We start from the raw sequence: 139,743 nt of genomic DNA on the forward strand, positions 1-139,743 counted from the left end.
CAGATAATCCCGTCCGATGCCCTGCCAACACCATAAATTGCACTTGGTCCTCGGCTTATGGCCACGACGGAGGCCAAAATTTCTCTGGTTAAAACGCGAGACGGTCCGCGTTCCAGAAAAACCCAACTCCAGTTAAAAATGAAAAACAAAAGACATTTGTTAAGCGAGCTTCGTCCCATTTTACGACCTTTCTCGCCACCGTTGTTACGTGAATCGCTGCAGCTGACATGCTGGTAACCCCGGTCCTTAAGCGACTCTGGTCAGAAGGTCGCAAAAGGGGATCACGTGGACATAGCGACAGTCGTAAATGTGAACCCCTTGACCAGCACGTGGATTTGGATCCCGCGGCCAAGGGGATGCTGCAGCGGTCGTAAGCGTGGGGGAAAACGGTCCCAGAGTCACTCTTTTTTCAGTGCTGTTGTAGCTTTGACCAGCCACTAAATGAACCGCTGTAAGTCGAGGATGACCTGTACTGGTTAAATCCAGGGGAAGGAATCTGGGGAATATGGAAGACGGGTGGCTTTCTCTTTAATACGCCTGCTGGCTTGGTCCGGGTGGTCAAAACTGTCCCCCACCCCACCCTCAAAAGCCGTCTCCTCTGCAGATAAATTCCAGCGTGTGTTTTCTGTCCCTTCCCTGGTGAGGCGATTGATTTGAGAAGCTCGTAGATGCACGAGATGCGGTGGATCTCCAGCCCTGGAAACCCCAAGGCTGCCGAGGCAGGGAATCTCCTGTGACGGTTGGCGCGACACAGAGCAGAGGGAAGTGCGACGCAGTGGTTTCCTTGCAGCGCCGAAGACATGGAAGCGTTTAAAACCAGGGGTGTCCAACCTTGGCAACTTTAAGACTTGTGGACTTCAACTCCCAGAATTCCTCAGCCAGCTTTGCTGGCTGAGGAATTCTGGGAGTTGAAGTCCACAAGTCTTAAAGTTGCCAAGGTTGGACACCCCTGGTTTTAAGGGTTTGAGATCTTAGGGATACCCCTCCCCCCTGGCAAGTTTTCTGCATCTGAGACAGGCTTTACCTGGGGGGCGGTGGGGGGCAAAGCTGGACACTGGCAAGCAAGGGGCAAGGAAGACCCCCCTTCCTTTCAAACACAGTCCGTGACACGCCGTACCTGCTGGCTTTTTTCCCCAATTTAGTTAATTGTCGTTGCAACTCATCAAACAAAATTAAATGCCATATCCCGTATACGTTTATAACTATAAAAATAAAACCCAAACCCACACCCTTTGCGTTCTGTACGATTGAATTTAAAAAAAAACCCCTGATATTGCATTAGTGTTGCACTTTAAAGTAGAATTCAATAGAATTACCGCCCTGGGATAGAAGCTGTTTTCCAGCCTGCTTGCCCTTGTTTTTATTACTGCCCTGTACTGTCTGCCAGATGGTAATAGTTCAAAAAAAAAGGGGGGGTGCCCAGGATGGGATGGATGTTTGAGGATGTTTTGAACTTTCTTAAGGCAGCGGGAGCTATGAAGCTCTTCCAAAGAGGGAAGAGGGCAACCCATAATCCTCTGGGCAATGACATTCACCCTCTGGAGTGCTGTCCTATCTGCCCCTGTGCAATTGGCAAACCAGACACAGGTGCCGTAAGTTAAGATACTCTCTTAACTGGGAGAGAATACTGGGAGTTGAAAGTCCTCCAGGCTTAAAGTTGCCAAGGTTGGAGACCTGCTCTATGGTGCAGCGATAGAAAGTCACCAGCAGGTTTTCATTCCGTTATTGTTTCCTGAGAAATTCTAAAGCAAACAGGCCACCAAGCTTTGGCACCATCTATTTTCTTGCTTTAAGATATACTTATCGTGGTCGTAAGTTGAGGACTACCTCTCCTCTCATCCGTCTTTCCTCTTTCCCAACGAGGAAACGAGGCTCTTCTCCTGTTTTTCTGCCCAACTATTTTGGCTTTGACACCTGAGCCGAGAACTGTGAGCCGGGCTTTCCGTCCTGCTTTCTCCCAACCCAGCACTTGCTCGGTCCCCATCATCCCCTGCCAGCCCAGGCCTGAAGCTGGGAAAAGCAGCTCTGGTGCAGCCTTGTCTGGAGCCTCTATGATTTTGGCTCCTGTTCAGCTGTTGGGGGGGGGGGGGAGGCTTTTGTTTTGCTAATTGCAGGGTTAGGAAAGAGCACCAGTGACTCATGGGTTTTATTTCTGCTCTGGATATTGAAGAGAGACAGAGAGAAAAAGGATGGGGTGGGGGGAAAAAAACCTCACATTAGGCTCGTAGCCGTGGAAATCTGATTTTGGACCGTCGTGAAGGTTGTGATGTTTGCATGGATTTCCCCACACCCCTCCTCCCCAATTCTCTCCTACAAAATTCTCCCTCTCTCCCTTCCCTTCCCTAAATGGATAGAAAAGAGGAATAAGGAATAAAGTATAGGAAAAAATGTAAATATATGTGTTATTGATGACATAATACTGTAAATAGAGATATGTAATTTAATAATAATAATAATAATAATAATAATAATAATAATAATAATAATAATAATAATAATACTTGTGGACTTCAACTCCCAGAATTCCCAAGCTAACATGACTGGAAGAGGAATCCTGGGAGTTGAAGTCCACAAGTGTTTTAAAGCTGTCAAGTTTGAAGGCCCCTATTTTAAAGCATCAAAAAGGAGAGAGAAATAGGGAAGGAGGGAGGACCAATCGTATTCCAGCCTTCCAGGTAATCCTTGACTTACAGCGGTTCATTTAGTCACTGTTGGGAATTACGACGGCACCGAAACAAAGTGACTTAGGGCCGTTTTTCACGTTGATGACCATGGCAGCCTCCCCCCATTGGCCACATGATTTACATTCGGGCGCTTTGACCCACTGGTTCATATTTACGACGGTCACCCAGGGGGTCATGCAATCCCCTTTGTAAACAGGGGAAGAAAGCCAAGCGCAGGCTTAACCGCCAGGTGACTTGTTTAAACAATTGCGGCGATTCCCTTCACAATGAAGCAGGCAAAAACTCGCAGTGCAAAGCGTCTCGCTTAGCGACATCAATCCTGGGCTCCGTTGTGGCCGTAAGTCGAGGGCAGCCTGCGTTGACGATGGTTGCAGCCTCTCCCGGGGGGGTCAGGTGACTGCGACCTTTCCGGCTGGATTCCCATGAGCAAAAGTCCATGAAGGATTCCTTTAACGACCGCATGATTCGTTTAACGGGGAAACGGGAAGTTCAGATCAGAAGACGGAGGGATGGGGCATCCTCGTTTGGACCAGAGCCCTGTGGCTCCACCGTAGTCTGGAAGTTGGCACGGCCTTATCTTCTGCAAACCAGCTGCTGCCAGATCCTTGCCATGGGCTTTGGCTTGTGGCAGTTGGCAGCAGAGGGAGCTAAATTCCAAGCAAATATTTCCTCAATGAGTCTGTCCTGGAACCTGGATTTGAATCCAAGGCCGAGTGAGGTTGGATTGTCAGGTGGGGCTTAGTTTGTCTCTTTCTCTCTCCCCGCCCTTTGGAAAATACCTTATCTAAAGAAGTGGCTAGGAAAGCGATGGAGGACACGTCTCAAATATACTTGATGTTCTTTGAAAAGGAAGGGGAAAAAATCCAACCTTAAATTCCATCTTTGGGCTTTTAGCAATAGTAACAGCACTTAGACTTATATATTGCTTTATAGTGCTTTCCAGCCCTCTCTAAGTAGTTTACAGAGTCGGCCTCTTGCCCCCAACAATCTGGGTCCTCATTTTACCCACCTCGGAAGGACGGAAGGCTGAGTCAACCTTGAGCCTGGTGGGATTTGAACTGCCAAATTGCAGTCAGCCGGCGGTCAGCAGAAGCAGCCTGCCGTACCGCACTCCCTGCGCCACCGAGGCTCCTTTCAGTTGAAGATGGTGGCATGGCCCTGGTATGATTCTGGGACGCCATCCCCTCCTCCTTCGGAAACACCTGTTTTCTCTGAGCAAGCCATTGTTTATTTGAGAATGCAGGAATCGTCTCAGAAAAGAGCCAGGGATTTATTTATTTGTGTGTGTGTGTGTGTGTTTGCTGCACAATTCTTGGAAGCCAGTTGTAATAGACTGGAGGCTTTCTCCGTGAGGCCACCGAAGTTTCTTTCAAGTGGCTAAAACTTGGGCCAGTAGCCTGACCTGGTTCCTTCTCGGCCTCCCAGGTAGAGACTGCAAGGAACATAAGGATCCTGAAATCTGGTTTAAGCAAGCGTTCTGCCTCGCCCTTCCGTAGAAATTATTCAGGTGCTTAAACTTCTTCAATTAAGGTTTGGGTATGAAGGGCGAGAGGACTGCAATAGTGAGCTATCTCTTAAGGGTCTCCCCCTCCCTCTCTCTCTCTCCTCCCCCTCCTTTTCTCCCCCCTCCCTCTCTCTTCATTTCTTTTCCTTCCACTTTCCAGATGAGGAACTGTTTCATGGGAGATTTCAACAGACTTGCCAAAAAATAAAACCCACCCAAAGCCACAATGTGTGTGGAAGAGCAGTGTGGTGAAACCCGTTTCCCTGTTTCGTGTAAAGCAGGTTCTTTTTTTTTTTTCCCCCAATCTGGGCCACTTTTAAGAGGTTTGGACTTCAACTCCCAGAATTCCCCAGCCAGCGATGCTGGCTGGGGAATTCTGGGAGTTGAAGTCCACACCTCTTAAAAGTAGCCCCGATTGAAAAACCCTGGAGTACCAAAAGAAGATAATATTTGTAGCTCAGGGTTGAACTGTGAGGTCTTTGGGGCTCTCTGAGCTTGGTGGTTTTCTCGCAGAAGTTTTATTACCCAACTAGGTAACATCATCAGTGCTAAAAAAGGCAGTGGAAGCGAGCAAACCCTGCTCCCTTTTAGCCCTGATGGTGTTAGCTAGTTGGGTAATGAAACGTCGGCAAGAAAGCAACCAAGGACCCCTACCGTGTCGATTTGCTTCTTGCGACAACCACCTCCCGTCCGTGTCTCTCTGTCTCTCGCAGAACACTTTTAACGTGTTTGCACAATCAAAGAATTAATGGAGTTCTGCATGAATCCCTTCCGTTCTCCTTTTACCGCAGCAAAACAAACCCAGGCTGTAATTAACCACGACTTCCCATCACCTGCAAAAGAAAAAGGGCTGTTCAGGGATTTCCAAACGAACCTAGATCAAAAAACCTCTCGTCAGCTTTAAACCTTTCTTAATACGTGCATTGGTTGGTTGGTTGACTCAATTTCTACGGCTGCCTCTCTTGCCTTGTGAGGCTGGGCAGCTAAAAAGACCATCAACAAAGGAGTTAAAAACCTACCATGGTCGCTGAGGGTAACCCCAAACAGAACAATCTACAAAAATCTCTCAGCAGACTATATCTATCTATCTAACCGCTTGGTCCCAGTTGACAATGATTTCCTGCTTCAGATGTCTCGGGGGAAACCGTGGTTTGCTGACTCACACGGAGGGGGGACACGTGAAATAAACGTGTGTCTGTATTTATGGCATCAACACCTCGAACTTTCCAAGTGCAATTCAGGTATTTTATTGAAGTCCTTTTAATCCTGTCGTTTCTCGAGGAAAGTAGCATGGATGCACCTCCCTCCTTTAATTGAGTAATTAATTGCAAACCCTCTGAACTTCCCCAGTGCGCCATTGTTCAGATTTGTTGCAACACCCAGATTTCTTATCCAGCCTGTGAATAGTTATTGAAGCACGCTTGCTGTAAAATTCTGGGATTTGCAAATGCCGGTCTGTCCCTCAGCCGTAGCAGCTCCCTTGCTGTTCTTCTCTCCCAGACCAGCCTACCTTATAGGGTTGTTGTTGTCATGGGTGGGGGGAGAAAAATATGAAGAAGGGATAAGGCCACCTGGAACTCCTGAAGGAAAAGTTGGAGATAAATCTTGTCAACAAAGGCCCAGAGAAGGTTATTTGTGAGCTACTGAGAAGACAAGGGGAAAGAGAATCCCATACACATAAACCCCATAAAATCCCTTGAGTTACGACCACAACACAAAGCCCAGAATTTACGTTGCTAAGTGAAACAAGTGAGTTTTCCCCCTTTTTACGACCTTCCTTGCCACCGCTGTTAAGTCATTGCATTGGTGAAGTTAAGTTGCCTTCGCTTTGTCTGAAGGTCACAAAAGCGGATCGCGCGATCCCAGGAATGCTGAAACCGTCACAAACATGAACCGGTTGCCAAATTCGTCGGAGTGTTGATCGCGTGACTGTGGGGAATGCCGCAATGGGCCTAAAGTGTGAAAAATGGTGCTAAAATCGCTTCCCCCCCCCCTAGTGCTGTCGTAACTAAATGAACTTTTGTAAGTCAAGGATTACCTGTATCTGCTGCACAATCATGAATTTAATCCAAGGTTAATGATTGTTGGGGCCAACCTGAGACTGTTTACTTGGTTGCTTGACTTGACTTGACGGATCGGTGTGTTTCAGAGAGGGTGTGGAATGAATCACCTCCAGAAGTTGTAGTTGTGCCTCAACTCTGGAGGTTTTCGAGAAGAGATTGGACAACCATTTGCCCGGAATGATATAAGGACCATATAAGGACTCTTGCCTTGAGCAGGGGGCTGGACTGGATGACCTCCAAGGTCCCTTCCAACTCTTGTTATTCTGTTATTTCCCCGCCCTCCCCAACCTCTTTTACAAGACGGACTGGAAGGAAAGCAGAATTTCCTCCTCTGCGGCCTCCTTTGGTCAGAGTTAAATTGCCTTATCTCCTTCGGTTAATTCTTCAGCGGGTGTTTATTCTGATCAGAACAAATATACTGCTGAGAGAGAGAGAGAGAGACGGGGAAACAAACAGAACTGGAATCACGGTTTGGAGTAACAGGATGAACCAGTTGTGGCAGGAGACCGGAAGATTTGCACTAAGTGAGTGTGTGGTGGAGGTGGAACTTTCTCCGGTGTTTGAGCTTCAGCCCAAACTAACAAGCCGTCCTCAGCTTGCGACCAAATTGGGACCAGAGTTTCCATTGGTAAGCTAGGCGGTTGTTAAATGAATCGTGCAGTTGTTAAATAAATCAGGCTCCCCCCCTTGGAGTTTGCTGGACGAAAGAAAATCTCAAATGGCCGTCATAGAACACCTGGATGCTACAACAGTTTGTAAAATACCTGCCATTCGCCAAGCACTCAAATTTCGTTCACATGACCATGGAGATACTGCGAAGGTCATAAGTACGAGGTCCAGTGGTAAGTCACGTTTTTCGGTGCTGTGGTAACTTTGAATGGCGCTAAAGGAGTTTTTGTAAGTCGAGGACTACCAAAAAGATACCCCCAAATATACCCACCCACCCACCCGGCAATATAAGCAGGCTTCTGAAAGCAAGGTTGTTTTCGTAAAGTAAATACAAACTCAAATAATTAATTCTTCCTGAGTTAATTCTGGCCAGTTTATTCCACAGCCTCTGTTTTTCAGCTATTAAATCCTGAAATTTTACAGGTTTTTCCAGTTCCTTTTTTTTTTTTTTTGAGCTACTCAGCTGCCACCTGGTATTGCCACATCTATAAGTAAAACCTATACTAGCGAAAAGTAAACATTATTATTATCTTCATCTTTTTCACTTTCTGGGTTCTCTCCTTCCAAATTCCTTTGGTGTTTAGGGAACAGTGAGGCAGATAGATAGATAGATAGATAGATAGATAGATAGATAGATAGATAGATAGATAGATAGATAGATAGATAGATAGATAGATAGATAGATAGATAGATAGATAGATAGATAGATAGATAGATAGATAGATAGATAGATAGATAGATGATTGATAGAAATAGACAGACAGACAGGCGAGAGGTAGGTAGAGAGAGATAAGAAATAGATAATAGGTAGGTAGAGAGAGGTGGAAGGTAGGTAGACAGATAGAAGAGAGAGACAGGTAGGTAGAGAGAAAGATAAACATAATAGCTAGCTAGGTAGAGAGATAGGTAGGTAGGTAGACAGACAGAAAGAAGAGAGAGATAGGTAGAGAAACAGATAAGAAATAGATAATAGGTAGGTAGGTAGGTAAGTAGACAGAGAGAGAAGAGAGAGACAGGTAGGTAGGTAGAAAGAAAGAGATAAGAAACGGATAATAGAAGAGAGGGGGAGGGGGGCATGTGTGTGTGTGTGTGTGTGTGTGTGTATCTGAAAATACAGAGATTTTGAAATTCTCACCATGCCTATGGCCATTAGCATCCCTCTGTCAAACCTTAGTTAGAGAGAGGGAGGAATAAAATGAGGTGAGGAAGTAATCCAGGTGTTCAAAGGCTTTCAAAAATGAAAACAAAATGCTTACACTCTGTTTTTGTGCTTTTGCTGATATTTATTTAATGCGTGATTTCTGTAGCCCATCTCTGTCACAATGGAATGTGAAATGCACCACTGCCATTTATGTGCTGCCCTTGAGATGTACCATATCAACGTACGATACGAGGAAGTGTGTGTAGAGGGGAATGGAGAAAAAGAATTTAACCTTTTTTTTTAATGGAGAAAGCACTCGGAATAGGGAGTTCGGCTCGAATAGCTTTCCAAATGGGGATGCAGCCTCAAAAATAGGTGAAGTCCTTGACTCGCAACAGTTTAGTGACTATTGAGAGTTACAACAGCACACACAAAAAAGTGATTTGTGACCATTTTTCACACTTAGGACCATTGCAGCATCCTCGGGGTCATGTGATCAAAATTCAGGTGCTTGGCAACTGCTTCGCATTTATGACGGTTTTTGCAGTGTCCCAAGGTCATCTTTTGCGATCTTTGGACAAGCAGAATCAAGGGGGAAGCCAAATTCACTTAACAACTGCAGTGATTCACTTAACAACTGGGGCAATAAAGATCGTAAAATGGGACAAAAGTCCCTTAATAATTGTCATGCTTAGTTTGGACTCCATTGCGGTCTTAAGTCAAAGAATACTTGCGCGCCCGGAGTCAACTGAATCACAGTGCTTGAATTTTCGGGCTGAATTTTGATTTTAACATTCTTCTATAGGCTTCCTTCCCCATGCACGAAAAGCTGGTCCGTAAACGAGTGCATAAGCAGGGAAAAGAAAGAGGGTTCACACATTACCCCCCAAGCCGAAACGTGGTTTGTTTCTTTTACAGCAAGCTACGCTTGTTTAGGAAATTTAATTTTAGGAAATTTTGTTTGCTGGCAAAGCCGTAGTTTAAGCTTGTTTGTGTGGCCTCAGCCAGTTCTGAGTTCAGAATTAAAACACTGGTGACAAAGCTGTCACGTAACACTCAGTAAGTCGAGACACTCCCAGGCAGTGAGAATAATTTAGCATCAGGGGTGGGGTGTTTTTTTTTTTGTTTTTTTGTTTTTGGTGCAGGGACAAATACACACAAGTGCAGATTATTGACTTAGAACAATAAGTGCAACTGTGTGCTGGGGACAAGAACAATATCCAGCTGTGTACAGCCATAACTTGGTGGCAAGAGCTCGAAGCATGTCAGGTCACTGCCACAAAATTATACCTTCCCAGCCAGTTCAAAGCTCTGGTCTCCAAAATAAAATAAAAATAAAAAAATGGGGCGGCCAGAATAAGGGTTGGTTTGTTCTTGTTCTTCCCCTTTGTTTCTGTGCCCTGTGGCACTCCGGGGAAAAAATACCAGGCAAATCCTTGTGCGCTGTAACAGAATACCAGAGTTGGAAGGCACCTTGGAGGTCATCTAGCCCAACCCGCTGCCCTCGCAGGAATCCTATGCTACTTCTGACAGATGGCTGTCCAGTTTTTTCTTAAAAGCCTCCACCGTTGGGGCACCCACAATTTCTGAAGGCAATTTGTTCCACTGGTTAATTGTTCCCACTGTGAGGAATTTTCTCCTTAATTTCCATCCGTTGCTTCTTCAGGTGTTTTTTTTTGGGGGGGGACAGGTTGACTCCCCCCCCCCACTTCTTTGTCGCAGCCCCCTCGGATAATGGAACACTACTATCATGTCACCTCTAGTCCTTCTTTTCACTAGACTAGTGAAAAAGTTTACACTCATCTCCGGGGAGGATGAGTCTAACAAATTGAGATGAGGTGGACCAATGGTTGCTTTCGTGGTGTGGAGACAATACTTGGTCCTCAACACCAATAAGAAGACCAAGGAGCTGATAGTGGACTATAGAAGGATCAGATCAGACCTCCAGCCCTTGCTTATCCATGGAGACCGAGTGGAGCAAGTGGCCAGTTTGAAGTTTCTGGGTGTTACCCTAAAAGAGGACCTGACCTGGGGGGCTCACATTGCAGCCCTGGTCAAAAGGGCCCAGCAGAGATTATACTACCTGAGGCTTCTCAGGAAACAACAACCGAATGGAAAACTGCTGGTGACCTTCTACCGCTGCACCAGAGAGAGTATCTTAACTCACTGCACCTCTGTAGGGTTTGCCAATTGCACAGGGGCAGATAGGACAGTGCTCCAGAGAGGATTAACATCATTGCCCAGAGGATCATGGGTTGCCTTCTCCCCTCTTTGGAAGAGCTTTATATCTCCCGCTGCCTTAAGCAAGCTCAAAACATCCTCAAAGATCCATCTCATCCTGGGAACCCTTTTTTTTGAACTATTACCATCTGGCAGATGGTACAGGATAATCATAAAAACAAGGAGAAATAGGCTGAAAAACAGCTTCTATCCCAGGGCAGTGGCTCTTTTGAATTCTGCTGTATAGTGCAGTCTTGGTGCAATGTCGGGGGTTTTCGGTTCAATGTGTGAAGGGTGGAGGATGTGTGTTTGTGTTTATTTTCATGGTCATGATGTGCACTGAAGAGGGTGTTTGATTTCCTTGTACGAGGTGCAAGGACAATAAAGTAAACTAAACTAAATTTAAACTAAACTAGACGTACCCAATCCCAACTTTAATTTCTTGGTGTCTCTGAGTAGGAAAGAAAGGGCATCTCGCAAGTCCTCCGTGAGGGTAGGGAGACATCACAACCCTGTGGGTTTTTTGTTTTTTAATGACTGGAGTCTCTTGGAGCCGAGAGTGTGGGTGAGAGAATTACCCAGGTGCATCCTCTCTCTCTTTTTTTTTCATGTAAATGAACACGTGCCACATACGGAGAAAAAGCTAACCGCACACTTGAATTACAAGAAGAAGAAAATCCGTGGTTTGCTCCTCCTTCAACAGGACTTCACCAAGGAGAGCGTTCTCACAACGGGCGTTCTCATTTTTCCCTTGTAAATCCTGAAGAAGAACAGAATAAAAGAATTGGAGGGAACCTCAGAGGTCTTCTATTCCAAACCCCTGCTCAAACAGGAGACCCTACACCATTTGTCCAATCCCTTCTTAAAGAGACCTTCAAGGAAGGAAAGGAAAGGAAGGAAGGAAGGACAGAGTTGGAAGGGACCTTGGAGGTCTTTTAGTCTAGCCCCCTGTCAAGCAGAAGACCCTATATACCATTTCAGACAAATGGTTTGCCATTTGTCTCTTCCGATGACTGCAGAATTCACTTAACAACCAGGGCGATTTGCTTAACAATCACAGCAAAAATCGACTCATTTAGCCACTGCCCTGTTTAGCGATAGCAGTTTGGGTCCCAAATGTCATATGTTGAGGTCTACCTGAGTGGCAAGTCTTGGCCAAAGTGAAATTTAAAGGGTGGTCAATCCACTAAGCAGGATGATCCTTTGTTAGGGTTGTGACTTCCCACCTCCACCTCCCGTTGCTGTCGTGTATACAGGTAGTCCTTTACTTACAACAGTTCATTTAGTGACTATTCGAAGTCACAGCAGCACTGAAACATGTGACTTATGACCGTTTTTCCATCGTTACGACCTCTGCAGTGCCCCCTATGGTCACGTGATCAAAATGCAGACGCTTGGCAACTGACTCGTATTTATGACGGCCACCGCGTCCCGGGCTCACGCGATCCCCTTTTGCGACCTTCTGGCCAGCAGAGTCAATGGGGGAAGCCAGATTCACTTAACAACCGGGTTACCAGCCTATCAACTGCAGTGATTGACTTCGCAGCTGTGGCAAGAAAAAGGGGGCAAAACTCACTGAGCAAATGTCTCACTTAACAGAAACATTTGAGCTCCATAAGCCGAGGGCTACCCGCTGTTTTTAATTGCAGAAGAAGGCTAATAAATCCTGGGATGATTTTATCTATGCAATCAGGTTTGGCCAGGGAGAAATTCGCTCCCAGTTGAGAAGCAGTGAGAATTTTGTTTAGCTGCCTTAATTGTGCCAGTTCCTTGGTCCCTAAAACATTTAATTCATGTTTTACTAGTTCCATCTGATTTTTGCCCTTTCATTTTTTTTGTGGGGTCTTTCCGTAGTTCCAATTCTAATCTTTTATATTATTATTCTAATTCCTTTCTTCTCTCCTTCTTTTCCCCTATTTCTCCTTCCTGTACAGAAAGATCGCTTACGCTCTCTGAAATATGCCTTGGTAGTATCCCATCCATTTTGCAGGGGCGTTTCTCCATTTTTATTTCCTTTGAAGAGGAATTCCCATTTCTTTCTCTCATTTTCTTTATGAACTCTTTTATCTTCCAATATTGACTGTTTTAATGCCCCATCTTGATTTTCTTGTTCGACCTTTCCACTTTATTCCTATTGGGTTATGGCAGGGGTCTTCAAACTCGACAGCTTTGAAGACCTGCGGACTTCAACTCCCAGAATTCCTCTTCCTCCAGTCATGTTAGCTCAGGAATTCTGGGAGTTGAAGTCCACAAGTCTTAAACTTGCCAAGTTTGAAGAGCCTAGGGGTTTTGTCCTGCCCAGATGTTTGCCTCCACTTCCTACTTCTTGTATATTCTCTTGTAATTCCAGTGAACATCCATGTCATGTCAATTCTCGACCATGATTTCTGGATTGAGAATTTTTGGAATCGAAAAGGAGAATTGAAATCGTTGAGAAATTCTGCAATCCGAATTGGCTTTGGTGCAGACCTGGAGCTTGCAAGCATCCTCAAGTCTACATTATTTGTGCCTCTCTCGCTCTCTCTTGTCGTCCCCGTTTGCAGCAGGAACGCGGGCAGGCCTCGTCTGACTGCAGCCATCTGGCGCAGGGTTTGCAGATCAGTGCCAGGCCTCTTGCATTTACATCAGCAGGGAGAGATTTATTGGGGGGGGCTGTTTGCTTTCGAAAGCCCAACCTTTGTGGGGGTGTCTCGCAGGAAACAAAAAAAAAACTGGGTTGAAAAAGCATCATGCACCCAGTGCAAATATTAATGATCGTGAAACGATCCACCACGGAGCCCACTATCTCCATTGCTACACGAAACAGCTGCTAAAGTGAGTTTTGCCCTGTTTTCCGACTGGCATCTTCTCAAAGGTTCCTTTTTATTTGGATAGTAAACTGGCACAACTGGGGAATCCTGAATCTGCAATAAGTAAAAACTACAAAATCCATCCCCTGCACCATCCGTCCCATCATCGCATCACGTGCCCCAATCACCATCCGTCCTAACTTGAGACTTCCTCTCACTTACGTGCAACACAACCTGACCTTGAATCAGAAAAAGAATGTTGTTATGTCTAACTAGATACACTCCAATATATTCCCCCCTCCCACTTTCCCAGGCTCAGTTGTGGCAGCGTGGGAGCATCTCTAGTCTCAAAGCTGACAACATGGTTGTTAAATGAATCCATTTGCTGATCGGAAAGTCGCAAAAGGGGATCGCGTGACCCCGGGGGACGCTGCAGCCGTCATAAATATGAACCAGTCACCAAGCATCCAGATTATTATTTTTTAGACCATGTGACCGTGGGGAATGCTTGGTCACGGGTATGGGAAATGGCCATAATTCACTTTTTTTTTCAGCGACGTTGTGACTTTGGACGGTCACTCAGTGAACTGTTGTATGTCAAGGACTACTTGTAATTGGAGCTTCAGATTCAGGGTGCTTTTGTGGAGTCCCAAGTGCTGAGCTCTTGGTATAAACCTCCAGTTCTTGTTTCCATTTATGTTGAGAAAAAGTGCAGAGAAGACCAACCAAGAGGATTAAGGGGCTGGAGGATAAAACATATGAAGAACGGTTGCAGGAACTGGGTATGTCTAGTCCAATGAAAAGAAGGACTAGGGGAGACATGATAGCAGTCTTCCAATGTCTCAGGGGCTGCCCCAAAGAAGAGGGAGTCAAGCTATTCTCCAAAGCCCCTGAAGGCAGGACAAGAAGCAACGGATGGAAACTAAGCAAGGAGAGAAGAAACCTAGAACTAAGGAGGAATTTCCTGACAGTGAGAACAATTGACCAGTGGAACAACTTGCCACCAGAAGCTGTAGGTGCTTCATCACTGGAGGTTTCCAAGAAGAGTTTGGACAGCCATTCGTTCTGAAATGGTCTAGGGTTCCCTGCTCAAGCAGGGGCTGGACTAGAAGACCTCCAAGGTCCCTTCAAACTCTTGTTATTCGGTGATTTTCCCTTGCTACACAAGGCACGCCAGTTACTAAGTCCCTGGATTTTAATCATGTGACTGTGGTGATACTGCAGTGGTTGTCAGCAGGTTTTGTAGGTCACTTTGAACAGTCGCTAAACGAATTGTCGTAAGTCAGGGACTGCCTCTATTTTTTGTAATGTTAATAACCGATGGTAAAAGACAGAAATATCTACAGCTCAGTTATTTCCATTGTCAGCTTACAACTTAGTTGCTGCACCTGTGCAGGCAAGGTGATTTGAAATAACACGGCCTCCATTTTCCAGAAATTGTTTGCTAAAGCTTTTAGTAGGTTTATTTTTTTTTTCCACTTGCTTTTTGTCTTAATATTGTGGCTACAATCTCAATCCTGATTTTTTTTTTTAACCTTCTATTGATCCCAGTTAAATACGAAACGCCTTAATAATTCATTGTCTCTGTTCCTGATTGATTTTTGTCTTTTTAAGTAGCTTGAGATATTAATTTCAAATGGAGGGGAGGGGGGAAATCTAACTATTTCTGCCTGGAAATAGCCGGTAATGCTTTCCGTCACCAATCCCCATCGGTCAAAGTAAGAATTTTGGGACTTTAAATCGGTGCCTGAGTTTGTTGATTTCCTTTGTAATGCACCGTCTCTCTGGGTTTTAGAGACCAGGGTCTGTCCTTTTTTTATTATTAATCAGTACATTGCTCTGGGAATCTTTGCGGTTGAAAAGCCAGGTATAAATATTTCAAATCCGGGCGTTGGGGGGGCGGAGAGAGAGTACAAATGTTTGAAAAGAAACCGCCAAGAGATAAGACTTACGATGGACATCTTAGAAATGGAATTTGCAGAAGAACAGACAGATGATACTAGAGTTTCCCTTCACAGAACTACTTTAAGGGGGCGGGGGGGAATAGGTGAAAATACGATTTTAAAGAAATGGAGCTTTTTTTCCCAAACAAAACAACACGGAAGTAAGACACCTCCCTGGGACCTCAAGGCGTTGCGTGCTCATTTTATGACCAGCTTGCAAGTCAAACAGGACAAGGAAAGGAGCAATGGAGCTTTTCAGTCTGAGAACTGGCTGCTGCTGTTCTCTGTGGGGAGGGCCCTTGTCAGTCCTTGGCTTGCAGGTTGGTTGGGTTGCTAAACAACCCGAATGGGATAAGGAGAGAGAGAGGAGAGAAAAGAAGGAGAGAGAGAGAGACAGGCAGACAGACAACAAAAAAAGGGGGAAATTTGAACCCACGGCACTGTGCAAGGTGTTCGTAATGCATGCTTCTCTGTAAAATTCTGAATAAAATATTTTAAAATATCTGAGATTGGATGTGGGAATCAAAAGCAAAGCCTCAGAGCCTACTTGTGTGGAGTTTGCACTCTGCATATCGAGAACAAATGGAAGGAAGGAAGGAAGGAAGGAGGAGGAGTAGCAAGGAGGGAGGAGGAAGGGGAAGAGGAGGAAGGAAGGAAGGAAGGAAGGAAGGAGTAGCAAGGGGGAGGAGGAAGGGGAAGAGGAGAAGGGAGGAAGGAAGGAAGGAGTAGCAAGGGGGGAGGAGGAAGGGGAAGAGAGGAGGAAGGAAGGAAGGAAGGAAGGAAGGAAGGAAGGAAGGAAGGAAGGAAGGAAGGAAGGAAGGAAGTTGTGTGAACAAGCTACATTGCATTTTGCAGAAAATCCTTTCTGTGCTGGTGAACACTTTTTCTTCCATGCAGGAGATCCAAACTGCAGCTTCTGGCCTTTGGGGTTTAGGGAGGTGCTAAGAAGAGCTGTCAGTATTAGAGAGGTGACTTTGACCCTGGTAGATCTGCGGTCTGGCGACATACAGGTAGTCCTCAAGTTGTGATCACAATTGGAAGCAGAATTGATGTTGCTAAGCAAGGCTGAGAGAGATTTTTGCAACCTTTTTTTGCCTTGGTTGTTGCGTGAATCAGTGCAGTCGTTAAGTGAAATGCGGTTGTTAAAGCAAATCCAGCTTATGACTGTTTTTCACACTTACAACTTACACCTCCCTCTTGGTCACGGGACCAAAATCCAGGCACGTGGCAGATGACTCGTATTGACGACCGGTTGCAGCACCCCGGGGTCACCTGGTCCCCTTTTGGGATCTTCCGAGACGCAATGTCAATGGAGCCAGGTTCGCTTAACAAACCGTGCAACCAACTTAACAACCAACCACCGAGTCAAGAGAGGTCGTAACTTGGGGGCAGAATTCATTTAACAATTGTCCTGCTCAGCAATGGACATTTTGGGCCGAATTAATGGTCGTAAGGCGAGAACTGTTTATACTCAAGAGAGGGAGTTGCTTTGCATACGCAGCAAGAAGGCAAGCCGAGGTGATTTGTGCTTTGGTTTTTCAGGTTATCATCCCCCAAAAGCTTTCTCCTTAACGTTAGAAAATCACTTTCTAAAGTTGGATCTGGGTTGTTGTTGTTTTTTGGCTTGGAATCTGAATTAATTCGTTGCTCCTGCAAATTAAAGACCTGTTAAAATTGCTCGTGTCATATTAAAAATATGACTCTTGAAAATGGCTCTTGCTGGGTTTCCCTGGTGCCATCACGGCTTAGTAACATGCTACCTTTTCTAGGCTAACTATACAGATGAATAGAGTTGGAAGGGGCCTTGTAGGGTCATCTAGTCCAACCCCCTGCTTAAGGAGGAGACCCTATGCCATTTCTGACAGATGGCAGTCCAGTCTCTTCTTGAAAGCCTCCAGTGATGAAGCTCCCATAACATCCAAAGGAAACTTCTGTTCCAACGGTTGATTGCTCTCACTGTCATAAAAATCTCCTTATTTCCAGGTTGAATCTCTCCTTGTTCAGTTTCCATGCATTATTCCTTGTTTGGCCTTCAGGTGCCTTGGAAAACAGCTTGACGCCTTCCTCCTCTCTGGGGCCGCCCCTCAAACATTGGAAGATGCTCTCCTGTCTCCCCTGGTCCTTCTCTTCCCTAGACTAGCCAAGCCCAGTTCCTATAACCATTCTTCATATGTTTTAGTCTCCAGTCCCCTCATCATCTTGATTGCTCTTCTCTGTACTTTTTCTAGAGTCTCAACATTGTTTTTTATAGTGTGGTGATCAAAACTGGATGCAGTATTCTAGGCATGGCCTTATGAAGGCTTTATAGAGTGGTATTAGTCCGCATTTTCCCAATTCCCTGGACGAGCGAAGCTCGGCTGCCATAGCCGTGCTCCAAACTCACATGCCGTAAGGTCCCCAAGGCCGTTTCTGGTCACCACATCTGTGAGATGCTCGTAAGTCCAAAAGAAAAATAAAGTCTTTCAGAATACCGGATATTTATTATGCAGCACATTGAGGTCTCCGGGAACCTCTTAACCATGGAAAGAAATAACCCACAGCAAGTTAGTTCATCTGCGAGAATTTTGAAAGAGCGCCAGGGCTTGGCCGAATGCGATACTCGCTGCAGGACAGGAAGCTTTGGCTGAAAGATTGGGAAGGTGTGTGTGTGTGTGTGTGTGTGTGTGTGTGTGTGTGTGTGTGCGCGCGCTTTTTGTGTGTCTTGTCCTGTGGAGAGGTGGTTGTGATGCTTAATAAAGTCTCTGGAGCCAACAGGATGAAATAGAAGGAAGGAAGGAAGGAAGGAAGGAAGGAAGGAAGGAAGGAAGGAAGGAAGGAAGGAAGGAAGGAAGGAAGGAAGGAAGGAAGGAAAGAAAGAAAGAAAGAAAGAAAGAAAGAAAGAAAGAAAGAAAGAAAGAAAGAAAGAAAGAAAGAAATGGTAGTCCTCATTTTATGACCATTCATTTACCAACTTAAAGCTTGGCAAGTCCGTGTCCCATTTTCGAGGCAGCGAAAGGGATGTGGATCAAAGGAGGGATGCTCTCTGTTGCTTCTCCTCAGGGGTTCTTCTGGCATTGCATTCACCTGTCAAAACAGCACTGCTGGTAGTCCTCGACTTATGACCACAATTGAGCCCAACATTATGGTTGCTAAGTGAAACATTTGTAAAGTGAGATTGCGAGAGAAAATACCAAGCTTAGAAAACACCAAGGGACCCCCCACAGTCCTCCTCCTCTTCCTCTTTTGCTCTGCCGCCTCCTCTCTGCAAACCCCTTTCCCTTGTAGCACTGACGACATTACCTAGTTGGGTCATGAAACGTCTGCAAGAAAACCATCAAGCTCAGAGAATCCCCCCAAATTCGACAGTTCTCTTCCTCCCCCTCTTCCATCATCACCACCCCCACCACAAACCCCATGTCCTACTAGCACTGATGATGTTACCTAGTAGGATAAGCGAAATGTCTGCAAAAAAGTAACCAAGCTCAAGAGCATAAATGACACCCACAGTTCAACTCCGAGCTACGAATATTCTCCTTTATTGGCAAAAGTCTGCCTCTCCCCCCTCCCTTTCTCTCTCTCTCCCTTTCTCTCTCTCTCCCCCTCCCTCCCTCTCTTTCTGTCCCTTTCTCTCCCTCCCTCTTTCCCTTTCTTTTCTCTCTCTCTCTCTCCCTCCCTCCTCCTCCTCCCCCTTCTTCCCCTTTGGCACTCCCTTATCTCAAAAAAACAAACCAAATCTCCCATTCAGCAGGTTGCTGCTGCCTGGGCTCAGCAGCAGCGCCAACTGGCTCCGTCAGCGCTCCAGATCACCTGATGGCAGGTCAAAGGGGTAACGTCATTGTTCTCTCTCTCTCTCTCTCTCTCTCTCCTCCTCCCCCTACTTCGCAAAGGCCTGCCTGCCGTTTGCCTGGGTGGGGCAGGCTCCTTCCTGTGGGGGAGAACCCGACACCCTCCCAAGTTCCATCTTTCTCCTCCCACCCCCTGAAAAGCAGGTTTCGCCTCCATTTCCCTTTCTCCTCCAGGGCGCGGAGGAACCCGTCCGCCGTCCGGTTCCTCATGGATGCACATCTCCTCCTCCGGGAGGTCCTGCCCGGTCTTCTCTTTCGGCGAAAAGGATTACTTGTTTAACGTTTACCGACGGCTCGTTTCGTCCTCTTCGGCTTCTCCCATCCCTTCCTCCTCTCCAAACTCAACAGGGGGAGGGGGGAAACTCCCGCAGACTTGGCAAAGCAGCCCAGGTGTACTTTGCCTCGGCACAACTCCGCCAAAGTTGCGAAAGGGCTGCCGCAGCTCAGGTATCGGGAGGTGGAGACTCCGCACCGGTTGGATGAGGAAGGCCAGCATTTCCTCCCTGCAGGCCGCGGTTGTACTTTGCTCCTTGGAGAAGGTGGTGCTCCGGGCCAGCAGCCCACAAAGCCGTAGAATGCGTCGGCAGAGGCCGTTCCCACGGGGCAGCCTGGCCTTTTGAGCCCATTTGGATACATTGCTTCGCCGCCGGGGCGCCCCCGAAGGAATCGGGCATCTTGAATGCTTTGCTCTCCCCACCCCAAAGGCCTGCATGGATCACTGAGGGAAAGACCCTGTCCCCGCTTCCCCACCCGGCTGGCAACGTCTCTCCGGCTGGCAACGGTCCACCACGGAGGAGTAAAGGAGGCAGCGGCAGGCCGAGAGGCTGCCGTGCGGAAGGGCGAGAGGAGACGGTCTTTAATGAGCGGAGAAAACGGATACCGAGTGACCATGGGAGTAGTAAGTCTCGAGTTATTTGCCACTCTTAGCAGGCTTTTGGGGTGCCTGTTCTGGAATTTGGGGTAGGGTCTCAAGTCTTTATACAAATCTGCCTTTGATTGCTTTATTGAATGCCTCGGGCTGGTTGGCTTAGGGGGTCTCCAACTCAACCGCGTCCATCCCGTCTCCGAATCTCGCTCTCTTTGCCGGATTTTAAAAAAATCCCCTCCAAATATTTTAAAGCTTGTTTAAGAGGAGCAATCTGGAATGATTTGGGGAGTCTTTGAGCCTGGGAAAGTTTTTTTTTTTTTTCCCCTCCCTTCCTCTTCTGGTGTTCCTTCTCTTCTTCCACGGTAGGAGAACAGAGTGAGGAAGAGGCTAAAGAAAAAAGTCTTTATTTCTTTGAGGAATTTTATAATGGTCCCCCTCTAGGGAATTGTGATTTGGGAAGGGGCCCGTTCATTTTTAAACAGTGAAAATAAAAAATAAAAATTTTCTCGTGAAAAAAATTAACTTTTGGTAACTTAGCATAGGACTGTGAGCTTTTTTCTTTTAAAAAATCCCCACGGATTAATTCGTTAATCACTTGATGGACATTTTTCTATGAGCAAATCCACAATTAGTGGATTTTTTTTTTTTTTTTGGTGGGGGGAAGAATTATCATTCAGCACCAGAAGCAGAAATTCGCCATTTGTAGGCCGAAAGAAAAATCTCTCCCTTCCAAGGGCCTCGGTTTTTTTTTTGTTTTTTCCCTTTACTCCAAGAAAGAGACGCCATTAAAGTGTCGCCAGTCCCAAAAAAGGCCTTGTTGCTGCTTTCAAGAAATAATCCAGGATTGGGAGAGGCGGGTGCTTTCAAAAGCCACTCATCACTCGTTGGCGAGCCAATGATTGGCATCTCCTAAAATGGCCTAAAACAGGGGTGTCCAACCTTGGCAACTTTAAGACTTGTGGACTTCAACTCCCAGAATTCCTCAGCCAGCAACTTGGCGATTTTAAGTCTTGTGGACTTCAACTCCCAGAATTCCTCAGCCAGCAACTTGGCGATTTTAAGTCTTGTGGACTTCAACTCCCAGAATTCCTCAGCCAGCAACTTTGGGAGTTGAAGTCCACAAGTCTTAAAGTTGCCAAGGTTGACACCCCTGGCCTAAAAAAACCCTCAGGTGGGGCACCCAGAGGACATCTCCCCCCATGTTGCTGGACCCAAGGCCCCAATAGCCCACCTGGGGAACCAACTCCAACCGATCTTGGAGGAGCAAAGTTGGAGATCTTTGGCCTCGCCCTCTTCTCTCGCAGGTGTAAATGGATCCTTAAGGGCTTTTCAAAAGCAGTGAAACAGAAGATCCGTGGGCTTTTTCACGGATGCGTTTCCTGCTTGGAAGACCAACCTTGCCCTTCTGGCTTGTTCTCTTCGAGGTGGAAAGGAGTTTGTCATTCCTTAGGAGTCGTGATTTTCTTTTCTTTTTTTTTTCTTTTTGTTTGGAAGCTCGTCTGAATCACCCGTCAGAAAAGGGGGGAGCCGCCTTTCGGAATCATCTAAAGGAGTGGCAGCTTTGAAAAGCCAAATGCTTTCGGTGCTAAGGGAATTCATTTCTGCTCCCGGCCGGAAATTGGCCATAACAGGATAAAGATCATCCCCGTAAACACTAGGCAGTCCTCAATTTAACGCCCAAATTTGACCCTCAAAATTTCTGCTGCTAAGAGAGACGTTTGTCCCGATTTACGCACCGTTCCTGGCTGCCGTTGTTCAATGAACCATTGACATTGCTCAGTTAGTAACCCGGTTGTTAAGGGAATCTGGTTTTCCCGCTGACTCGGCTGTGGCTGCAGTGTCCCAGTGTCACTGACGAGCAAAGTCAGCGTTGTCCGCTTAACAACGGCGTTAACTAACTTCGCAACCGCTGTGATTCACAAGGGTGGCGAGAAAAAAAAACGGGGCGGACTCCACTTGACACGTCTCGCTTAGCGGGAGACACGTTGGGTTCGATTGTGGTCGTGAGTTGAGGGCGGCCTGGTAACTGGCCAGTGGACCAGTTCCCTGACCCCGGGACACCGACACCGTCCCAAACCCATCATAAGTATGAGTCGGTTGCCAAAGGCGGCCGAATTTTAATATCGCACGACTGCGGGGATTTCGCACTGCGGTTGCAAGTGTGGGGAAATGGTCCTACGTCACTTTTATCAGTGCCGTTGTGACTTCAAACGGTCGCTAAATGAATGGTTGTTAAGTGGGAGGGCAACCTGTGCTTTAGCGACTCTGGGAGGAGTTTCCCGGCCTTTTCCAAACAGCATGAATCATGAAATGGAGTTAAGAGAGAAATTTATAGCGTAATAAACCAGCTTTTATAGCGTAATAATTCGGCGTGCGATCTCAGGCCTTTTTAACAAGCCGGTTTGCAGAAGCATGCTTCACACCCAGGCAGTCCTCAACTTTCAACAGTTGGCTTAGTGACCGTACTAAGTTACAACGGCACCAAACAAAGTGACTTAGTTTTTCACGCTTTCACAACCGTAGGAGCTTCCCCAGGGTCACGGGATCAAAATTTCAAAGGCTTGGCAACTGACTCATATTTATGACGGTCTCAGTGTCACCGTCAAGCAAAGTCAGTGTTGTTCACTTCACAACTGGGTTGCTAACTGAACAGCCATTGTTATTTCACAAGGGTGGCAAGAAAGCAGGACAGCATCCGCTTAATATACGTCTTGCTTAGCACAACTGTGGTCGTAAGTTGAGGACAGCCAGGGAGGTCAGGCAATGGTCCACGACCATCGCTGATCCTTCTTCTTCTCCCTTCTTGGTTTTAGCCGTTCCCCCTTTGCCGGATGAGCCCATAGGCCAAGAGAAATCACATTATCGCACCATGCACTAACACAATTTCCTCCTCGCTACCGCCTGTTCCAGCCCTGCGCTTTGCAATAAAACAGCCTGCCTTTTCCAGCCATTTTGGCGTTGCGTTTGCTGTCGGTGTAACCCCTGGTGTGTTTTCCCTTACTTAAGACCTGTGGCTTTGCACTCTCCCATTTCTTTTAAAATGATCTTTTAATTTGATGGTTTATTTAGCTCTTCGTATATTCCAACATTCGCTGCCTTGCGATAAAAAAAAAAAAACTGGGCTTTTTTTTTCCCCTTTAAACTTCTAAAAAAACAACAACCCTGAAGAGTTTGTTTCGGGGTGGGTTGTGCAGAGTGTGTCTGTGTTAGCAAAATATTGACGTTTGACCAGCCTCTGCAAAGAGAAAGAATAGAATAGAATAACCGAGTTGGAAGGGACCTTGGAGGTCATCTAGTCCAACACGCTGCTTAGGCAGGAAACCCTACATCACTTCAGACAAAGGGTTATCCTGCTATGTATCACACAAACTTACTTATTTATTAGCTGACTCTAACCAACCCTGAATACTTCCCATACAGGTTGTCCACAATTTACAAGCACAGCTGAGTCCAAAATTTATGTTGTTAGGTGAGAAATTTGTTAAAATGAGTTTTGCCCCATTCTATGACTTTTCTTACCACCACTGACGCACATTTATGACGGTTGCCGTGTCCCCAGAATCCCCTTTTGCGACTTTCTGACAATCAAAGCCTACAGGGAAGATAGATTCACTTAACGACCGGGTCACTAACTGAACAACTGGAGCGATTCACTTAACAAACGTGGCAAGAGAAGTCGTAAAATGGGACAAACTTCACTGAACACGTTTCTCACTTAGTAACAGAAATCTTGGGCTCGATTGTGGTGGCAAGCGGAGGATTACCTGCATAGGGTTTCCTGCTTAAGCAAGGGGTTGGACTAGAAGACCTCCAAGGTCCCTTCTGACTCTTAAGCTTCTGTTTCTCTCACTTGGTGAGCCGGAAGAGCTGGAAAGAAAAAGAAAAGCTGCATTGTATGAACATCTGGAAACGAGCTGTGTTGTTCCCATCTTACAGCCTATACAGGTACTTGATGGCTCAAGGTTTTCCCGGGGATAATGGATTTCATCTTTTATTCATTGATAAAGCATTTGTGCTTGGGCAAGAAACATTAAAATGCGTTATCGTAGAAGTGATTCTTAGGGGAAAAGTTGTACTGTCTCTCTCTCTCTCAAAGTAGCAAAGCTTGCATTAGGCTTTTGTAGTTATTCAGGAAGTGTGTTCCAAATCCAGAGATGGAATACAGGTAGTCCTTGACTTATGACCACCATAGCCCCCAAATTTCTGTTGATAAGTGAGACATTTGCTTAATGAGTTTTGCCCCCATTTTCTTGCTGCCTTTTGTTAAGTCAGCCACAGTTAAGTGAGTAACCGTTGTTAAGTGAATCTGGGCTTCCCCGTAGACATGGCTTGGTCAGAAGGTCGCAAAAAGGGGATTTACGTGACCCCGGGACTCTGCGGCCATCATAAATAGGAGTCACTCGTCCAAGCCTCTGAATTTTGATCAGGTGACCGGGGTGGGTGGGGGTGCAGTGGTCGCAAGTGTGAAAAATTGGTCATAAGTCGCTCTTTTTCAAGTGCCGTCGTAACTTTGAATGGTCGCTAAATAAACTGTTGTAAGTCGAGGACTACGTGTACCTGTGGGTATGCATGGATGGGTAGGACGTGTTAAGAAAGGCTGTTGCCCTCATGCCATCCTGCTGGCCACCCTCAGACCTCTCAGGATGTTGGGAAAAATTGGGATTCTCAGTGGGCTCTTTGGCCTGGTTAGGATATTTTATAATGGTTTTGTTAGATATTGAAAGGGCTGTGATGGCAGGGCCTCAGCAAAAAAAATTACATATTCCAAAAAGGGGATTTCAACTAAACATTGGGGCAGGTGGTACCCTTTGTGGTGGGATAAACTGATGCAGAACTGAAGACCTCTAAGGTCTACTCTATTTTATTCAATTCTATTCCTTATTCTATTCTATTCTATTCTATTCTATTCTATTCTATTCTATTCTATTCTATTCTATTCTATTCCTTATTACATTCCATTCTTCTCCTCTCCTCTCCTCTCCTCTCCTCTCCTCTTCTCTTCTCTTCTCTTCCCTTCTCTATTCTCTTCTCTGTTCTCTTCTCTCTCCTCTCCTTTCCTCTTTTCTCCTCTCCTCTCCTCTTCTCCCTTCTCTTCTCTTCTCTTCTCTTCTCTTCTCCACTCCTCTCCTCTCCTCTCCTCTCCTCTTCTCTTCTCCCTTCTCTCTTCTCTTCTCTTCTCTTCTCTTCTCTTCTCTTCTCTTCTCTTCTCTTCTCTTCTCTTCTCTTCTATTATTTTACAGAATAATGGAACAAGATTAGATTAGATTAACAGAGTTGGAAGGGATCTTGTAGGTCATCTAGTCCAACCCCCCGCCCAAGCAGGAAACCCTACAGTACCATTTCCAACCAATGGCAGTCCAATAAAATTCTATTCTACTCCATATTTTACTTTACATTCTATTCTATTATTTTACAGAATAACAGAATAACATTCTATTCTGTATTCTATTCTCTGTTGTATTCTATTATTTTATAGAATAACATTCTATTCTACTCCATATTTTACTTTACATTCTATTCTATTCTATTCTATTCTATTCTATTCTATTCTATTCTAATTATTTTACAGAATAACAGAATTTCTATTCTGTATTCTATTCTCTGTTCTACTCTCTTTTCTGTTCTAGTCTATATTCTATTCTCTGTTCTATTCTATTATTTTACAGAATTACAGAGTAACATTCTATTCTATTCTGTATTCTATCCCATCCTATTCTATTCATCCCTAGATAATCCCCAAAATAAAAAATATCCTAGCTGTTCCTAGTTTAACAGCGTTTGTGCAGGTTGTGTTCAGGCACTGTAGGACCAGGAAACTGGTCAGAAAACTACAGTATAGCTTGGGGTTGTTGTTTTTTTAATAATGCTTTTTTTTCTTTTTACACTCGGTTGCTATCCTGAAATACCAACTGTCAAGTCTGTGGTGCTGCCTTTAGCTGTTGCATCTGTGATCCTCTCCTTCCCCCCCCCCCCCTGTCAAATAATCCTTTATTAGACCTGCTCGGTGGGGTGTTAACGAAGCGCCATCTCCTCTGGAAAAGAGCAGGCCAACAGTCGCAGCCAGGGGTCGAGTGCAGGCGAAGTCATAAAATATGATTTATGCTGGTCGTCTAATTAGCAGGGCTGCCCGCCCAACCCTCCAGAACTGACTCACGTTGACTTTAATCAATCAGCTCGTTAACCCTGAGAAACACGGAGGCTCCTTCCGTGAATAGCGGTCTGGGGAGGGGGATTGGGGGTTCGGAGCCCATTTTTTTTTGGGGTGGGGGGAACCGCATGGCACTCCTAATTGCCTGGTGGACAATTGCTGGGGAACATAGAATAGAATAAGAAAGAATAGAATAGAACAGAACAAGGAATAGACTAGACTAGACTAGACTAGAGTAGAGTAGAATAAGGAATAGAATAGAACAGAAAGAATAGAATAGAAAGAATAGAATAGAATAGAATGAAGAATAGAATAGAATAGAATAGAATAGAATAGAATAGAATAGAATAGAATAGAATAGAATAGAATAGAATAGAATAGAATAGAATAGAATAGAATAGAATAGAATAGAATAGAATAGAATAGAATAATAGAAAAAGAAAAAGAAAAAGAATATAGAGGATAGAAATAATAGAATATAATAGAACAGGAGAATGGAATGGAATAGAGTAGAATAAAATAGAATAAAATAGAGTAGAGTAGAGTAGAACAGAACAGAACAAGGAATAGACTAGACTAGACTAGACTAGAATAAAATAGAATAGAATAGAATACGAATGAATAGAGTAGAGTAGAGTAGAATAGAATAGAATAGAATAGAATAGAATAGAATAGAATAGAATAATAGAATAGAATAGAATAGAATAGAATAGAATAGAATACTTTATTGGCCAAGTGTGATTGGACACACAAGGAATTTGTCTTTGGTGCAAATGCTCTCAGTGTACATAAAAGAAAAGAGACATTCGTCAAGAGTCAAGAATCATTAGGCACAACACTTAATAATAGTCATAGGGTACAATAAGCAATCAAATCATACTAGGAAACAGTCAAGATAGATCGTAAGGATACAAGCGACAAAGTTACAGTCATACAGTCACAAGTGGGAGGGGATGGGAGATAAGGAGTGATGAGAAGATTTAACAGTAATAGTAGTGCAGACTTTGTAATAGTTGGACAGTGTTGAGGGAATTATTTGTTTAGCAGAGTGATGGCGTTTGGGAAAAAAACTGTCCTTGTGTCTAGTTGTTCTGGTGTGCAGGGCTCTATAGCGTCGTTTTGAGGGTAGGAGTTGAAACAGTTTATGTCCAGGTTGTGAGGGGTCTGTAAATATTTTCGCAGCCCCCTTTTTGACTCGTGCAGTCTGCAGGTCCTCCATGGAAGGCAGGTTGGTAGTGATTGTCTCAGCAGTGGTTTGAAGAAGAGCTGACAATGGATTTTTGGCGTGGAGTAGGTCTAAAGTAATGTTCCTAAATCTGAGGGGCTGCCCCAAAGAAGAGGAGGGGGTCAAGCTGTTCTTCAAAGCACCAGAAGGCAGGAGAAGAAGCAATGGAGGGAAACTAATCAAGGAGAGAAGCAATCTAAAAATAAGGAGGAATCTCCTGACTGTGAGGACAATTAATCAGCGGAACGGCTTGCCTCCAGAAATCGTGGTGCTCCATCACTGGAAGTTTTAAGAAGAGATTGGGCAGCCATTTGCCTGGAATGGGGTAGGGTCTCCTGCTTGAGCAGGGGGTTGGACTAGATGATCTCCATGGTCCCTTCCAGAATAACTCTCTCATTCTGTATTCTTGCATTCAAAGATACCAAAAAATCCCCTTCCGGCTCTAGGATTATGTTCTATCCTTGAGGGCCAAAACTGATGGCAGTGGAAAAATAATGTTTTGGGTTTTTTTAAAAGAGACTGGACAGCCATTTTGTCTGATATGGTATAAAGCAGGGTGTCCAACCTTGGCAACTTTAAGACTTGTGGACTGCAACTCCCAGAATTCCTCAGCCAGCTTTGCTGGCTGAGGAATTCTGGGAGTTGCAGTCCACAAGTCTTAAAGTTGCCAAGGTTGGACACCCCTGGTATAAAGTCTTCTGTTTCAGCAGCGGGGTTGGACTAGCAGACCTCCAAGGTCCCTTCCAACTTGGTTATTCTGTTAAAGCAAGGTTGACAGGTTAGAAGAGCCTGAAGGTTATTTGTCTCCTGCTCAAGGCTGTCCAGTCTCTTGCAATGGTGGTGGTGGTTTGGTTGCTATCTCTTGTCTTAATGGAAACCCTAAACACCCCTTCAGACAAACGGTTATTATCCAATCTTTTCTTAAAAACTTCCGATGTTGGAGCAGTTTACAACTTCCGGAGTCAAAGTTAACTTAAGCAGTTGCAGGGATTCACTTAGCAACCGGGCAAGCCAGGGGGTCAAAACGGGGCGAAACTGAGATTTATTTTATCAATGGTTAGGCAAAAAAAATATGGAAATGAAATATTAGAGAATTTTATAATAGAAGGATAACAGAATTATACAGAACATAATATAAAAGTGTACTACTATTGGATGGACTTCGGATGATGTCATGAATTGTTATAATATAAATTAACTTAAAATCTTGAATATCTCGTATAAAATGATGGAATAATAGTTTAGTCAAATAAATGATTAACACTGATAATTATACATATATATATTAGATTGAGAATATGAGAATTTATACAAACTGTAAGTGAGGACTATGGAGAGGATGCACAAAAGATTTGTAACCAACTGACACACTGTATGTATGTAACTGGAAGATGGTTTTAGGTTTTGTTTGTGTATGTTTGCCTAAAAATAAAAATTATTTTTTAAAAAAAGGGGGCGAAACTTACTTTCACCACTGTCTGGCTTAGCAGCAGAAAGGCCAGGCTCAGTTGTGGTCATAAGTTGAGGTCTGTCTGTATGCCAGGCAGATCGGAGTTGCATAAAAAAAGAATTCATCTCAATTCTTTCTCTCTTTCTCTCTCTCTCTTTCCCTTCCCTCTTTTCAGCCGGCGTTGGGACACCCAGACGCCAAGCCCAGCGCCAAGTCCAACATGCTGAGAGGCCGCATCCCTGCAACCTCCGCTGACGAGCAACCCCACATCGGGAACTACCGCCTGCTGAAGACGATCGGCAAGGGCAATTTTGCCAAAGTCAAGTTGGCGCGTCATGTCTTGACGGGGAAAGAGGTGAGGGCATCTCTGGGCGGGAAGCCAGAAAGAAGCGACAGGCCTAACTGGCTCGTTGGGAAGTCTGGGCCCGGGGCAACCCTCCGTGGGACTGTTTAGGCTTTGCCCGTCAGAAGGTCACAGAAGCGGATCACGTGTCCTCGAGACACAGCAACGGTCATAAGTATGGACCAGTTGCCAAGCATCCAAATTTGGATCACATGACCGTGGGGATGCTTCAAAGGTCATAACTGCAAATAACGGTCCTAAGTCACTTTTTTCAGTGCCATTGTAACTTTGAACGGACACTAAATGAATTGTAGGATTATCTATATTTGCTGCCTATTTCACCGTGGGGTTACGCTAAGCCACATGAATGACTGAATGAACGAATGGATGGATGGATGTGGGTGGATGGATGGATGATAGAGATGATAGCGAGAGAGATGAGAGAGATATGATGGATGGATGGATGATAGAGAGAGATATGATGGATGGGTGGATGTGGATGGTTGGATGGATGATAGAGATGATAGTGAGAGAGATGAGAGAGATATGATGGCTGGATGGATGGATGGATGGATGGATGGATGGATGGATGATAGAGATGATAGGGAGAGAGATGAGAATATGATGGATGGATGGATGGATGATAGAGATGATAGGGAGAGATGAGAGAGTGATATGATGGATGGATGGATGTGGATGGATGGATGGATGGATGGATGGATGGATGGATGATAGAGATGATAGCGAGAGAGATGAGAGAGAGATATGATGGATGTGGATGGATGGATGGATGGATGGATGGATGGATGATAGAGATGCTAGTGAGAGATGAGAGAGTGATATGATGGATGGATGGATGGATGGATGGATGATAGAGATGATAGCGAGAGAGATGAGAGATATGATGGATGGATGGATGGATGATAGAGATAACAGAGAGAGATGAGAGAGATGGATGGATGGATGGATGTGGATGGATGATAGAGATGATAGTGAGAGAGAGATATGATGGATGGATGGATGGATGATAGAGATAACTGAGAGATGAGAGAGATGGATGGATGGATGATAGAGATGATAGACAGATGGACGGACAGACGGATGGATGGATAGATGATAGATAGATAGATACATAGATGATTGGTAGATAGATAGATAGATAGATAGATAGATAGATAGATAGATAGATAGATAGAAGAAAGAAAGAAAGAAAGAAAGAAAGAAAGAAAGAAAGAAAGAAAGAAAGAAAGAAAGAAAGAAAGTACAAACAGAACAGAAGCAAACCAAAAGAACAATAAAGTAAACAATGCAAAGAAACACAATGAGATTAAATACATCAGCATGATAACAAAAAAGATGGGTGAGTGGAGAAAAGTGGGGGGAGGCTGGGGGGGGGTATCTGGCAGCCACTTCCGGTTTGTCTAAATTTCACCCCCCACCCTCCCACCCACCCCCAAAAAAAACCCTCAAAATCACCCAGGGAAGGTAATTCTAAGGTAGTAGCTGTTGCCGCTGAAAGTCCCATTTTTAGCTGTCTTTAGCAATGGGCTTCCCCGAAATCTTCCTTTTTCAGAGTGCCAGGAAATGCCGGTTGTTCTGCGGAGCCTTAGAGACCCCCAGAAGGGGCAAATGGCCCTTAATCGCGCAAGCTTCTTTTTGCTACCATTCAGACAGGCCTGTCTGTGACTATTTTTGGTGCTGTTTTCTCACTCAGGTGGCTGTGAAAATAATCGACAAGACGCAGTTGAATTCCTCCAGCTTACAGAAGGTAAGGAGGCGGTTTTCTGGCTTTACGAATTTGCAGCGGCCCTTATTTCCTTCGGGGTGGACCCCCCTGTGCCAAATGGCTGGCTTTTTAAATCTCGCTTTTTGTTTCTCAACGGAGGGGGTGAAGTGATTGGCTGAGAGTCCCTGATGTCAGAGAAGGATGCTGCGGTTGGTGGGAAAGTAGAAAAGCCTGAAAGATGCCCTGGATTGGAGTAATTGGAAGAAAAATGCAAGGGAAGCCTTCGCTTTTGTCTGTAAAGCTATCCCAAATGCATAGGGGGGGTTTTTTGTATGTAGTTGGAGGCCTGGTCCTCTCTCCCCTGATGAGAGGTTTCAGGATTGTGCAAAATTTGAGACCTTCCTCCAGTTCTCATGAGCCTCAGCTAGTGGGGGATGCTGGGATTTATTGTTCCATATCCAGATAACGTTCCCTTCCCTTCTCTTTTTCCCTTCCCTTCTCTTCCCTTTCTGTCTTGTCTTCCTTTCTTTTCTGTACCATTCCATTCTATTCCTTTCTACTTTTCTTTCTTTCTCTTCCCTTCCTTCCTTCCTTCCTTCCTCTCTCCCTTTCCTTTCCCCTTTTATCTTCCTTTCCTCTCCTCTCTTTTCCATTCCTTTCTACTTTCCTTTCTCTTTTCTCTCCTTCTTTTTCTCTTCCCTTCCCCTTCCTTTCTCCTTTCTTCCTCTCTCCCTTTCCTTTCCCCTTTTATCTTCCTCTCCTCTCCTCTCCTCTCCTCTCCATTCCTTTCTACTTTCCTTTCTCTTTTCTCTCCTTCTTTTTCTCTTCCCTTCCCCTTCCTTTCTCTTTCCTTCCTCTCTCCCTTTCCTTTCCCCTTTTATCTTCCTTTCCTCTCCTCTCTTTTCCATTCCTTTCTACTTTCCTTTCTCTTTTCTCTCCCTTTTTCTCTTCCCTTCCCCTTCCTTTCTCCTTCCTTCCTCTCTCCTTTTCCTTTCCCCTTTTATCTTCCTTTCCTCTCCTCTCCCCTCTTTTCCTTTCTTCTGTCTTCCTTCCCCTTCCCTTTTTCCCTTCCCTTCTTTCTTGTCTTCCTTTCCTTTCCTTTTCCTCCCCTCTCCTCTCCTCTGACTTCCTTCCCTTCCCTTCTTGTGGGTGGACTTCAACTCCCAGAACTCCCCAGCCAGCATTCCGCAAAGTCCCTCCTCCCCACGCGTTTTGGTTCCAGGAGAGGAATTCTGGGAATTGCAGTTTCAGCACACCCAGAAGACCCCATGGTTGTGTGTGCGTGTGTGTGTGTGCGTGTGTGCGTGCGTGCGTGTGTGTGTGTGTGTGTGTGTGTGTAAGGCTGCTTCCAGATAGGGGAGCACAGCCATTAAGAGGCCTGTGAGTAACTCTCCCCTGTGGCTTTTTCTCCTCCTCTTTTCCTCCAGCTCTTCCGGGAAGTGCGAATAATGAAGGTTCTGAATCACCCGAACATAGGTGAGAATGCTAGCCACGGTTCCCTCCCCTCCCTTCTTTTTTTTCTTTCCCTCCCCACTCCCAGATGTCGCTCTTCCTTATCTGCCAGTCATGGCAGCAAGCAGCAGATGGGCCTGGCCTGCCAAGCCTCACGCCAGCCTTTCGTTGCTCTCCACATCTGGCTTTGCTGCCTGGAGCTTGAGAAAGTTCATTTCCCGCACATCTGGCACATCTGGAGAACGGGAGTCTCCCTTGTCCCCTATCCCGACCTTGGAAACCACGGAATTCTGCGGCATGGCCGTAGAAAAGCCCCACCACCACCTCCTCGTAGCTCCAGGAGCCCCTTGAGTTGGGGTCTGCCACCCCTCCCCCAACCACGGGTCATCCTCCACTTACAGCAGTTTATTTAGCGACCGTTCAAAGTTACAAACAAATTCTTGCTTGTCAGAAGCCGGTCGGCAAGGTTGCAAGTGCTTTTTTTTTTTTTCCAGGGTGGTGGGAGGTCCGGTGGCAAAAAAAAAAAGATTCGGGAGGGTCTAGGACAACTCACCCTGGCTGACTCGCCACGGGCTGACCACCGGTGGTCCTCGACTTAACAACCGTTTGTTTAGTGACCGTTGGAAGTTACAACGGCACTGGGAAACGTGGCATACCACCATTTTTCACACTTGCGACCACTGGAGAATCCCCAGGGTCACGGGATCCAAATCCAGCCGCTTGGCAATGGACTCCTATTTACGACGGGTGCCACTTAACAACTGCAGCGATTCCCTTAACCCCCGCGGCAAGGAAGGTCGTAAAACGAGACACGTTTTGACGTATTGATTTGTTTTTATTTATTAGTTTAGGGGATTGATATTGCCGCCCATTCGCCCACGGCAACTCAAGGCGGTTTGCAGAATATAAAGCCTCATATAAAAGCAATAAAACTAATAAGAGTCCTGTAATCAATTAATATAATAAAATCACACACACACACACACACACCCGCCCTGGCGATAGCACCTCACACAAGCCATTCAATGGGCTCCATCCCGCTCTGGGTTCCCCAGGCCCGCTGGCAGAACCAGGTTTTCAGCGCCTTCCGGAAGAGAATTAGAGACGGGGCCAATTAATTTAATCTCTGGGGGGATGATGTTCCAGAGAGAGGGGGCCACCACGGAAAAGGCCCTTCTTCTGGGTCCCACCAGGGGCATTTCCCTCAGGGATGAGACCCGCAGCATTCGCTGGCTCCCTGCAGTAATTCACTTAAAAAATGCGGCAAGAAAACCTCACTTGTCTCGCTTAGCAATGGAAATGTTGGGACTCCGTTGTGGTCGTAAGCCGAGGACTCCCTGTAATGGCTTCTTCTTAACCTGCAGCCGCGTTTCCTCTCTCTTCCCGAGCCTGCTGTGTCCGCTTTCTTTCTTTGACCAGGTGTTTCTAATCTCACTCCACCTTTCTCCCCCCCCCACCCACCCTTTTTTTTTTTTGCCTTTCAGTTAAATTATTTGAAGTCATAGAGACGGATAAAACGCTGTACCTCGTCATGGAGTATGCCAGTGGAGGTGAGTGCGTGTCGCTTTCCCCCACCACCACCCCAGCTCCAAATTCCAGGAATCTGGTGGTATCTGCTCTCAGCATACATAAAAAGTACATTCATCAAGAATCCTAAGACACAACACTGAATCGTAGCCATAGGATACTAAATAAGCAATCAAATCATACTAGGAAACTAAATAAAACTATAAATTGTGACGATACAAGGTTATAGTCATAAGTAGGTAATAGGAAGGATGAGAAGAAGAATAGTAATACAGTCGTAATAAATAGTTTGACAGTGTTGTGGAAATTAGTTGTTTAGCAGAGTGGTGGCAGACAGGAAGGAAGGAAGGAAAGAGAGGGAAGGGAGGAAAGAAGGAAAATTGGAGAGCGAATGGAAAGGAGAAGAGGGAGGGAGGAAAGGAAGGAAGGAAGGAAAATCGGAGAGAGAATGGAAAGGAGAAGAGGGAGGGAGGAAAGGAAGGAAGGAAGGAAAATCGGAGAGAGAATGGAAAGGAGAATAGAATAGAATAGAATTCTTTATTGGCCAAGTGTGATTGGACACAGAAGGAATTTGCCTTCAGTGCATAAGCTAATAATACTAATCACAGTTATATAGTCTTACTAAATAGCTTGACAGTGTTGTGGAAATTAGTTGTTTAGCAGAGTGGTGGCAGACAGGAAGGAAGGAAGGAAGGAAAATTGGAGAATAGAATAGAATAAAATAGAATTCTTTATTGGCCAAGTGTGATTGGACACACAAGGAATTTGTTTTCGGTGCATAAGCTCTCAGTGTACATAAAAAATATATTCATCAAGAATCCTAAGACACAACACTGAATCATAGCCATAGGATACTAAATAAGCAATCAAATCATACTAGGAAACTAAATAAAACAATATAAATCATGAAGATACTAGCAACAAGGTTATAGTCATAAGTGGGAGGAGATAGGTAATACGAAGGAAGAGAAGAAGAATAGTAATACAGTCTTAAGTAATACACGCTAAGCCCTAATGCAGTTAGCTGGGTTTTATGCTTAGCCTGATTCTTTATAATTACTTAATAATATTTAACAAATTTAAATAAATGCATGTAGAGGAAGCCCTTGACTTACAACGGTGTGTTTAGTGACAGTTCGAAGTTACAACGGCACTGACTTATGACCATTTTTCACAGTTGCAGCATCCTCACGTGATTGAAATTCAGATACTTGGCAACTGACTCGTATTTATGACGGTCGCAGTGTCCCCAAGGGTCACGCGATCTCCTTTGGTGACCTTCTGACAAGCAAAGTCAACGGGGGGGGGGGAGCCCGATTCGCTTAACGACCGTGTTAACTAGCTTAACAACTGCAGGGATTGACTTAACAAACGCGGCGAGAAAGGCTGTAAAACGGCGGCAAAACTTCACTTGTGTGGCAAGACGAGTTGTAAAATGGGGCCCAAAGCTCACTTTGACAAACGTCTCCCTTAGCAACATAAATTTAGGGCTCAGTGGCGGTTGCAAGGCGAGGACTATCTATAAAGTAAAATTAAGTAAACAAAAGCAATAAGCAAGTGATTTCTCCCAGGAAAGACAAAAAAACGGCAATTTAAATCTGATGCTAAAAAAAAAAAGGGTGTGTATGTGTGAAGCACCCCTTGTTGTTATGAAGAGGATGGATGGTGATTTGTAAATTGGGGGGGGTGTTTCTCCCCCCCCCTCCCTTCGTTCCTGCTGCATTGAGTGGCCCCTGAATCCCTGGAGGCACCAGACAGTCTTCCTGAGAAGGGCATATGGTCCATTAGAGGTAACCAAAGCCTTCGCCAGCAACAGATGGCCGAAAGCTATCCATGTCTCCTGGGGTACCTGGAGATGGCACAGATGAGATCAAAGTAAGACAGCTGGCTTGTGGGGGGGGGAGGCTGCTTTTCCCAAAGAAAGCCAGGTGGGGATCAAGGCCCACCCAGGCAGAAAATGGGCCCCCCTCCTGGTTTCGCCTGATTCTGGCAGATTAAAATACCCTGATCCATCCATATAGGGATTTCTGTCCAGCCAGCAAAATTTCTGTAAACGGGGTCTCTTGGGAGGATAGAAGGAGGCCTGGTGGGAAGGCTCTACCTGTCAGGTAGAGCAGGAGACAATCTCAGTTCCTCCAGGTGCTGCCTGCTTTGCCCCCAAAAAAAATAGATGGTTTTGGTAGCAGCAGCTGAGAAAGTGTTTGAGACAGAAATCAGCAGTTTTAGAGCAACGGCTCTCAACGTCAGCAGTGTTAAAGATACGTGGACTTCCACCTCCCAGAATTCCCCAGCCAGTGTGCTTTTAAAAGATGGGTTTCCATCCCCAGAATTCCCTTAGGCAGAATGCTTTTAAAATGGGTGAACTTCAGCTGCCACTATTCTGCAGCCAGCATGCTTTAAGGTGGCTGGAAACTGCCAGAATTCCCTAGCCAGCATGCTTTAAGATGGCTGGACTTCCGGCTGGGGAATTCTGGGAGTTGAAGTCCACCCATCTTAACGTTAGCCAAGGTGGAGAAACACTTGTTGCAAGCCTAACTTCCTCATGTGTCTAGGTGTGGTTGTATCCCAACAGCAAAAAAATAAATTTTAAAAAAATGGTTAGTTTTTCTTGCCATTGCTCCTTATCCTATCTCCCTCCCTCACTGGTTTTCCTGATTTATGTGCCATTTTGTTCCAAATGAAAAAAGAGCTTCATTGCTATCTCTCTCTCTCTCTCTCTTTCTCTCTCTTCCTCCAGGCGAAGTCTTTGACTACTTAGTGGCTCATGGAAGAATGAAAGAGAAGGAAGCGCGGGCAAAATTCCGACAGGTGAGTGCTACGCCACCTTTTATTCACCTGCGAAAAAGCCAGTAAGGGGATCTCTGCCACCATTAACTGCCTGGCAAAAAAAAAAAAAAGGAAAATGGCATTTGAAGTTCATGGTGCTGCTGTGGGAAATGAAACAGCCACTTGAATTTGGCTTCTGGGCCAAAACGCACCCCTTTAGGATCCTCTGGTGGATCAGCACCACTTTTTGAATTTTTAAAAGCTTGGGTGTTTGAGAAAACGGAAGCTGCTATTCCGTGATAGCTATAACTTCATTCTGGAAAAATCCTCCTCCTTTGCTGGCCTCCCCAGTGGTGTGTTGTTGAAGAGTGTATGAAAGAGACAACCCCCACCCCCAAAATATTCCCCTTTTCAACCAGACCAAAACACCATTTTTAGTCCAATTGGCCAATTGGGCTTGTGGTTTTTCCTTCCTTTGGTTTGCAAAGGTGTTTAGCACGGTCCTTCCATTCATCCAGATGTTGACAACACAAACTTTTAAAGAGCTTTTTTAACGTCCCTTATTTGCCCTCCCAAACTGGAAAGCAAAATTCTCACAGAACCTGCGAAGCAGCAGATTCCTCTCTTGACCCTCATTTCCCAGAGGTCACATCAAGGCCAGGCCTTTGGTTGCCTTTGGTTTTCTTTCTTACACAATCCTGGTTTAAAGGAGAGGATGTCAGTTTCTCATTCAGCCATCTTTCGGAAACACCTGTTCCCCAGGCCAGAGAATCCCCTCCCTCTTGGGCCCTCCATGCCTCGTTCTCCTTTCCTTATAAAGCCGCCTTAACGTCACTGTGTCGCGGGTGAAAATGTGAAAATCGCTTCCCGAACATCGTAAAACAAGATGGAGTTGGAAAATTAAACTGGGAAAGGGATTTGGGAACTGAACAGCAGTGGGCGGGAGGGAAGAGAGGAATGGGGGAGCCCCACTGGATCATTGCTGCAAGAACTTTGGCACCCCCTCCCCCAGGAAAAGTCAACCCCCACCCACCCACTTCACAGACCTGCTTTTCTGGATAGCACTTAACAGTAGCACTTAGACTTATATACTGCTTCACAGTGCTTCACAGCCCTCTCTAAGCGGTTTACAGAGTCAGCCTCTTGCCCTCAACAATCCGGGTCCTCATTTGACCCACCTTGGAAGGGTGGAAGGCTGAGTCAACTTAAGCTGGTCAGGATTAAACTTACTGGCTGTGGGTAGAGTTAGCCTGCAATATTGTATTCTAATCCCAGGGAGGGAGGAAGGAGGGAGGGAGGGGGGAGGGAAGGAAGGAAGGAAGGAAGGAAGGAAGGAAGGAAGGAAGGAAGGAAGGAAGGAAGGAAGGAAGATAGCAATAGCGCTTAGACTTCACAGTGCGTAGCCTCTCTCCAAGTGGTTTACAGAGTCAGCCTCTTGCCCCCCACAATCCAGGTCCTCATTTTGCCCACCTCGGAAGGACGGAAGGCTGAGGCAACCTTGAGCCTGGTGAGATTCGAACTGCCAAATTGCAGTCAGCCGGCAGTCAGCCAAAGTAGCCTGCAGTACCGCATTCTTAACCACTGCGTCACCGAGGCTCATTGGTGCTTGGATGCCGCGATGAGGCCTAATTTATGCAGCTCGTTTTTGCTTTCTTGGAAAAGACACCCCCCGCCCTCCCTGCGCACCCACTTCTTCGCTCCCCCTTCCAACTCCGAGCGACGGGGGGGGCAACCCCAAAGAGGGTCTGAAAAATATTGGGGTTGATGCGATACCCGAGTGAGGCTGGGTTACCCCGATGCAGAAATTGCCATTTTTTTTTTCACCCTTCTTCTTCTTCTTCTTCTTCCCTTCCAGATAGTTTCTGCTGTGCAGTACTGTCACCAAAAATTCATTGTACATAGAGACTTGAAGGTAAGTGGGGGGGGGGGAAAAGGAGGGAAGGCCTCGGTTTACCCTTTGCCAAAGCGGAGCTCAGGCCGGGTTCGCGCTCTGCTTTTAGTAGGGGGGAGCACTCAAACAAAATTGGAACAAGGATCTAGTTCTCAAGACCAGAGTAGACCTTGCAAGGGCTCTCGGGTGGAGATGGAAGAGCTTCTCCGGCACTCCCCCACCCACTGCAGGAGGGGCCTGGGGCTTTATCGCCAAGGAGGAGGCATGGCCCTGTAGCCAGCGAGTCTTAGCTTGTCTTCAAGAGAAAGGCCCTTTAGAAACCTGGAAAGAGTGCAGAGGCGAGCAAGAAAGACGATGGAAGGGCCTGGAAGCCAAAACCATATAAAAAAAAGAACGGTTGCACGAAGCAGCTAATATCTAGGGTAACCAAAGAGGAGGCTGGAGGGGTGGCTTCATGATAGCTGCCTCCCAAGACGTGAGGGGCTTCACGGAGAAAGCAGGTGAGGGGGTCAAGCTATTCTCCAGGCAGAGCCCCTGAAGGCAGGACGCAGAAGCAACGGATGGAAACTGAGCAAGCGGAGAAGCAACCTGGAATGAAGGAGATATTTCCTAACCATTGAGAATCATTAACCGGTGGAACTGCTTGCCTGTAGAAATGGTGGTTGCTCCCATCCCTGGAGGCTTTCAAGAAGAGGCCGGACAGCCGTTTTGTCCAGCATGGTACGGGGTCTCCTGTTTGAGCAGGGGGTTGGACTAGAAGACCTCCAAGGTCCCTTCCAACTCTCGATGACCTTGCTCTTCTGATTGACGTTTGTGGCTTGGCCTGACTTTCTGCCTCTGGCCCCACCAGATCCTTCCCAGCAACCGTTTTGGGGTAACGTGGCTGACGGCCCTTGGGTTGAAAGGCAGCCTTAGGGGACGTTTGTCTTGTCCAGCCAGATGCTCTCGAAGTGCCTTTCATCCACGGCCAGCCAGCATCTGGAGTTAGAGCCCAGGACAGCTGGAGCTGGTGGCTTCTGCCCTCAATCCTCACTTCTCCCCCCCAGGGTATATCAAATTCCCTGCCCCCTTCTGCTTATTGGAACATTAATATTGAATATCAAGACACACACAGAAAACACAGGCACACACACACACCCTCCTTGTTTCCTCCAAGCCTGAAGCCGCCTGAGCAAACTAGATCTCAGGCTTTCAAAGCCAGAATCCAACAACTCACCCACGGCCGACTTGACGCGCCAAATCCACCACGGCCAGATAATAAGGATAAATAACAATATCACAGCCACGCTCCATGGATCTTAACAGGCATTAGGCAGCCCTAAGAGAATTCAGAGGTTTAGCAAAGCGATGGCACAAGAGGTTGCAGGGAAAAGCAAAAAAAAAAAGGTGACGAAACAAAGCAGAGCTAAGAAAACAATTCTGTGGTACAGAAACGGGAGGCAGGAACAGCCACTCCGTCTACACAGATACAGATGGACAGAGTTGGAAGGGGCCTTGTAGGTCATCTAGTCCAACCCCGTGCTGCAGCAGGAGACTGTATACCATTTCAGACAAATCTCTTTAGCTCTAGGTTTCTCCTTAGTTGTGAGTTGGTTCTCTCCTGGGTTAGTTTCCGTCCATTGCTTCCTGCCTTGCCTTCTGGTGTTTTAACAGATTAACAGAGTTGGAAGGGACCTTGTAGGTCATCCAGTCCAACCACCACCACCACCACCCCGGTCCAAGCAGGAGTCCCTACACCATTTCTGACAGGTGTCAGTCCAGTCTCTTCTTGAAAGCTTCCAGTGATGAAGCTCCCACAACTTCTGAAGGCAACTTCTGTTCCATGAGTTGATTGTCCTAAGTTTCTTCTTATTTCCAGGTTGAATCTCTCCTTGATTAGTTTCCATCCATTGTTCCTTGTCTGGCCTTTGGGTGCCTTGGAAAATAGCTTGACCCCCTTCCTCCTCTCTGGGGCAGCCCCTCAAATGTTGGAAGGCTGCTCTCCTGTCTCCCCTGGTCCTTCTCTTCACCAGACTAGCCAGGCCCAGTTCCTGCAACCGTTCGCCGTATGTTTTAGTCTCCAGCTCCCTGATTATCTTAGTTGCTCGGCCCCTTCTCAGTTTTTCCCCGTTTCCCACCCGCTTCTCCTCTTCTCCCCCAGGCAGAAAATCTGCTGTTAGATGCCGACATGAACATCAAGATTGCAGACTTTGGTTTCAGCAACGAATTCACGTTCGGCAACAAGCTTGACACGTTCTGCGGGAGCCCCCCGTACGCTGCGCCTGAATTGTTCCAGGGCAAGAAGTACGACGGGCCCGAAGTAGACGTCTGGAGCCTCGGGGTTATCCTCTACACACTGGTCAGCGGCTCCCTGCCTTTTGACGGGCAGAACCTCAAGGTACCTCCACCTCCTGCCTCGGACAGGAAGGGCAGTGCAGAGACAGGTGGGGGGAGGGCAGGATAAGATGATTGGCAGCTCCCTCCCTTCTCTCCGGGGCGTGGCCTATTGTCTGGGATGCTGCACATCCTTTTCACGATCTGTTTTCCTTGTTACCTTCTGTTCTGACCGACGCCCTTTTCCAACAAATCAAACACAATCCAAAAGGAACAGAAACCTTGTAATGCTTTTACAAAATAATTAGCTGTGATAAGCACAAGCCTTGCCAAACTGCGCGAGACCTGCCAAAAGATAACAGACAAGAAATAATTTGCAATACAAGAATCTTCAAATACAAACTCAGGATACTGGAATGCCCACGAGGCTGGAGTTTCAAAACGTCTTTGCCTTCTGCAAAGTGCATTCGATTCACAGCTGGCTTTTATCCTCTTGAGGGAGGGGCCATTACCGTCAAAGCCTTACTCCTGAGTCGCCCGTGCTGTTATAGCTGCTCTTTCCTACGAGCAGCCCTGCACACATGCACACCTGGCACAGGCTCCTCGGGAACCTCCTCATCGCTGCTGCCAGCCCCCACAATCTCTGAAGGCAGCAGTCCAGTCCCTAATGGTCCTGGCCCCTCATCTGAGTCCTCGCTCTCCTCAGCTGTCCACACACCTGGTGCCGGCTAACCCAATACCTTCTGGAAGGGGGCTTCATGGTACCCAAAGCAGAACATCCAGTTTCCGTCACAGTTTTGTTCCAAATAGCATCAACCTTGTAAACTCTCATGTTTCTTTTTTCCACTATGTATTCACAATGGATTAATGTGGGTGGGTGGGTGGGTGGGTGCGGGTATATATGTGTGTATGTATATAGCATGTATATATGTGTTTGAGTAGATATATAGCCGTGATGGTGAACCTATGCACGCGAGCCGCAGGCAAACCTACCTCATTGCGCATTTTTCAGGATGTATAGGCCCGTTTTGTCACTTCCTGTAATACCGGAAGTGATGAAACGGGCCTATTATTCGTCCTGAAAAGGCTTGCAGAGGCTTTTTCCAAGCCTCCGGGAGGCCGACAAAGGCCTCAAACCAGCTGGAAAAATCACCTGTGAGGCGCAGTGCAGGTGTGGGGGTGGGGGAATTGGGTGTGCATGCGCAGGGGTCACGCATTGCATTCTGGGTGCTGGCACCTTGAGTGCGTGTGCGCTAATGTGCGCAATTTTTGGCACAGGAGCCCCAAAAGGTTAGTTTCTCTTGAGAGCAGGCAACAGAATTTCATTTTTTTTTTAAATGTGGGCCAGCGTGCTCACAAAAAATGACAAAAGTTATCGAAGGAGACAAGCTGAAACCACCAACTTCTCCGGGCCCCAGTTTTGATTTAATCATCATCAGCAACTTCATTTAACGGCCCCCATAATCCCTTGCGGGTGGAGTCCAAGCAACTGAATGGAGCTAGCAAGAGTGTTTTTACTGGCCGGATGCCCTTCCTGTCGCCAGTACCGAGTTTTGTTCAGCAGATGATATTCTCAGAGAGAGAAATATATCTGCCTCTACCTAGGATCGAACTCACAGCCTCCTGATTGTGAGGCGAGAGCTCCACCTCTAGGCCACTGACACATCTACAAGAACCCACCTCTCTCCTCCCGTGCAAATCATATTTATTGTTTGGATTGGATTGGATTTTCCATAGCTCCCCATCTCAGTAAACAACTCTGGGTGGATCACAATTCAGAAACATATATTGCAATTAAGATATTTTTTCAAAAAAAAACATTTAACATAAAGCTTCTAGCTCTCTTGAAGGAGAATAGGTGCACGCCTGCAACGGTCCTTTCCTAGTCCTGCTAAAAATAAATGTTTGTGTCTCTCCCCCCACCCCAAACCACTTTTCCTTTTTCAGGAGCTGCGAGAACGGGTTTTGAGGGGAAAGTATCGCATCCCCTTCTACATGTCCACGGACTGCGAGAACCTGCTGAAAAAATTCCTCATCCTGAACCCTAGCAAGAGAGGCACTTTAGAGGTGAGCACGTGGAAGTGGGCCCTGAGGAAACGCTAATAAAAATCGGGTACCCCCCCCCCCCTTTGGAGTTTCTTGGGAAGGAGCCTCCCGAAGGATCCTTGGAGATCAATCAAAGAGAATTATTTTGTAGCTCAGGGCTGAAACGATGGATCTATGGTGCTCTATGAGCTTGGTGGTTTTCTTGAAGACGTTTCATGGCCCAACTGGGCAATCTCATCAGTGCTAGAAGGGGGAAGGGCTTCCTCTCTGCAAGCAAGCTACTTGTATATAAACAAGTAAAGCAAAGCCCCCTCAATTCAAGCACTGATGATGTTACCTAGTTGGGTCATGAAACGTCTGCAAGAAAACCACCAAGCTCAGAGAGCACCAAGGACCCCACAGTTCTCCTTCTCCTTCTCCTTTTCAAACCCCACTCCCATCTAGCACTGATCCTGTTAGCCCTTAGACTTATATGCCGCTTTCCAGCCCTTTCTAAGCAATTTGCAGAGTCAGCCTCTTGCCCCCCAACAATTTGGGTCCTCATTTTACCCACCTCGGAAGGATGGGAGGCTGAGTCAACCACAAGCCTGATGGGATTTGAACTGCCAAACTCTAGGCTTGCAGTACTGCACTCTAACCACTGCCCCACAGAGGCTTCTAGCTGGGTCGTGAAATGTCTGCAAGGAAACCACCAAGGTCAGGGAGCCATCAGCCTTGGATGTCTTCTACTGAGACGGGCTACGTTTTTGCAAAGTCGTTGAGGCTGGTTCATCTAACCTCAATGAGGCCCTATTGTCTGCACAACATGTCTCCCTGGATTAATTAAGGGAGGGGTTGAACCCATAACCATGTCTCCCAGGCTAATTAATGTCCCCCCGTCCCCAGTCGGTTCTGACTGGTTTAATTCCTACCCATCTGCTGGAGAAGAATCCGGATGTAAGGGCTGTAAAAATTGGGAATTTGATCACTCCGCATCCCAGCAGGCACAGCTGCCCAGGGGTGAAAGGGTAGAAGAGGACAAAGTATGGTCACCTCCTTAACTCTGCCCACAATCAGTAGCAAATCTCAACAAGGCCACTCCATTTTTTTTGTTTCAGTCGTTTATCTAACGACTAGCTCGATACCCATGCTTTGCTACGAAACTATGTGGTCAGGCTTAGTTTTCGGGGAGGAAAATAAGGGGAAAAAATTCTGCCTCTGCCTACCAGCATCCATTGGTATTCATCTGGCTAGCATCCTGTCAGTGTGTGAGAGAGTTGAGGGCTGTTTGGAAACTGAAAGAATATTTGCTTTCTGAGCAACAAGGGGACAGCAAGGAGCCTGGGCGTGGCTTAGCTCAATTGTTCTGTACTAAAGCTGCTTGGTGCTCTGAAACTGAAACTCCTCTCCTCTGCTTGTGTTTTGCACTTGGAACAGATTTTATGTCAGGTGGGGAGGGGGAGTAGAACTCCTTAGCATCAGAGCGTGTTAATAATAATAATAATATAGGAAATACTCTAAATGCTCTGAGGGTCATTTGGAAAAATCCTTTCTTAGTGAGCCAAGAGGAACATAGGTGCCAAATGTCAAGTTTGTAGGCTTGACGGTTCTGGAAATTTTGTGATGATTCCTGAGTGGCCTTTCGCTTTTATATAGATATATAGATTGTAGCAGAGATGATATCTCAGCCCTTTTTCCACCAGTGCTAAAGGTGTGAGAAGGAAGAGCTTCCCGTTTGGTTAAGATGTTGGTAATGGTTTGTTTTTTGATGAAGAGGGATAAGGGTTTACAGGTAGCCCTCGACTTAATGACCACAATGGAGCCCAGAGTTTACATCGCTAAGCAAGACATTCATTAAGTGAGTTTTGCCACAGCTGTTAAGTGAATCAGTGCAGTTGTTCTTCATCGAGTCACTAAGTGCATTAAGTGAATTTGGCTTCCCCCCCGTTGACTTCACTCATTGGAAGGTCGCAAAAGGGGATCATGTGACAACCCTCCCCCCGGGGAAATGTCATGACCGTCATAAATACGAGTCAGTGGCCAAGTGTCTGAATTTGGACCACGGGGACACTGCAATGGTCATAGGTGTGAAAATTGGTCCCCAAGTCCCTTTTTTTTTCCTTCCAGTGCCATTGTAACGTTGAACAGTCACTAAACAAACTGTCATAAGTAGAGGACTGCCTGTGCTTGGCGAAGCGCCTGGCTAGGTTGCTTGTCTTGCACAAACATAACCAGTAGGTGGAGTTCACAGAACACACACTTGGCCTGGGCAGTGAAAGACTCCTGGCCATCAAGTGGGTGGGTGATGTTTAGTTTCGTGGACTTTATTGTCATTGTCCCTCATGCAACAAAATTAAATACCATCTTCAGTGTCCAATTTATGACTGTGGAAATAAAATACAAACACACATCCTTCGCATGCTATACATTGAATTAAAAACCCCTGATATTGCATGAATGTTGCACTATACAGTAGAATTCAGTAGAGTTCCTGCCCTGGGATAGAAGCTGTTTTTCAGCCTATTTCTCCTTGTTTTTATTATCCTGTATTGTCCGCTAGATGATAATAATTCAAAAAAAGGGTGCCCAGGATGAGATGGATCTTTGAGGATGTTTTGAACTTTCTTAAGGCAGCGGGAGCTATAAAGCTCTTCCAAAGAGGGGAGAGGGCAACCCGTGATCCTCTGGGCAATGACCGTAACCCTCTGGAGTGCAGTCCTACCAGCCACTATCTATTAATCTTGGGTCATCTCTTTGGGGCTTCCAAAAGCCAGACTGTTTGGTGAATGGTGGTCCCATGTATTGTGTGAACGTGGTGAGTTAATGCAGTAAACCCTGTGTGCGCGCGCAAAGTGCTGACCTCAGGGCCCCTTTTGGCAGCCACGTGGCACGGCTCATCCAAAATTCATCAACAGATGTCCGGAGTCGTGACTTGCCCAAAGGTTGACTGTTCCTCGCCTGCCGGATGTTCTCAAGATTGTTGCGTGGCAGTTAATCAAAGCTGCTTTTGGAGAAGTACGGGATTAATCTTGAGCACTCACCCGTGGGAAGCCCAGCCTTTCCGCGGTTGCCGTGGCCTTTGATGGGCTCCTCTATGCAAAATTTATCCTCTCTTCTCCTTCCCTTCTACTAATTTCCTTCCCTTTCCTTCTTCTATCATTCTTTCCTTCCCTTCCGTTCTATCTCCTTTCCTTCTTTCCTTTCTCTTTCCTTCTATCTTTCTTTCCTTCCTTTCTATCTCCTTCTCTTCCTTTCCCTTTCCTTCTATCTTTCTTTCCTTCTTTTCTATCTCCTTTTCTTTCCTTCTTCTTTCCTTTCCTTTCCTTCTATCTTCCTGTCTTTCTCCTTTCCTTTCCTTCTTTCCTTTCCTTTCCTTCTATCTTCCTTTCTTTATCCTTTCCTTCTTCCTTTCCTTCTATCTTCCTTTCTTTCTCCTCTCCTTCTTTCCTTTCCTTCTATCTTCTTTTCTTTTTCCTTTTATCTCCTTTCCTTCTTTCCTTTCCTTCTTTTCTATCTCTTTTTCTTTCCTTCTTCTTTCCTTTCCTTTCCTTCTATCTTCCTTTATTCCTCCTTTCCTTTCCTTCTTTCCTTCTATCTTCCTTTCTTTCTCCTTTCCTTTCCTTCTATCTTCCTTTCCTTCTTCCTTTCCTTCTATCTTCCTTTCTTTCTCCTCTCCTTTCCTTCTTTCCTTTCCTTCTATCTTCCTTTCTTTCTCCTTTTATCTCCTTTCCTTCTTTCCTTTCTTTCCTTTCTACCTCCTTTCCTTCCCTCCATCTTTTTCCCTTCCTTCCATCTTTCCTCTCCCTTTCCTTGCTTCTCCATCACTGGAAGTTTTCAAGAAGAGGCTGGACATCTCCTTGCCTGAAATGGCATAGCCTCTCCTACTCGTTCTGAGGGTTGGTCTAGATGACCTCCAAGATCTTTTCCAACTCTGCTCTTCTATGTTCTACATTCCCTTCTCTCTCCTCTCCTCTCCCCCAGATTCACTTAGCAACCGTGTTACTAAATGAACAGCTGCAGTGATTCATTTAACGACGGTGGCAAGAATTGTAAAAATGGGGCAAAACTCACTTAACAACTGCACAAATGTTAGGCTCGGTTGTAGTCGCAAGTCGAGGACTACTTGTTAATGGCTACAGAGTCGTGGGCCAAAAGCCAAGCGCTCTTCCATCACCGGATCCGTTGCTCATTTCAGCAGAGCGCATGGATCTTTGCACAATGCGTTGTTCAATCAACAAGTCCATCAGGATCTTGCAAAATTTAATTTCACAATTAGTGGTTGGGGGGGGGCGGGAAACGGGCGCCAGCTTCTCCCTTTGTTACAGGGTCGATCAATCACTGCCATGAATAGCTGCTAATTTCAGGATCAGAAAAGGCCTCTTCACACTTCAAAAAGGCAGAAAATGAGCTGGGGGAGGGAGGTGATTCAACAAACGTCTTCAGCGAAAGCGACAGGAATCCTGGCTCCCTTGCTGGCGTTCTTGCCTTTTCCGAAAGCGTGGCTTTAGAAACACGGTGATTGGGGCCCAGCTGTTTCGATTCATCAACAGTGGCTTATTGTTAACTCTGGGCCAACCTAGCCAGTTGTGGTTTAACAGAACAATATAACAGAGTTGGAAAGGATGAACGGTGGCAGGAACTGGGCCTGGCTAGTCTAGTGAAGAGAAGGATCAGGGGAGACAGGAGAGCAGCCTTCCAGTATTTGAGAGGCTGCCCCAGAGAGGAGGAAGGGGTCAAGCTATTTTCCAAAGCACCCGAAGGCCAGACAAGGAAGAATGGATGGAAACTGGACAAGGAGAGATTCAACCTGGAAACAAGGAGAAACTTTCTGACAGGGAGAACAATCAACCCATGGAACAGAAGTTGCCTTGGGAAGCTGTGGGAGATTCATCACTGGAGGCTTTCAAGAAGAGACTGGACTGCCACCTGTCAGAAATTGTTGGGCTGGGGGTTGGGCTAGATGACCTAGAAGGTCCCTTCCAACTCAGTTAATCTGATAGTCCAGCGCTCTACTCGGGCAAGAAACCCTGTACCACTTCAGACAAATGGTTGTCCAATCTCTTCTTTAAAACTTCCAGTGTTGAAGGACCTACAACTTCTGGAAGGAGGCTGTTCTCTCACTGTCAGGAAATTTCTTTCCTTAATTCCAGGTTGCTCCTCTCCTTGATTAGTTTCCATCCTTTGCCTCCAGGATCTTTGGAGAATAGGCTGGTCCCCTCTCTTCTTTGGGGCAGCCCCTGAAATATTGAAACCCTGCTATCATGTCTCCCCTAGTCCTTCTTTTCATTGAACAAAACATACCCAATTCCTGCAACCGTTCTTCGTGTGTTGTAGCCTCCAGTCCCCCAATCCTCTGGATTGCTCTTCTCTGCACTCTTTTCTAGAGTCTCCACATCTTTTTCACATCGTGGCGACCAAAACTGGTTTATTCTGGCTTAGCCTCATGTGTTAAACAACCACGGTGACTTTTAGGGAGCATCTCCCGTTTTCCGAGCATTTTGACTTGCCAAAACCGTTTCTCGCCACCACTATTATTGTCGGGTTTACTCTTTAATTTTCTGAAACCCATCCTGGCTGGTTCTGTGAAGGCCCCATTCATTTTCCTCTCCTTTGCCACCCCCTTTTGTCTGGCTTCAAGGGCCCCAAATGGCTTCCCGGTGTGAAGAGGTAATTTCCCAAGCCTTTTATTATTATTATTATTATTTTTCCTTAAGCTTTCCCAACAGGGAGGCTGTTTTACACCAGCTGCTTGCTGACCACGAGGCATCAGTTCTGCCACTCCAGGGTGAAGAGCGTTCACGTGGATTTGAGAGCAGGAAGGGGGAAAAAGCAGTTTTCAGACAAGCAGCTTTCCCAGGGGTGGGTGGGTGGACACACATTAGCAAATACGCCCCCGATTTTTCTGGAAGATGGGAGGGAGGGAGGGAGAATGCAAGGCAGAAAAACCTCCTTTGGAAACGTTGGCACGTCTTGCCTGTTGTTTACCAGAGCTGGTTTTCTGCTCAAGCAGGCATACAGGCAGTCCTCAACTTACGACCGCAGTTGAGCCCAGATTTTACGTTCCTAAGCAGGACAGTTGCCAAATGAGTTTTGTCCCGTTTTACAGAACTTTCTGGCCACCGCGGGCCTGCAATACTGGATTCTAACCATTGGGAGGGAGGGAAGGAAAGGAGGGAGGGCAATAGTACGTAGACTTATATCCTGCTTCACAGCCCTCTAAGCGGTTTACAGAGTCAACCTCTTTCCCCCCCAACAATCTGGCTCCTCATTTTACCCACCTTGGAAGGACGGAAGGCTGAGTCAACCTTGAGCCAGTCAGGATCAAACTGCTGGCAGTGGGCCTGCAATTCTGGATTCTAACCACTGGGAGGAAGGGAGGGAGGGAAGGAAGGGAGGGAGGGAGGGCAATGGTACTTAGACTTATATACCACTACACAGTGCTTTCTAGCCCTCTCTAAGCAGTTTACAGAATCAGCCTCTTGCCCCCAACAATCTGGGTCCTCATTTTACCCACCACGGAAGGTTGAGTCAACCTTAACCTAACGGGAGCTTCCCACCACCACATCCAGTGGTGGCATTTCCACTTTTCAAAGAAAAAAAGGCTCCAGCTTTGGAAAAAAAACACTTGATTCTTACTTTAATATCCTTCTAACAGAAATATGAGTTGTGTGCGTGCTTTAAACAAAACAAAAAACAGGAGACTTTCTGAGCCATCCACCCTCTACGTCAGAACGATGGGCCCCATAAAATGATTGGTGGACTTCAACTCCCAGAATTCCTGAGCCCAGCGTGGGCTTTGAAGTCCACAAGTTCATAAAAGGGGCCGTTGTTTCCCCCACACACACACTATGTGGTTCTAAACATCTGCCTCTCCTCCCTCCCCCCGCAGCAAATCATGAAAGACCGCTGGATGAATGTGGGTCACGAGGACGACGAATTGAAGCCTTACGTGGAACCTCTTCCAGACTACAAGGACCCCCGGCGGACAGGTAACAACATGAGGAGAAGGGTGATGGGTCAGGCCAGGCTAGGGGTGCCAAACTCAAGGCCCACGGGCCAAATTCGGGGTTGCGTCGAGCTGGCCACGCCCACCTTTGCCACGTTTCCCTTCCCAAGGTCAAACACAAACCTGATGTCAACTCCTAAAATATTTCTCTGGTCTTGTTAGAGTTGCCAACAGAAAGGGAGGGGGGAGCCGTGCGGCAGCTTGCAAAACCGAAACTGCATTCCATCAATGTTTTCAAAGATAGCAACTAGGTGACTGAAGTTTCTGCCTTGCAAAATTCTAACTGGAGAGCCTGATGGATGACTTTGGGCTATGGATGCGTCCCATTGGAAAATATGAATTACGATACACCCAGGGGTTGGGGGTGGGAAACCAGGGTCAAAGGTGACAATAAATGACGTGTCTCAGAGTCGGCTACACCCAGGCAGCCCCGGACATGTGAACTCCCAATAAATCCTTTTGAAGTTTTGGAAGTTTGGCTCGAGACTCGTGATTGAATTGTGGGGGAACTGCTGGAATCCTGTCACCTGATGCGACCCTCAAGGAAATGGAGTTTGGCACCCCTGGGTTTTAGGCGATCCTCATTTGATGGGTGTCCCTTACAAAGACAACCCTGTGAGGTGGACTGGGCTGAGAGAGAATGATTGCTAGGTGGGACTTTCCACCTTCTGAGCAGCTGGGGGAGGGGTTGCAACTTTCCTGCAAGATGGTTTTGACCCTCCTCCTCCTCCTCCTCCTCTCCCCTGCCCCCTTCTCCTCCTTCACCCTCCAGAGCTCATGATTTCTATGGGCTACACCCGGGAAGAAATTCAAGAGTCCTTAGTCAGCCAGAAGTACAATGAAGTGATGGCGACGTACCTGCTGCTAGGCTACAAAAACTCAGAGGTGAGTGCGATTGGAGGGAGGGGAGGTGGTTGCCCACATGCACCTGGCTTTTGAAGGGCAACCTGCAGGGGCGGTTTGCACACACACACACACACACACACACCCCACAAGCAAGCAGGCTGGTTGGTCATGTTGCTTTTCTCCTGTTGAAGTCAGCTCTTCCGTTTATGTTGAGACTCTGGAAAGGGTGCAGAGAAGAGCAACAGAGATGATTAGGCGGGCGGGAGGTTAAAACATATGAAGAACAGTTGTAGGAATTGGGTATGTCCAGTTTAATAAAAACGAGGACCAGGGGTGATAGAGTAGAGTAGAGTAGAGTAGAGTAGAGTAGAGTAGAGTAGAGTAGAGTGAATGGAATGGAATGGAATAGAATAAGGAATGGAATAGAATAAGGAATAGAATAGGGAATGGAATAGAATAGAATGGAATGGAATGGAATGGAATAGAATAGGGAATAGAATAGAATAGAATAAGGAATAGAATGGAACAGAATAGGGAATAGAATAGAATAGAATAAGGAATAGAATAGGGAATAGAATAGAATATGGAATAGAATAGAACAGAATAGGGAATAGAATATGGAATAGAATAGAATAGAATAATAGAATAGAATATGGAATAGAATAGAATAGGGAATAGAATAGAATAAGGAATAGAAAATAGAATAGAATAGAATATGGAATAGAATAGAATAAGGAATGGAATAGAATATGGAATAGAATAGAATAGAATAGAATAGAATAGAATAGGGAAAAGAATAGAATAAGGAATAGAATAGAATAGGGAATGGAATGGAATAGAATAGAATAGAATAGAATAGGGAATAGAATAGAATAGAATAGAATAAGGAATAGAATAGAATAGAATAGAATAAGGAATAGAATAGAGAATAGAATGGAATAGAATGGAATAGAATAGAATTCTTTTATTGGCCAAGTGTGATTGGACACACAAGGAATTTGTCTTTGGTGCATAAGCTCTCAGTGTACATAAAAGGAAAGAGACATTCGTCAAGTGTCAAGAATCATCAGTCACAACACTTAATTAATAGCCATGGGGTACAATATCCAAAAAGGATAGCAGTCTTGCAGTATTTGAGGGGCTGCCCCAAAGAAGAGGGGCGTCAACCTCTTCTCCAAAGCCCCTGAAGGCAGGACAAGAAGCAACGGATGGAAACTAGTCAAGGAGAGAAGCGATCTGGAATTGAGAAACTTCCTGACAGTGGGGACAATTAACCAGCGGAGCAGCTGGCCTCCAAACGTTGTGGGTGCTCCAACACCGGAGGATTTTAAGAAGAATCACGACAGCCATTTGTCTGAAAGGGTTTCCTGCTTGAGCAGAGGGCTGGACTAGAAGGCCTCCCAGCTCCCTTCCAAATATTCTGTTAATTCTGCTGAATGTCTTAAGTAGAAGCTTCCAACTTACTCTGTGCATGTGGCAACCTGGCACCAACGCCTGCCTCCAGTTGGCAGCAGCCTCCACCCACCCCTGGGCTTGCTGGCTGCTGCTCGTTCTCAGGGATAGAATTTTGCAGCTGCCATGCCAGGCTGCCCTGGTGAAACGTGTGATTGACAGGTGCCGCCCCGCTGAATGCAATGAGAAGCAACCCTGGACCTCTTTTTTGTCATATCGCTGGAGATCCCTGGATAAGAGGATTTTATTCTTTATTTCTTAGCAGCCTTCCGGTCCTCATGCATCTTCTAAGAAAGTTTTCCCTGCAGTTTGCGTTTTCCACACAGCAAGTCTCAAATGCCCCTTTTGTTCATAAATCCTCTCCCTGGAAAATTTAAAAAGAAATAAGCCATGGAGAACAGGCAGGGTTAAAATGCCTTTTTGGATGGAAGTAGTGTAAAAGAGAGAGGGAGGGAGGGAGGGAGGAAGGAAGGAAGGAAGATGGAAATGAGGAGTGAAGGAGATGAGGTGGATAGAAAGGGAAGGAAGGAGATGAGGTGTGGATAGAAGAGGAAGGAAGGAAAGAGATGAGATGAGACGAGGTGCGGATGGAAGGAAGGAGGGAAGGAAGGAAGGAAGATGGAAATGAGGAATGAAGGAGATGAGGTGGATAGAAAGGGAAGGAAGGAGATGAGGTGTGGATAGAAGAGGAAGGAAGGAAAGAGATAGATGAGATGAGGTGCGGATGGAAGGAAGGAGGGAAGGAAGGAAGGAAGATGGAAATGAGGAATGAAGGAGATGAGGTGGATAGAAAGGGAAGGAAGGAAGGAAGGAGATGAGGTGTGGATAGAAGAGGAAGGAAGGAAAGAGATAGATAAGATGAGGTGTAGATGGAAGGAAGGAGGGAAGAAAGGAAGGAAGATGGAAATGAGGAATGAAGGAGATGAGGTGGATAGAAAGGGAAGGAAGGAAGGAGATGAGGTGTGGATAGAAGAGGAAGGAAGGAAAGAGATGAGATGAGACGAGGTGCGGATGGAAGGAAGGAGGGAAGGAAGGAAGGAAGATGGAAATGAGGAATGAAGGAGATGAGGTGGATAGAAAGGGAAGGAAGGAGATGAGGTGTGGATAGAAGAGGAAGGAAGGAAAGAGATAGATGAGATGAGGTGCGGATGGAAGGAAGGAGGGAAGGAAGGAAGGAAGATGGAAATGAGGAATGAAGGAGATGAGGTGGATAGAAAGGGAAGGAAGGAAGGAAGGAGATGAGGTGTGGATAGAAGAGGAAGGAAGGAAAGAGATAGATAAGATGAGGTGTGGATGGAAGGAAGGAAGGAAGGAAGGAAGATGGAAATGAGGAATGAAGGAGATGAGGTGGATAGAAAGGGAAGGAAGGAAGGAGATGAGGTGTGGATAGAAGAGGAAGGAAGGAAAGAGATAGATGAGACGAGGTGCGGATGGAAGGAAGGAGGGAAGGAAGGAAGGAAGATGGAAATGAGGAATGAAGGAGATGAGGTGGATAGAAAGGGAAGGAAGGAGATGAGGTGTGGATAGAAGAGGAAGGAAGGAAAGAGATAGATGAGATGAGGTGTGGATGGAAGGAAGGAGGAAAGGAAGGAAGGAAAGAGATAGGGAGGCTTTGCAAAGAAGATAAAAGTTTGCCAAGTTTTGCAAAGAAGATAAAAACAAATTACAAACTCATGGAAAGCAAAAAGAAATAAAAACAGAAAGTGAAGAAAGAAAGAAAAGAAAAGAGATGGGAAGAAGAAACTTTTTAATTTCTTTTTGCAGCCAACGCAGTTGCAAAAGATGCTTCGGTTCCCAAAGAAAGCTGCCCCTTTTTCGTTAACCCAGTTTTCTGTTCCACGCTCCGGCAGTCCCACCATAAACTTCTCTTTTCCTCCGTGCAAAGGAAAACATCTTCGCTTCTTTTTGGGGGAGGGAAGGGGGAGACTCTGCCTGCGAGGGCTTGCGTGAGAAGCCCCCTCTGGGGGCTGGAGCCTTTTCTGACACCCCCCCCCCTTTTCCCTGCTCCTCCAGCTCGACAACGACAGCAGTACCCTCAAGCCTCGGCCCCAGCCGGAGCTCGCCAACAGCATGGTCCCCTCCCCTTCGCACAAGGTACAACGCAGCATCTCCGCCAACCCCAAGCAGCGCCGCTTAAGTGACCAGGGTGAGTTTCTTCCGCTCCGGGGGTCCCCCTCGTTCTGGGCCAAGCAGGGAGGCTGTCCTGCACTAGAGGGGTGGATTTATCCCACCTTTTATCGTGGTTTTTTTTTAATAAGTAACTCAAGGTGTCGAAGATTCCTTCCTTCTCTTATTTTTCCCTACAACGACAACCCTGTGAGGTGGGTTGGGCTGTGAGAGAGAGAGAGAATGATTGCCCCCAAGTCACCCAGCCAGCTTTCGTGCCTAAGGTGGGACTAGAACTCACCGTCTCCTGGTGATTGGCCTAAAGTCACCCGGCTAATTTCCAGAGTTACCCAGCTGCCTTTCATGCCTAAGGCGGGACTAGAACTCACTGTCTCCTGGTGATTGGCTTAAAGTCACCCGGCTAATTTCCATGCCTAAAGTAGGACTAGAACTCACCGTCTCCTGGTGATTGGCTTAAAGTCACCCTGCTAATTTCCATGCCTAAGGTGGGACTAGAACTCACTGTCTCCTACTGATTGGCCCAGAGTCACCCAGCCAGCTTTCATGCCTAAGGTGGGACTAGAACTCACCGTCTCCTGGTGATTGGCCCAGGGTCACCCAGCCAGCTTTCGTGCCTAAGGTGGGACTAGAACTCACCGTCTCCTACTGATTGGCCCAGAGTCACCCAGCCAGCTTTCGTGCCTAAGGTGGGACTAGAACTCACCGTCTCCTGGTGATTGGCTCAGAGTTACCCAGCTGCCTTTCATGCCTAAGGCGGGACTAGAACTCACTGTCTCCTGGTGATTGGCTTAAAGTCCCGGCTAATTTCCATGCCTAAAGTGGGACTAGAACTCACCGTCTCCTGGTGATTGGCTTAAAGTCACCCGGCTAATTTCCATGCCTAAGGTGGGACTAGAACTCACCGTCTCCTGGTGATTGGCCCAGAGTCACCCAGCCAGCTTTCATGCCTAAGGTGGGACTAGAATTCACTGTCTCCCAGCATTATAGATAGCCGGTTTCGTGTTGTGGTAAAGGGGTGGCTTAGAAATCATAGCCTACATGGCAGTTTACCAATTACTAGGAGGTGTTGAGTTCCAGTCCTGCCTTAGCCATGAAAGCTGGATGGGTGTCTTTGGACCAATCACCAGGAGACGGTGAGTTCTAGTCCTGCCTTAAGCATGAAAGCTGACTTTGGGCCAGTCCCTCTCTCTCAGCCCAACCCCCACCTCACAGGGTTGTTGTGATGCAAAAAAATGGGGGGGGGGTGAGGTCGCCCCCTTGGGTTCACCAAACCCATGTGGGTGGGTGGGTGTGCAATCGTGTGCGTGTGTGTGTATAAATCAACGAAAAGGCAGGGCGAAAATCTAACAACAACAAAAAAATAGTATTTTCCTTTGCCCTTTTTGAGTTTTCCGATGTAAATCGCCTGGAGTCTTTTCCATTTGGCCGCCCTAAAGAGTTCATCATCGCCATCGGTGGGGGGAGGGGTTTCACCTTTGGGAGGGTCTCTGCCCCCAAACGACGGCCCTCCTCCCTCCCTCCCTCCTCCTTGCAATCTCCCTGGCCCTCACTGCTCTCCTTTTCCTCTGCCCGCAGTACCCAACATCCCGACGTCCACGTCTTACTCCAAGAAAACGCAGGCAGCCAACGCTGAGAACAAGAGGCCCGAAGAGGAGAGGGAGGCTGGGCGTAGCAAGGCTGGAAGCACCGTCAAAGTGCCCGCCAGCCCCCTGCCCAGCCTGGAGAGGAAGAAAAGCACCCCTATGCCCTCCACGGTCAGTGCCCGAAGACCCCCCCCCCTCCCCACCTGTGGGCTGTGCGGCGGGGAGTAGCTCCATCGCTGATCTATAACCCCCCGTCCAGCGTGGCTACTCAGGAATTTACTATCCAGAGTAGTCCTTGACCTATGGCCTTAATGGAATCCTCTTAAGACATGACCGCCGTAAATCGAGGCAGTCCCGTGACCAAGCTGAGCTTAGGACCTGTTTTGTTGTGGGGGTCACAATGTGGACAACACGTGGATCGTAAAGCGAGCCTGTTGATTCGTTATGGATGTTTTTAGCTTAAAAAGTACGGAAAGTGTCAAAAAAAGAGTCGTATCAGTTGAACAGTCAGTAGCCAAGTTCTCCAAAAATAGTTATTTAATTGGTGGTGGGGATATCCTTGCATAGAACCGGGTTATAAATACCGGTTTTTTTGAAGGGGGTGGTCTGTCGTAACTTCAGACGGTCGCTAAGCTAGCCATCATAAGTCGAGGACTGCCTGTATTGCTGTACCCGTATAAAGGCTGCATTACAGGTAGTCCTTGAGGCTCAACATCTGTGTGGCTCGGTGAAATAATTTGGGAGGCAGGTTTTTGCCTCCTTTTACGACTTTTCTTGCCCCCGTTGCTAAGTGAATTGGGGCAGCTGCTAAGTTAATAAGCACGGTCGTGAAGCTAATCTGGCTTCCCCGTGGACAGAAGGTCGCAGAAGGAGATCACATTGCAACCGTCCTAAATATGAGTCAGTGCCCAAGCACCTGAATTTTGATCCTATGGGTGGGGGATGCTACAACGGTCATTAAGTGTGAAAAACGGTCGCAAGTCCCTTTTTTCAGTGCCGTTGTAACTTTGAACAGTCATTCGATGCAGTGTTGTAAGTCGAGGACCACCTTAGAGGTTTTTTTTTTTTTCTGGATGGGAAACGTTGGAAATCTACTGCCGGCATGCCTACCCTGGCCGGCGGCCATCCCTCACTTGACGTCTCTCCTCGTTTTCAGAACAGCGTTCTCTCGACCAGCACAAATCGGAGCCGCAATTCCCCCATGCTGGACCGCGCCAGCTTGGGCCAGAACTCGATACAGAACGGCAAAGATAGGTAAGGAGGAAGAGGAGGAGGAGGAGGTGGGAAGTCGGCCCTGACCAACCCAGAGGTTGCCCCCACCCAGGAATAAAAGTGTTTCCATTTTAAACCAGGAATAAAAGTGTTTCTATTTAAACCAGGGTTTCAAAGTGTTTCCATTTTAAACCAGGAACAAAAGTGTTTCTATTTAAACCAGGGTTTCAAAGTGTTTCCATTTTAAACCAGGAACAAAAGTGTTTCTATTTAAACCAGGGTTTTAAAGTGTTTCCATTTTAAACCAGGAACAAAAGTGTTTCTATTTAAACCAGGGTTTCAAAGTGTTGCTATTTTAAACCAGGAACAAAAGTGTTTCTATTTAAACCAGGGTTTCAAAGTGTTTGCATTTTAAACCAGGAACAAAAGTGTTTCTATTTAAACCAGGGTTTCAAAGTGTTTCCATTTTAAACCAGGAACAAAAGTGTTTCTATTTAAACCAGGGTTTCAAAGTGTTTGCATTTTAAACCAGGAACAAAAGTGTTTCTATTTAAACCAGGGTTTCAAAGTGTTTGCATTTTAAACCAGGAACAAAGGCGTTTCTATTTAAACCAGGGTTTCAAAGTGTTTCCATTTTAAACCAGGAACAAAAGCGTTTCTATTTAAACCAGGGTTTCAAAGTGTTTCCATTTTAAACCATGAACAAAAGCGTTTCTATTTAAACCAGGGTTTCAAAGTGTTTCTATTTTAAACCAGGAACAGAAGTGTTTCTATTTAAACCAGGGTTTCAAAGTGTTTCTATTTTAAACCAGGAACAGAAGTGTTTCTATTTAAACCAGGGTTTCAAAGTGTTTCCATTTTAAACCAGGAACAAAAGTGTTTCTATTTAAACCAGGGTTTCAAAGTGTTTCCATTTTAAACCAGGAACAAAAGTGTTTCTATTTAAACCAGGGTTTCAAAGTGTTTCCATTTTAAACCAGGAACAAAAGTGTTTCTATTTAAACCAGGGTTTTAAAGTGTTGCTATTTTAAACCAGGAACAAAAGTGTTTCTATTTAAACCAGGGTTTTAAAGTGTTGCTATTTTAAACCAGAAACAAAAGTGTTTCTATTTAAACCAGGGTTTCAAAGTGTTTCCATTTTAAACCAGGAACAAAAGTTCTATTTAAACCAGGGTTTTAAAGTGTTTCCATTTTAAACCAGGAACAAAAGTTCTATTTAAACCAGGTTTTTAAAGTGTTGCTATTTTAAACCAGGGTTTAAAAGTGTTTCCATTTTAAACCAGGGTTTTCCACCCTTAGTCACTTTTTTAAGATTTGTAGACATGGATATTGAGTTAAAATTTGCTTTTTTTAATCTTTTTTTTTTATTTATACTTTTTTTCCCTTTAATATACAAGAACTCCTGCCTTGAGCAGGAGGCTGGACTGGATGACCTCCAAGGTCCCTTCCAACTTCTATTATTCTGTTATTTCTGTTACCCAAGTGCTTAGTCAACAGTGCTCTGAGTCCATTTCCTTTTACAAATCAATAATAATTGTGCTAGTAATAATAGCAGCAGTAATCCTAGTAGAAGTTTTTTATTCTTATTTAAAGTGGTATACAGTTTTCCCCCATCCCCTCTCCTGCCCCAAAGCACTGCAACCCCTTTTCAAAATTACTTGGATCTAAATCAGAGGTCTCCAATCTTGGCCAAACTTTAAGACTTGTAGAGACTTCAACTCCCAACGTTCTCCCAGTCACCATATTTGGAGTGGCAAAGCTTTGGATGACCACTAGAGGGCAGCAAAGAGACGTGACTCTCCTTGCTGCCATCTAGTGCCCGTTTCAGTGAATTGGATTCAGTGAATTGAATTCAGTGAGCGAGATTCCGAGAATTCCCATGACTGGCTGGAGAATTCTGGGAGCTGAAGTCCACAAGTCTGAAAGTTGGCCAAGTTTGGGGACCCCGGATCTAAACCGAGCCCGTTTCAATGTCCCACCCGTGGCCTGAACCCAGCCACCACCACCACCCTTCCGAGCAGGAATGACCCTTGTGGAAGTGGTCCCCTCTTGGGGGTGCAGAAGAGTTGCTAAAAAGGCCCACACCTTTCCCCCCCCACACACACACCCTCCCTGGATACTATCCCTGGACGGATAAGGCGAGGGGGGGGGGGACACCTCCTCTTACGTCCATTTTGTGAGAGAGGGGGAGTGTTTCCTTCACCTGCCCTGCGGGTGAATTCCTGTGGGATTCTTCCCCGAATCCCCGTCCAAAAGTCCTTTCCCACGGGTCTCCTCGGAATACTTTTTCCTTAGCTAGCAAGGAGCAGCTCTCGTCCCTGCACACATTCACACACACACACCCACACACACACACGTATATATTTTCATGCCTTTACCCCCAACCCCCTTTGGACCCAACCCCTGGTCTTCCTTCAAAGCCTCAAACAGTCATGCATCCATCCCCCCCCCTCCATCGCCCTTGCTCCCCCCACCCCATCCCACTTAGAGACCCTCCATTTGCCTCCATTTCCTGTTGCATCTAGTGGGGTTGCTTGACTCATATACATATATACTGGGTTGTGTATTGTATATTTGCTTTCCCCCCTCCCTCCCCCCCGGAATGACCTCCTGGCGGCTCTATCTGTGGCGTGGCGGGGTTGATGGCGGGGACCACCTCTCCCACCCCCACCCCTTTTAGCTGATAAAGGGATGGATAGGATGAGAAGGAAGGAGGGAGGGAAGAAAAGAAGGAAGGCGGGGAGGGAAAGGAAAGAAGAATGGGATTGGTAGGAAGAAAGGGAAGAAAGGAAAGGAAGATAGAAGAAGGAAAAGAAAGGAAGATAGAAGTAGCAAAGGAAGATAGAAGAAGGAAAGGAAATTAGAAGGAGGAAGGGGAAGGGAAAGGAAAGGAAGATAGAAGAAGGAAAGGAAAGATAGAAGAAGGAAAGGAAAGGAAGATAGAAGGAAGGAAAAAAAAGATAGAAGAAAGAAAGGAAAGGAAAATAGAAGAAGGGAAGGGAAGATAGAAGGAAAGGAAAAGAAGATAGAAGAAAGAAAGGAAAGGAAAATAGAAAAAGGACAGGAAGATAGAAGAAGGAAAGGAAAGGAAGATAGAAGGAAAGGAAAAGAAGATAGAAGAAAGAAAGGAAAGGAAAATAGAAGAAGGAGAGGAAGATAGAAGAAGGAAAGGAAAGGAAGATGAAAGGAAAAGAAGATAGGAGGAGGAAAGGAAAATAGAAGGAGGAAAAGAATATAGAAGAAGGAAAGGAAAGGAAGATAGAAGGAAAAGAAGATAGAAGAAAGAAAGGAAAGGAAAATAGAAGAAGGAAAGGAAGATAGAAGAAGGAAAGGAAAGGAAACTAGAAGAAGGAAAGGAAGATAGAAGAAGGAAAGGAAGATAGAAGGAAAGGAAAAGAAGATAGAAGGAGGAAAGGAAAATAGAAGGAAAGGAAAAGAATATAGAAGAAGGAAAGGAAAGGAAAAGAAAGGAAAGACGTAGCCCCGACAATTACTAGCTGCAGTTGGGCAACATCACTGGATAGTCTGGGGTGGTTGGTGGGGCCTGCTGCAGATTTCATCTGCCAACCCGCTTCTTCACCCCTTTTCCCCTCCTCTCATTCTACCCCCCCCTCCTTTCCCTCCCAAACCCCCCGTTTTCTCTCCTTGGTTTGGACTTTGGCTTCTCCCTGGCTTGATTTTATTTTTCTCCCCCTCCCCCAGCCTAACCACTCCGGGCTCCAGGGCCTCCACCGCCTCCGCCTCCGCCGCCGTGAGCTCCGCGCGCCCGCGACAGCACCAGAAATCCATGTCCGCCTCGGTGCACCCCTCCAAGCCCACGCTGCCCCCCACCGACAATCACTGCGAGGCCCAGCGACCTAGGCAAGTGGGCAGCTGTGGGCACCTGGGGGGTCTTTCCTTCCCTCCTTCTTTGCTTCCTGCCCTCCAGGTCTCTCCAGCTGCCCCCCTTGGTTTCATTGTTCTGCGTCCCTTCCTGGCCCCAGAGCCATAACCCTTGCAGGGGGGGGGAGGGCTGCCTGGAGGGGATCGGGGCAGAAGAGGTTGCGGGGTTCTGTCCTGAGACCTGGGAGCTCATCCTGTTGGGTGGGTTCCCCCCTATTTTTTAGGCAGGGGTCCCCAAACTTGGCCAACTTTAAGACTTGTGGACGTTCTCCCAGTCACCATATTGGAGTGGCAAAGCTTTGAATGACCACTAGAGGGCAGCAAAGAGATGTGCATCTCTTTGCTGCCCTCTAGTGGACATTTCAGCAAGTTGGGTTCCCAGAATTCTCATGACTGGCTGGAGAATTCTGGGACTTGAAGTCCACAAGTCCTAAAAGTTGGACAAGTTTGGAGACCTCTCTGGCCTAAAGGCTGGAAGGGGGGAAACATGGTTTCATGGCATCTTTCCTCAACATGCCCTCCACCTCTTCATGGCCCTGGGTCTCCGGGTTCCAATTGGCTTATGATCCTGGCTCGTTTGGGACCCACCGGCCAGGACAATGTTGGTGATTCCTGCTGGGTTTGCTTCCCCCTCTCCATGCCCGGGACAAAGGGAATCCATTTTGTAGGTAGTTCTCTACTTGCGAAGGCAAGTGGGACCATAACGCCTTCCGTCACCAAGCAGTGGAGTCACTAAGTGAAACATCGGCTGACAACTCCTTATTTCACAGTCTTTTGGGCCTCGGTAGTTAAGTCAATCCAGCTACCCCACCGTCAGGGTAGAAGCCTCCTGTCAACTCAAAAATATTTCTCTGGTCTTTTAGAGTTGTCAGCAGAAAGGGAGTGGGGGAAGCAGTGCATTCCTTAAATGCTTCAGATAATTGCTAGGCAGCCGAAGCTGTTGGCGCACAAGTTTATTACTGGAGAGCATGATTGATGACTCTTGGCTATAGATGTGTTCCATTGGAGAATATAGATCCAGGGGGTGGGAGGAAGACCAGGGTCAAAGGGGAAATGAATGATGAGTCTCAAGAGTCAGCTGCACCCAGGTAGCACCGGCATTGTTCACTCCTAATAAATAATTTATTTTTTAACTCTGAGAGATGCGGCTAGAGACTCAAGATTTGAATGGGGGTGAATTGTCGGAGCCCTGACACCTCCTCCATCTTCATCCTTGGGGGAGAAACCCCTGGGATGCCATCTAAAAATGGCTTGTCAGGCCTGACCCAATGGATCGGCTCTCCGCTCACCCCCTCCCCAGGGACCCCAAACCAGCATGCGTGGGTAGGACGTGGCTTCTCTCTCCCTTCGCCACCCACACCTCCCAAGTCAGCGGAGGGGCGGAGGGTCTCTCCGTCTGGCCTCCCCTGACTGACCTCCTCCTCCTCTTTCCCCACAGCACAGCCCCCAGCGGGCTCCTGTGGCCTCCCCCTCCGCCCACAACATCAGCAGCGCCCTCCCCGAGCGCACCAACTTCCCACGAGGCATCCAGAGCCGCAGCACTTTCCACGCCGGGCAGCTCCGGCCGGTCCGGGACCAGCAGAACCTCTCTTACGGACTGACCCCCGCCTCGCCTTCGGGCAACAGCCAAGGCCGGAGAGGGGCTTCGGGCAGCCTCTTCAGCAAGTTCACCTCCAAGTTCGTACGCAGGTGAGCCGGGGAAGGACGAGAGCACTGCATCCGGGGTGGCGTGACTGCATGGAGGCGGGGGGGCAGGGTGAGGGTGAGATGGGACAGACATGCCCTGTTTCTCCTCCCCTATCAGAAACGTCCCTGCTCTTCCCGGGGGCTCCGAGGGGCGCATGCTGGCTGATTCTTTGTGTGTGTCGGACCCCGCTGCCCCTCCCTCTCTCCCTCCCCTCCCACAGATCCCCACCACGAGGCCACAGCGCCCACAGTCCGCTGTCTGCTGCGGTGGCGGAGTGGTTAAGAGTGCAGTACTGCAGGCGACTTCTGCTGACTGCCGGCTGCCTACAGTTGGGCAGTTTGAGTCTCACCGGGCTCAAGGTGGACTCAGCCTTCCTTCCTTCCAAGGTTGGTCCAATGAGGACCCCAACTGTTGGGGGCAAGAGGCTGACTCTTGTCAACCGCTTAGAGAGGGCTGTGAAGCACTATAAAGCGGTATATAAGTCTAAGAGCCTCGGTGGCGCAGTGGTTAGAAGTGCAGTACTGTGAGCTACTCCTACTGCAATTGGGCAGATCGAATCCCACCAGGCTCAAGGTGGACTCAGCCTTCCGTCCTTCCGAGGTGGGCAAAGGAAGACACAGATATGCTGACTCTTGCTTTGAGAGGGCTGTAAAAGCACGATAAAGCGGTATATAATAGTGCTATTGCTATAAGGTGCTAGTGCTATTGGTCCACACTCAGATAACACACACTCCAGGTGGTGCCAAGAATCCAAAGCTGCCACCAGCTCTTTTAAGGGGAGGAGGTGAGCTCACCCAGCTTTCAGATGCCCCCAGGGCTCCACGGGGCTGGGGCACAACCTCTCCCTAGCAAGATCCAGAAAGGGGGCCCTCAGCAGGCAAGCCAGCCCCATCCCCAAGTGGGTCTGGGATGCAAGAACAGCCTAGAAATCTCCCCTCCCCCCAAAAGAGGAGACTTTATTTGGAGTAACACCGCTGGGGAATAACAAGCTATCATTCAGGGTGGCTTAGCCAGCATTGTCACTGCAAAGCCCAGGATGGAGTGGGTGGGGTGGCTCCTGATCACAGGACCCCTGTAGTACTAAGAATAACAAGAGTTGGAAGGAAGGGGGACGCGGTGGCTCAGGGGCTAAGACGCTGAGCTTGTCGATCAGGAAGGTCAGCAGTTCGGCGGTTCGAATCCCTAGCGCCGCGGAACGGAGTGAGCTCCCGTTCCTTGTCCCAGCTTCTGCCAACCTAGCAGTTCAAAACCATGTAAAAAAACAACAACCTTGGTTTTCTCAACCTTGGGCCCTTTTAGGATGGGCGGACTTCAACTCCCAGAATTCTCCTTCCACCTTCTGCTCTGTTCTGCTGGTTCTGATCTCTGCTCTGCCGGCTGGGGAATTCTGGGAGTTGAGGTCCACCCATCTTAAAAAGCATCCAAGGTTGAGAAACACCAAAATAGCCTATTTGGTATTGGAAGAAGGCCCGAAATCAGACAAGGCTGCAAGCCCAAACCACAAACTGTGTGTGTGTGTGTGTGTGTGTGAGAGAGAGAGGCTGTTTTGTAAACCTTCCTCCTCCTTCGCAAGGCCCCAAGAGGGAGGGGAGGGAGTCTGGGAAGGGGGGGGGGGATGACCCACCTCTGTGCAGTCCAACGCCTCCTGTCTCCAGCCCCCCCCCTTTTCTTTTGCTGTGTGTTTTACCTTCCTTCCTGCCCACCCCCTCAACTCACCCCCGTCCTTCTGTGGGTCCTTCCCTGGGCAGCCTCCAGCCAGAGGGGGCTATGGGGCGGGAGAGAGCAGGGGTGACCCCCACTCCCTCTCGCCTTCCGAAAGAGGTGACCAGGGATTTTGGGGAGCCCCACCCACCCAGTTTGAGACACAGGGAGGCTGCTCATCTTTCTGCGTTGGACGGAAGGAATGAAAAACGGGGGGTTGTTCACATCAGCCTCCCTTTCCTCAAAGACACCCCCAGAACAAATCTGGGGAGGGGAGGGAAGAGGGGGGCACCGGCCTATTCCGGGACCCATGGCTTGTTCATTTCACACTTTCACGCTTGCTCATCCACCCACCACTGTGTTTTTTTCCTCCCCCCTCCCTTTTTTTTTACCCCCTCCCCTTCTAGAAATCTGTCTTTCAGGTTTGCCAGAAGGTAGGCGTTCGTCACTCTGGAATTTGTTCTTTTCCCTCCTCTTCCTCCTCCTCCTTCCTCTCATGCAACACTCACCTCCTCCCTGCCAGCTTCTCTCGCTCTCTCTTTCTCTCTCTTTCTCTCGCTCTCTCTTTCTCTCGCGCTCTCTGTCCCCCGTCCCGACCCATGATGGCCAAGGGTGGCTGTGTGTGAACGCAGAGGGCACCCTTAAAGGGACAGTTTGGTAGTGGTGGTGGTCTTATTAGCTTTTGGCCTGCAGGAAGGGAAGCCCACCGGGATGTCGGGGAGGGGCTGTTTCCACTCGGTCCCATCTGGGTCGCCAATAAGTTGTCTGGCGTGGGATTAACCGTACGAGAAGGCTGTCTCTTTAAAGGTGATTCTCCATCTTTGTGGTTTTTGCCTTGGCTGGGCCTCTGCTCTTTCTAACCAGAATCTTCCCCCCCACCCCTCCTTCCCCTCTCCTGCCCCACACTAATCCCTCTTCTCCCTGCATGGTGGCGGTTAGGAGGAGCTGGGCTACATCCCTCTGCTCTGCTTGCTGGACGCGGCCTTGAAGGTTCAGGCTTAGCTTGCGGGAGGTGGGCGAACAGGGATTCAGCCCGTCCAGGAGAACTTCACGGTCCTCCTCGGGGATGAAAATGGAGGCCCTGGGGAGTAGGGGGTTTGCACCCCCAAGGGGGGCTTTTCAAGGGGAAAACAGTGAGTTCACAAAGGTAAATTTACAAGAGCCACTTTGGCCTGGTGGTTAAGTTGCTGGGCTAGGAACCAGGCGCCTGAGAGAGTTCTAGTCCTGCCTCTTAGACGCAGCCAGGTGGCTTTGAGCCAGTTCCTCCCCCTCTCTCTCTCTCTCTCTCAGCCCTCATGGGGTTGTTGTTGGGGATAAAATAGGAGGAGGAAGAATTAGGTACGTTCACCCCCTAAACAGTAAGGAATCTGGGATCAAAATAAAGAGAGAAAACTGGCTTTGGGCTGTCTAGGTAGTCCTTGACGTACAGCCACAACCGAGCCCAAGGTTTCTGCTGCTAAGTGAGACATTACATTCAGTGGGTTTTTTGCCCTGTTTTACGACCTCGCTTGCCACGGTTGTTAAGTGAATCACCGCCATTGTTGTTAATCAGAGGGTTCTTAAGTGAATTTGGCTTCACTCACTGACTTTGCTTGTCAAAAGGTCGAAAAAGGGGATCATGTGACACCCCCCCGGGATTCTGCGACTGTCATAAATTCGAACCAGTGCCGTTGTAACTTCAAACGGTCACTAAATGAACTGTTGTAAGTCGGGGAATTGCCTGTGTAGCGTGCCACAGACAAGCTGGGTCTCATGCTGTAGTTCCCATACGTTTCCTCTCAAATTGGGAGGAAGTTGTGCTGTCAGTTTTCAGCCGTCACTTCTACAGAGTCGTGTGTGCGAGAGCTGCGAGATGCCAGGCTTAAGTAAATGGAATCAAGCCAGCTGCATCCACTTGCATTAACTCCGGTTTAAACAGAAAATAAGCAGAATTGTGTTGTTTTTTTGCTTCAGTAACATCTGCTTCCTGGCAGTCCTTTGCATTCCCCGAAGGAAGGAAGGAAGGAAGGAAGGAAGGAAGGAATAAAGAGGAAGGAAGGAAGAAGGGAGGAAAGGAAGAAGGAGGGAAGGAAGAAAAGAAAAGAAAAAGAAAGAAGGAAGGGATAAAGGGGGAGGGAGAGAAGGAAGAAAAGAAGGAAGAAGAAAAAGAAAAAGAGAAAGGGAAAGAAGGAAGAGAGAGGGAAGGAAGGAAGAAAAGGAAGCAAGGAAAAAAGATGGAAGGAAGAAAAGGAAGGAAGGGAAAAAGGGGGAGGGAGAGAAGGAAGAAAAGAAAGAAGAAGAAGAAAAGAGAAAGGAAGGAAGGAAGAGAAGGAAGGAAGAGGGAAGGAAGAAAAGGAAGGAAGGAAGGAAGGGATAAAGGGGGAGGGAGAGAAGGAAGAAAAGAAAGAAGAAGAAAAAGAAAAAAGAGAAAGGAGGGAAGGAAGGAAGAAAAAAAAGAGAAAGAAAGATAGATCCTTTTTTATTCAACCTTCAACTTTCCAACCTGGTACAGCAACAGTGTTGACCTACAAAATTGACCCAGAGTCCTTCTCTTGGAGCAGAGCTGGGCAGAATAGAGAATGCGTATGTGTGAATTCCACACACCCCACCCCCACCCACCCCCAAAAAGAGGGGAGGGGTGTTACAAGATAGCCCGCCCCCTTCTCAACCTGCAACCCTCTGCTGAGAGAAACAGGGTCCCAAGGGCTCTGGAGTTGCCTTGCTTTGCCCTTTTGCACAGGGAGGGTGCGATGCTCGCGCATGAGAGCGCCTCCTGAAAGGGACGGGCAGAGGGAAAGGGCCCCCCCTTTCAAGGCGCATGGGCCCAGAAGGGTTAGGAGCACCCCAGCACGCTGGGCCACGGTTGCCCCCAAAAGGAGCTTTTTGCAAAAGGCAGCTGGACTTTCTTGGGCTTTAAAAGCGTTTTGCTTCTCACCCAAGAAGCTTTTTCTGTTCTTCCTGGAGGAAGGAAGGAAGAGAAAGGAAGAAAAATGGACAGAAGGGAAAAGAAAAAGGAACAGAAGGAAGGAAAGAGGAAACAGAAAAAAAAAGAAGGAAGGAAGGAAAAAGAAAGATTAGGAAGAGAAGGAAGGAAAAAGGAAAGAAGGAAGCAAAAAGGAAGGAAGAGAAAGGAAGGAAAATGGAAAGAAGGAAAAGAAAAAGGAAGAAAAGGAAGGAAAAGAAGGAAAGGAAGGAAGGAAAAAAAGAAAGATTAGGAAGAGAAGAAAGGAAGGAAAAAGGAAAGAAGGAAACAAAAAAGGTAGGAAGAGAAAGGAAGGAAAATAGAAAGAAGGAAAAGAAAAAGGAAGGAAAGAAAAGAGAAAACAAAAAAGAAGGGAAGGAAGGAAAAAAAGAAAGAAAAATTAGGAGGAGAGGGAAGGAAAGAAAAAGAAAAGAAGGAAGCAAAGAAGGAAGGAAGAGAAAGGAAGGAAAATGGAAATAAAGAAAAGGAAGAGAAGGAAGGAAAGAGAGAGAAAAGGAAGGCCACTGAGTCAGGCTGGGTTCGGGGGAGCGTCCCCCTAAACTGGCAGGATCAGAACCAAAGCGAAAGGAGATGAAATGTGGCAGCTTCCCACAAAATGCAGCCGTTTCCCACGTCGGTCATGGCCAAAAAGAGAGACCGATTCAGCCGCGCTGCCTTCGGAGGTTGTGCCGATCTTTCCTTCGGAGAGGCTGGGGGTTGAACCCTTGGCTCTTCAGACCACCCAGTGGGGTTCGTGGCAGACCTCCCTAGCGTCCAGACCAGGAGCCCCCCCACCTCACTCCGCGGCTCAGCCTGTTCCCTGTCCCCTGCTCTTCCTCTTCCTCGCTTTTTGTCCGTGGCTTCTGCTCTTTGGGAATGGATTAGAGAAACGGTGCTTGCACCCAGACAAACAAACCCAAGGCTGACCCTGTAGCTTTTCCCGTCCCATCCCCCAAAGAGGCTGCCTTGGCTGATCCCAGCATGCAAAGCAACCGAGTGGGGCTGCCCGCTCTGCCTGGGGGCCCCACCGCCCCTTAGCCCCCTCCCCTCCCCGCCTTTTGAATACCTCAAAGCCCCCTCCCATGGCTTGGCGAAAACAAAAACCAGGGGCAGGAAGTGCTAACTGGAGGGTGCTGATGGCTTGTCTCCTGCTCTGTTTTTTGAGGAACCCGCATGAGCCCGAAAGCAAAGACCGCGTGGAGACCCTCAGGTGAGACGCAGCCAGGGCTGGCGGGGGCGGCTTCCCACCCACTCGGGTCCACTCGGGTCCGAGTGGGTCCACTCGGTCTGTTTCTCTAGCAGGGCCAGGCTGCTCCTTGGCACCTACCTCCATTCTTACACCTCTTCCTTGCCCTGACCTCTTTCTCTCTCTTTTCCTCCTCCTCCTCCTCCCCCTTTAGTCTAGCATTGATGATGTTACCTAGTTTGGTAATGAAATGTCTGCAAGAAAATAACTACACTCGGAGAGCGCCTCAGAGTCTTCCTCCTCCGCCGCCAGTCTAGCACTGATGATATTACCTTGTAGGGTAATTAAATGTCCGCAAGAAAAGAACCGCGCTCAGAGAACCCCAGGACACCACAATCATCCTCCTCTTCCTCCTCCCACCTCCTCTAGCACTGATGAGGTTACCCAGTTTGGTAATAAAACATCTGCCAGAAAATAACCACCCTTGGAGAACACTAAGGACCTTGCAGTCCTCCTCTTCCTCCTCCAAACCCCCACCTCTAGTCTAGCACTGATGATGTTACCTAGTTGGGTCACGAAACGTCTGCAAGAAAAACGACTCTGCTTAGAGAGCACCAAGGACCCCACAGTTGTTCCTCCTTCTCTTCTAATTCTTTTTCTTTTCATCTCTCCTCTTCCCCCCTCCCCCCAGCTCTTCTGGGTCACGTTCTGGTCACGGATTGGACTGGGGCAGCACACCGGTGCCCGTCTGAGGGGCACGGGGGAGAAGAATTCCTCCTCCCTCCTCACCCTTTTCCCTTTCTCCTCTCCCCTCCCCTCCCCGGCAGGCCTCACATGATGGGTAGCGGCGGTGGCGGGGGCGAGAAAGACCGGGACGAGAACCGGGACGCCAAGCCGCGGTCGCTGCGCTTCACCTGGAGCATGAAGACGACCAGCTCCATGGAGCCCAACGAGATGATGAAGGAGATCCGGAAGGTGCTGGATGCGAACAGTTGCCAGTGCGAGCTGCAGGAAAAGTACATGCTTCTGTGCATGCACGGCTCCCCGGGCCACGAGGCCTTCGTGCAGTGGGAGATGGAAGTCTGCAAACTGCCCCGCCTCTCGCTCAACGGCGTCCGCTTCAAGCGGATATCGGGCACTTCCATGGCCTTCAAGAACATTGCCTCCAAAATCGCCAACGAACTCAAGCTTTACAGGCCAAACCCCTCCCCGGGAGAAAAAGAGGAGGGGGCCTGCGCCTGGCCCGCACATGCGACGGAGGGGAGGTGGGAGTGTCAAGAGGAAAGACGGCCGCGGCTTCCCCAAAAGGGGGTCCCGGGTGCCGGGCCATACAGGCAAAAGGGGGCCGGAGGGGGGCAGGGTGAAAGGGGGAGAAGCCGGGGGTATTTCCCCCCACATGCCTCTCCATCTCCCCCCTTCCCACTGATGGATCTCCATGGAGACAGGGTGCGTGGGATTGTGGTTGGCAGCCACCTAGCTGGTCTCCGTGGCAACAGGAACGGGAGGGTACCCAAGAGCTGTCTGTCTGGATGAGGGAAAGCATCCCTTTTGGTCTCCGTGGCGACCGTGGTACTTTTTTCTTCCTTTTTTTTTTTTTTTTTTTTTTTTTACCCTTCTTCCTCTCTTCCCCCCTCCCTTCACCGCCCCCAGTTTCCTCCTTGTACACAAGACAGGGTTTGCCATGTTACCAAACTGCAACGGGGGGTAGTCTCCCCACCCACCCCTCGGGAATTGGGTTGTGGGGGAGAGGGTCCTTTTAGAGCGGCAGCTGGCAGAAGGCGGTCAGGGATGGTGAAGGGGTGGGGGACCCTTCGCTGGGCATGTTGGCGCAGGACGGTGTGTCCGTCTGCCAACGATGGGAGCCAGGTGCCTCCTTGCTCCCCAGCCAAGGTGTTTCTCTCACCCACCCACCCCACCCCGGCCTGGTCCCTGCAGATGACACAACCCCCCCCCAATACACACACACCGCCAACAAAAGGCCCACACTCCTCCCAAGGATCTTTTATTTTTATTTTTGGCTCTTCCTTGGCTAATTGGGGGTTGAACGGAGGGGGTGCGGTTGTTGAGATGGCACAGCAAACCTGATCCATCCCTCCTTTGTCCCCCTCCCCCCCCCTTACCATGTCCCCCCCTCCCCTTTATACAGGCATGGTGGTAGAAGGTCACTCCCTGGGCTGGTTAGCACCCTGTTTACACACACACACACACACAGCGTCCAACAACGGGGGACGCACCCCAACACCCACCTGTGCAACGGAGTCCGTTTCCTTGTCCTGAATGCTGCATCACTCCACTCCGGGGCGGGGGGCTTAGCCTTCCCTTCCCTGGCATGCCCAAACATTGGGGGAGGGAGACACACCAGAAGCTGGCTGTGGAACAGGCCTGCTTGCGGGGGCAGCACAGCCAGGGGGTTTACACACACACACACACGCATGATCCCACATTCCTTTGGGATGTTCAGGATGGGTTGAAGAGCTTTAGGCCCCGTCACAGGTACGCTGCTGCTGCTGCCCTTGGCTTTCTGGAGAGAGAAGGGGTCTGGGGGGAAATGACCCATGGCTCCTGTTCCTTCCAATCCCCCCCCCCTCCCCAATTTTTATTTCCCTTTCCAAAGCACAAGAGCAAAAAGAAGAAGAAGAAAACAAGGAAAAGGAAAGAAAAGGGAAAAAAAAGACTGGGGCCTGGGTTGCAGCCCCTTTGCCTTCTCTTTGGCTTGGCACTCTCTCTGGGGTTCTTTCGTTGTCACCTTTGCCCCCGCCCCCCTTGAGAATGTATTTTTTGGTCCTGGGGAGGGGGCTCTGCATCCCCTTCACTGACACACACACACATGTACACGCCTGGTTTGTATATAACTGTACTGATACCTCGGTTTTTGTGAGTGGTTATTTTTTTGGGGGGGTTTAATTTCTCATCACAACATTGCCTTTTTTTAAAAAAGAAAGAAGATCATGTCCTTTTGGGGAGGGGAGGTCATCTCTTCCCCTCCCCTCCTTCCCTTCTCTCTCTTTCTTTCTCTCTCTCTCTCTTTTCTCTCTCTAAGGATGCTGCCGTTTGATGTAGTTTTACAGGTTCTAGATTAAAACTTTCCAGAAAGCACCTCTCTAGCGTCAAGATTCCTATTTTTGGTTCCACGTTTGCTCCCACCCCACTTGAGGTCCCCATCCCAACTTGACCCAAGGGACAGAAGTTTGGGCAGCCCAGCCCACCCAATCCCCCCACCCCCCAGGACTTGGGGACCAGCAATCTTTCCTGGGGGGGGGGGGAAGCACACTCCTTCCTGCTCCAGCCAGAGAACCTGTCACACCTCTGGGAAGACTGGCCGGGTTTCTTATTAAAGCCAAAGAATTTTTTTTAAAAAAGAACCACACGCTCCAAGCCTGTTTTTCCAAAATGATGGGGGTGGGGGAAAGAGGATGCATCTGGGGGTTATCTCCCCCCACTTTCCAATCAAGCACCATCCCGAAAACTTGTACCAAAATATCTTTTATTGAAAATGCCACGTTGGACTCTTAAAAGGAGCCGGTCAGCGCTGAGCTGTCTTGGCGAAGGGGTAGGGGGTTGCTAGGTTCGAAGAAAGTTTTTTTTTTGAAGGGGGGGGACACGTAAACGGTCCTGTTCCTTCCTCTTAAGGCGATCGACAGCTGGCCCTGGGACGCTCGCACGCTGCTTCCAGGAGGAGAACCGATGAGTAAGTACAGAGCAGATCGGGGCTTTTTCGTCGTCCGCGTAGAAATTCCAAGTCCTCGTTCTCCGGCAATGGGGATATCGGGTTCGGAAGCAGTCGGCCTCTTCCCCCCCCTGCCCCATCCCCAAAATTGGGAGACATGCCCCCTCCCCGGCTTTTCTCCCCTCCCCCTCAACTCATCATCAAGCAGGGGGAATGTATTCAGTCCTATTCAAAAGCTACATCTTCTACTGTTTTCTCTTTAACCCGCCAAGCCCCCTGCCCCAATGCCAGCATCACCCCATCCAGGGCTGCCAGCTTTCCAAACTATGAGAGAGGGGAGGGCAGGAGTGGAAAGGCCCCTCCCCCCTCTCTTTCTCCTGCTGCCCCCTTCTTCGTCCTCTCCCCACTGCATTCAACCCACGCCCGTACCGTTCGTACTGTTCCCTGCCGAACCCCACCCACCGGGGCCGCAGCGAGGCTGGCGCAGGGGGTCCCCGCTTCAGAGGGACCCCAAGGAGGGCAGAGGGGGTGGCTCGCCCGTCCCGCTGAGCAGCGTTGGGGGGTGCTGGGCTCCCCGCTGCGCGGCCTGGCGAGACCCCGCGGGCCGGATGAGCGGAGGCGGCAGCTGGTTGACCGAAAGTCTGGGCTGCAGGAAGCGGCCTTGCTGCAGGGGGGGCGGCTGGCGGTGCAGCATGGGTGCGGTCGGCAGGGTGGGCCTCAGCAAAGGGGGAGGCTGGGAGAGTGCCACGGGGGGAGGCCGGGGGGAGGCGGGGAGGGGGGGGAAGCGCAGGAGGAGGCTGGGGCGGCTGGGTTGGAGGCGGCGGCACAGATCGCGATACAGCGGTGATCTGGACCTGGAAGGACGAAAGGAATGACGTCAGCGCCATGCCGGGTACCCCAACGGTGCCCGGCATCCCCCCGCCAAGGCCTCCCCCTCCCCCTGACCTCGTCCTCTTCCTCGCTGCTGCTCTTCTGCTCCTGGGGGGGAGAGCTGCCGCGGGCGGGGCCTGGACTCAGGCCTTCCTGCTCCGCCTCCCACTCCTGCAGCACCTCCTCCAAGTTAAACCGCCGGCGGTAGCTGACGAAGAAGGTTTTCACCTGCGCCACCGTCTTGTTGCTGATCACTTCAGCGATGGCTTGGAAGTCTTTGCCGTATTTCCGGATGGCTGCCGCAGGAAAGGGGTGGGGAGGGGGAGAAAAGCCAAGGTTGAACAGGACGCCCTGCATAGCGCCACATGGCCAGCAAGAACGGGGCTACCCCCGTCTCTTGCGTCGAAGCCGTCAGAACTCGGGACAAAGGCTCCCTGGTGCCCCCAGGGGGAAACTGCTTATTTATCCTGGGTGGTGGTGGTGGGGGGGTCTCCCACCCATTCCACATGGTGGCCCTAGAACAGGGGTCGCCAACCTTTTGGACCTCAGGGACCACCAAACTCATATAATTTTAAATCCCAGGAACCGCTTACTGGTTTTGTAGGTGTGGCCTAATTTGTGGATGTGGCTTGGTGGTCATGTGACTGGGTGGGCATGGCTTGTATGTAAATATTTATATAAATATTGATTTTTTTTATATATAAAAAAGCAACTTTTACTCAAAATCAGGCAGGTTGAGTTGCTCACAGAATCATTCAGTGATCTATCTATCTGCCATCGGCTAGCTCAGTCTGTCACATAAAATTGACTTGCCGTGAGTCTGCACTGAATAACAGAACCTTCAGTCCTAAGGGAGGTTCGGCTGTGCTTAAAAGCAGAGCCGAAGATCTAAAGACTCGCTAGAAAGCAAGAAATCCAACCGCTTCCTCCTTCCTAGCTAATCTAAATCTCCCGGCACAGCAGAACAGATGATGGTTGGAAAAAGACAAAATAGCAATTTAGCAGGCAAGTTTGCCAGGTAAGGAGTGAGTGGGCGGGGAGGCTTCCCGCTGGCCATGTGGGTGGCGCAGCCTTGTGTTCCTGCACAGCCTGGATTAATTGCTTTTGGTGGGGGGTTGCTCTGGGGTTAGATTTCTCTGCGGCCCACCCTTCTGGTGCAAGTGGGCGAAACTCACCCTGCACTGCCAGCAGCTGCTCATCGGTCGTCCAGCGGGAGTTGAACTTGATGTTAGTCTGCAAAATTTACCAGTTTGAATTGAATCTCGGGGGGGAACACCCTTTTTGACACCCCCCCCGCAGAGCACTTTGGAACCCCAAAACCAGGAAGGCACTGCCCCCTCCCCCCAAAATCCTTCAGGGGGTCCTCCTGCTGCTCTCTCCAAATATTGCCCCCAATTCAGTTACACAAATACTAGGGAATGAACTGAACTCCTACAGATTCCACATTTATTTCTGCATCCGCCTTTATGGTTTTTATAAGTAACTGAAAGCAGTGAACGTGTCTAATGCTCCTTCCTCCTCTCCCTACAACAGCCCTGCAAGGTGGATAGAATACTAGGGTATTGGCCCAAAGTCTCCCAGCCGGCTTTCATGCCTAAGGCGGGACTAGAACTCAAGTCTCCTGATTGGCTCAACATCTTCCAGTCAGTTTTCACACCTAATGCGGGACTAGAACTCACTGCCTCTTGGTGATTGGCCCAAAGTCTCCCAGTCATCTTTCACACCTAAGGCGGGAATAGAACTCACTGCCTCCTGGTGATTGGCCCAAAGTCTCCCAGTCATCTTTCACGCCTAAGGCAGGACTAGAACTCACTGCCTGCTGGTGATTGGCTCAATATCTTCCAGTCAGTTTTCACGCCTAAGGCGGGACTAGAACTCACTGCCTCCTGGTGATTGGCCCAAAGTCTCCCAGTCATCTTTCACGCCTAAGGCGGGACTAGAACTCACTGCCTGCTGGTGATTGGCTCAACATCTCCCAGTCAGTTTTCACACCTTAAGGCGGGACTAGAACTAGAGTTTCCAGGTGATTGGCTCAACGTCTCCCAGTCAAAGGCGGGACTAGAGCTCCCCCACCTAGTTCCTAGCCTGGAGCCTAGGCCTGGCTGTACCAAAATGGCTCCCTTACTCTTAAATAAATCCAAACGACGTTTCAACCTGTTGCCCTACCACCTATTTTGGGGGGCACGAGGTTGGACCTCTCTCCTGTCACCCCTGCCCTGAATGAATTGGGGCGCTCACGTCCTTCCCTCCCTGGGGCTCCCCGCATTGGCTCACCTCAGTTGGACGCAGTTTGTGTATCCCCTCGCCAAGCGCCTGCTTCATGCTGCTGTTGATCTGTTTGATGCTCTGCACCTGGCGCAGAAGGGATGGGGAGTCTGAGAACGGGGGGAGGGCGAAACACCCCACCCCCACCCCCACCCCCGCAAGCTTAAAGGATGGAAGAGGAGACCCAAAAGGAGCTGGAGATAAAACTACCACAACCTAGAACTAGGGCGACATTTCCTGACAGAACAATTAACCCGTGGAACTCCTTGCCTCCAGAAGTTGTTGTGAATGCTCCAACACTGGAAGTTTTTAAAAAGATGTTGGGATTAACCATCGTCTGAAGTGGTGCCGGGTTTTCTGCCTAGGCAGTGGGTTGGACTAGAAGACCTCCAAGGTCCCTTCCAACTCTGTGATTCCATTCCGTTCCGTTCTGTTGTATTATCTGCCTCCGATTCTATTCTATATTTTATTCTCTACTTCTTATTCTATTCTAATTTCTAATTTTATTCTATATTTTATTCTCTACTTATTCTATTCTAATTTCTAATTGTATTCTATATTTTATTCTCTACTTATTCTATTCTAATTTCTAATTGTATTCTATATTCTAATCTTTACTTATTCTGTTCTAATTCTATTCTAATTTTATTCTATATTTTATTCTCTACTTCTTATTCTATTCTAATTTCTAATTGTATTCTATATTCTAATCTTTACTTATTCTGTTCTAATTTCTAGTTCTATTCTAATTCTATTCTATATTGTATTCTCTACTTTATTCTACTTTCTAATTCTGTTCTATATTTTATTCTCTACTTCTTATTCTATTCTAATTTCTAATTCTATTCTAATTTTATTTCATTCTATTTTCCTATTTCCTATTCTATTTTCTGTTCCTATTTCTATTCTATCCCCCACTTCAAATGGAAGAAAGTCAACACTTTAAACTCGGCTTCTATTCTGCACCCCCTGTGACTTCAGCAATCCTCACCTGCCAAACACACCTTTTAAAAAATAAGGAACCCCATTCAATTTTTTAAAAAAAAATTATATAAGATTTTGGATTGGAAGTGGATACCTGGCGTTTGAGCGAAACCAGCTGGGAGTCCAGGTGGCGCAAGGTGAGCAGGGCCACGTCAGGGCTGGTGGAAAGTCCCGTGATACCTTCTTGGCTCAGATACATGCCCTTCGGGGGGCGCCGGCGAACACGGAGAGGATGATGGCGATATTGGGGCAGCTGCACCTCCTTCTTCATGGGCCCAGGTTTGCTGCTGGGGGGCTTCGGATAACTAGGCTGGAGGGGGAGAGGGGGGCAAGGGATGAAACGGGAGGCTGTGGGGAAGTCAACTTCCATGCGCTTCTTGAACAGCTCTCAAAACCAGGGTCACCCCATCTCCCATGTCGTAGGACGAGGATGCCAGGCGGAGCTTCTCTTTCCCAGAACACCTCTGGCTCTTGATCCGGTTACCGGGAGTCCTCGATTTTGCGACCCAAATTCCATGGCTTGAGTGAGACCGTTGGCGAAGCGAGTTTCGCTCCGTTTTACGACCGTTCTCACTGCAGGGGTTTGTCGTCGTTAATTGAGCAACCCCGGTTGTTAAGTGAATCTGGCTTCCCCCATCGATGATCGGGAGGTCCGCAAAAGGGAGGCACTGCGACCATCATAAAAGACGAGTCGTTTGCCACACGCCTGAATGTTGATCCAGTGACGGCGGGAGATGCTTGCGAGGCTGGTGAAAAACAGCCATTTTTCTCCCATGCCATTGTACCTTTCCGACCGCTGTTAAACGGAAGGTTATAAGTCGAGGACTTCCTGTCATTAGTACCCGGTTGGACTCCGTCTGCACGAGGGAGCCTTCCTCGTCCCTTACCTCCTTCTTGGGATCCATGGTATCGAATTCCCCTTCACTGGCCTGCCGGGGGTCTTCTAATTCATCGTTGCTGTGGGGAAGAAAATGCGGCACCTTGGAGTGGAGTCTTTCCCAGCCACCCCAGACCTACCTATCCTAGATCCTGTTTCCACCTAATCAGGGGTTTAATCCTAGTTTGTTCCCAGTTTCCAGATGCAAAGTCCCATAAAAACACATCTCTGTGGTTGGTCCGTTTCTTCATCTGTGTCTTCCCCTCTCACTCACTCACACACACACACACACACACACTTTCTCTCCCTTTCTCTTCTCACTCTTCTCACATGCTTACTCTTACTCTCTCACTTTTTCTACCCCCTCTCTCTCCCTTTCTTCTCTTTCTTTCTCTCTTCTCTCCCTCTTTCTCCTCTCTCACCCACAGACACCTTTTCTTTCTCTCCCCTTTCTCTCACATTTTTCTCACTCTCACTTTCTCTTGTTTTCACACTCTCTTCCTCTTTCTCGCTCTCTTTTTCTACCCCTCTCACACACACAATTTTTCTCTCACTTTCTCATCTCCCTCTTCTCACACACTCACTTCCACTCTTCCTTTCTCACTCTATTTCTCTACCTCTCTCTCTCATTCTCTCTCCCTCACTCTGTTTCTCCTCTCTCACACACACTTTTTCTCTTTTTCTCCCTTTCTCCCTCTCTCACACACACTTTCTCTTTTCTCCCTTTCTCCCTCTCTCACACATTTCTCTTTTTCTCCCCTTTCTCCCTCTCTCACACACACTTTTTCTTTTTCTCTCTCTCTCTCTCACACACACACACACACAGCCCTGAAGAGCTACAGGAGACCATATTTTGGGGGGGGGGTGACATAACCACCTACCAAGCTCTCCCGATCGCCCCAAAACGAGCACATTCCTTCCTTATGCCCCGTGGCAGACAGATCCCTTTAGTGGATTACCTGTCGTCCTTTTCTTTCCTACTGAGCAATTTGCGGGCTTGGCGATCCATCACGCTTGTCCGACTTCTGGTCTTCTTCCAAGAGTAGTAATATTTCACCAGGCTGGGAATTAACTTGTCAGGAAGCTACACAAGATGGATGGATGGAGAGAGAGAGAGACAGACAGAAAAGTTGGTGCCTCAGTTGTTATAAGGTGATGATCACCCGGTCAGGCTTCTCCTGAGAGGGTTTATGGTCAAGAAATCCAGCCTCTAAGAAGCTTTTGTGTAATGATCCACCCTCAGTGTAAGGTCTGATGGGATCCACACTGTGGCCAACCTTGTGGGTTTGGCTTCACAGACAATGCAATTGAAGCTATTTCAGTTGCCAAGCGTCTGAATTTTGATCACATGACCACGGGGAGGCTGCAATGGTCATTAAGTGTGAAAAATGGTCATAAGTCCCTTTTTTCAGTGCCGTTGTAACTTCAAATAAGTCAAGGACTACCTGCAACTGAAAACATCTCATTCATTCATCCATTTTCACTTTTTTTTCCTTTTTTCTTAGATTCAAGTTATATCAATCAACTTCATTGGCTATTATGTCAAGTTATGTCAATCAACTTCATTGGTTATCAATGTCAAGTTATGTCAATCAACTTCATCATTGGCTATCGTTATGTCAAGTAATGCCAATCAACTTCATTGGCTATTATGTCAAGTTATGTTAATCAACTTCATTGGCTATAGTTATATCAAGTTATGTCAATCAACTTCATTGGCTATCATGTCAATCAACTTCATTCGTTATGTCAAGTTATGTTAATCAACTTCATTGGCTATAGTTATGTCAACTAGCTTCATTGGCTATAGTTATATCAAATTATGTCAATCAACTTCATTGGCTATAGTTATGTCAATCAACTTCATTGGCTATTGTTATGTCAAGTTATGTCAATCAACTTTATTGGCTATTATGTCAAGTTATGTTAATCAACTTCATTGGCTATAGTTATGTCAACCAGCTTCATTGGCTATAGTTATATGAAGTTATGTCAATCAACTTCATTGGCTATCATGTCAATCAGCTTCATTCGTTATGTGAAGCTATGTCAATCAACTTCATTGGCTATAGTTATGTCAATCAACTTCATCAGTTATAGTTATGTCAATCAACTTCATTGGCTATAGTTATACCAAGTTATGTCAATAACTTCATTGGCTATCATGTCAATCAACTTCATTGGCTATCATGTCAAGTTATGTCAATCAACTTCATTGGCTATCGTTAAGTTATGTCAATCAACTTCATTGGCTATCATGTCAATCAACTTCATTGGCTATCATGTCAAGTTATGTCAATCAATTTCATCAGCTATAGTTATGTCAATCAACTTCATTGGCTATCATGTCAAGTTATGTCAATCAATTTCATCAGCTATAGTTATGTCAATCAACTTCATTGGCTATCGTTAAGTCAAGTTATGTCAATCAACTTCATTGGCTATAATGTCAATCAACTTCATTGGCTATCGTTACATCAAGTTATGTCAATCAACTTCATTGGCTATCATGTCAAGTTATGTCAATCAACTTCATTGGCTATAGTTATGTCAATCAATTTCATCAGCTATAGTTATGTCAATCAACTTCATCAGCTATAGTTATGTCAATCAACTTCATTGGCTATCATGTCAATCAATTTCATCAGCTATAGTTATGTCAATCAACTTCATTGGCTATCGTTACGTCAAGTTATGTCAGTCAATTTCACTGGCTGTCAGATAAGAAAGAAAAGAGTAACATGGTTTGAACCCGTCTCACCACAGCAGTGCCGTAACCACTGGGTGAGGCCGAATGGGGCATTTATTTACCATCTGCTGGATGCGAGCAAAACTTTTGCCGTGGAAGCTGAAGGCTTGTTCGAAGAGGACTTTGTCCTCCACCGTCCATTCATCGGGGAACGGCGTGAAGTTGGCTAAATCGGCCAGCGACTTCTCAACGTCGTGTTTATGCCACAGGAGCATTCCCAAAGCCTGTTTTTGGGAAGGGGGAAAGAAAAAAGAGATTGAGACCGCGGACGTGGGAGGGGAAAAAAAAACCTGTTTCTCCCCAGCCTGAAGAGGTGGGAGTCCCTTTAAAATAAGTTTCTAGTTCCTGTGGGAAAGCTGAACTTGACTAGGATGGGAAGTTTGGCTGGGCCTTTAATGCTATTTCTTTGTTTACCTGTTCGATGTTGTAGCCATGCTTTTCCTTGGCCATGGCGATGTATTTGTCCACTAGGGGGAGTAAGAGAGAAAATTCAGGCTCTGGAAAGGGGGCGGAGCAATAAATCAATAAGACAAGTAGTCCTTGATTTACGATGGTTCGTTTAGTGTCCGTCTGACGTTACAAGAGGACGGGGAAAAAAGTTGACTTTTTTCAGTGCCCTTGTCAAGGGACCCGGGTTTTTGGCAACGTAGCTGATTCTGTAATCTGCTCAGAGGGGGCACTAAAATTATTTTAAAGTAGTATACAGGTGGTCCTTGACTTACGACTGCTCATTTAGTGGCCATTCAAAGTTATGACGTCGCTGGAAAAAATGACTTATGACCGTTTTTCGACAGTGACGAACTTTGCAGCCATCCCCACGATTGTGCGATTAAAATTCAGACTTGTGGCAAGGAAGGCTCGCAAAATGGGGCCACGCTCGCTTAACAACATAAAATCTGGGGCTCAATCACGGTCGTTAAGTCGAGGACTACCTGCGTAAGTCTTACTGCTATCGTCCGAAGGTCGTAAAAGGGAATCACGTAACCCCGGGGGAACACCGTCAGAAATACGAGCCGGTCTGCATTTTCATCACCTGACCACGGGGAATGCTGCCACGGTGGTAAGTGTGAAAAACGGTCTGAAGTCACGTTTTTCAGTGCCGTTGTAACTTTGGGCGGTCGCTCAGTGAACCGTCGTAAGTCGAGGGCTTCCCGTATTGGACACCGCCTTCGTTTCCAATCTCACAACAACGCTGGGAAAAGGTTTCAGCTGCAGCCCTTTGCTGCTCCTCCGCCATCCTTTCAGGGGGTGCCGCTCCCAAGTAACCCCTCGGGACCCCCGAACCCCAACCCTGATGCCCCCCCAGCCCCCCCACTTCAGCAAAGGCCGAACTGCCTCCTGCTGCCAATTCACGCCCCCCTCCCCGCCACAGCTTCCTATACCAGCCAGATTAAAAAACCTGGGAGCGCATGAACGGCATAACAATTGCTTCTGGAGGGAGGGAGGACTGCCAATCAAAGGCTGTGCTACCAGCTGAGGGTGGAATAGATGGAATCCCACCCACCCACCCACGCCCCCTCCTAGAAAACCCAGGGCAGGGTTGCTTCTGGAGGTGAGGAGGGGGCTCCAAGCAGTAGGGAAGGAGAGAGAGAGGAGGGAGAGAAACTGTCAATTCATGCGGAGATCAAAATAGCTTGGAGGAAGAAGGCTCTGGTGATGGGGGGGTGCATTGGGGGGATGGTGGGGTGGGGGGCATTGGGGTGGGGGGTCACAATAAGGCAGAGGCCATTGATTTGAGGGTCCCTTCCTGCTCTTTTCCCCAGGGAGGGGGCTTCGCACTCACATTTGGCGTCAGAAACACAGTGGTTGGGGGACCAAACCAGCATCCCTTTCAGCTCCTTATTGCTGTACCGAGCTGGACTCTCTGGGTAGACAAAAGAGGAGAGGGGCCATTAAGGGACGGGGACACACACACACACACACACACACACACACACACAGACAGGCCAAATCCCTCTCCCCACCCCCAAAGGAGGGGGAGAGGAGAATGGACGGGGGAGGAGGGGGGGTCAAGAAGCCTGCCCCGTCCTGTCCTTCCCTGCACCGTAAGCGGATATCCTCATTCATGCTTGCTGCTTTGGTCTTTATTTATTTATTTTTATTATTATTATTATTATTATTATTATTATTATTATTATTATTATTATTATTATTGTTATCATTATCGTTATTATCGTTATTATTATAGTTATCATTGTTATTGTTATTATTATTATTATTGTTATTATCATTATTATTATTATAGTTATTATCATTATTGTTATGTTATATTATCATTATCATTATTATTATTATTATTATTATTATTATTCAGAGGTTAATTTATAAAGATTATAAAATTATAAAGAGGTTAATTTAAGGGAGGGGGGAAGGCAGGACTGCAAGGATGGAAAGGAGACCACAGGCAGGACGTTTATTTTTTATTTTTTTTTCCGGAGAGAGGGATGCCTTTTGAGAGTGGGGGGGAGGGGAAAACTGCCAGGAAAGGTGGCCAAGGGGCAAGCGGAGAGAGGTCACACACACACCCCACACACACACCTCACCCAATTCACCCCAATCCCCCCCCTTTTTTTTCTGGCCTGCTCCTCCTAGAAGGATTATATGTATTTACTTTAGCACAGGTCACTTGCAATCTGGGATGCAAAAATTTAGTTTAAATAAAGAGGGAAGCGGGGGTGGGGGGGGGGAAGCAAGCTTTCCCATTTGCCTGCAGCCCGGCAAAAGTGTGTGTGTGTGTGTGGGAGTGGGGTTGTTCCTTCCCTGCCCTCCCTCCCCCTCCCCCTTCCCCCCCTCCTTTTTTTACCTGGCTTGCACTCTGGAATGGCTGCCTGGTAATCTGCTCCCACACGGATCATGCTATCTGCAAAGGGACAAGAGAGGGCAAAACAACAACAACAACAACAAGAAGAAAAATAACTCTCAAGTTAACAGGGGGGAGGGGAGGAGGCAAAAAGGGGAGGGGGGGACACACACACACAACTGGCTTCCTGAGGGTGCGGGAGTTGCCACAAGCAGGAGAGCCAAGCAACCTGCCCCCAGATGCCCAGAAGTTGGGCTTGCTTGCCTTCCCCCCACCCCATTTGGATCCAACATCTTCTGGGGGGGCAGGAAAAAACTTGGGCCAAAAGAGGGGAGGGGGCGGATTTGCAGATGTGTTAAAACAATGGCAACCCCCTCCCCCATGCCAAAAGCCCTCACCTGAATGGCCCCCCCTTTCCCCTTTCTATTTTTTGCTTCCTTGGCCTGCTGATGGGAGCTGGGAGGTGGCTTGAGCAGAGACCACTTGGGGGCCCAAGGGAGCCTTCTCTCCCCCCAATATTCCCTCCCCCACTAACCAGCGCTCTGATCCTCTCCAAAGTGAAGCCAGAGGAGAGTTGGGGAAGAGCCCCTGAGGCTGGAGCCCCCCCCAACTCCTGGTCCTTGCCTGCTGTCTTAGCATCCAGGTCACGTGTCCCTGAATCACAGACCTTTGGGGGCTGGAGAATCAAGGCCCACTTGGGGCGCCCCCCACACACACACCAGAAAACAATAAGAGAATAACTGAGAAACCTGCCAAGGCAGCCTCTGCAATGAAAGTTTGAGCCCCCCTGTCTATTCCTGCCTCCCCCAGCAGCTTCTGTCCTTTTGATTGGGTTTTCTTTCCTTCCTTCCTTCCCTTTTCCTCCCCTTTGTTACTCCTTCCTCCCTTTTCTTTTCTGTCCCCTCCCCTTCATTCCTCCCTCTCCCTCCTTCCTCCCCTCTCCTTCTGTCCCTTCCCTCCCCTTTGTTACACTTGCCTTACTGCCCAGCCGCCTTTCTTCCTTCCCTTCCCTCTCCCTCCCACCCTCCCTTTCCTTCCCCTTCATTACTCCTCCATCATCTCCTTCCTTCCTCTTCCTTCTCTTTCCCTCCCCTTCATTACTCCATCTCCTTCCTTCCTTTCTCTTCCTGCTTTCCTCCCCCTTCATTACTCCCTCTCCCTCCCTCCTTCCTTCCTCTTCCTTCCCTTCCTTCTCTTTCCCTCCCCTTCATTATTTCATCTCCTTCCTTCCTTCTCTTTCCTTCCCCTTCATTACTCCATCTCCCTCCTTCCTTCCTTCTCTTTCCCTCCCCTTCATTACTCCATCTCCCTCCTTCCTTCTTTCTCTTTCCTTCCCCTTCATTACTCCATCTCCCTTCTTCCTTCCTTTCTCTTCCTTCTTCCTTTCCCCTTCATTACTCCATCTCCTTCTTCCTTCCTTTCTCTTCCTTCTTCCTTTCCCTTCATTACTCCCTCTCCTTCCTTCCCCTTCATTACTCCTCCATCATCTCCTTCCTTCCTCTTCCTTCTCTTTCCCTCCCCTTCATTACTCACTCCTTCCTTCCTTTCTCTTCCTTCTTTCTTTCCTCCCCTTCATTACTCCCTCTCCCTCCTTCCTTCCTTCCTCTTCCTTCCCTTCCTTCTCTTTCCCTCCCCTTCATTATTTCATCTCCTTCCTTCCTTCTCTTTCCTTCCCCTTCATTACTCCATCTCCCTCCTTCCTTCTTTCTCTTTCCTTCCCCTTCATTACTCCATCTCCCTTCCTCCCTCCCTCCCTCCCTTGATATCCTCAAACAGCTGCTAAGCAGCAGCAAGATCTGGAAACATTTAGCCAATGACATGCCAAGGAGCTCCCAAGCTTTCCCTTCCTGGCACAAGGTCCCAGGAACACGTGTGTTTTTTTTTGAGAGGGGGGGGCAGCTGGGAAGGACCTCAGAATTGGGGTAACTTCCACCCTCCAGCCTCTCTTCCCCCCCCCCCAGGATGGGATGGGAGAGGTGGCAGTGGGCCATTTCAACTCCCAAACACCTTGTGGCTTCTGGGGGGGGGGGGCCTCGTGCAACCTCTGTTCCTCTCCCCCCCTCCTCCTCCTCCACAGAGACACACACACACAGAGAGACACAATACCTCCTGCATTTCCTGGGGGGAAACCCAGGTAGCTTTGGCCCTTAGTGGGCCTTTCCAGGGAGGTGGGGATGACTTGGCAGAGGCAGATGGCATCTGAAACAGCCCCGAGCTGTCCTTCCCTGCCCCTCCACCAAGGAAGTAATCATTGGGGGAGGGTGGGGGAGGGCTGGAATTAGCAAAGCTGGCCCAGAAGCCCCCAAAGGGGGCCGGGTCTGCTAGCTGACCAAGGTGGGAAGGAGGTTTGGTCCCCCCCAGGAAAACACGGACCCAGCAGCAGCCTTGCAAGCACGCTTCTTCCCTACCCCCAATCCGAGAAGCGTGGCTGCGTGAGGAATAGACCCCCCCCTCCCCAGCCCCAGGCATGGGGAGGCTCCTTCCACATCCCCTCCCCTAGAGATGCTAAACAAAGCCGGCGGAGGGGGCGGGCGGTGCAGGAAGCACCACCCCCGCCATGCTTAAAGGGTAGCAAGAGCTAAGGGGTGGCTGGGGGGTAAACCCAATGGAGCGCTCTCAAAGCCAACTTCCCCATTTTAGGCTTGGGGGAGGAGGAGGGGGCGGGAAAGCGGCCCGAAGCATCCTTTCTCCTCCTCGCCCCCACTGGCGGACCTGGGGGGGGGAAGGCGGGCAAGGAGATCGCCCAAAAGGTACCCCCGACGGCGGGAGGAGGGGGCAGTGCATTGTCTCACCCCGGGAGCGGGGGGAGGGCTGCAAGGCTCCCCACCCCCGCGACCCAGACCTCTGGCCTCCCCTTCTCCACCACCCCCGCCGCATAAACTCCAAGTCCCGCGCTGCCCACCCCTTTCGCCCACCGCCTCATTGTTATTGTTGGGCTGGCAAGTTGCGGGCCAGCCAACGGCGGAGGGGGGAGGGGGTTCCAGATCAGCCCCCTTCCCCCCCCACACACTCGTCGTGTCCCCCGGATTCCCCCCACCCACCCCACCCCAGCAGGGCGAAGGCAGATGGGGAGAGCGCAAAGCAGGGCGGCGAGGTCCGAGGCAGCCCTACGCCCCCCTTTGCCCCCATTGGGGTCCTCACCCAGGGGGCTGTGGGCCCCAGGTGAGGACCCCGATCCTCCTCCTCCTTCCCCGACGCCCCCCTCCCCAGCCCTCGGCTCACCGTGCGAGTGCTCCTCCTCGCTGCTTTCGTCCTCGGAGTTGGGGTGGGTGCCGTTGGTCGCCGACTTGGCCCGGCTCCGGGAGAGGATCCCGATTTTTCCATGACGGAAGGCATCGCTCGCCCCGGCCTCTCGGGGGAAGACGGAGCCGGGGTGCCCCGCCGCCGCCGCCGCCGCCCCCTCCTCCCACCGGCTGCCCCGACTTCCCAAATTCAGAGCCGCCCGAGAACCAGCATCGCTCGGCGGAGGCAGGGAGGGAGGGAGGCAGGCAGGCAAAGGGGCGAAGTTGGGCGGGCCGGGAGGACTCCCCGACCCAGAAGCCCCGGCCGGCCGGCTGGAGGGCTGGCTGGCTGGCCGGGTGGGTGGGTTGCGCCGAGGCTTCGGCTTCTCCTCCTCCTCCTCTTCCTCGCCGCGCGCTCCGCTTCCCCTCCCTCCTTCTCGCGTGGGATTCCCACCCACCCGCCGCCGCTGCTGCTGCTGCTGCCTTGCAAAGTTACGTTAAACTTCCCGGACCGGGCGCAGGCGGAGCGAGAAGGGGCGGCGGGGGGAAGCCTCAGGGGGCGCCGAGTCCCGGGATGGGGGGAGTGGAGACCGAGGGGAGAGGAGGAGGAGGAAGAGGAGGAGGAGGAGGGGTGGGCAGGGGGCGTCGCCGAGAAGGACCCCGGATGCTCTCCCTAAAAACACGGGGAAAACAGAAGGGGGGATTTTTTTAAAAAAGAAAAGAAGACAAGAGAGAGCTGAAAAAACGGGGGAGGGGCTTTTCTTTGCCCCCTGGAAGCCCTCCCCTCGAGCCCTTAAAACAGCCTGTGCGCGCCCCCCTTCTTTGGGGAGATGCAGCAACTTGTGCAAAGGGGAGGTTGCAACTCGGAGTTGCAAAGGGGAGAAAGGCGAGTTCTGCCCCCCGCCCCCACCCCCGTTCCGAGGCGGGCGGGGCCCTTGAAGCGCAAAATAAAAATAAAAATAAAATAAAGTTGCGGACGAGGGCTCCTTGCGAGCGCTGTCCCCTTCTTCTCCTTCCTCCTCTTCCTCCTCCTCCTCCTCCCGCCGCCGCCACCAGCTCCCTTCCCCTCCCGCTCACACAATGAGTCGCAGCCCGGCGCTTTCCCTCCTCCTCCTCCTCCTCCCCCCCCCAGCCGTCCCCCCGTCCGCCCCGCTCTGCCTCTCCGGCTGCTGGTTGGGAGAAAGTAGATCCAGTCCCCCGCCTGCCTTCGCACCTCCTCCTCCTCCTCCTCCTCCTCCCCCAGACCCTTCCGCCGCCCGCCTGCCTGCACATCTGGCCAGAGGCGCGCGGAGGCGACGGGGGAGGACGGCGCGCGCGTCGGCGCGGGAGGGTGAGAGGGAGAGAGGAGGGAGGGAGGGAGAGAAAGGGGAGGGGGGAGGAAAAGGGAAGGGGAGGAGAGAGAGCGCTCAGATATGCGCGGCTGGGCAGCCAGCCAGCCAGCCAGAGTGCGGGGGGGGGCGCCCCATGGCAGGTCAAGCCGAGGGACCCCACCTCTGGCCAGACCGCCTCTCCCCCCTCCCGTCCCCCGGGGTGTGTATGCAGGGCAGCCCCTTTGCAGCGGGGAGGGGGCGAGCGAAGCTGGGTCCCTTTCCCCGGGCACGTGGGAGTCGCGCTCCGGTCCTTTCCAGCCGTATCCCCCTCCCGCCCCCTTTTTGGGGTGGGAGGGGGTCGACAAATAGACAAAAAGCTGGCCCATCCTCCCCTTCTTCCCCATTGCGGGACCCCTCGCGCTTTGCCGACCCTTAGGGGCAGGGGGTCCTCCCCTCTCTTGATTCCCCTCCCTCCCTCCCCAAAGAATCCAAGCCTCCCACCCCGCAGCCCCCACCCGATCCTGCCTGAGCATCATTCCCCACCCCCCCCCCCCGTTTTAAGAAGCCCCCTTCCCGTCTGGCTGTGGGGCGAGGGGGTGATTTCCCCCTCCCCTGCATGAAATGGCCCGGTGGATGGAGAGGGAGGGGTGGGTTTCTGGAGCGACTGGTCACCACCGCGTCCCTTCCCCTCCCTTGTGCCATCTCAATGGCAATGGAGGGATGGCTGAACCAGCCTCTCCCTTTTGTGTTTTTTTTTTGGGGGGGGGGTCTCAGAGGCTTGAAATGCTGCCCTCCAGCAAAGTTTCCAAAAATTATAGGGTGAAGGCCGTTCTTTTTTTTTCTTTTTGGGAGGAGTTTGCAAAGGGGAAGGAAAAAGGCTAGGGTGAAATTTGGGGGAGAGTGTATTTCCAGAGTATATTCATCGGGTGTGTAAAAAATTTGAGGGGGGGGGGGAGGAATTATTTAGGAACAGTTCACACGTTTGCAGAGTTCTCGGGATATTTTTAACCGGGTTCGCTGAAGATGGCGCATTCACACATTCACCCTAGGCTTGGGAGGTGGTTTAATCTTGGGTTTGCGTTTTGAGCGTGGCTAAGCGTGTCACGAGAACTTCGTGAACCTCGAAACCAGGCGTTCTCTCGTGCCTCCTTAGCCTGCCTCGACCCAGACTTGCTCTGATTAAAAAAAAAAAAAAATTACTTCTGCATCCCTCTGGGTATTAAATTTGGGGTATTCTTAGACAGCAATCTCTCTCCTTTGATTCCCCCAAGAAGTAAACAGAGATCCTAAGCCAGGAATATCTAGGACAGCAGCTGGTTTAACGGCCTAGGGCAGTTTTTTAAAAACTTTTAAAATGGGTGAACTTTCATTTCCAGAATTCTGGGAGTTAAAAAAAATCCACCCATCTTAAAGCACACTGGCTGGGGAATTCTGGGAGTTGAAGTCCACCCCTCCTAAAGCAAGCTGGCTGGGGGAATAAAGCTGGAAGGGACCTTGGAGGTCCTCTAGTCCAGCCCCCTGCTCAAGCCTATGCCCATTTCAGATTTTCTTTCCTTGATTGGTTTCCATCCGTTGCTTCTTGTCCTGCCTTCTGATGCTTTGGCGAATAGGTGAACCCCCTGTTCTTTGGGGCAGCCCCTCAAGTATTGGACCACGGCTATCATGTCACCCCCAGTCCTTCTTTTCATTAAACTGGCCATACCTAGTTCCTCCAACCCTTCTCCGTAAACTTCTTCCAGCATTAAACCATCATTCTGCTTTTTTTTTGCTCAAAACCTCATTCGAAACTTCAGTGGAAGTTCCCATAATCTGCCATCACTGTCTCCTTCAGTTTGCTTTGGTCTGTTTTTCCTTCCTCCTCTTTTTTTGGGTGTGTGTGTGTGTGTGTGTGGTGGGGGTCTTATTTAGAAGGTGTCTGGTTCCGTTTCACAAAATACGACCCTTAGGATACTTCCGCTCGGTGAAGTTGCAACAGCCCTGAAAAAAAGTGGCTGATTTCCGTTTTTCACACTTGCGTGGATCATGGGATCATGGTAGCTCCTATTTATGATGGTCGTAGCGTCCCGGGTGAGGGTGGGGTGTCATATGATCCCCTTTTGCGACCTCCTATGTCCATGACGGAAGCCAGATTGCCTTAAAAACAACCTTGTGACTCATTTAACAGCTGCAGAGACCCCCTTCGGTGTGGCAAGAAAGCTGGTAAAAATGGGACAAAAATTGACTTAATTTAACACCTGTAATCCCCTCTCCGATGGGGCTGCTGTGCTTTTCTCTCCATCCAAACCCGAAAACAGGGTGCAAATTTTATTTTCCTCCCCCCTTCCCCTTTGCACGGCCCCTGCCCTCAATTTGAGGGAGAATGCCCCAGTGAGAAGAAAGGGAACAATAGCTGCAGAAGCGAAGGAGAGGAAAGTGGGGGGGGGGAGGAAGGAAAATCCTGCCCCTTCCCCCATGTTTTGGAAAAGCACTTTGATGTCAAAGCATGGGGGGCTGTGAAATTGGGGAAGGGGCTACATCTGGGGTCTTGGAGGAGAATTTTGATTGTTTCCTGGTCGATTAGCTGGATTCCTCAATTTGCATGCAAAGATTGGAGGGGGTTTTTTTTTGGTTATCTTGGGGAAGAGGCGAAGAGAAAGGGGTTTGCCCCCCAGATGGGAGGGTCTCTTCAGGGCTTTCATTTTTCCACAGAGAAGGGGGCAACCACATGCCCTGGGGGTGGGGGGAGGGGAGAAGAGGACAAATCTAGCCCAATTTGTCCACGGTAGCATGGACTACAGGTAGCCCTCAGCTTACAATGGAACCCCCAAATTTCTAAGCAAGACCTTTCGCGGAAGTAAGCTTGGCTCCATTTGACGGCCTGCCTTTGCCCACGGTTGCAAAGTGAGAACCGCTGCCCGTCGTTAAAACGAGTAACACGTCTGTTAAGTGAATTCCAGCTTCCCCCGTTGACTGTCACAAAAGGGGATGGCGTGTCACGCCATGCAACCGTCATCAATGCGAGTCTGTTGCCAAGCGTCCGAATTTTTATCACGAGGCTGCACCGGTCGTTAAGTGTAAAACATGGTCATCAGTCCCTTTTTTTTTTTTTTTTTTGCGTCGAGCGGATGCTAAATGAACCGTTGTAAGTTGAGGATTGCCTTTAGTTCGCTGTGGCTGGAGCCTTTTTCTGGAACAAAGGAAATACTTTCTCCTTTTAGAATGGTGGATCGACAAATCTTAACCTTTCTGGCATTGCTACATACAGATTGGAGGGGGAAGAGGGGTGGGAATTCTCCCCCAACAGAGGAAAATGTCTCCCCTCCCTCCCCCAAACCCACCTGGGGTTCTTTTCGCTTGCTATCTGCCCCCACACACACACCCCTTTGACGGTGCTCCCCTTAAACGGCTTTGCCTGACAAGGGGAAGGTGGGTTTGAGTTATATCCAGCATCCCCTGACGGTGAATCTGGCATGCTGGACACGTCAGGGGTTGTGCCAGGAGCCTCCACCATAAGCGTGGCGATACGGAGATCTCTTGTGCCACGGCCAAATGAACACCCTGCTTTTCTTTTTCCCTCCCACCTTATTTTGCAAAGAGAGCCAGTTGGTCCAAGAGAACAGAAGAAGAGCAGGAAGAAGCAAGATCTGGCTGGGAAGGACTGGAGAGCCCATGTTATGGAGGAAGGAAAGGAGGGAGGGAGGGAGGGAAGGAAGGAAGGAAGGAAGGAAGGAAGGAAGGAAGGAAGGAAGGAAAAATAGCAGAATAACAGAGTTGGAAGGGACCTTGGAGGTCTTCTAGTCCAACCCCCTGCTCAAATAAGAGAGACCCTATACCATTCTGGATAAATGGCTACCCAATCTCTTCTTGGAAGCCTCCAGGGATGAAGCTCCCACAACTTCTGAAGGCAACTTCTGTTCCATGGGTTAATTGTTCTCACTGTCAGAAAATTCCTCCTTATTTCTAGGTTGAATCTCTCCTTGTTCAGTTTCCATCCATTGTTCCTTTTCTGGCCTTCGGGTGCTTTGGAAAACAGCTTGACCCCTTCCTCCTCTCTGGGGCAGCCCCTCAAATACTGGAAGACTGCCATCCTGTCTCCCCTGGTCCTTCTCTTCCCTAAACTAGCCAAACCCAGTTCCTGCAACTGTTCTTCATATGTTTTAGTCTCCAGGCCTTTAATCATCTTGGTGGTTCTTCTCTGCACTTTTTCCAGAGTCTCAACACCTTTTTTATAGTGCAGTAACCGAAACTGGATGCCATATTCCAGGTGTGAGTGAGACTAATTGGTTCTTGAGGTCTGAGATGGCTGGACTTCCCGCCCCACCAAATATATATATCTCTCTCTCACCAATGGAACACAATACCTAGAACGAATTCCAGATTAACGACGCTGAAAAGCAAGTCAAAAACACACATTTTATTTTTGGGTCTCAGCCCGGCTTAGTATTTTAGCAAGGGCCCCCATCTTTCCTCGCATGTTGTTTGAAAGACCAAAGCCGGTTCTCGGCTCGAGAATTTAAGAAAACAAGGTGTCCCGGATTTCGACAACCTCAGGGAAAGAAGGAAGCGTACCTGCCACCCAAAATGTGTAAAAAATAAAAAAAAAATAGGGTGAGATTGGAGGACTGAAAGTCTGCTTCAGGATATCTATATATATTTTAATTCTCTCCTCCTGAGATTAGGAGAACGACTTGCTAACTCAGCCCCTAACAAAGGCCGGGGAAAGAAAGCCCGCTCTACACACACACCCCCCAGCCTCATTTCCCCAGATCCTCCCCCTCTAAATCAGGGCTATCTCCTCCGTCCAGCGCCCGAACTAGCCTGCTTGTCTTTTCCCTTCCCCTTCAACCTTCATTTTCCTTCCCTGCTTTTCCTAACCCTCTTCCTCCCACCCCTTGTATTTGCCCTCCCACTGGAGCAAGAGAAAGCAATTGCATTGTCTAAATAGACACCTGCTCACTTGCCTCTCTCCTTCTGTGTGTACAATACCCCACCACCCTCTCTCTCTCTCTCTCTCTCTCCCCCTTTCTCTGTCTCTCTCTGTGTCTTTCTTTTCTCTCTCTTTCTCTCTCTCTCTTTCTCCTTATCTCCCGTTTCTCTGTCTTTTCTCTCTCCCCCTTCTCTCTCTCTCTCTCTTTCCTTCCCCCCCTCTCTCTCTCTCTCTTCTTTTCTCTCTCTTTCTCCCCACCCCCTCTCTCTCTCACACACACACACCCCATAGCAACAGGCCTGGGAGTGTAGCTGCTGCTGGAGAAAAGAGCTTCAAATAAGAGCCCCTGGCTTGGTGGTGCTGTTTGCAAGAGGAAGCCAACTGGGTTTGCCGTGCGACTGAAGCAGGAGGCTAAACCCTTGCAAAGGAAGGTTGCTGTTAGAAAATCAGAATCTCTCTCTCTCTCTTTCTCTCTCTCTCACACACACACACACACACTCTTCCTTGCTGAAATCCTGCTTGCCCTCCAGTTTTTATACCACCTTTCGAGTTCTCTCCAAACTAGCCAGCCTGGGGAGCGAGTTGAGTCCAATCATGGACCAGGGGCCCTGCTTGCGGAAACCCCCAGCCAAAATATGTGGGTGTTTTCCTCCTGGGAAGAGGAGAAGTGCGGGGGAGAGGGAGGCGAAGGTTGGGGGGGTGAGGTCTGGCTTTGGAGAGGTCAGTTTGCTGGAGAAGGACGGCCTTCCTACATTCAGGAGGAGTGTGGGTGTGGGTCGCACTCGGGACAGCGGGGCGTTTTAAAGCAGAGGCCTCCAAACTTGGTCAACTTTAAGACTTGTGGACTTCAACTCCCAGAATTCGCCAGCCAGCCAGCCACCACTCCCCACTCTGTCTCTCTCTCTCTCTCTCTCCCTCTTCACTTTCTTAGCCTCTCTTTCTTCCAACTCTTTTTCCTGGAGGACCATGCACAGAAGGGCTACCCGCTATGCTGGCTGGAGAATTCTGGGAGTTGAAGTCTACAAGCCTTAAAAGTTGGCCAAGGTTGGAGGCCTCTGCTTTAAAGCCTGCTTAAACGTTGCAAATCGAACCTACCGTTGCAACGGCGCTGAAAAAAATATCTTTCCCCCCCCACACACACTTACCGCCCATCCCCATGGTTACGGGATCAACATTCCGGCCCCTTAGCAACCTGGTTTCATATTTATGACCGTGGCTGTATCCCGGGTGGGGGGGATGTGTCATGTGATTCCCCTTTTGCGACCTTCTGATTAACAAAAATCCATGGGCAGACCCAATTCACTTAACAACCGGGTGACTTAACTTATCAGCCGCAGTGATTCGCTTAACAACGGTGGCAAGGCAGGTCATAAAATGCAGCAAAATTCACTTTTAACAAAGGTCTCACTTCACGATGGAAATGTTGGGCTCCATTGTGGTTGTAAGTGCAAGGACTACCTGTACGAGTCTCACTGCTATGGTCAGAAGGTTGCAAAAGGGAGTCGCAGAACACTGCAAACCGTCATAAATATGAGTCCCATTACAAGCACCTGAATTTTGATCACAGGATCCCTGGGGATGCTGTTCACTTCAAAGCCGCCCCCCCTCCCACCCCCCGTGCTTAGCAATATTGGCTGCCATTGTAGTCGTAAGTCGAGGGATACCCGTACCTTGCCACGGCCACGCTGAGTTCCGTTGACTGCAGAGACGTGGAACAGGGCTGTGAGTTCAGCTCACCGAGCAAAGTGCTGAGAAAGTCGCGTTGTGTTCTGACCCAGGCTTAATGAAACACAAACTGAAAGCAAACCTCTTTTAATGCAACGCTGGGAATTACTTGAATTCCCAGCCAGATCTAATTATAAACAGGGCTGTAGAATGCTGCCAAAAACAGATTAATTGCCAATGAATGATAGCATAAGCCAACCAAAGTCCCATAAAAAAAACCAACCAGAGTTCACAGCGCTTCAAGAAGGACTCGGAATCTAATTGAACTGCTTTGCTTCCTGCAAAGCGTTCGTCATTGAGGTCTGACTTTTATCCCTTGTGGGAGAGGCAATCACCTCCCAGCCTTACTCCCAAGTTGGCCATTTTGTTTTAGCTGCTCTTGCCTTCTGGCAGCTCTGCTCATGCACACACTGGGAACAGGCTCCCCTTGTTCCTCTGCCTCGCTGCTGCCAGACTCCAGTGGCTCCAGAGTCAGCACACCACTCCCAGATGATCCTGGCCCCAACTCTGCATCAGATGCAGGACCCTCGTTCGAGTCCTCTCCAGACCCCCTGACTGGTCCCCTTTCTTCCTCACTGTCTGACTTTGCCGCCGGCGAACCAGAACCTGTTGGTGCAGCCAGCCAGGCCACGAAAGCAAGACACGCTTCTGCCAGTGTGATAAAGGAACGCCTGTGTTGTGTATGTGTGCCTCCCTTGCACTCTGCGCATGCCTTCGCTCTCGCTCCCTTTCTGGAACGCTCATGTGCAAGCACGAACGCCAATTCCATTCTCCTCCGACGCTGAGGATTTTCCCCCCAAGCCCACTATAATCAAAGCGCCTAAATTTAGAAGCGACCAACCGAGTTGATCAACTCTCCCCTCCCGTGGGGTGGGGAGGGGCTGTGGGTTGAGGTTTCTGGAGGCGTCTGGATCTGGAGGCCATGGCCAAGGATCCCCCTGAAGGATCCCACCCTCTCCAGCCGCCTTCCTTGCACAGGCTGGTTTCTTCTCCCGTCAAGATGAAAGGGAACACATATGGCTTGTGCACGGACGTGCGTCTGTGTGTGTGCGCGCGCAAGGCAGGCATTCCCGCTGGCGGATCGGCTGGTTCTGAATCACCAGGGGGGGGGGGGGGTTGTTCTTTTCAGAACCCCCAAAGGCTCCAGAGGGCTAAATAATTGCAATGCTGGAGAAGAGAGGCTGATGTCCGAAAAGAAGTACGGTCAGCAGAGACTCTGTTGTGTTTCTATCCTGGTCAAGGTAGCAAGCTAGGATAGCCCAACTCCAAGCCACAGGATGTCAGCTTGTCACAAAGCAGACCAGGTCAGGAAACAGAAAGGGAAGAATTCTCCTTTATTGGTGTAAGTTCTATGAACAGAATCCTGGAAGCCAAATGGCATTTCCTATCCCTGCCTTCTACGCCAACGAGAGTCAATCTTGAGGTTCTTTCTCACCTCTTCCTGTTTTCCCGGGGCAAGCCCATGTTTTCCTTGCAGTCTCCACCTCCTTTTGTCATGACCATCTTTGTGGTCTTCTAAACTAAACGTTGGCCTGAGCAGGAATGAGAGAAGACGGTCCTTCATGAACTCAACCCTTCCCTCCCATCATAGTCTCCCATCTTTACCCTGAAATGCTGGTCATTGCTTCATCCCTCTTCATCCTTCTCGGCAATGTTTTTCAACCTTAGCAACGTTAAGAGGGGTGGGCTTCAACTCCCAGAATTCCCCAGCCAGCACATTTTAAGAGGTGTGGATTTCAACTCCCAGAATCTCCCAACCAGCATGTTTTAAGAGGTGTGGACTTCAACTCCCAGAATCTCCCAACCAGCATGTTTTAAGAGGCGTGGATTTCAACTCCCAGAATCTCCCAACCAGCATGTTTTAAGAGGTGTGGACTTCAACTCCCAGAATTCCCCAGCCAGCACATTTTAAGAGGTGTGGACTTCAACTCCCAGAATCTCCCAACCAGCATGTTTTAAGAGGCGTGGATTTCAACTCCCAGAATCTCCCAACCAGCATGTTTTAAGAGGTGTGGACTTCAACTCCCAGAATCTCCCAACCAGCATGTTTTAAGAGGTGTGGACTTCAACTCCCAGAATCTCCCAACCAGCAGGTTTTAAGAGGGGTGAACTTCAACTCCCAGAATTCCCCAGCCAGCACATTTTAAGAGGTGTGGACTTCAACTCCCAGAATCCCCCAGCCAGCATGTTTTAAGAGGTGTGGACTTCAACTCCCAGAAACTCCCAACCAGCATGTTTTAAGAGGTGTGGACTTCAACTCCCAGAATCTCCCAACCAGCATGTTTTAAGAGGCGTGGATTTCAACTCCCAGAATCTCCCAACCAGCATGTTTTAAGAGGTGTGGACTTCAACTCCCAGAATTCCCCAGCCAGCACATTTTAAGAGGTGTGGACTTCAACTCCCAGAATCTCCCAACCAGCATGTTTTAAGAGGCGTGGATTTCAACTCCCAGAATCTCCCAACCAGCATGTTTTAAGAGGTGTGGACTTCAACTCCCAGAATTCCCCAGCCAGCACATTTTAAGAGGTGTGGACTTCAACTCCCAGAATCCCCCAGCCAGCATGTTTTAAGAGGGTGGACTTCAACTCCCAGAATTCCCCAGCCAGCACATTTTAAGAGGGGTGGACTTCAACTCCCAGAATTCCCCAGCCAGCAGGCTTTAAGAGGAGTGGACTTCAACTCCCAGAATTCCCCAGCCAGCACATTTTAAGAGGTTTGGACTTCAACTCCCAGAATTCCCCAGCCAGCACATTTTAAGAGGCGTGGACTTCAACTCCCAGAATTCCCCAGCCAGCATGTTTTAAGAGGGGTGGACTTCAACTCCCAGAATTCCCCAGCCAGCACTTTTTAAGAGACGTGGATTTCAACTCCCAGAATTCTCCAACCAGCATGTTTTAAGAGGTGTGGACTTCAACTCCCAGAATTCCCCAGCCAGCACTTTTTAAGAGGCGTGGATTTCAACTCCCAGAATTCTCCAGCCAGCACATTTTAAGAGGTGTGGACTTCAACTCCCAGAATTCCCCAGCCAGCACATTTTAAGAGGCGTGGATTTCAACTCCCAGAATCCCCCAGCCAGCACATTTTAAGAGGTGTGGACTTCAACTCCCAGAATTCCCCAGCCAGCACATTTTAAGAGGTGTGGATTTCAACTCCCAGAATTCCCCAGCCAGCATGTTTTAAGAGGGTGGACTTCAACTCCCAGAATTCCCCAGCCAGCACGTTTTAAGAGGTATGGATTTCAACTCCCAGAATTCCCCAGCCAGCATGTTTTAAGAGGTGTGGATTTCAACTCCCAGAATTCCCCAGCCAGCATGTTTTAAGAGGGGTGGACTTCAACTCCCAGAATTCCCCAGCCAGCATGTTTTAAGAGGGTGGACTTCAACTCCCAGAATTCCCCAGCCAGCATGTTTTAAGAGGTGGACTTCAACTCCCAGAATTCCCCAGCCAGCATGTTTTAAGAGGTGTGGACTTCAACTCCCAGAATTCCCCAGCCAGCACGTTTTAAGAGGTGTGGATTTCAACTCCCAGAATTCCCCAGCCAGCATGTTTTAAGAGGTGTGGACTTCAACTCCCAGAATTCCCCAGCCAGCACGTTTTAAGAGGTGTGGATTTCAACTCCCAGAATTCCCCAGCCAGCACGTTTTAAGAGGTATGGATTTCAACTCCCAGAATTCCCCAGCCAGCATGTTTTAAGAGGTGTGGATTTCAACTCCCAGAATTCCCCAGCCAGCATGTTTTAAGAGGTGGACTTCAACTCCCAGAATTCCCCAGCCAGCATGTTTTAAGAGGGTGGACTTCAACTCCCAGAATTCCCCAGCCAGCATGTTTTAAGAGGGTGGACTTCAACTCCCAGAATTCCCCAGCCAGCATGTTTTAAGAGGTGTGGACTTCAACTCCCAGAATTCCCCAGCCAGCACGTTTTAAGAGGTGTGGATTTCAACTCCCAGAATTCCCCAGCCAGCATGTTTTAAGAGGTATGGATTTCAACTCCCAGGAATTCCCCAGCCAGCATGTTTTAAGAGGTGTGGATTTCAACTCCCAGAATCTCCCAAGCAGCATGTTTTAAGAGGTGTGGGTTTCAACTCCCAGAATTCCCCAGCCAGCACATTTTAAGAGCTGTGGACTTCAACTCCCAGAATTCCCCAGCCAGCATGTTTTAAGAGGGGTGGGCTTCAAGCTGGCTAGGGAATTCTGGGAGTTGAAGTCCACAAGTCTTCAAGTTGCCAAGGTTGGAGACCCCTGCTTTAAGGACCAGATCTCAACCTTGGCAACCTGAAGACAGATGGATTCCCACCTCCCAGAATTTTGAAAGAAAGCATTTGAATTCTGGGCGTTGAAGTCCACCATCTGTAAGCTGACAAGAGAAATCCGAGGCCATCTGGCTGACCTTGGTCCCGTCACTCCCTCTGAGCCCCAGGAAGGAGGCGAGAAGGCCAAAGCTCTTCTGATACCTTGCCAAAAAAACCTGCGGGGATGGTTGCAATCCAAGCCAGGGGTCTCCAACCTTGGCCACTTTAAGACTTGTGGCCTTCAGCTTGCTGGGTGAGGAATTCTGGGAGTTGAAGTCCACCAGTCTTAAAATCGCCAAAGTTGCTGGCTGAGGAATTCTGGGAGTGGAAGTCCACAAGACTTAAAATCGCCAAAGTTGCTGGCTGAGGAATTCTGGGAGTTGAAGTCCACAAGACTTAAAATCGCCAAAGTTGCTGGCTGAGGAATTCTGGGAGTTGAAGTCCACAAGACTTAAAATCGCCAAAGTTGCTGGCTGAGGAATTCTGGGAGTTGAAGTCCACAAGTCTTAAAATCGCCAAGGTTGGAGACCCCTGGGATTCCAAGTGGTCATTGGGAGTCCACAATGACCCCCAAAGTGTGCATACACACACACACACACACACACACACACACACACGCCTTATGAAGGGGCATATGATCTTTCCCACCTAAGCGGAAACTTCAAACTGGCTTCGTTCTTGGGAGAAATGATTGAATTCATCCGTTTGACCCTCAGGGCGAATTATAAATACTCCTCGACTTACAACCATTTCTTTAAGCAAGCGTTCAAGGTTACAATTGCCCTGGAAGAAACAAAAAAAGTGACTTAGGACCGATCCTCGCGCTTAACACAACCGTTGCAGAAGGGGGCTTGCCCCGTATTTACCACGGTTCGCAAGGACTTCCCAGGGTGATGGCATGGCCGTTGGCGACTTTCCCAGCCGGCTTCTGGCGAGAAGAGCCAAAGGGAGGAAAGCCTGGTTCGCTTAACGACCGTGGGAGAAAAAAACAAACAACAACAGTCACTCGCCGCCTTGTTTTGCAACGGAAATGGCGGTCGCAAGTCAAGCCAGGAGATTCATTAGCTTGTGCATCTCTCGTTGAGGGGAAAGCTGGCAGTTGCCTCCTCCCAAAAGACGAAACCCACCCACCCCCATTTTCTCCAAAGACAAACCCCCTCCCCAATTTTTTTTTTTTTTTCTCCAAATGCAAAGTTGACTTTTGCAAAACATGTCAGCCCTGGTCAAACCTCCCCCCTCTTTTTTTTTTTCTTTTCTTCTTTTTGAGATGCTTCCTTCTCTTCTTCTCTTCTTCCCATCCAGGCCTTCTGGCTGGCTTCTCCACACCCAAGCCCACCCCGGCACAAAAGGCAAGGGGGGGCGGTTTGAGGGGGGATAAATGGGGGGAATAAATCCAGGAGAGACAGGCTCCCTCTTTTGTGCAGCCACACAAAGAACAAGGGCTCTAGAGGGAGATGCCATCTGCTCCTTCGCAACCTGGCTTTCTTAAAGAGACAGCCCCCTTTTTTCCTCCCCCCCCCCGCTCTCCAAGCCAAAGGGAAATTATTATAATTATTACGGGCGGGGGGAAGTGCTATGGGGAGTGAAGATGGAGAGGGAGACCAGGAGCAAGTTTTTCCTGCTCTAAATTCGGAGGGTTTGGAGCGGGTTTTTTTGGGGGGGGAGGGACGGAGCGCGATCTCTTCATCGTCTTTATCTTTTAATCGCGGTGGGGGGGGAAAGCCCCCTGGAACAGCTGCCAAGGTTAGCTTTCCTAGCACCACCAAACTCCCCCCACCCCTTAATAGGTACTGGGGAGCCTGCCAGATCAGGGGTGGGACCAACCAAATCGCCCAGGGGGCGTTGTGGTGTCACCCAGCTGACTGCAGGGGTGGTGGTGGTGGGGGAAAAGGAATTAAACCCCCCTCCCCTTGTGATTTCAACTCTTTTATTAGGGTCTCTTCCATCTGCTCCCTGGGGCTGGGAAGGAGCCGTCCAGCCCAGTGCTGGAGGGGTTAAGCGTTTGGAAGTGGCAGCTGCGCCTCTGGCCAAACAGTGCCAAGCCATCTCCTGCCTTGGATGGTTGCGGGGGGGAGAGGAGGAGGAAGGGAAGGGGAGAGGAGGAGGAAGAGAAAAAAGGAAAAGGAGGGGAGGAAGGAGGGGAGGAAGAGGGGGAAGGAGAGGAGGAGGAGGAGGAGGAGGAGGAAGGGGAGGAGGAAGGAGGGAGGAAGAGGAGGAGGAGGAGGAGGAGAAAAAAGGAAAGGGAGGGAGGAGGAGGAAGAGGAGAAGAGAGGAGGAGGACGGGGAGGAAGGAGGGGAGGAAGACAGGGAAGGAGAAGAGGAGGATAACAAAGGAAAAAGAGGAAGGGAATGGAGAGGAGGAAGAGGAGAAGAGAGGAGGAAGGGGGAGAAGGAGATGAGGAGGATAAAAGGAAAAGGAGGGAAGGAAGGAAGGGGAAGGAGGAAGAGGACAGGTGAGGAGGAGGAGGAGAAGAGAGAAGAGAGGAGGAGGAGGAGGAGGAGGAATAAAGGAAAAGGAAGGAAGGAAGGGGAGGAGAAGAGAGAAGGAAGGGAAAATAGGAGAAGGAAAAGGAGAAAAAGGTGAGGAAGAGGAAAAGGGGAAGGAGAGGAGGAGGAAGGGAAAGGAGGGGAAGAGAAAATGGGAAAGGAGGGAAGGAAGGGGGAGGAGAGAAGAGGAGATGAGGAAGGAGGAGGAGGAGGAGGAGCAGGAAAAGGAGAAGAAAGGAAAAGGAGGGGAGGAAGAGGGGGAAGGAGAGGAGGAGGAGGAGGAGGGAGGGAGGCTTCAGAGAGGCTGCCTCCCTGCCTGCCTGGTCTCCTCTGTTCAGCCCAGCCAGGAATGGAGGCTGCATTCAACTGCAGGAGCTCTCAGCCAGGAAGGTGGAGGATGCACCCAGGCTGGGGAAGGAGGCGAGATGAACGCAGGGAGTGGAAAGGAAGGAGAACCAAGCGGTGGAGCCAAAGGGCATCAGGGAAGAGAGAGCTCAGCGGAGTTTGGGGATCTGATCTACCCCACCCCCCCACTTTTTCCCCACCCGGGTCATTTTCCTCTTTGGCGGGAAGAGCCGGGAGACAGGTCGGGGCCCCTTCTCCGGAAGAAGGACATGGGAGCAGCCCTGGGAAGGCAGCCAAGCTGGTGAAATGAGCTTTGGCTTCTCTTGCTGTCACCTTGGCCTTTCCCTGGAGACGGGTTACATGAGCTGGCTGTGCAAGGAACCTCTGTTACACACACACACACACACAGAGAGAGAGAGAGAGAGAGAGAAGAGAGAGAGAGAGAGAAAGAGAACGAGAGAGAGAAAGAGAAGAGAGAGAGAGAAAGAAAAAGCAAGAGCAAAAGACAAAGAGACAGAGAGAAAGTGATAAAGAGAACAAGAGAGAAAGAGGGAGCGAGAAAGTGAAAGAAGAAAGAAAAAGAAAAAGCAAGAGCAAAAGAGAAAGAGAGAAAGAGGGAGCAAGAGGAAAAAAGGGAAAAACAACAAGAGCAAAAGACGGAGAGAAAGCGAGACGGAGAAAGAAAGAGAACAAAAGAGATTGAAATAGGGAGTGAGAAAGAAAGAGAAAAAAGAGAAGAAAGAAAAAAGAGCAAAAGACAAAGAGACAGAGAAAAAGAGTGAAAAAAAGAAAGAGCGAGAAAGAGAAAGAGAAAGGAAGAGGAGAGAGATAAAGAGAAACAAAGAAAGAAAGAGAAAGGGGGAAAGAGAGAAAGAGAGAGAAAGAGAGAGAAAGAGAGAGAGAAAGATGCAAAACCATTGTAAATCCATATTGGTTGCCAAGTTGCCCCAATTTTGATCACATGATCAGGAGGATGTTGTGATGGTCGTAAGTGTGGTTTTGTGAGTCACGTTTTTTGATCTCCTTGTGACTTCTACACAAATGGTTGCAAGTCAAGGACTACCTTCTATTGTTGTTGTTTTTTTCCTGGGACTCACCCAGAAAACAGTTGGAAAAATCAAAATCAGAGAGCGAGCCTGAATGTGTTGGAATCATTCCGGGGAGGGGAGGCCAAAACGAGAATTAGAACCAGAATCAAGGGGGAAACACACACACACACACACACAGAAACCCCCAAATGGCACAAGGCCATTTCTCTCGCACAAACGTCTGTTTTATTCACAAGCCGGTGCCTTTTGATCATCTCCGTTTGTGCAGAAACACCCGGTTCTGGCGGAGAGATAAAACAAGGGAGGGCGGAATTCTTTTCATGTTTTAGAAGGAGGAAGGAATCACGAAGAGGAGGCGATATCATTTCCCTCTAGCAAAGACCGGGGCGATGGGTTGTGGTGTTGTTTTGTTTGTAGTTTGTTGTGTGTGTGGGGGGGGGGCAGGTTTCAAGGTGATGGCAAAATCAGAGAAAATGCAAAATGAAGCTGAGCTTTTCCTGTGGTTGTTATAGTTTCTTGTGGTGAGAAGAAAGATTGATGATTATTATTTTTTTCCCCTGTAGTTTTGGAAGGGTTAGACAGCTTGCGAGTGAAAAAAGGAGATTTTTTTTTTAAAAAATATTGCCTGTTTGAGATGGGGCTCTGCATAAGCTAAATTCCTTTAGCTTTGATCTCTCCTTGCCTTTTTTTTCTCCTTCTTCTCTTCCTCAATTTTTCTTTTCTGAGCAGCTTTGATTGGATGGCTACCGACTAATATGGATGCACTGGGCTGTGTAGCTATTACTATTATTATTATTATCATTATTATTATTATTACTACTACTACTACTACTACTAGTATTATCTACTATCAAGGTGTTGTGAACTCCTAGGCATCCTTCTCAATATGAGTAGGTAGCTCTAGAACAGAGATAAACTGAGATTTCTCCATCAATCTCTTCTACCTGGATGGGTTAGGAATTTCAGAGTCTCCTTGGTTTGCTAACAATAGAAAGGCATCCGTTGAGTTGGGTCCTCCCTGGCAACATTTTGGCCTGGGCTGTATGGCTCCCTGGATTGTAGAATAAACTCGTTTTGGGGGATTTGTATTATGTTTTGCCTCGTAACATAAGAGGATGGGTTCAACAGCATACTAAAGCATTAGCTTGGTTGGTTAAAACTAACTATTTGTGCAAAGTGGGAAGACAGGGAGAAGGAAGGAAGGAAAGAAGAGAGGGATGGAGGGAGAAAGGGGCTGGGAAGGAAGGAAGGAAGAAGGAGGGGAGGAAGGAAGGAAGGAAGGAAGGAAGGAAGGAAGGAAGGAAGGAAGGAAGGAAGGAAGGAAGGAAGGAAGGAAGGAAGGAAAAGAAGAGGGATGGAGGGAGAAAGGGACTGGGAAGGAAGGAAGGAAGGAAGGAAGGAGAGGGATGGATGGAGGAGAAAGGGAGAAAGGAAGGAAGGGAGAGGGGGAAGGGAGAAGGAAGGAAGGAAGGAAGGAAGGAAGGAAGGAAGGAAGGAAGGGAAGGAAGGAAGGAAGGGAGGGAGGGAGGGATGGAGGGAGAAAGGGACTGGGAAGGAGGGAAGGAAGGAAGGAAGAGAGAGATGGAGGGAGAAAGAGGGACTGGGAAGGAAGGAAAGAAAGAAGAAAAGAGGGATGGAGGGAGAAAGGGACTGGGAGGGAAGGAAGGAAGGAAGAGAGGGATGGAGGGAGAAAGGGATTGGGAAGGAAGGAAAGAAAAGGGATAGAGAGAGGGACTGGGAAGGAAGAAGGAAGGAAGAGAGTGATGGAGTGAGAAAGAGCGGCTAGGAAGGAAGGAAGGAGTGTGGATGGAAGGGAAGAAAGGGAGTAAAAAAAGGAAGAAAAGAAATAGTATGGATAGAAGGAAGGAAAAGAAGGGAGAAGGAAAATCCGTTCACAGGTAATATGGAAAGGGGATTTCTGTACAATACAATCCATAGTCGGTCTTATGACCTCCTTAATGGCGGGGTGGGGGGTGGGGGTCTGTCTACTTTCCAAGCAAGGCAGGGGGTCAGGGCTCCCATCCTGCTTTGCCCCAGTGCCGCTTCCTTGATGCCAGACTTCCATGAATCCTGGGTTGGGGGTTGAGGGAGCCAACAGATGGTGGGGGAAGACCAGCAGAAACCCAAACTCTACCCCCACTGCCTGCCAGAGACATTGCTGGGCCGAACCTCAAGGCCATCAAGCATGGGAATGGAATGCCGCCCCCTGGACGAGCCCGCCAAGCAGCAGAAGGGTTACCAAAACAATTTGTTTGAAATCGGACACCAGGAAGATAATCGGAGAGGTGGAGGGGGTGGGGGGGGGGGCGAAGGACCTGGGAAAAGGGGAAAGTAAGTAGGCTGTTTTCCTGCCACAACCTCAGATCTGACTTCTTTCCCCCCCCCCTATCTTGTAACCGCTTGGCTTTAGTAAAAATACTCCTTTCACCACGAATTGCAGTTGAAGGTTCTTTCTTTCTTTCTTAAATGACCAAGTCAGGACAAGTCCCACATTTAAGCCAGTTGGTTCTGCAACCCAACAGGACAGACACAGACTCAGGAGAGTAATTAGGACTGCAGAAAAAATAATGGCTACCAACCTGCCTTCCATGGAGGACCTGTATCCTGCACGAGTCAAAAAGGGGGCTGTGAAAATATCTACAGACCCCTCACATCCTGGACATAAACTGTTTCAACTCCTTTCCCCAAAACAACACTATAGGGCACTGCACACCAGAACAACTAGACTCAAGGGGAGTTTTTTCCCCCAAATGCCATCACTCTGCTAAACAAATAATTCCCTCAACACTGTCAAACTGTTTACTAAGTCTGCACTACTATTACTATTAATCTTCCCATCCTTCCTTTCATCTCCTCCCACTTATGACTGTGTGATTTTAACTTTGTTGCTTGTATCTTAACAATTTATATTGTCTGTTTCCTAGTATGATTTGATTGCTTATTGTATCCTATGACTGTCATTAAGTGTTGTACCTTATGATTCTTGATGAATGTATCTTTTCTTTTGTGTATACTGAGAGTATTTGCACCAAGACTAATTCCTTTGTGTCCAATCACACTTGGCCAATAAATAATTCTACTCTACTCTAATTCTAATTCTAATTCTAATTCTAATTCTATTATTCTATTCTTATTTCTATTCTACTCTACTCTACTCTACTCTACTCTACTCTACTCTACTCTACTCTACTCTACTCTACTCTCTACTGCCATTTGTCAGAAATGGTGTAGGGTCTCCCGCTTGGATAGGGGGTTGGACTAGATGACCTATAAGGTCCCTTCCAACTCTGATTATCTATTCTATTCTATTCTATTCTATTCTATTCTATTCTATTCTATTATCTGTGGTAAAAAGATCCACCTGGAAAAATGTCCTATATACCACAGGGATTGTGCAACAGATGTCAGATTACAGAGGGAAGGAGGAGGAGTTGGAGGCCTGGGGTGGGCGGGAGCGAGGAATATCCTGGGCTAATAAGAAACTGAACCCTACCCCACTCCCAGAAGAAAGTACCCGACCAAAAGCCCAGTGGTCAACCAGAGTCCGGAGACTGGAGGAATGGGATAAACCTCCCGCCCCGAATAACTTTTAACCAAGGGAGCCGATTCCAAGCTCGGTGCTCTACAAAGAGGTCGAGATCTCCTGGAGTGGCCAGATGTAGAGCAGACCAGGGTGGCCTCTGTCACCCATCTGGCTCTGCCACCCACTCTTTTTCGGCGCTGTCGTAACTTTGAATGGTCACTAAATGAACTGTTGTGAGTCGAGGACTCCCTGCATTTGAATCTTTAGCAAGGGCATTTTTGTTGTTGTTAGTCGTGTCCGACCCATCGTGACCCCCATGGACAACGTTTCCCCAGGTCTTCCTGTCCTCTACCATCCTCCGGAGTCCATTTAAGTTCACGCCGACTGCTTCAAATGACTCCATCCAGCCCCCTCCTTCTCTGCTGTCCCCTTCTTCTTTTTTGCCCTCCATCTTTCCCAGCATTAGGTGTCAATTCATAAAAACATTCCTAGGCCTGTTTTAGTAGTTGCCATTAAAAAAAAAGGGTGGGGGGAGGAAGGAAATCTGGAAGAGCAGTTTGAAAGCGGAAGTACATTCCAATTCTTCTCTTTAAAAGATTGTAACTCAAATACCAGAGCTTTTGCCCCCGAATATATTTAATTGGAGAACGTGATTGATGAACACCCAGCACGTAATTGGAGAATGTGATTGATGACACCCAGCCCGTGAAAGGGCTCAATTGGAGAATCTGGTTGATGAGACCCCCAGGGGGGAGAGGGGGAAACAGGGTCACAGGGGACTGGAAATGACGTAAGCCAGAGTTGGCTGCATACAGGGCAGTGCCAGTATATCGCCTCTCATGAATCCTTTGAAGTTTGTTGAAGTTTGGCTGGGGAATCATGACTTCATTAGGGCGATTGCTGGAATCCTGACATTCGGCTCTTCTCCAGCGAGTCCTTCCTTCTCATGAGGTGGCCAAAGTCTTTGAGTTTCATCTCCAGGATCCAGCCTTCTAAAGAGCAGCCAGGGTGGATCTCCTCTGGGACTGACCGGCTGGATGGCCTTGCAGTCCGAGGGGCTCGCAGGAGTCTTCTCCATCACCAGGGTTCAAAGGCCTCCATTCTTTGGCGCTCAGCCTTCCTTATGGTCCAACTATGCAGGGGCATGATAGGACCCTGTAAAATATTCCCCCAGGGGTTAAACTGCCATTCCTGGGAAGCATCTGGGATTCTGACTTAAAGTCCAGCCTGTGCCATCTGCCGCTTCGATTTAGGGTCTGCCAGCCCAGCCTTTTCCCCACCCACTCCTGGCTGGGAAAAATGGCAGGAAGGGGTCAACCCCTAAGGGTATTCTACTAGTTAGTTTTTATTTTGAGGGGGGGGGTAGGCTGGATTATCTTCAACACGAGCTCCCTCTGGTGCTTGCTTCAGATTCCTAGCAGGTACAAGGGTCCTTTTAGCTACTTATCATTTATCTGATCGCAGAAGGATTTGGAGAGGAAGTTGAGCATTCCAACCTTAAAACTCCAGTCATTAAAAAAAATAATCAGATTTTTGTTTTTGGAAGGAGGAAGGATTGCAAAGGAAAGGATTTTTGAAGAAGCTTTCCACCAAAGGTCTGTCTTGGGGAAAAAAAGAAAGTTTCGCTGATGAATCTCCCTTTCTGAAGCTTTATAAGGGCGCAAGGATCATGGTAGTACATTCCTAAAATATGCCTTATTGAGTTTATCCAGATTTGGGGGGGCAGCGGTTATTCAATTTGGGGATTTAAAAACAGAGATTTAAAGGAAGCCATGAATTAATTACCCATGAGAAGGGCAAGGGGCAAAAAAAGAGGCAACGAAGACACAGGTGTGATTTGGACCGGATTTGTAATCTCAAGGCAACTTTAAGATGGGTGGACTTCAACTCCCAGAATTCCCCATCCAAAGAAAAGTTTATGGACTTTGCAAATTGAAATATCAATGGTTATTGTTGGGTGGATGTATTGTTGCTCAAAGTTTGCTCAAACACGCAGTGTTTTGCAGCATTCACACAACACACAAAACCTGGGTTTTAATCTGGGTTAGTTTGGAGGTGTTATCAGGCTGTGTGAACGCAGCCCCCTTGGCTAGTTTATGATTCAAGGCCCTGGAGAAATCTCGAAATAAGGAAATTGGGTTAAATGTGAATGGCACCGAGGGAACCTGAAGGTTTGATTTATTTATATTTCAACTTTGCCATTCAGGAGAGATTTTAAGATTTTCTTTTTGTGGGGGGAAAAGGTGGGTGGGTGTTCTCTCAGGAAAAGTTCATGTATATTTGCTCGCCTCTTACTTTTCTGGGGGTGGAAGGTAAATTAGAATGTTGTCTGCGATCATAGTTTGATTTAATCAATAGTTAAATAAAAACAGACGCCTTCACTGGCCATAGTAAAAGCAAAGTAGTTTTCTGACTTATTTTTTTATTTCATTTCATTTATTTTATTTTATTTATTATTGTATTGTATTGTATTTTATATTTTATTTTATTTTATTTTATTATTTTATTTTATTTTATTATTTTCCACAACTGGCTGGCAGAGGAACTCTTTCATTCATATTATTAATCAATACTGAATTAATATTAACCAAGATTAACATGTCATATTTTTGTTGTTGTTGTTGTTGTTGCTCTAGCCAATCAGCGGCTAAGAAATTCAATTTTCCCCACCCCCTCTCGCCCGCGGAACTCGACTTAAAGGGCGGGGTTTAGGGGAAAGGGCGGAGCGAGTACAAGAACGTGAGTGCGCACGCGCACTCTTCTCCTCTACCTTTTTTTTTGTGTGTCCGCGCTTTCCCGCTCTTTTCGCCTTCCTTCCCCCCACCCACTATTCTCCCGCCTATTATTTCCTCCTCCGCGCACGCGTCCGAGAAGAGGCGCCTCCTGCCCTTCCGCCCTCTCTTTTTGCCCTTTCTCCTCGCTGCGCAGGCGCGGGGAGGTGGCCTCGCGCAGCGCGTCAGGGGTTCTTCAGGCCGCGCTTTGCCTTTCCCCGCCGGTTTTTTTAGGGGAGGGGGTGTCTGCGCAGGCGCAGTACCTTATCTCCGCCCTTTCGGGTCACTCACCATTGGGGAGGCTGTGGGGGCTCGCGGTCGCCATCACCATGGGGGTAAGGGGGGGTTGAGAGAGGGAGGGGGCAGAGTTGGAGTCGGAGGGGGGCGAGAGGAACTGCGAGGGGGATCACATTTGAGGAGGGGGCCACAAAGGGGGGAGCTGAATGTAACGGTGGGGGACTGGGGGGTCATGGTTGGGGGAGAATTTGAGGTAATGGGATGAAAAGCCTGGCCTGAGGGGTGAGAAAGGATGGGGGGGGCAGGCTATAAATTGGGGAGGGGGCTGGGGGGAGAGAAAAACGAGAGAAAAACTGGGTGGGGGGGGGTTGTCAGGATCAAGATGAGGAAGAAATGGGTGTCTTATTCTAATTTATACAGCTGTTCACCTCAAGAGAGTTTCGATTATATCTCCCTTAGGGGTGAAAATGGGGGTCGGCGGGGCTTATAATTTAAATATTCAGCAGAGTTTGGGAGGGGGAAAAAAACACCTTTTGCAAAGTCCTTGGAGTGACTTTTCCCTCCTGGCCTCCCAAAGAGGGTGCTAGACTACAATTCCCATCCTCCACAGCCAAAGCGGGGGGGCATCTTACACAGTCGAGGGGTGGGTTTGGGGTGACAAGGATATTGGACGGATGGACAGACAGACATAAATAGATGATTGATAGATAGACAGAGATAAAAAGACAGACAGGCATAGAGAGACATAGATAATAGATAAATATATGGAAGATAGATGTAGATAGATAGATATAGACAGACATCGATAAATAGTTGATAGATATCAAGGCAAAGAATATGCTTAATACTCCTATAATATATATTATATATCTAATACAATACAATACTACAATATAATTTACACACATAGATATCGAGGCAAAGAATATGCTTAATACTCCTATAATATATATTATATATCTAATACAATACAATACTACAATATAATTCACACACACACACATATATATGTAAAAGAAGAAACATCCTGTTTATATAATTATATTTATATAATTATTACTATACATAATTTTAAGTTCAGGAGATTGCAGGATATCTGTTTCTTTTATTTTATAGGCATATTGGGCACATTCTCTGCCTTGAGTTATTGGTGAAATTAATAGAAGCAGAGTAAAAATAAAACATATATGGGCTTCACATATATACGTGCACATATATATATATAGTGTGCAGGTTATGTATGTGAAGTACATACTTGTTTTATTTTTACCTTGCCTTTATTAACTTCACCAAGGGGTGGGGAACCAACACAAAGTCACCCAGCTGGCTTTCATTCCTCAGGTGGGGATAGAACTCACTCTTGTCCTGGTTTCTACCCTGGTGCCTTAACCACTAAACCAAACTCCTCTTTGTAAAATTTGGAATCTGACTAATTAAAGTGGGGGTAAATAAGAAAAAGGCTCGGAGGTAGGAAAAAAAGAATTTTAATGGCATCCATAAAACAAAACGTGTTGTGCTCAAACTGCTAAACCTCTTTTTGTGCCTTATGGGAATGGCATGCTTCATGCCAGCTACAGGTGCCCCCAATGTTAGAATACAAGCTGTGCCACCCCTATTTTAGCCTACCCTGATTCATTGTACAAACCAGTTGGAACGTGAGAGATATATTAATGAAAAGTTCAGGAAGAGTCACAGAGGTGGCCAGTACAGGTAATTCTTGACTTACAACCATTTTGTTTGGTGACCATTCAAAGTTACAACAGCACTGAAAAAATTGACTCGTGACCGTTTTCTTCAAAATGATCAAAATTCAAACGTTTGGCAACTGGCATGTCATTATGTCTGTTGCAGTGTCCCAGGGTCATGGGATCCCCTTTTGCAACCTTCTGACAAGCAAAGTCAATGGGGAAGCCAGATTCACTTAACATCCGTGTGACTATAACAACTGCAGTGATTCGCTTAACGACTGTGTCAAGAAAGGTAAAGTGGGAAGTTCACTTGGAACTGTCTCGCTTAGCAACAGAAATTTTGGGGCTCCATTGTCGTAAACGGAGGACTACCTGTGTCATGGATGAAGCCTTAATAGATGGGGAACTGTTCAGTTCTGTTTGTGTGTTGTGTCTTAGCATTTCAACCCTCCTGGTTGCAGAGGAAGTCCAGTAAAGGGAAGGAGAAGAAGCAGAAACGGTTGGAGGAACGGGCAGCCATGGATGCTGTCTGTGCCAAGGTTGATGCAGCAAATAAAGTGAGTTTTTCTCCTTTATTCCACGTCTTTATTATTATTTTACCCTGCAAAGTATGCCTTCCAGTTTCCAACGCCCTTGCGGCTATAAATAAAACACCTTGTATAAAAGCAAATTAATACAGTTAAAATCTGGGGAACGGTGCAGTGCAGTCGTGTCCAACCTTGGCCGCTTTAAGACTTGTGGGCTTCAACTCCCAGCATTCCCATTTGGTGGAATTCTGGGAGTTGAAGTCCACAGTTGGACACCCTTGATGTAATGGTGAGAAAAGCAACTTGACTTCCGATTCCACTCACCACTTCTTCCTTACGTACTGAATGGCTTTACCACAATAATTGCATAATTTAGAAATGTGTGACGTGGGGAAAATAAGAAAGCTTTCCTGTGCAGGCATGACTTATTGAGAGTAGAATTTCCGTTGCTAAGCAAGGCAGCTATTAAGTGAGCCCTGCCTGATGAGATGACCTTCAGTGATATTATTTTTATAATATAGGTAGTTGTCAACTTACGACCATTGATTCAGCGACTGTTCAGAGTTACAACGGTGCTGAAAGTTTCTGAGAAGCCGTTTGGAGTAAGGAAGGAAAATCTTAGGGAAGTCCTGGGTTTAAGGTGTTCTTTGAATCCAGCTGTTGCCTTGTAGTTTATGGTTGCCTGCTGGTATCACCAACCTGTCCAGCCCTAATTCGAAAGGCTGGACTCCTGGGGATTGAAGCATTATTTTTTAAACAGTGTTTTGAAGGTGGGAGAAGACAGATCTGTGAGTTTATTTCTTGCCTGACGTGAAGGAATTGGTGAGATTAAAGTCTCGTCCTCTAGGATGGTTCTGGTGTTTAGAGAAAAATGGATTAAAGCCACTTGGACGATCTGATCGTTAGTAGATGCTGGTTAGAATAAAGATATAAATATAAATAAACTTCTTAATTTCAACAGAAGAAAATGCAAGCAGAAGAAAGGAAGTTCCCACCCCACCCCCCAAAATAACCTCTGTAAATTTAGTGTCTGGTCTATTCATGAACAAGACACTTTCCTATCACATCGAAGTTAAGGCAGTTTAGATGATCAATTCCTGCAGAAAATGGGATCAGCTGAAGATAAGTCTACCTGCATCAGGCAGTCCTCAACTTATGGCCATTCATTTAGTGACCATTTGAAGACGTCACTGAAATAAGTGACTTACGACTGATCTAGCCTCCCTGCAGTGACATGGTCAGAATTCAGGATCTTGGTAACTGGCGTGGATTTAGGACGGTTGCCACGTCCCAGAGTCACATGATCCCCATTTGGTGATCTTCCCAGATGACTTCTGACGAAGTCAACCTTGATAATATAACAAGAGGCCAGGCATTTTATTGCCTTGATCTTGATCCTTAATGTTCCAAAGCAAAAAGTTAGAAAGTCATGCTTTTAATAGAGCAACCTTTGGAAGGGACCTTGGAGGTCTTCTAGTCCAACCCCCTGCTCAAGTAGGAGACCTCATGCCATTCTGGACAAATGGCTGTCCAGTCTCTCCTTGAAAAGTTCCAGTGTTGGAGCTCCCACAACTTCCGAAGGCAGTTTATTCCACAGATAAATTGTTCTCACTGTCAGGAAATTTCTCTAGTCTGGATCTCTCCTTGATTATTTTTCCATCCATTGTTTCTTGTTTTGCCTTCAGGTGTTTTGGGGGACAGGTGGACCCCCTCTTCTTTGGGGCAGCCCCTCAGAGATAGAGCACTGCCTCAGTGTTTTGACATCAACGTTGTAGTTTGTCTAATGACTTCCTTTCTTTGTACAGCTGGGAGACCCCTTGGAAGCTTTTCCTGTGTTCAAGAAATACGACAGAAATGGGTGAGTGAAAGGTCCCTGTCCTTTTTTTGAGGGGAGAGATTCGAATTCAGGCCTCTCCCTCTGCGATAAAATCATGGCAAAGCCTCACTCTTGTCCTGCTTGGCATTTCCTATCTCACAACCCCCAGTTTTAATTGCATTTCCACAAGTAATCCTAATCACATATTGTTCTTTCTTTCTTCCTTTTGCTCTCTTTTCGTTACAGCCTGAATGTTTCCATCGAGTGCAAACGCGTCTCCAGTTTGGAACCGGCGACTCTTGACTGGGCGTTTGAGCTGACCAAAACAAACATGCAGACCTTGTAAGTCCATAAGGCAGTGGTGGGATTCTACCAGTTCGCCCCTATTCACCAGAACGGGTTGTTAACATTCTAAGCAGTTCTGAGAACTGGTTGTTAGAAGAAATTACTGGCCTAATCCTGTAAGGAAGGCAGGAAGGAAACATTCTGGTGTTGCTTACAGAAACTGCCTCTCCGTTAACCCTTATTACATTCTTGGCGGGACTAGACTTCCGGTCTCAGGAACTTCTCTGGAGTTTTTTTCCCCTCCTTTGCTGGTACTTTGCTTGTGTGGAGTGAGCAAAGTTACAATGGCGCTGAAAAAAGTGACTTATGACCATTTTTCACACTTATGACTGTTGCAGCATCCCCAACAGTCATGAGAGGCCAGGCGAGGAGATGCGCGCCTCGATGTGAGTGATATTGAGTTGGCCACGCCCAGCCAATCACATGACCACCAAGCCATGTCCACCCAGTCACATGACCAAGCCACGCCCACCACCTAAGCCATGCCCACAGAACCAGTTGTTAAAAAATTTGAATCCCACCCCTGCCATAAGGGTACCCAAGGATAAGGGGAGGCTGGTGGGCAGCCATGACCAGCAATTGTGGTATGAGCAAAAAGGTAGTTCAATCTCACACTTCTGGTTCAAGAGCCAAAATATTTAGTTGGCAAGAGAGAGGAAAAAAATGCTCAAAAGTACAAGGTGGACCTTGGCTTAATAGCAGCTTGTTTAATGACCGTTCTACGTTACCACAGCACTGGAAAAGTGACTTACAAGTGACTTAAAACGCTTATGACCATTACAGCATCCCCATGGTCATGTGATTTACATTCAGCCGCTTGGCAACTGACTCGTATTTACGACGGTTGCAGTGTCCCAAGGTCACGGGATCCCCTTTTGCGACCTTCTGACAAGCCAAGTCAACAAGGGAAGCCAGATCCACTTAACAACCGTGTTCCTAACTTAACAACTGCAGGGATTCACTTAACAATTGTGGCAAGAAAGGCCATAAAATGGGGTAAAATTCACTTAACAACTGTCTCACTTCACAACAGAAAGGTTGGGCTCCCTTGTGGTTATAAGTTGAGGACGACCTGTGCAAGGATCCGTGGTATGTCAATTTTCAGTGTTGTAACTTCGAACGGTCAGTGAACCTAAATGGTTGTCAGTCAAGGATTACCTGTAGTGTCTCTATGGAGACCAAGGATCAGAGGCGCTTCTGAAAAGGATCACTACACAAGGATTCCCGGCTCCCCTGAATAGAAGGAGGTTGATCCCATCCTGAAGGACATTCTCGATTCTCTTTTTTTTTTCCTATCCTCCTTCAAAGGTATGAGCAGAGCGAGTGGGGTTGGAAAGACCGGGAAAAACGGGACGAAATGACCGATGACCGGGCTTGGTACTTAATCGCTTTGGAAAACGGCTCCCTTCCTGTGGCGTTCTCACACTTCCGCTTTGACGTCGAATACGGAGAGGAGGTTCTCTATTGGTAGGGCTTCTCCCTTGGGATTTCAGCTACTGGATTGCCGGCTTCCTCAGGCTGGAAGGTCCGAAAATATGGGACGGGATGAAATAGAATGGTATGGAAGGAGGATTAATAGAATGGAGTGGAATGGAATGGAAAATATGGAATGAAATGGGAAAGGAATGGAATAAGAATTAATAGAATAAGAGTTGATAGAATAAAAATTAATAGAATAGAATTAATGGAATGGAATAGAAAAATGGAACAGAATAGAATAGAAATGAACAATAATAGAATAGTAATAGAATAGAATTAATAGAATGGAATGGAATAGAAAGTACGGAATAGAACATATGGAAAGGAATGGCATGGAATAGAGTGCAGAAAAAATGCAGAGTAGAGTGGAACATAACAGCAGTAGCACTTAGACTTATATACCGCTTCACAGTGCTTTTACAGCCCCTCTCTAAGCAGTGTTCAGAGTCAGTCTGTTGCCTTAACAATCTGGGTCCTCATTTTAACGACCTCGGAGGGATGGAAGGTTTGAGTCAACCTTGAGCCCCGTTAGGATCAAACTCCAGGCTGTGAGCAGAGTTGGCCTGCAATACTGCATTCTAACCACTGCGCCACCAAGGCTCTAGGATGGAAAGGAGAATTTGTGCCTGCAAAACACAACAAACCAAAAATCTGTGCTGTATGCCAACCATGCCCCTTTAACGTGACCCCTAAGTGCGTTTCACATAACCCCCATATTTGGCACTTCGTCAGTTATTTTCATCTCTATTTGGTCTTCTTGTTTCAAGCTTATCAGTCACTGGATCTCCAAGCAAGCTTTCAGTATTTATTTAGTTATTTAAATAGTTGCAAGCACTGATTTCAAATTAAAAGAAATGTTTTATGGTTTTTGTTTTGTTTTTGTTTTTGCTTGATTGAAAGATGTTCCCTTCTCCTAAATAGGGGCAAAGTCTTTGGAAGGTGTTTCCAAATTCGGCATTTTGTACTTCAATGGCAATAACAAAGATCTTAGATGGCACTGCTGGGATGTTGATATATGCTTACTTATTTCTCTCTCTTTTTGCTCTAGCTATGAAATACAGCTGGAAAGCAAAGCAAGAAGGAAAGGACTTGGCAAGTTTCTAATTCAGATCCTGCAGCTTGTGGCAAATAGGTAGGGTTGTGCTTTCCCATAGTTTCTACAAATCACCCCAGTCTCCCTGCGGATTTTACTCTGCTAGTAGTTGCTGATTGTAAAAAGCCAGCGCTGTCCAAAGACATATTCCGCGGTGATGTGGCCATCATGATGTCTTTGAGTGCTGTGACCTTCCTGCCAAAGTGGTACCTATTTATCCACTTGCATTTGCATGCTTTCAACCTGCTAGGTTGGCAAGGAGCTGAAGCTAAGATGGGAACTCGCCCCGTCACAAAGTGCTCGGGTCTCGTACCTGGGCTGTTGATTTTCCAGTTGACAAGTCCAGCGTCTTAACTGTTGAGCCACACATGCCAATCTCTTTGGGGCAAACTTTATTGAAGTTTAACAAGACTAACTCTCCACATTAAAACCTGTGATATTCCAACCTGAATGTTACAGTTTTAACTTAGCCATGAGCGGGCTCAATATATCTCTTAATTTATTCTTTCCTAAACTTAACATGATTGATGTTCTGATAAGGAAATACAACACTGCATTTTTTTACAGCCCTGCAATTATAAGGAGTAGAGCCACAATCCACAAGCAAAACCAGGCACACTTAACATACGTCAAATATAACAGCTTCATTACTGGTTCCTTCAAAATGCTTGGATTTTAAAACAGGATTTTGACTTCTACTTAAGCAATTAGTATTGGATTAGATTTGTTAAGATTTGCAGTGCTGTGGGAATTAAAATTCAGTGGCAATAACGCTTCATGTGCCACATGGAAAGAGAATAGGATCATTCTTGGATAAATACATTGAAGTGTGTTTAATTTCTCCTTTTGTACAGAACTAGAAATTAATCCAAAAGATGAAGCTTCTTAGGAACTATACTGCCTTTTTTTTTTTTTTTTTGCTTTTCCTTCCCGTTTTTCTCTCATCCTCTTCTGATTTTGGCTCTCCCTGACTTTTCTTAGCACACAGATGAAGAAGGTCATGTTAACAGTCTTCAAACATAACCACGGAGCCAATCAGTTCTTCAGAGAAGCTTTACAGTAAGTAAAAGATTTGATTTAATTGTTATCTTTTTCCAAGGCAGGAAGAACAAGGGGATTGCTGGGTTTTAAAAAAAACCCACCTTTTTCACGCATCGCCTCCTTGCTTAGATCAGAGCGTTCACCCTGTTAAAATTATTTTGACCGACGCCAAACCGTTTCTAACATCTATTGATAAAACACCAGCTGGAAGGTCTATGTCTGGGCCTGCTTTTAAAAAATAAATAAATTGTCGTGACCCTTTAGATTTGAAATAGACGATACCTCACCGAGCATGTCTGGCTGCTGTGGGGAAGACTGCTCCTACGAAATCCTCAGCCGGAGGACCAAATTTGGCGAGAGCCAGCAGGCTCACCTGGGCACTCCGTGTGGGGGCTGCTGCCACTGAGGTGCTCCTTCGCGCCCCTCCGAAATAACCCATCGCCCGCCCTCCCAACGTCAGACGCGTGCCTTCCTCGTGGCTTCTCTCGACCGTCCCCCCCCCGGGCCTCTCCACAGTCTTGCTGCGTCCTCAAGTCAAGGAAGACAGAACTCCCGGGTCACATCCCGGATCCCGGGAACCGAGGTCTTCCTCCCTATAGGAGGGTCCTTTCAATCAAAGCCGAGCCGTACTTTGAGGCCTCTTCTTGCTTCCCTGCAGCCTTGAACTGAAGGTGGGAATCTTGCGAGGGGGTTTGTCTTTTCCCTTCTTTTTCTTTTTCCGTGGCGTCCCTCCAAAAGGCGTTGACAAGAATAGCGAGCCCGTTGTCTGTGGATGAAGGATAGACTTTGGGGGTGGCGTATCAAGGCGACTTTTGAGATGGTTCTGTGTTCCTTCTGGAGCTGTTTCCCACTTTGGGGTTTGAATCATTTGCAACCCTGGGTTGATAGTTTTGTCGGAGAACCCACAGCAGGTTTTTAAAAAGAATGTACTTCCTCTAAATCCATTACTGGGAAGATCTTCTTTAGGCGTGTATATCAAAGCAACTCTGGGCTTTATAGGAGGAGGAGGAGGAGGAGGGATCCACACAGATTTTTAGAACAGGATCCTAAGTATAACGTGCCTCTGGTTATACTTCCCTCCTTGTGTGTTGGAGGGCAGTATCCGGATTACTCCACGCAGCCTGCTCTTGGTCAGTCCCCAAGTCTGACGGAGCTTAAATAAAATGGCATGATTTCTTCTGAGCCAGCTGTGCTAGAAGCCACTTGGAGCGGTTTTGTTGTCTGAAAGTTCCCAGTAGAAGCAGTTGTGCAAGAGCAAATCATTCTAGTTCACTAGGAGTGTGTCCTTATTTGTTTAGGGGATCCTCTAGTCCGTTGGTTTCGGGACTAAAAACTCTCAGCATACACGACGATCCCATAAATATACATTGGTTTAATCAACACCTTGATTTTCTTTTTAGACTTCTCCATTGATGGATTTCTCTCCCCCTCCCCTCCCAAAAAAGGGGGGAAAGGTGATTGAGCATGTTGAGTGTGGCATGCAAAATACTTTACATTTTGAAGCTGAAATGATACTTTTGTATATCTAGTGGGTGTTGCCTCTTTTTTATTTTTATGTTTTGCATTTTGGGGTAGTTTTGTTTCACAGAACAAATTTCAAAATAACTACTCTTATAAAACCAGCAACTTTTGCTGGAATAAAAGGGAACAGCCTGTTTTTTTTTTTTTAAATGAAAAGGGTTAACTGGAATGGGGGGAGGGGGTGCAGTTTGTCTTGTTTTTCAAAATAAACATTCTGTTTGATCTCCAGTGGGTTGTTCCTTTGTGATGCATTCTGTGGCTCTTTTTTTAAAGAGTGCTGTGGTGCTCTATTTTCCCTAAACATTATAGTCCAGGGTTTTTTTTTTGTGTTGAACAATTGGATAAGTTTCTCTCTCTCCCATCAGAATACTTTTCTGTGCACCACTATAAAAAGCCAAATGAAAAACCACCAATTCTGTTCTTTGGTTCAGGTGTTTTCATTCTTGTTCTATTGGATGCTGACTCTCATCCTCCCAAGGCCTGTTTTAAAAAACGGGTATTTGAGTTTGCAAATGCAAGTGAGATGCAAGCAGAAAAAAATATGGAAGAGATCCCTTTGTATGTCGAAAATAAGCTTTCGATGTGGTAACTCTAAGCCTTTTCTTTCTGAATTCTGGGAGTTGAAGTCCACGCATATGCGCACAGGGGAATTCTGGGAGTTGGAAGTCCAGACCTCTTCCACGTAGCCACGGTTGAGAGACATTGGCTTAGCGGATGCGGTTGTGGAGAGCAGGGCCCTAGTTGAATCAATAGTTTCCATCCAAAGATGGTTTAATTGCTGGCAGGATGGCCCAGAAAGCATGGCTGCTCTTGCCACCTGAGACCTGCCAGAATAAGCTAAAAATAGAAACGTTGAGCTAAGGAGAGGTTGACAAGCAGCCAGCATGCTATTTTTCCCTGGCAATTGGGTAAGCCAGCCAGATGATTATGTAATGACTCACGGTGTGTGGTCCAGAAAATTGGGCTAATTGCACAAACAATGGTTAGTTTCACTAGGGGCAGATGTATCACGCAAACACAGCTGCAGTTTTTATCTTCTGCCCTGGCAGCTTCCTTTGTCTGGAAGCTGAAACGTATCTGCCAGAGAATCCCACCTTGCAGCTTAGCTGACAACAAAAAAAAAGGCCAGCTTCTTGGCACCTCTAAGGCTTGGCCAGTCTTGCTCCCTGCCAGTAATTGGACTCAACATTTCACCATCTTGTTCCCTGCCCCTGGCTGTCAAAAACAATATATTTTTTTAAAACACAGTCCCTGAATACTTTTATTAATTACCTTGTCTCATCCCAGCAGGGAGTGAACAGCCTTCCTAGAGATAATACTTGATAATAAATGGATATAAGCAATAAAAGCCAAAGATAAGGATCAGTTAAGAACCTTGCAGAAATAAATGTTGGTTCTTATCTGATTATCTGTTGAGACTTCCATTCAAAGACAGACACACACACACACACACACACACACACACACACACTGAACAAGCTAGGTTATCTGAGAAGGCTTGGCAAAGGAGCATTTATAGGTCTGATAGCTTATTCTCCGCCACCCACAGGTTAAGAACGATGTTCAATCAATTTAATTGAATGACTACTGTAAACTAGTGGGCTTCCTCCAATTTGTGGCCTAGTGGTTAAAGCACCTGGCTACAAAGCTAGTCCCACCTTAGACATGAAAGCCAGCTGGATGACTTTGGGCCAATCACCAGGAGACGGTGAGTTCTAGTTCCGCCTTAGGCATGAAAGCCGGCTGGGTGACCTTGGGCCAATCCCTCTCCCAGCCCCATTTGCCTTACAGGGTTGTTGGGAGAGGGGTAAAAAGTAGGAACATTGTGAGGTTTGCCATTGTTGAGTTACTTGTAAAAATAATAAAGGCAGGATATAAATTATATATAGGGGCTCAGAGAGTAAGACACGGAGCTTGTTGATCAGAAAGGTCAACAGGTTGGCAGTTCGAATCCCGAGCACCGCGGAACAGAGTGAGCTCCCGTTCCTTGTCCCAGCTTCTGCCAACCTAGCAGTTCGAAAGCATGTCAAAAATGCAAGTAGAAAAATAGGGAGCCCTTTGGTCACAGCGTCCTGTGCGCCTTCGGCGTTTAGTTCTGCCGGCCACATGACCACGGAGACGTCTTCGGACAGCGCTGGCTCCTCTTCGGCTTTGTCACGGAGACGAGCGCCGCCCCCCCAGAGCCGGAAACAACTAACACGGATGTGCGAGGGGAACCTTTTACCTTTATAAATTATATAGACTCTTCCAAAGTTCCCATCGAGCGTGGCTGTCTCCACCAGCAAGGAAATAAAAGAAATGGGTCGTTTCATGCACTGATGTTTGTTTGCATCTTGTCACCAACTCCAAGGTGTAACCTTCCGCTGGATAGAAAGTCCTCTTCTGGTTAAAGCTTGCCTAACCAAGACAACCCACCACCCTTGCTTGCCTTCCTTTCTCTTTCAAAAGTGCCGGTTTCTTTAGCAGTCGACGCAACTTGTGATCATTTTTTTGGCAGTCTCCAAGGAGCAGGCTAACCTTTCTGCTACTGGCATGTCTTAGGCTGGTGTATTTCTCATAATTGCGGCCCCGGCTGGCAAGGATTCCCTCCCTCGTCACTTGGATAAGTGACAGTCTCCTTTTTGGAAGCAAAGCCAAACAGAATGTTGTCTTTCCTATATACTCTTGGCTGCCTTTGAAAGACGTCAGGAGGGAGAGATGCTGGCTGAACGGAGAGGGGAAACTACAGTGGAAGTGGATTGGAAAACCTGTTCAGGTGGTCCTTGACTTACGGCTGTCAGCTTTGGAAGCCATATTCCAAACACTGACAACGGCCACAATTGTGAACAACATTTCCATGGCTAAGCAAAAGAGTTATTAAGTGAGTTCACCCCGTTTTACAACCTTGGCATGGTTGTTAAGGGAATCATTGCAGTTGTGACCTTAAGTGACACGGTTGTTAAGTGAGCCTGGCTTCTGCATTGACTGCATTGACCACACAAAGGGTGATCAATGACCTCAGGACTCTGCAGCCATCATAAATACGAGTTAGTTGCCCAGCATCTGAGTTTGGATCAGGTGACCACGGGGATGCTGCAATGGGTTGTAAGAGTGAAAAGTGGTCACGTCACTTTTTCCAGTGCCATTGTACTTCAAACGGTCACTAAATGAACAGTTGAAAGTCAAAGGCGACCTGTATGTGCCTTTTCCAACAACCACCTGCGTGTTTGTGTAATTGGAAAAATTAGGATTGGATCCATCTTCAATGTTAATGGCTAGAAATTGTTCGGATGCCTGTTTGCAAACCCTCCCACAACTGTCAAAGAAAAGAAACTTCATCGTTTTGTAAAATTCCCCCCAAATTCCAGAAGAAAATAATTCAAGCCTACATGAGCACGTTCACCATCCTCTCAAAGGGGTATAAATTCAGACGTGATATATATATATATATATATTGTTAAAAGTCTGAAAAAGTGCGCCAAGGACTTCGTTTGACACGGTTTGTGAATCCAGGCGGTGCATTCAGAGGTTTGCTAGCGGCTAGAGCGGCCTTACTCTATGGGTCCTTGATCCTAGTGTAGGTCACCTGCTAGCCTGCCTCGCCGGAAATACGTTCTACACATGCCTGGTTCTCTATGGAATCTTAGCATTGGCCAATGGAGGAACTGCAACTCTTTTCAGCGGAAGTACCGGCTTTCCTTAGCTTGCTCTATGGTGTGCCGGCTGGAGCGGCTTCTGGTTTAATCTTCCGGCTTTGGCCGTGGAGGATAGAAAGCTGCTTCTCGCAGGAGCGGCGCCGGTTCAAGGAGAGACCGAGGACGGAGGCTTCAGGGCCGGCCGCTCCCATCCTTGAGCCCTCCAGGGCCAAGGGGTGTAGACATGTCGCAGGTAGCCCTCCTGGCAGAGGATGATGGGGTTTGTAGTCCTGCACGACTGAAGGGGAGCTTGGATGAGTCTCTTGGGGGGAACTGAGTGGAGAAGGGAGGGGGGGTTGAAAAGGGTGTTGGGGGGGGATTGGGCCAGGGGTCGCCCTGAGAAGGGAGTCATGAAATCAGGCAGGTCCCCCAGTGGAGGATGAGGCAGGTGGTGCAATTCTCCCATTAATATATTACCTTATTCAAGAGTAATTCACTCTTAATTAAAGATGTTTGAGGGATAAATATCTGGACAGAGACTATTAGAGGTAAATAGACGAAAATATATAAAGTATATACAGCTAAGATCCAAGATAATAACCCGAGTGTAGGTTAGCGATAAGCATCTATTATGGAAGAATTATTTTGCAGTGTTTCCAAATAATTGTGAACAAGCAATATTGTAAAATTGGACTCATACTTCGCTTTTAGTGATGCCTGGATATGTGAGCTGCCTTTATTTTTTGAGGACTGTTCAAGTCATTGGGTCTACAATAAAATCTCTGGATTGGCAAAAGTGTTCATAAATTAATATAGTTTGCTTAAACGTGTTAACAAATCTAAGCAAACTAATGGTTCTTATAGACTGAATGTACAGTGCAGTATTGATTGGGTTTATTTTAATGATGGTTTTGTGGCTAAACCATATTGGTTAGTTATCACACAGTGTGGAATAAACCATGTTTTCAAACCTTTATAGTTAAATGGACATATGAGATTAAGCCAGAAATAAACTGCAATCTGGTTTTAGCATGCTTTTATAGATATAGATCACTTTTTTTCCTGTTTTTTACAAGTTGCAAAAAGGCTATAGAATAATTATATTGATTTTTGTTTTGAAATATGTTGTCTTGAGTTTCCTAAGGAAAAGTCCCTGAATTTTGCTTTCCTGGATGTTCAAATAATTTGAATAATTATAATAACATTGAATAATTCCTTTGATGTTAATAAAAGCCTTTAAATGTTATTTCCATGTTTCTTTAATTTTTGCTTGTTTTCACCAAAGGGTTGCTTGAAATGGATAGTAAACAATTTTATATGCAAAATTTGCAAAAGGAAGGAATACGTTGACAATCTGAATAAATGTTTCCTAATTATAAATAATTCTGCAATAGTTTTGTCTAACCCTTTGTGTAATCTGATAGAAAAAACCCACACATTTTGGAGTGCTTCCATTTAGCTGTGAATAAGCAAATTTAATTAGTGTTTTAATTATAGCGCTGATCTGTGGTAGAACCAATTAACATAGATCTCAATGTTGCTGAAATTATATTTGCTTTTTAAAAAAAAAACCACTTTAAGGGTCCAGTGCAGCAAAAACAGCTTTCATCTGGGATATATTGAGCTATTGAAATATTGTGAAGATGTCCCACATCTTGCATATGGCAGGGCAAATATTTCGGAAAGAGGCAAAGGGTTATGATACGTTGGACTTGCCTTAAAAATACTGTAGTCACACATGAAGAATACTCAAGTGATCAATCCATATTCAGCAGCAGGGCTAATGGCTCATGCCAAAGGAGACTGTTCCCTCCCCTGCTTTCTTGCACCTTTGGCAAACAACATTGTGGCCTGCAAACTACAGTGGTAGGAACCATGTACTGTAATTAGAACCAATTTCGTCTAGCAGTGAAAGCACCAGACTAGAAACCAGGAAATGGAGAGAGCGCTAGTCTTGCCTTAAGCAAGGCACGAACACCAGCTGGGTTACTTTGGGTCAGTCCTTCGCTTTCAGCCCAGCCCACTTCACAGGATTGTTGTGCGGAAAATAGAAGGAGGGTGGCAGAATATCAGGTATCTTTGCTGCCTTGGGTTATTTATAAAAAAATATATCAGGATTTTAAAAAAGAAATCCTAAAACCTAAATTGTAGTGTAGTAAGCTGTACCAAAAAGTCAGAACAGTGTTTCTCAACAAGTTGAAGATGTGTGGTGTTTGAAATGTCAGGAACTGAGGAATGCAATTTGGAAAATAGCATTTTACACACACACACACACACAGTTTCCATCCCATATGGTTTGAGTACCTCATTGAACAACAGGGTTGGAAGGGACCTTGCACCCTCTCTGCTCAAAGCCTACAGACACTCAAACGTTTATTTATATATTTATTAAATCTGCTTGCCGCCCATCTCACACTGCGACTCTTGGCGGCTTTAACCATGATAAAAAGCCAACAATACAAAAAAGCATATTTAATAACACAACACCATGAAAATAACAATTATCCACTATAACTAAAAGATGGAAATGGAGGGAGGTGGGATCTGTTATTAATCTGTTGTTTGCAGCAATTTGGAGGATTGGTCTTAATCAAAAAGCCCCTTTGGACTGGAGGGTTGGTGCAGTGAGGGCCGCTTTAAAATATCGATCTCTATCCATTCATCCATCTATCTCCGTCCATCTTTCCAGCTTTATTTCTATCCATCTTTTTATCTGTATCTACCTACCTATCAATCATCTCTCTACCTACCTACCTGTCTCTCTCTCTTCTATCTATCCAGCCATCATCTATGCCTTTCTATCCATCTATAATCTAACCGAATCTTATCAATCATCTATTTTCCCCCCCCCCATGATCTCCTGCAGCGGCTTTTCCCCTTTTGCAAAATGAGCCTTGGAATCCCTTGGACTGGGGAAGGGAGCACGTGGGGGGCGTGGCGTGGCCAGGAAGTGACGTCAGCTGCCGGGGCGCCCATGCGGCCTGTGTTGTGATGGCCTCACAAGCGCCGGCATGGCGACCCCTCCTTCCTCCATTGTGGGGAGGGCGAGGCGAGGGGTGGGGGAGTCAGACGGTGGGAGGGGCGGGAGAGCCCCTTCCTTCCTTCCTTCCTTCGTTCCTCCCCCAGCGCTTCATTATGTTGCCGAGGGGGCGGCGGTTGCCATGGAAAGAGAAGGCGGCCTAAGCGCTTCCGGGGCGGCGCCCGCCTCCGACCCGGAAGCGCCTCTTCTCTGCAGGGTTGCCAGCGGGAAGATGGCGGCGGAGGAGCCTCAACAACAACCGGAGCCCGTCGGAGGGGACACGGACGGTGAGGGCGGGGTGATCCGCTGGTCCTCGGGTGGAGTGGAGGGCGCGTCGGGCGTTGTGAACTGGGGCAAGGGCCCCTTCCGTCTGGGAGGCCGCATTAGTCGGGTGGCTTCTTCTTCCGAAGCCCCCCCCCCTCCCTCAGCAAGACCCCCTCCTCTTCCTCCCCCCCCCCGCCCGTTCAGCTCGGTCTCCTTGGCAACGGCGCGCTCGGCCCGGGACGGGCTCCGGCCGCCCTCGGTCACCTTGGGAACCGCCACCTTTCCCCCTCCCGCCGCTCCCCCCACCCCCAAAGGCCGTCTCCGTCGCCATGGAAACGTCCCGCCCGGCGCCCCTGGCGAGGAAGGGGCTCGTGCCGGCGCCCGGCCGGGATGACTGCGGGGCCCATCCGCCCCAGCCCTGGGGATGATGGGCGCTGAGGAAGGCCGGGGTGGTGGTGGGGGGGGCTTGTGTAGGAGCCCCGGAGCCCCGCGGGGGGAATGATGGAGGCGTCGCCTTCCCGGCTGCACCCTGGTGGAGGTACTGTACTGATGGTGTTCCCTAGCTGGGTCACGAGACGTCTGCAAGGAAAGCCCCCCCGCCCAAGCTCAGACAGCCCCAAGGCCACCATAGTCCCCTTCCTCCTCCTCCTCCATTCCCTGGTGACCTTACCTAGTCTGGTAATGAAACGTCTGCATGGAAACGAGCCAGCTCAGAGAGCCCCAAGGACCCACACAAGAAAGCCCTGAGTGCAAATATTCCCTTCTGTCCACTTTATATACAAGTGGATAAACTGAGAGCAAAGCCCACTCTCTTCTAGCACTGATGATGTTCCCTAGCTGGGTCACGAGACGTCTGCAAGGAAACCACCAAACTCAATAGAGCACCAAGGCCACCATAGTCTCCTTCCTCTTTCCCCCCCACCCTCCAGCAAATCTCTATCCCTTCTAGCACTGATGATGTTACCTAGTCTGTTAATGAAACATCTGCATGGAAAGGAGCCCCAAGGATCCTTCAACCCAACCCTGAGCTACAAATATTCTTTTATCAGTACTCATAGTTGTACATTGTAGAAAGACTAACAGGTAATCATATACATAGATAAACAAGCCAATCCTCATTTCAAACCTGTGCTGCAAATATTATCTTTTATAGTAATAACCTTGGGTGGGGGGGTTGCATCTGGTTTAAGTGGGTTTCCCCAGCCCAACCCTTTTCTTATAGGGTGAGTCTACAGAATAACAGTTGGACCTTGGAGTGGAGGTCTAGTCCAGTGGTCGCCAACCAGTGGGCCGGGGACCACTGGTGGTCCGTGAGAGAATGTTGGTGGTCCGCAGAGAAATGTCACTCCCAAAGCAATTAATCCAGGCTGCGCAGGAACACAAGGCTGCGCTGCCCACATGGCCCGTGGGAACACAAGGCTTGCATCGCTTGTATTGCAAACAACACGAGGTAGTGAGGGGAGGGGGGAACTTGCCCCACTCACCCCACACACCTGGCTTGGCCACCCAGCTGCTTCTTTCTGCTTTTGGCGGCACACAAGGAAAGCAGCAAAAGTCTGTCTTTCTCTGCCCCAAACTCTGCCATAAATGAGCCTTTGGGACCCTGCAAGGCCTCCTGCTCCAAGAGGCTGAGCCGGCAAAGACTCATTTCCGGCGGAGTTTGTGCAGAGAAAGAAAGACTTCTGCTGCTTTTTCTTGCATGAAGCCAAAAGTCTCAGTATCATCTATCTATCTATCTATCTATCTATCTATCTATCTATCTATCTATCTATCTATCTAATCCATCTATCTAATCTTATCTATATCTATCTATCTATCTATCTATCTATCTATCTATCTATCTATCTATCTATCTATCTATCATCTATCTATCCTGCGATCCCAAATAAAGAATGATTGATCGGTAGGAAAATGGGGTGGGGAATTTTCCTTCAGACTTTGGGGGGGATTTTCCCAGGGTCTCTGCTCCTTTCTGCAGAGACCCTGGGAAAACGTCAGCAAGCCACGTCAGTCAAAATTCATACTAGTGGTCCGCAGGACTTAAAATTATGACTTTGGTGATCCATGAGGTCCAAAAGGTTGGCGACCCCTGTTCCAGTCCAACCCTCTGCTGGATCAGAACACCTTACACCATTTCAGACAAAATGGTTGTCCAATCTCTTCTGGAAAACCTTTAGTGATGGAGCACTCACAACTCCAGGAATCTGGGAATGTGGGAAACGTGCATGAAAATCCCTTTATCTGCATTTACAGCTTGAGTTTGCTCCTTCTAACCTTGCTTTGTTCCTTTTGAGGCTTGGCATTATTCTCCCTCGCTCTTTACCCCCAAATATTAGGAGATAAAATTTAGCCCCCTTGTTCGAGTTTGCTCCCTTGAAATAATTTGCAAACTAGATGTTTTTTTCTTCTGATTCTAAGCCCCACCCCCCAATGGGGTGCTCATCCATCACTTTATATATTGCATGAATCAGTCTTTTATGGGAACGTTGCTTGTCTTGTCTTAACAGGTTCTGTGTTTGGTGCACCGCTTTATGCCGTGATCTGCTTTTTAAATTTTGAACGAATGAAGGAGTGTGTTTTGTGGACAGTGTATTTTGAGCTGAAGTCTCAGTGTTGAAAACAATGGCTGTGGGTTAATACAGTCAGGTTTATTTCAGGTTCTAGGCACTCTGATTAAATCAGGATTTGTTTTATTTGCTCAGGTATAGCATGTTACCTGAATAGAGCCAGAGGATTGGCATGTTGTCTGAAAACAACCAGGAATACCCTTTCCTTTTTATCCATCTTATCTGTTTTCTGCTCATATTCCTCACACTTCAAATTATGACACATACACACACACACCCGCAGACACTGGTTTTCGTTAAAGTGTTTTTTCAAAAATGTAATTTTTTTCATTTAAAGTGTGCATAACTGATCCCTTTTGTCTCTGAGTTGTTGGGCTGCAAGCAACATAATATTGCCTTATAAGACAATCTCTATATTAGAGATTGCAGTTTGTGTAGTAGAATAATAGAAATAAGCTTGGAGTGAAGCTGAACTTTATTGTGTTTGTAACATCCTGGCCAAAATGTGGCAGGCTACTCTTTTTCTGTCTTTACAATTGATGCATGCAGTACATACTGTAGTCTCTTTCTCTCTTTACTATGAATGCACGATTAAACCAGTCATTTGCTCCACGTTTTTAATATTTATAAAAAGTATTCTGTGAAAACCTTGAGTCAAGGATTAGTGTGGACATGAATATGGTTCTAACTGTGCTAGGTAGAAAATTGTGACTTGAAATATAAGAGGAATAAATGGTTAAAAAGCATGAAATAATACAAAATAACAGAGTTGGAAGGCACCTAGGAGGTCTTCTAATCCAATCCCCTGCTATACTATAATTTATAATGTAATGGGTGAAATAAAAATAGGCAACAATATAATCTGAATGACGATGATTTAAGTCTTGTGTGGAGTTGATGAATGCATGTTAGTGAAGCAGGCGTTGATGTAATTACAAATGAAAGCGTTGGTATAAACAGATGAATTAATGTCACTGATTAGGGACGCTGGGAAAAAAAACTGTACAACGTTCTGCATGATTGTGATCCAGTGAAAATTATCAAGTAAAATTAATGAGTGGATGGGAAGAAATGAATGGGTGGGTAGACTGGCTCTTTAATACATCTATGGATAAAATGTGCAAGAAATTGTGGTCTGAGAATAGCGCCGATTGGGATATGAACGTTGCCTTATTGGCTGATTTGCAGGAAGATTGTGAAATGGAAGAAGAAATGTGGAACTGAAAATCAATGTAACAAAGAAACAAGGCAGTTGCGTCTGAATGGGGAAAATGGAGTGAACAATTGCACACTCTACGTAATTGATGAAAAGCCGGAAGAAATAAATAAACTTGGGTGCTTTGGACGTTTTAGGGACGAGAAATAAAGAAATTTTCAAAGATTGTTTATGAGTTTGCTGTCCAGAGTTAGTGGCAGCTATACCAATTGAATGAATGAATGGAAAAGCTGAGAGAGAAAACTAGTGGTTATTACTGTTTATTAAGAAGATTAATGCAGAGTTTCCCAACCGTATCAACTTTAAGACGCCTGGGCTTAAAGACATGCTGGCTGGGGAATTCTGGGGGTTGAAGTCACCAGGTTGGGAAATCCCCTCTTTAGTGTTTGTTGAAGGATGCAACGGTATCATGTGTGTTTTTGCTGACTTTCTTTCCAGAAATCAGAGTTTATATATGTCAGGAGAAACATGCGGAGCAGTTGAACACAAGGAAGGCACTAAGGAAAACTTGCATTAAAAATAAAAAAAGGGGGTCAGGAATTGACGGATATTAAATATTTGTGGGGTGGAATAAAAGCAAGCAAGCGGCTGGTGGTTTGGCCATATAGCGAGAATATGGATTGTGAAACAGAAATATATAGGTAGCTGTGTGAATGTACTGCAGGGAGGGATATTCAGCAAGGTATGTTCATTTGGAGTGCATGAGAGGCGATAAAGCACAAAAGGCAATTTATTCAGAAAGGGGAGAAGGCAACATTTGGTTAGGGAAGAAAAGTGTTGAGGAGTACGGGGATGTTGCTAACTTAAACTTGATCCTCTTTTTCCTTTATCTCAGACTTTCAGTTCCTCTTCTTTACTACCATGTACAGGTTTTTCTGTGCTTTGCATAAAGTTACTTAGCCCCAGAGTGGGACGAGTATGTATTCGATTAAAGTTTTGTGTATCAGCTGCCTGAGCTGGCAGCTGCTGCCCGATAATTTGCCAATTTAGTTGTTAAAAAGTAAAGTCTGCAGTGAGTCCAGCTCAAATCTAGATGACCTCATGTTGTTTTTCTTGGCAATAGGATAGAAGTGGTCTGCTACTAGTTTTTTTTCTTCTCTCTCTCTCTCTCTCTCTTTCTCTCTCATTTAAGGACGAATCGGAGCCCAGACAAGGTCAGACGGTCCCATCTGCATTGTGTTTTTAAGTGATCGAATCAATAGAAATTAAGTAATTTTCTGCAAATGTCCATGTTAGGGAAAGCTCTCTGCCTGCTCTTGAACTGGCTTTACCAGAAAGAAGCGTAGGACTCCATGTTGCGTGGCTGGCTGGCTCTTTTTTGTTGCTGTTTGTCTGGAACAGATCTGATTTCCTCCAGAATGGATTGTAAAAAGATGGAGCTAATCCTCCGGGAGGCTCCATTGATAAATGCAAACTGCAGGGAGTCCTCGACTTAACGGCCACAATCGAGCTCAACGTTTCTGCTGTTGAGTGAGGCATTTGGTAAGGGAGTTTTGCTCCGTTTTACGGCCTTTCTTGCCTCGGTTGTTAAGTGAATCACTGCAGTTGGTAATCTGTTAAGTGAATCTGGCTTCCCCGTTGTCAGAGAGTCACCAAAGGGGAAATCACACAACCCTGGGACACGGCAGCTGTCATAAATATGAGTCCAGTTGCCGAAGCGTCTGAATTTCGTTCACGTGACTCTGGGGGGATGCTGCAAAGGTCGTAACTCTGTGAAAAAAACGGTCGTAAGTCATTTTCTTTTTAGTGCCATCATGACTTTGAATGGTCACTAAACAAACTATTGCAAGTCAAGGACTGCCTGTATTTTTGCTTCCTAAGGCCCTCCAAATTGGTTCCGTCGATGAGCAGCGAGGCCCATATTTCTCAGACAGACAAGAAGCGAAACGTCTTCAAGGAAAACCCTGTTTGTGTTTTGTGAAAAAGCACCTGGGGGGGACATTTTCCATTCACCTACATATATTTCTCTGTTTTCTCTGTCCTACTTTTGCTCAGGAATAGATCGGGCGTCCCCTTCTTAATGGAGCCTGGCGTGTTCCTCCTGTCCTTGGGGAATTATTATTAGTATTATTATTTTGTTAAACTCTCTTAACTGATGAATCTGGGTTGCGTGTCCGCTGGGTCCAAGGTTTTTGGCGGCAAGGCCAGCTGGCTGTAATCTGGCCCAGGGGTTTTGTGCAGGCTGCGGCGGGGGTGTGTGTGTGTGTGTGTGTGTGTGTGAAAAGAGATGCTCCTCCACTGCAGTAGCATCCCAGCCCTCGCAACACGGAATGGCCCCAGATCAGGTTTCATGGTTTTCTGCAGCCTTGGCAGCTGCCGCCGCGGAGTCAACGGTGCCAGGGGAAAGGATGAACGGTTGCCTGGCTGGCTTGCAAAGCAGCTCATCCAGCAAGCCGGTTGCTTTGTGTGTGTGTGTGTGTGTGAGAGAGAGAGAGAGAGAGAGAAAGAGAGAGCAGCTTTGGGAGTGGCAGGCTTGGCTTCCAGGAGGGCAGCGGAGTTCAGGGTTCCCGATGGAGCCCACCCTGGCGCCTGGCCCCGAAAGGGGGGCCGCGAGGAGGGCTTTCTACCCAAGGCAGTTCCTCATCTGTGCGACCACTTGCGCCTCCTCGCTAGGAGCCCAGTGTCGCAGAGGGGGCTGCAGACTCAGGAGCTGTGGAAAAGGTGGGGTGGATGTTTTGTATGTAATTGCCTTGTTGTTGTTTTTTAATCTCAAGACGTTCGGGGAAGCCAGGCTCGGCCTTGGAAGCTGATCTGCGTTCTTTGAAATCGTGGCCTATTAAAACTTTAATTTATGGAAGATGTAATAGTGTCTTGGATGTGAAGCATGAGACGGAAATAAAATCCAGCATTCTGCTTCACAAATTCCCATTAAGGGGGTGGATGTGTCGATTTCTTCTTTTGCAAAATAAAATAAAATAAAATAAAAATATTGCCTTGTTGCCCTTTGACATTTTTGCCAGGCGAGTTTAATTTTTTTTTGACAACCTTTTAGCTCAGCCCCTGGCCTTGCTTGCCTCTTGGTTATTGGCACTGCAAGCCGGCACATCTGGAAGGGCCAAGATTAGAGAGAGCTTCTGGAACAACATCTGTTTGGGTTTTGTGTGGTTTTTTTTTCTCCCTCCCTTAATCTCAGTGCAGGAGGATGATTGCAAATTCTCACGTGGTTTTGTTCTCTTCCATTTCAGGAGTGAATTGCTTGGCCTACGATGAGGCCATAATGGCCCAACAGGACCGCATTCAGCAGGAGGTGAGCCCTGGTCTTCTGCTTCGTGGCCCACCCAAATCATGCACGTTATTTGTGGACATGCTTCAGGCTAAAGTTGAGGGATCCCCCTGCCTTGTGTTCTGCCCACTCCCACTTCCTTGCACCTCTCTGAGGTCCTGCATCATTTCCTGGGAGTTTCCCTACCGCCACCCTGAATGGGATACAGGGAGGACTTAGGACCAATCCCTTAGCAACAGTTCAAAGTTGCGACAGGCCCCCAGAAGATACTCATGGCCGAAGTTCCAATTCTCCCCCCTCCCAAATTTACAGCCCTTTGCTGTGTTTACATCTGTTTCTTGGCAAAAAAAGGCTGAACGATGGGTTCATTTAACAAGCACGGTCGTCCCTTAACCACGGTGATCCACTTAACGACCGCTGCAAAAGAAACACTCCGGGGTTAAGTCGAGAACTGTCTTTACAAGGACCCGGATTGTTAGGGGCAATATGCCGACTCTGTAAAACCGCTTAGAGAGGGCTGCACACAGCACTGTAAGTCTAAGTGCTACTGTTATTGCTATTGATGGTGTGTTTCTCAAGCTAGGTGGCGGCCGGCAGTGTGTTTGGATGATCTCTTGTTTGCCACGAGCGTGTTAACAAGTGCCCGTGGCCTTTGTTGCCACACTGGGCGGTTGTGTTGATTCAGCCTCTTTCTTTGCAGATTGCTGTCCAGAACCCTTTAGTCTCAGAGAGGATGGAGTTGACCGTCCTGTATAAGGAGTACGCGGACGATGACCATGTATACCAGCAGAAGATCAAGGTGAGAGTCCCCTGGGAGGCTGGGAGGAAGTAGCCGGAGCATCTTCTGCCCGGGGGGGAGGGAGGGAGGGGGAAAAACACACCTCAATTTGGTTGTTTGTTTAACTAGAGGGGAGGGAGTGGATCAGGGGTCTCTCCAAACTTGGCAATTTTTTAAGAGTCGAGAACTTCAGCCCCCAGAATTCCGCAGCCAGTTTGTCTCCAAACTTGGCCACTATCCCTAGGGTGGCTGGTTGGGGGATTCTGGGAGCTGAGATCCACAAGTTTGGAGAGAACCCTGAGATAGACCTGAGCTCAAAGAAGAATAGAATAGAAAATTAGAATAGAATTATGAAAGAATAGAATAGAATAATGGAAGTATAGAATAATGGAAGTATAGAATTATGAAAGAATGGAATTATGAAAGAACAGAATAGAATAATGATAGGATAGAATGATGGAAGTATAGAATAATGGAAGAATAGAATTATGAAAGAATAGAATTATGAAAGAACAGAATAGAATAATGATAGGATAGAATAATGGAGTATAGAATAATAGAAGAATAGAATTATAAAAGAATAGAATTATGAAAGAATAGAATAGAATAATTATAGAATAGAATAATGGAAGTATAGAATTATGAAAGAATAGAATTATGAAAGAACAGAATAGAATAATGATAGGATAGAATAATGGAAGTATAGAATAATGGAAGAATAGAATTATGAAAGAATAGAATTATGAAAGAACAGAATAGAATAATGATAGGATAGAATAATGGAAGTATAGAATAATGGAAGAATAGAATTATGAAAGAATAGAATTATGAAAGAATAGAATTATGAAAGAATAGAATAGAATAATTATAGAATAGAATAATGGAAGTATAGAATTATGAAAGAATAGAATTATGAAAGAACAGAATAGAATAATGGAAGTATAGAATAATGGAAGAATAGAACGGAATAGATAGAAAACAGAATAGAAGGAGTGGTAAGGGGCCTTGGAGGTCTTCTAGTCCAGCCCCCTGCTTAGGCAGGAAACCCTAGAGAAGCTGAGCTCCCTCTCTCTCCTCCCTTCTCCCGGCCCAGGATCTGCTGAAGAAGTATTCCTACATTCGGAAAACGAGGCCGGATGGGAACTGCTTCTACCGAGCGTTCGGCTTTTCCCACCTGGAGGCTCTCCTGGAGGACGGCAAGGAGCTGCAGCGGTAGGCTTGGGAACCCCGGGACGGGGAAGATGGGAAGGGGGATTCCCCCCCCCCCCCGAGACCAGCGGATGTTAAGGCGCCAGCCCAGTGTAGAAATTCACGCTTTTGGGGGGGGGGCGGGGGGCGTATCGTTTCAGCTTCAAAGAAGTGGCGGCGAAAAGCAAAGAGGTGCTGGTTTCCCAGGGCTTCACGGAATTCACCATTGAGGATTTCCATAACACGGTGAGGCCCCTTGGAAGGCCACTGCTGGCCAGCCTGGCCGGGGGTGATGGGAGTTGGGGTCTAACCCAGGGGAGGGGTCTCCAAGCTTGGCAACTTTTTAAGACTTTGTGCGCCTCGTCTCCGATGCGAATCAGAATTGGGCCGCTCGGCAACCGCTTCGTATTCACGACGGTCGCAGCGTCCCCGGCTTGACACGGTCCTCCTTTTGCGACCTTCTGAGGAGCAGAGTCCATGGGCAAGGAAGGTTCACTTAACCAACCGGGTTCCTAACTTAACCGTTTCACTTCACGGCTGTGGTAAGAGAAAGGTCGCATAAAATGGGGCAAAGCTCCCGGAACAGCTGTCCCACTTAGCAACCGAAATTTATGGCTGTAAGCCAAGGACTATTCAGAGGGGATTTGAAAAGAACAGAGGGGAATGGACAGGTGAGAGGCAGGCACCCCCTTGGCAGGAAGGAGAAACCCTGGGAGTTTGCGGGGGGGGTGAGGTGTTCTTTCATTGGACACCCCCCCCCTCAAATTTCTCGGTTGAATCCCTGCAGTTCATGGACCTGATCGAGCAAGTGGAGAAACAGACCACGGTGTCGGAGCTGTTGGGCTCCTTCAACGACCAGAGCACCTCCGATTACCTTGTCGTCTACCTACGGCTGCTGACGTCCGGCTACTTGCAACGGGAGAACAAGTTTTTCGAGCACTTCATCGAGGGAGGACGGAACATAAAGGAGTTCTGCCAGCAGGTCAGTTGGGCATTAGCAGGGCATCCTCTCTGCGTTCAGAGGTCTTGGGCTCTCCCGGTTTCACCTACAGTTATTGTGGAGCTTCTAGTCCTCGTGATCGAGAGGAAGGGAGAGACGTGTTTGCACACGGACTTTGAGCAGCCTTGGAGGGAGCAGTGATTTTAATGCCTGTCAGACTGAAACCACCGACGGTTGGTTGGCCTAGAACAGTTTTTCTCAACCGCGGCGGCTTTAAGATGGGGGGCACTTCAACTCCCAGAGTTCTCCCCCCCCCATCTTGAAGCTGCCAAGGTTGAGAAAGTGGCCTTAGAGGTAAAGATACGACGGTGATGATAATCATCTGTGATTACTGGCAATAGATTGGCTGGGATTTCGAAGTCACCATTGCAATGACACCCCATTTAGCAGGCCTTCGTGACGGATGGGGAGTATTGGATCCAACAACGGGGTACCCCTTCCTCCTTTGAGGGGGACTGCACCAGCACAGAAAAGTTGGGGAGAATGGTCTGCGTGCAGGGAAAAGCTTGGGCCACGTAGCCAAAGACTCCCAAAACGATGGGGCCTCCACTGCCCTCAGCTCCCCAACGGGGAAGGCGTCGTGCAAATGACCGAGAACCCCCGGAGTGGGGATGATGGGGAGGGGGGCACCAGGTTGTTTAATCGTGGATGGGTCCAAGGTCAGGCCTTGGGGGGGATCTTCCTCCACTTTGCAGGATTACGTGCAGCTCGGACGGCAAATGAGGCCTCCGCAGATCCAGCAAGTTTCTCTTTTGTTTATAAAACTTAACAGGCCCTCTTACCTCAAAGGTAACTTGGGCCTGTGTTTCTAGTCCTCTTGAAGGCAAAAGAGCCCAGCCGATTGGGGGCGCAACTCCTTCTCAATGTCTGCCTGGGGACCCAAACCGCCTGTCAAGCCCAAAACTGACATCTGCGTAGCCCTTTTATTTAGCCTTAGTATATATTCTTTTTCTTTCTTTCTCTTTTGCTGGTTATGGGGGGGGGGGAGTTTCGGGCTTGCCACACTCCTAAGGTGGGAAGAGGGGAGGCAGAGAGAATTGTTGAGGCTGGGCGGTTCTCCTTCCCGTGGGAACCAAAGCTGAGACCTGGAGGTGATGATCGATGGCACCAAGAAACGTTGGTTTACTTCTATCGGAGGATGTGACTTTTGGGGGCTGTTTCTAATTTCCAATATTCCGTGGTGTGTAATTCTTGAGTCATGCCAGATCCGGAATTGCCGCAGACTTTGCCAATTTGAACGCTTTCTTCAAGAAAAAGGGGATGGTTTTGGAAGGTGGGCGTTGCTCCTTCCTTTGTAAACGGATGCCATCCGTCTTGGGCTTCTGTTCCCGGCCCTCCCTCTCCGTCTCTTCCAGGAGGTGGAGCCCATGTGCAAGGAGAGCGACCACATCCACATCATCGCCCTGGCGCAGGCCCTCAACGTCTCCATCCTGGTGGAGTACATGGATCGGGGCGAGGGCGGGACCACCAACCCCCACGTCTTCCCCGAAGGCTCGGAGCCCAACGTGTATCTACTCTACAGACCGGGACACTACGACATCCTGTATAAATAGAGGGGGGTAGGAGCGAGGCAGGTGGCTGGTCAGTCAGCCCACCCACCCACCCCTTCCCCCTCCTATCTCTCTCTCTCTCCCTCCCTCCCCCTGCTGATGTGTCCCCCCCTGCCCGTGTTTCTCCCACCCCCTCCAATCCCTCTCGCCGGGCAGCCTCGTCTGTGCTTGTAAATGGTGATCGTTCCGCTGCCCGTCTCGCTCACTTGGTTTGTTTATTATTATATATTTTTTTTCCCTGCTTTTGTTGCTACACTCTTCTTCTTCTGTGTTTTATTAAAGGGGAGGCTGGTGAGACCACCTTTTTTTCCCCCCGCTTCTCTCTAGTGTTTCTGGGCTAGGAAGCCCCCAGCCCACGACGGAGGAGGGCACAGGGTCTCTCCAACCTTGGCCACTTTTAAGACCGGGGGGACTTCCAACTTGAAAAGAGGATCCAGCGGATGATGATTCAATTTGGAAGTCCATAAAAGTCTTTAAAAGTGGCCCAGGTTGGAGACCCCCTGCCCTAAGGGCACACAAGCCCGCAATCTTTTTTTTTTCTTTTTTTAAAATGCATCCTCGGCAGGCCGCACCCCGCAAGATCCTAGTCCTCAAGTTTGGGAGGAAATAACCATTTTTAGCAGGGAAATGTGCAGGGCAACTCTGGATGTGGCTTCCGTCTTTCAGGAGACCGGCTGGTTGTCCCTTCCGTAGAGGTCACTCTGTGCCTTTCTTTGATCCCCCCCACTTCCTCACCGGGGAGTTCCTGAATTTAATTCAGATCTCCTTCTGGGTCTTTTTCCCCCCGTTTAAATGTAAGGCTGTCATCTACAGGGAGTCCTCGGCTTATAAAAATCCGTTTAGTGACCGTTTGTGAAGTTACAACGGCCCTGAAAAAAGGGGCCGTTTTTCACACGGACGACCGTTGCAGTCTCCCCTGGTCACGCGACTGACGTTCTGGTGCTTGGCCACTGGTTCGTATTTTCGGTTAACAACTCTGGCGAGGAAGGTCGTCAAAAGAAAGGCGAAACTCGGACATCCTCTCTTAGCGAGAGAAATTCCGGGCTCAACTGTGGCCGTAGGTTGAGGACTTCCTGTCCCCTGGGGGGCTTTTTGGGGGGCCAGGAAGCCGAGATGGGCTAAAGTTGTGATCTGGGAACGGCGGCTCAGCTGGAGGTGGGGGCTCCAAGTCCATTTGGTTTTTCCCTTGGCCAGGAACCCCTCTCCTCTAAGGGGGGCTCGTGTGTGCTGCTCAAGCAGTTGTGTGTTTGCACGTTGTGCCGGTCAGGCCTGCTTGTGTGGAGCGCAGGAAAACCACAGGGTGGTGGGAGGTGACTTGCCAGCCTCTTGGGACGAGAGGAAGGAAAAGAAAGAGCGCCCCCTGGAGCTGCCACCGTCCGTGGTTTGCTCTGCCTAATGCACCCGCCGGACGGTGCCATTGTGCTCCCTAACACACACACACACACCCCACTTTCCCTGCTAGTTTTTTCAGATCCTCCTCGTACTCCCACCCTGCCCTCTTTCCCCCCCCCTTCCCCCAAACCCCCCAAGAGCTGCTGGTGGGGGGAGGACAAGCCTTCTTGAACGTTGCATTCTTTTAAAAAATGGCTTTTCCCGTTCCCCAGAAGCAAGGACCGGGCCTTCTCCCCTCAAAGCAGCCGAGCTCAGAGGTAACGGCAGCTTGTCTGCTGTTGAACCATCTGGGGGAGGGGAGGGTTTTGCATCGTGCCCCCCAGGGCCGTCCCTTGGCCGCTGGCCGACGGCATCTAGCAAGCCCCTGCCCTGTTTTTTTCCGCCACCGTGCCAAAGTGAGCCGCAAAGTCTCAGCTTCGGGTCTTTTGTCCCGGTTTCTCTGCGGAGACGCCGAACAATGGCTTGTTTCTTTTTCCCCTGGTTTTAGCCTCTTGAGCAGAAAACTGCTAAGCACAGCAAAACGGTCTGCCAAAAGGGGGGGCCTGAAACTCTCAGTCGCTTAAGTCTAGCCGGGATAGGCCGGGAGGTGGGGGGGTCCAGTAGGTAGGCGGATGTAATTCTCTGTGTGTGTGTGTGTGTGTGTGTGTAAGTACTGTGTATGTGGGTGTTTCACCCAGGACCCCAGTCCCGCTTCTACTCACTCGCCCCCATCCACCCACCAGGCTTTTACCAGCGACACGACCGGATCCTCTTTTCATTTTTATTCCGGCATTGCGGCCGATCACGCCTGGGGAAGAAGAAGAAGAGGGGGGGGGGGCTGTTTTCTCCTAGCTTTCCCCCCTTGGAAAAGATCCGGCGTCTCCTCCTGCAGAGAAGCAGCGGGATTTGCAGGGGAGCCACTTCAGAGCTTTGAGGACGGAGGTTCCTCAGCGGGATCTGCTGGGAAAAAGAAGGATTTAGGGTAAGCGCCCCGTTTTCCGACAAAGCACCTGCCCCGTGTGAGCCCCGGTGGCCAAAAAAACCACCGTGGGTCAGTTGTGGCACCTTCAGGGGGGAGGCGGGCAAGGTGGGAAGACGCCCCGGCTTCAGCGATGGAGAAAAAGACCGTGGGTCAAAAGTTTTCATAGCGAAGTGGGCAGCGTGCGCAGGAGTAAATAAACCTAAAATCTGTTTTAAACTTGACCTGTGTTTGCATAGTGCAGAGAAAAACCTGATCAACTGTTGATCCTCCTCCTCCTCTTAAAATTGCTTGGTTTTCTGACTTCGTGGAGATGATTCCGGGCCTGTGACTTTACCCAAACGTGGGAATGTTACGCCCTTTATGAGCCATATCCTGGTTTATTCATTCCCGTTCTTCGTTCTTTTAACCGCTCCTGCTGGGCGCTGAGCCCTTCTGAATCTAACGCAAGCCTGGCTCTGTGGCTTTGTGGTGTGAAGTGGTGAAAGCGGCATGGGGGGAAATTCTGCATTCTTCATGCAGGTCCAACCCGGAAAGGCTAAAACACGGTGGCATCTTTCATCAAAGGAGAAGAGGCCAGAACGGTGACCGAAAACTGCTGGGAGTTTTATTCTGCTCCTACAGAATTTCTCTCTTGTCACTGGTTGTGCATAAAAGGAGAAAAGACACACAATTTTCCTTTTGTATCACTTTGCGTGGCCTTGACTTACAACCACATCGGGGTCCACTGTTAAGCAAGGCGGTCGTTCAATTGAGCCGGGCCCAATTTTGCCAACTTTTTTTGGGGGGGCATGTTAAGGAAATCACTGCAGCCGTTAAGGGAATCATGCGGTCGTTAAGCGAATCTGGCTTCCTCCATTGACTTCGCTTGTCATGAGGTCACAAAAGTGGGGGGGGGGGAGAATCACAGTGACCCTGGGACACACCACAACCTGTCGTAAATACGAACCAACTGCCGAATTTTGCTCATGAGCCCCTGACAACCATTGTACATACACTACGGTTGCATTGTGGCGTGTGTATCCAAATATACACACGCCGGTTTGTCAGGCATCCAAATTTTGATCACGTGATGGTCGTAAGTGTGAGGACCAGCTGTACGTCCCTTTTTCTCAGCCTCGTAGCTTCAGTCACTAAACGAATAAGGTTGAATATGTGCAGGCCGGGAGATCCCTTCATGGGCCCTCTGTGTATC

At 47.8% G+C, this 139,743-nt stretch overlaps 5 protein-coding genes across 20 annotated transcripts in view; 3 read left to right on the plus strand and 2 right to left on the minus strand.

Annotated features, from left to right (window-relative positions):
- Positions 1-19,385: 19,385 nt before the first annotated feature.
- MARK2 (microtubule affinity regulating kinase 2) lies at positions 19,386-71,290 on the plus strand. The gene is made up of 19 exons (XM_087943220.1): positions 19,386-19,735; positions 28,704-28,883; positions 30,586-30,639; positions 32,025-32,073; positions 33,534-33,599; positions 36,314-36,384; positions 38,198-38,254; positions 40,374-40,610; positions 42,494-42,613; positions 49,461-49,560; positions 50,350-50,462; positions 53,889-54,021; positions 55,578-55,756; positions 56,742-56,839; positions 60,500-60,662; positions 62,118-62,368; positions 64,475-64,501; positions 68,174-68,218; positions 69,022-71,290. Exons 1-19 carry the CDS (start codon positions 19,517-19,519, stop codon positions 69,725-69,727), a joined length of 2,868 nt encoding a protein of 955 aa, XP_087799346.1. The 5' UTR covers positions 19,386-19,516; the 3' UTR covers positions 69,728-71,290.
- Positions 71,291-72,251: 961 nt separating this feature from the next.
- On the minus strand, positions 72,252-85,757 carry RCOR2 (REST corepressor 2). The gene is given in 14 exon segments (XM_087943159.1): positions 72,252-72,640; positions 72,642-72,715; positions 72,807-73,027; positions 73,907-73,964; positions 75,006-75,083; positions 76,075-76,290; positions 76,868-76,937; positions 77,817-77,941; positions 79,669-79,830; positions 80,021-80,073; positions 81,390-81,470; positions 82,410-82,466; positions 85,629-85,721; positions 85,724-85,757. Coding segments are annotated over 14 exon segments (1,587 nt in total). The 5' UTR covers positions 85,743-85,757; the 3' UTR covers positions 72,252-72,360.
- Positions 85,758-108,304: 22,547 nt separating this feature from the next.
- NAA40 (N-alpha-acetyltransferase 40, NatD catalytic subunit) lies at positions 108,305-118,007 on the plus strand. 6 transcript variants are annotated; one of them, XM_087943210.1, is made up of 9 exons: positions 108,305-108,367; positions 110,121-110,249; positions 110,396-110,514; positions 112,290-112,342; positions 112,547-112,642; positions 113,954-114,112; positions 115,173-115,256; positions 116,199-116,276; positions 116,523-118,007. In XM_087943210.1, exons 3-9 carry the CDS (start codon positions 110,476-110,478, stop codon positions 116,662-116,664), a joined length of 651 nt encoding a protein of 216 aa, XP_087799336.1. In that variant the 5' UTR covers positions 108,305-108,367; positions 110,121-110,249; positions 110,396-110,475; the 3' UTR covers positions 116,665-118,007. The 6 variants fall into 6 exon arrangements, with proteins under 6 accessions (XP_087799336.1, XP_087799335.1, XP_026544168.1 ...); XM_087943209.1 differs by having other exon boundaries at positions 110,419-110,514; XM_026688383.2 differs by lacking the exon at positions 110,121-110,249.
- Positions 118,008-124,334: 6,327 nt separating this feature from the next.
- On the plus strand, positions 124,335-136,496 carry OTUB1 (OTU deubiquitinase, ubiquitin aldehyde binding 1). Its single transcript, XM_026688380.2, has 7 exons — positions 124,335-124,699; positions 131,645-131,706; positions 132,383-132,481; positions 133,554-133,672; positions 133,810-133,894; positions 134,436-134,630; positions 136,004-136,496. Exons 1-7 carry the CDS (start codon positions 124,405-124,407, stop codon positions 136,199-136,201), a joined length of 1,053 nt encoding a protein of 350 aa, XP_026544165.2. The 5' UTR covers positions 124,335-124,404; the 3' UTR covers positions 136,202-136,496.
- Positions 136,497-138,336: 1,840 nt separating this feature from the next.
- The window catches only part of MACROD1 (mono-ADP ribosylhydrolase 1), a 202,398-nt gene continuing 200,991 nt past the window's right edge, over positions 138,337-139,743 (minus strand). For 6 of the 11 annotated variants that reach the window (XM_087943196.1, XM_087943191.1, XM_087943186.1 and 3 more), the window contains one exon: positions 138,337-138,526. In XM_087943196.1, the coding sequence (XP_087799322.1) occupies positions 138,492-138,526 (35 nt within the window). In that variant the 3' untranslated portion in view covers positions 138,337-138,491. Of the gene's footprint in view, positions 138,530-139,743 lie in introns of all 11 variants that reach the window. The other 5 variants (XM_087943190.1, XM_087943192.1, XM_087943185.1 and 2 more) reach the window with 1 other exon arrangement.

The sequence above is a fragment of the Notechis scutatus genome, chromosome 14 (assembly GCF_049901735.1).
Source record: "Notechis scutatus isolate UNSWTSFEM ecotype Mainland chromosome 14, rNotScu1.2, whole genome shotgun sequence".
NCBI lineage: Eukaryota > Metazoa > Chordata > Lepidosauria > Squamata > Elapidae > Notechis > Notechis scutatus.

What these genes read in the sequence shown, in the direction of transcription:
- OTUB1 (XM_026688380.2), top strand. Translation starts at nt 124,405, where the DNA reads ATGGCGACCCCTCCTTCCTCCATTGTGGGGAGGGCGAGGCGAGGGGTG. An exon ending in GACGGCAAGGAGCTGCAGCG is followed by an intron (nt 133,673 to 133,809) that starts GTAGGCTTGGGA and finishes GTATCGTTTCAG; the next exon opens with CTTCAAAGAAGTGGCGGCGA. An exon ending in TTGAGGATTTCCATAACACG is followed by an intron (nt 133,895 to 134,435) that starts GTGAGGCCCCTT and finishes GAATCCCTGCAG; the next exon opens with TTCATGGACCTGATCGAGCA.
- MARK2 (XM_087943220.1), top strand. Translation starts at nt 19,517, where the DNA reads ATGCTTTGCTCTCCCCACCCCAAAGGCCTGCATGGATCACTGAGGGAA. An exon ending in GCAAGAGAGGCACTTTAGAG is followed by an intron (nt 42,614 to 49,460) that starts GTGAGCACGTGG and finishes CTCCCCCCGCAG; the next exon opens with CAAATCATGAAAGACCGCTG. An exon ending in GCACCCCTATGCCCTCCACG is followed by an intron (nt 55,757 to 56,741) that starts GTCAGTGCCCGA and finishes CCTCGTTTTCAG; the next exon opens with AACAGCGTTCTCTCGACCAG.
- NAA40 (XM_087943209.1), top strand. Translation starts at nt 110,172, where the DNA reads ATGGGGAAGCCAGATTCACTTAACATCCGTGTGACTATAACAACTGCA. An exon ending in TAACGACTGTGTCAAGAAAG is followed by an intron (nt 110,250 to 110,418) that starts GTAAAGTGGGAA and finishes TCCTGGTTGCAG; the next exon opens with AGGAAGTCCAGTAAAGGGAA. An exon ending in TTCTTCAGAGAAGCTTTACA is followed by an intron (nt 116,277 to 116,522) that starts GTAAGTAAAAGA and finishes GTGACCCTTTAG; the next exon opens with ATTTGAAATAGACGATACCT.